Here is a 143,084-nt window from a genome sequence, read left to right as displayed (position 1 = left end):
CCTTCTGGCTGTAGATACAAACAGTTGGTTGCCAAGAAGAGTGCATTTAGGTCCTTGTTACTAACTGCCACAGCACTCTTGAGCAGGACTAACAAATTGCCTAGTTTCTGTGTACATGCGAGTAAAAGTGATTGTCCCTGTGACAATCGTCCCTGTGGTGGGATGATTAATGGTGAGTGGAATTAACGGTCTGGGTGTGTGAGGTGTTTGTTGCGGCAGGTGAAAGCTGTGCACCTACACAGGGCCGCCACATCCCAGGGCAGCCAAGTCAATTAAATATTGAATATAAAACAGAAAGAGAAAATAACGACACAGATGACGGCAATGTGGCCAAAGAAAACATTGTTTTTCTTGTTAATTAGTCCGCTGTATTTACTGCTGTTGCTAGCAGTAAGCTATATGTAGTATTATAACATTCTGCTGTAATAAGAATATCATGGGCCGCCACTTGGTTTTATTGACATTGGCGGGTGAATAGGCCACCGATTCTTTCTCTGCCCAGGGCCGCCCCTGGTTGTGGACAGAAGTAGACAAAAAAGCCATATTGTATAGTCATCATCGCCATACTTTTAGCACTGTATGAACAGTCTGAACAGTTTTCACTAGAACAGATCATGTTAGCTATCTGCCAGCTGGTATTTTATTTTTGCTACCTCGACTCTGCATACCTTTTCACTTAGTGGGCAAATCATTCGCAGCCAATTGGGGGTTCGGATCTCGTTTCTCTCTGTACGTGGGGCTGGCCGTCGGATGTCGAGTACTCTGACCGGTTTCCTTCCCATCTTCCCCCCTACAACACCCAAGTTCGAAATCACCTCTTGTTGGAAACCTTTCCGGTCCAATAAACCAAGTGCCTGTCCCATGCAGCTGTACATCTACTTCATACTCAGTGATGTCATGGCCAGCTACTGCAACAAATCTGGGGGTAGATAAAGCTTTGATGTTGTCATTTAGCCGCTCTTAATCTGTAAGTCTGTCTTGTTCACCCGTCGCATTAATGTCGGCACTGTGAGGTTTTTACTATACTCGCTAACCCGCGGGTTGAAATTTTGTTTACAAGCTCACATGAGCAAGTCGCTTCTCACCCCACATGGTATGATGTATTCACTCAAAACAAGCTGCCTCCCGGTTATTTTCCGCAGCCACGTGCGCACTTCTTGCATCATTGCACGCCTCACAATACATACTCTCACGCATCCCAACCAGTCGCCCACCCCAGGAGTTGATCGCGGATTGCCTTCTGTGACGGAATATGTTATGAACGTGGGATTTCCAGCACTTTAAGTATGTGTGAACATGCAAGACAGAGCGAGAGAGAGAGAGCGGTTAACAGAGAGGTGGTAGTGGTAGCGGTGGTGGTAGCAGGAGGGAAGGGGTTATCACTGCCAGTGCGAGCGTGCTACAGACCCTCGCAAACACGATCGAGCGACCGTTTGTTTTTCTTGCTCGAAAATACATTTCTCCCATCCCGACCAGAGCCCCAAGGAGGGCACGCCGACCCAGAGCGCCATCGCGCCATTGAAGTAATCCACACTCCCAGCGCCCTACATTCCAAATTTACCCAATGGCTCCCCTCGCCGGTATTACGTCACCACGCCGCTCGGTGTGTTTCGCCGCGGTCATTTTTTTCAAAAAAAAAGAGAACAATACTTTTTATCGATTTTCAATTCATTGATCTCCATCCGAATTCTGCAATTATTTGGGAGAAAGTTGATTGGGAAATAACTACGCCGAGAGACGTCTTCGACAGAAAAATACGCTGTGCGCATGCGCAGCGAAATCAAGGTTAGTCGGTTAGTGTGCGCACGACAAACAAGTCCCCGAAGTAGGTCAGTGAGGCCAAGCGGCAGCCTTTTGTCGGGGGGTGGGACTCCGTTCACGAATCGACACACCCGGCTTTTTCTTCATCTACCCGTTTAAAGGCGTCTGCTCGACAGGTCACAGCGCTCGTGTCGTTAGTCTGACGGCGACTGGAGGTTGAGGTGACGACATAGGAGTATTGATCATGGAAAGTGCGCGCATTACCCGTATGCAAATCGTGTACTGTGTACACAGCTGTGCGTGCACCTGTGTGTGTCCGTGCACGTGTGTGCAAAGTTAACTGTACTTTTGTTTGTTTGTTGATTTACCTTTTTTTTTCTTTTGTGTGACGCAGAAAATGACTCAACAGGTCATCTTAGAGTGGTGAGGTCTCGGGTTTTCAGTCGGCAAAAGCTGACATTACATATATCTATCAGCATACTAATAATCTGTTCGCACTGACATTTTTTTTTTCAAAGTGTTCACAGATGAACCATACATACAGTTGTACATCCTGGCTGTCAAGAAGTTCTGCATAGTTCATTCTTCACAAACTTCACTTCTATGTGTCCATCGTCGTCGTTGCTGCTTGCGTGCAAAACAAACTGTAATTAAAGCACACAAGTAAACGTGCACGTGCGCTCACACACATCTGATGTCACGAGGATTTCACTGCAGAAAGTTTTGTATTACGACATTACGCGGACGATTTTCTTTTTTTTTTTTTCTTTCTAGCCGTAATCATTTTTTTTTAACCCATTTCTGAATGTCAGTTGCCCGTAACATTCATTCGTGTCTGCAGTGACTCACCGCCATACCGTGGGGGGGGAAATGCGGGTCATTATAGGTTCTGCTGGTCGTGGCTTTGCCGCTCTCGTCCTGCGCCTGACATTTGTGCACTCAGTCTTCATGAACTCCATCTTTCTGCCGTCATCGTCTTGCAAGTTTACACTTCTGTCAGCCTGCTGTTGTCTGGATTTCTCTCAACCTGTTATTGTTGAATAAGTCTGAACTCCTGTCAGCCTGTTTGTTATCATCTTATCGTCTGTCAATCGACCCCGTGTGTACGTATGTAGGTAGGTCGCCATCAGCCATGTGTAAAAGGTCACACTATTGAATTTGCTTGCTTAAACATGCAATGTCGCTGAGCTCCATGTAAAGGAAGCTACTTTTTGTATGAGCAAACACAGTACAATGTACTTATTATCAGTGGTAAAGGAAGGGAAAGGGGAAGAAATGTGCTTCTCTGGCGCCAGAAGGTAAAGAGGTGTTTCTGGATTAAAAATTTCCTTTCACTTGAAACATTAACATTATCTGTAAACCATTCTCATTGCCAGTACTTGCGCTTCGCGAACATATAATTTCCTGTGATTAAACACTAATTGCTCTTCAATGAAAAAAATGAACTGTCAGTACACGCTTGTTTTGCTTCCGATCATTGCCACTTTGTAGATAACCGTTTCCAGGTATCAAGTTCTTTCTGAACACTTGTCGTCTCTTTAGAACTTGCCGACAAATCAATAAATACAAGTCGATAGGTTTGTAGCAGGCACAGTGTACACACATCTCGATGTCTCCATCCCACAAACAGGAAACTCACACCAGATGATCAGGTTTGCATCTTGAGAACTGTCCTGATGTTTGTAGCGCCTTCAGGATTTACAATCGCTCAGCTACTTTTTGGTGAGCTGCGCCCTCTCCTTTGTATTATTTCACACCTGACCACTCCCATTGCTGTGTCGACTGAGCAAACATCAAACTGCAATAGTAGATTGCTATGGGTGTAAATGCACATATCGCTTTCGCTTTCTTTACACATTATTTATTCATCCCACTCTTCTTATTCTCTCTCAAAACACTCACTCACACACACATATACAGCAAGTCAAAAACCAAAAAAAATCAACGGTCGTCTTTATAACATTTATTACCACACCATTAAGGCATTAAGAAACCTCACCAGGAAGGAATCACAATCAAACAAAATTCCACAACACAATTCACTGTGTACTGAACGTAGACAAAACCTACATTTCCCAAAAAAACAAAAAGACAACTTCATTCATTGCAGGCAGTTCAGTCATTGGGGATGTTGTACACTCACTGTACGAATCCAGCAGGCAGTCTCCTTCCTTCTCCCACAGAGCGGGAAGAGAAGGATGCGAGTTGAGGGGGTTGGTGGTGGTGAAGTGAGACAGTCGTGAGACATTGAGAGATTCAAGATAACAATGAATCCCGACTCTATACCCCTCCCGCCCATTCCTCTAGGATTCGTAAACGCGATGTACTCCAACTCAGATTCACCTGCGTGATATACATCACGTGACAGAACCAACCCTGACAACCCAGTTCGTCACACACGCATGCATGCACAGAATAAATAAGTCAAAAATTATAACATTCGCCAAGTGAATTTTCTGCATGTACAGCTTGAATACCTTTCCAACAGGTACGCAGCAATTAAAAAAAAAAAGACGCAACAATGGCATCTGACCATACTTTCTGTTACATGCGCAATAAATTAAAGGGAAAATGCAAGCTTGCATAATTAAATGTAGACGGGAGGGTGTGAGAGGGCAGAGGTGATGTGTGTCTGAAAGCAATGGAATCAAGTCGACTGAAAACTTAGAGGTTGGTTGTGATTGAAAACAGGTGAAGACAGGTGTTTGCAAACAAAATGGCCATCCATGACGCTGGGAAAAACAGACTGGAAAAAAATTACATGCTCTCTCTCACTCACACACATGGAAAATATAATGATGATCACATACGAGTACACTAGATTTCATCAAAGATCACATGACAACAAATCATGTCACATTATGTGAGCAAAGGTCGACCTTCAGACTAATGCAAACATGGCCAGCACCAGGAGAAGAACGCATAAACCGTCGTCTTAGAGAATGGAAACCATCACAGCAGACCAAAAAGAACAGATCAACCATCAGTGACCGGTGGCAATCTTAATACAGACCAAATGAGGGCTTATTGGAGGATAAACCCTCTCCAGCCCTCACCACAACTTATATCCATACTCTGCTATTGAAAAGCTTAATATGCCATGACGGCTCATCCTATGTAAGCTGGCTATTATCTCTGTTCCCACATTTCAGGATCCTCTCATAGAGAGACACAATAGGCAAGTAGCCCTTCCGATTGACCTGTCTGAAGAAAAATAACCTGTAAGAAAAGACTTTAAAAAGACTACAGATGTATAATTTGTGTACTTGCTATCTAAAACCACAACATATACGTTCTGCTTAGATTTGTTTAGTATGCATTTGGTCAAAGACAATATTTATTAATTTAAAGTCAGCTGCCTTTAAAACATAAATAAATAAAATAAATACACATAAAGGTCTAAATGAGATATCTGCTTTTTCATCTGAACAACACATAAAAAAAACAATGCTCAAAAGTCATTCAAAATCGAGAAAGTACAAACTTTTTGTCTAGCAAAAACTCCATGGGAAACCTTTACCATCTCCCACTTTTAAGATTAAACTGCCAAGTTCTTAAACAGTTTTGTATCTTGACATACAAATGAACATCAGCGATTAAAGATTATACCACTTAACAGATAAATAACACATATATTAAAACCACATGAACACAAACAACTGTTTTAAATGTAACTAATTTTCATTGTCTATCATAAATAACATTTTCATCATATTCAGTCAATATGCTGTCTTTAGACATAAAAATACCACTTCCAAACTTTGATATTGAGTTTCAGCACACTGTTGTCCCCAAAGATCGTTCTGCAGCATATGCCAGAACTTACGCCAATATGATCAAGCCACATGACCAGTGTCAGACAGATCTTACAGATCCATTCAAGTGATCAGCTTTTCAGAACAGCTGTTGCTACACTTCTCTGATGTGTTCAGTGTAGTACACTCGACAGCAAATAATTTTTTTTTAATCATTCCATGTGCTGCACTATTTACTTTTTGTAAACATACAATGTTCTAGGCAGCAGCAACAGTACACGTGTGCTTTCTCTGGCGTTCATGCACACCATGCCTCTCTCTCCTGTCCCTCCTATCTTGCTTGCTCTCTGACAGGTGGAGGCAGAAAAACACTTTAGAACATCTCACAGCCACAGTATGGCACCACACAAAAGAAATAATGAAAACTAAATTAACATTATTTCTTTGAATATATTACTTTTTGTATTACATTTTTTAAATGCAGAAAAATGCACAAAACTCAGAGGAAAGTAGGGAAATGGGTTCAGGATAAGAACACTGAAATTTAAGACAACACAACTTTTCAAATTATCTTAATATCCTTCTAGTTTACTGAATTTTATGTTTTATTCTTTTTTTTTTAGCCTGTTTCAAAACATGGATACATGGATAATCCCTAGTGTGTAGATTTTAACACATTTGTGGGAAATGTGAATGTTAACATTAATAAATCATATTGGCTCTTCTTTGCATTGTTTTCATTTATGCAGAGAAGGAATTCTGTTAACAATGTAAATGAAAAATTTACACACCAGTGAAATTTCTATTTGGGTATTTGCAAAAGTATGCTGTATACTGTTCTCACAGTCACAGTTAGACAAGTGATCAGCATAATGGTAATTTAGCAGTTAATAAAACTTTAGGTGAGTATGCTTCCTGCTTAAAAGCTTCATGCAGAAATGATTTATCTTCTCTACTTTAATCAATTAGCTATGTTAGTGGGAGAAATTTATCATTGCTTTTTATCTCTTTTTAAATATCATGTATCATATTCCTTTATTCCACAAAACTCATCAAATGAAAGTGAAATATGCCAATCATTAAGAAGACAGACTGTAACCTCTTTTATAATTATCAACATTCACACTTCAACCCTAACATCCTGGGTGAGAAATTACAAGAATGTACAGTGATAATAAAAACAAACAAGGGTCAACAAGGACTCTTTGAGAAAAATAAAACTCTTGGCTGTTTCTTGAAACCTTTCAGCACGCCAAGATGAATGAGACCAGCAAACAAAGCTTGCCTGGGAACAACAAAACAACAATGCACATAAATACAGTCTTGCAAACAGTTCTGGAATGCTAGCTGTAGACACTTTAGACAGCCCTGATGTAAGATTTGGTAGTTTTCTTCATGAACAGTAATTGGAGGGGATGGTAGGTCCAGAAATATGCTCTTTTCTGGTCTGAGCATTCCCACTCCCCCTCCACCATTTCAAAATAAGAAAGAAAAAAAAAAAGAAAGAAAACCAAACTGTGTAGTGATGTTCATCATATTCGCAAATCACAGTTTGTGATCTCAACAGGTAAGTGCACTGTCCCTGTCTACAGCAAATTTTCATGCTGTTACACTTCTGACTTTACACTGGTTTCGCTGATAACACTGACTGGAATGGACGAGGGAGATGCTTGCAAAGCATTGTTCTCCATTTTTGATGTCAGGTTTAGTGGGACTGCATTTTCTGACCTGTAACATGCACCAGCAAGACTATATTTAAAAAAATATTGGAGACCTTTGTTATCACAAATATGCATCAATAACTTTTAGACTGACCAAGGAGTGCAAAGTTACCTTCTCTACTAATTAAGTGATGTATTACCTTTAGTATGAAAAAAACCCCATAAAAAAATATTTAGTAAGGAAGTCCAAGGCTTCAATTCAATTCCTGTCATATAATAAGCAACAAACATACACACTTACATGTGCATATGTACATGCATGCAAATAACAAAATATTTACCTCCGCTCTGCAGATGTCATAGCTATGGAGGCTGTGGTGGTGTGACTAGAGAGACAGGTTGGGGGAAAAGAAGAAATGCCTGTGGTGGGGAGCATACCCGATGCTGCAAACATATGCGCGAACTGCTGGAGTCCAGGCAAATGCTGTGAACTTGTGGTTGAGGATGGCATGCACAGGCCTTGCATGTTAGGATAATGAGAACTGAGCAAGGGATGGTACGAGTGCAGGCTTGGTGGCAGCAGCATAGGGACATTCTGTGACAGAGAGCTCGTTGACGGCAACGCCAAGACTGACTTGGTCAAAGTTTGGCATGAAGTGGATGAAGAATCTGCAGGGCTGTCATGGCATGGCATCTCACCATCAGTATCTGGGGGACAAAGTGGGACTGTCATCATAAGTGGCTACGATATCAGAAAGTCATGAATTTCATGAATGAAATTTATAAAATTTCTCAGTTTGAAAACAGACATTTGACTACCTTGCCACCCAAGTCAAAAGTTCATGTATGGAAGTATACAAGAATGGAACTCACCAAGTTTAGAGGACATAGCTGTGGAAGTAGCCAAAGGTGAATTGTTTGCACCTGCCATCTTGTGAAGGTTCTCCATGCTATCAAATTTGCGCATTAGTTTGTCTTTAAGATGGGAGACAGCTACAGCATGGAACTGTTCCTTGTTGCTTGCATCTGCCATACTACTTGTCTTCTTGGGTTCCACTTTACTCTCCCCTGCCAGCAGCTGAGGGTTTGCAGCTAAAGCTGCAGCGATTGCAGATGACTGAAGAGAGCCATGCACATTGCTTGAGTTATCCTTCCCAAAGAAATGGGGTTGCTGGCCTTGTTGCTGCCACGGGAAACCGGTGGCTGCAGACGTCAATCCTGAAGTGGCTGGATGCTGCTTCTGCTTTGCTGACACCTGTGCAGGCGAATTCAGATGGGCCAGGAGATTGGGATGTGCCTCCTTGGCTGAACGCTTGGCTTTGCTTTCAGAGAAGGAACTTTCACTGCTCGAGGAACATGGCGGTGTTACGGAGGGAGTCTTCATTGTGTAAGCCTGTTGGTCCAGGATGTTGCTGTCATTGTCACTGTCCTTGGAGGCACCCTCACTGCCCTTGAGACCATTGTCCACATTCTCTTTGGCAGGAGCCCCTCCTTCATCACCTACAATCTGAGGTTTCTCTTTCCTGAATTTGTCAAACTTTTTGTGGCCAAAAGTTTCATTTGGAGACTCAATGTCCTGCTGCGGTGAGCCACCTCTGGATGTACTGCGGGAGCTGGGATTGCTGGGCACGCGCAAGTCAGTTGAAGATCCCAGACGCAAGTCAGCTGACAATCCCAAGCATCCCTCTTTACTGGCAACACTTGTGACAGTGGAAGAGACAGAGTTGTGCTCCCCAATCTTGCCCAAGGCTGAGGGTGGAGCTTCAAAGGGATGAACAGTCTTATCATTCAAAGGAGACATGAAAGGAGGAGGGCTAATTCCAAGGGAGGAAGGAGGCAGCATGCTTCGTCGAGAAAGCAGAACTGGGCTAGTTGACTGAGGAACCATTGGCAGTCCATATAGTGAGGCATCTGGAATGAGATGCTGTCCAAAAGAGAAAAGAAACTCCAATATTAGTTATGAACATCACATGTCAGTTATATATATATAAGCATAACCTTTTCTTTCCCAGTGGATTTATTTTGCAGAGATCTATGCAAGCTGCAGGGTGGCTGGGAAGCAGGAATACTGCTAATCATTGTTATGTAAAGTACAACTGCAATGCATCTATATTAGATTAAACAGTTTGAATTACTGTTGCATTGTTTCTGCTACTCAAAGCATAAAGTCATGGTGGCTAGTTAGAAATGAGATGGTAACAGATTGAGAAATAATTTCTTTCCAAATGAAGCCATTAGCATGGACAGTTTAAGAAAAAAAAATTTAAACATCAGTATATCAGCACCATCACCTCAATAGATATCCAGCTTAAGCAACCAGATGCTGGTGAAGAAAGATTAAACAGTTTGTTAACATCATTACTCTCACCTTCAGACTAGGGGCTGAGCCTCGAATGCGGCTGTCTGCAGGCTCATGTCTTAGGCTGTCAGCTGAGTGCCCAACATAAGAAGGTGGCCTATCAACCAGCAGTGATCTCTTTCGGGCATGCAGTCCACAGGCAGCACCAACGCTTCCCCTGCGCTGTTCAGCTGACAGATATTGATGGGATTCTGGTGACACCTGATCTCTTTCTGTCATCATCTTTTGGTGCATGGGAACACGGGATGCACGTCCCTCACTGTTCAAATGGAGGCTGTAACAGCGTCTTCGCTGGTACTCATCAGTGCCAAATGATCCAGATCGTGGCCGAGGGGAAGCTGGGGATGATCCATAAGCTTGCGCCATCAGAGCTTCTGGATGAATAATGGGGGATGACCGAGAGCCTGTTACAGTCTGCTCTGCTGTGGAGATGGGAACAAAGTCAGCACCACCTTGGGCCCCATACTCCTCAGGAATGGGACTAGATGCTGCACTGGATGAAATAGAGGGTGGAATGCTGTCCCCTCTGATAGCCGTCCTCTTTTCCAGCCTATCACTCAATCGGTTAACCATTTTGTTGATGTATTCACGGTCCAATGTGTAGCGACGACGATTGCCTTCATCAATGGTGTGAAGTCTTGGGCGGCTAAGCGTGTCGCGATCAAGTGTGTTGCACCGACGTCGGGGCTGCTCAGGAACAAGTCCATAAAATCCACTCGTCTCCTCTCGATAAAATGTGCCGTATGGTGTGCGCAGTACCACCTTAAACAAGACCAATATTAGATTCAATTTAACTGAAATTTCAGCACTGTACACAAGTAAAATAAGTCAATAAATGGTAAAAATGTCTAAATTCTCCTTATTTGCTTTTCCAGTGATGCCAGCCTACCAATTTAATAAAATAACCAGCAACTGTCTTAGTCACACTATGTGAAAAAAGAAAATGATAAAAAAAAAATCATTATTTGACAAACAAGATAAAGTGACAGCAGAGGTGTCTGAAATGTACACATACCTGCTGATGACTAGCAGCTTCAAGGGGGATGCGGTGAGGCATAACTGACAAACCTCCACTTTCTAGGGAGCAAGTATCACTAAAAGAGCCAGATGTGATGGTCATGTTGGATGCTTCAGAAGGAGTTGGAGAAGACCGTCCAGACCTGAATTAAGAGTGTTTGCATGTCCTGAGCATACAGCCTTGTTTGTGTATTTGTAATAAATATTCTACACAATTTGGTCTCTGGATCTACTCTATTTCAATAGTCTTTAGTTTGATAAAGAACATGCATCCACTCACTACTGACAAGGTCATACATATGCTGTTGCCTCAAGTCTGTATGCATTAACAAGCAAACAAAATTATGAAGAAGTGGCATGATAGAAGTATGTTGTTTTTTTTAAATGGACAAAAATAGTGGAGTTTGTCCTTAAATTTTAAAAAATGACTTGTTGAGGGAAAAAAGTAATATGTAAAATCAGGCAAAAGTCTTTTTTTTAAACCCACATAGTGGATTATTCGCAAAACAAACTTACACAGTACTGATGGAATCCTGAAACTCCATGTCTGATTCTTCTGTGTTGTGGCACTCACGTGGCTCAAACTGTGTGCTACTGCTGTTCTGAGCTGCTCAAACAGACAATGAAACAAAATAATGTATGTGCTAGAGTAGAGGTGCCCAACCTACGGCCCATGGGCCACATCTGACCTGCTCATTTTAACCAGACACAACATAATTGCCATGATTTTGGCAAAACTGCCATGTTCTGGCCCACAAGATTTTATATCATGTCCAGTGAGGCCCTCGGGTAAGAAAAGGTTGGGCACCACTGTGCTAGAGTAATTGATCCTGAGCAAGGTGTACTTTGTCTATAAAATTATTCTTGATGTGTTAAATATTTGACTTTGACTTGATCTTTTGAAAGGAAGGCTTCAGAAAGTAGAATGCATAAAAAAGTGTTGCTTTTTCTGCTAGAAGTATAGATTTTCTATCCTAGAAGATGAAAATACAGTTGGCTTCATAATCATAAATTTCAAAAACCCTGCAGCATGCCCACCAATAGATCGTTCAGAGTGAAGTGTGTTCAGGGTGCGCAGGTCTGTAGTCTTCATCAATAGTTTGGCAAAAAGGGTTGAGTCCTCCTTGTGATTGAGATTTATCATATTCTGCAAAGCTTCTGTAAGCTTGTTTTGAATTCTCTCGACTTGCTCCATGCTGCGTAGTCCTGGACGGTCTGGAAAGGACAAACACACCTATGCTGATCCCTGAATGTGTTCAGACAATGAATGATACAAATTATTAATGATTATAAGCGATTCATTAAGCTCTCTCTTGCATGGTGCATTAATTGGCTCACCAAACACCATTCTCATGGGAGCAAACACAAAGATAAAACACCAAGTGGAGAAAGAAAAACCCCTCTGTATTTAGCATCTTAAATATTCAGTTATCAAAGCAATTAGGAACTAATTTAGTTTATGCTTTTTATCTTGTACCAAGCTTATTTTCAACACTTCTCTTTGGACTGTAAAGGAAACACTTTTTTTTCCTGTTTACTGAACGCAACAGTTATCATGAATCTCTGGGTTATCCTGTAGGAAGCACTGTAGTATGATGCACATATAAAGTAAAGCTAGGTTCTTGTAACTAAAGCTAGGCTGCAGGGTTGCAGCTTGTTTTACTTTTAAGAAGCATCCTTACTCTCCTTGCATGTAAACAACACAATTGGTTTTACCCACTCCTGAGCAAAGCCTAACACCATCAACAGTTTTAGCAAATTAAACATACCAGGTGACATAAGCACCACAGCAGAGAACAAGGCCAACTCCTCGTCAGTGAGACAAAGCTTATTGAAGCGCTCAGCAAAATCAAACATGGAGTCAAGCAGGAAACCAGCTCCTGTTGTCATCTGTGAAAGACATATATATTACACTTAGTTTAAGTGACAATGAAAAATCTCCCCATGTCCTTGAAATAGTGAGACAAACATATTACATATTTTTGCAAATCTCTAGCAGTAGTATCTTTTTCTTTCATTTTAGTGTTAAATTAGATAATAAAAAAAAAAAGAGGCAAATGCAGCTCACACTTCAGAAACTTATATGGGATTCACATACAGACATCATAAAATGCAATTTGTAATGTAATGTGCTGTACCACATGTTAACATTTTTTAAGCTGTTAAATACTGCTTAGTTGTAAAGCAAGGACTGACTGTTGATGGGTGTCGTCGGAAAAGACGGCCACCGGTAAACATCATGGTGTTGGACTCCAGGTCAAAAAGACTTGCATGGCGCACCAACAACACTTCAAAAGTTCCAGCCTTCACACATAAAACAAACCATTTTATTTAATAAAAAAAAAAAACCTTCAAAAAGGTATAAGAATATTGACTTTCAGTATTCTTTTTTTTTTTAGTCTGTTCAGTTGGCTAGGATATGTACACATTGTTTGTTATTTCTAATCCATTTGTCTTGGTCTAACAAGTATGAGAAATGATGACAAATATGTTTTCATCAAGAAAGAGAAATTCTTTCTTGCTTGATACTGCATCCTCCCTTTCTTACCTTTAAGAGAGTAACTTGGTCATCTTGGTTGAGCAAAGTGAAGCCTGGGATGCCCTTAGCAAAATCCACAACAGATTTAATAGCAGGTGAAAAACTCTCTGAGAAGTCATCGAGGCTACTCTTGTTGGCGTTCGGGTCATGAGCTAGGCAATTGTTGAGTGGACATGCCTGCACATTAAAAACTTGTCATCAAGTTTAAGAAAACTAAAAAAATTTGATGCTGAAGTGAATGCAACGAAAGTGAAAATAAATTTGGTCACAAGGAAAGAAAAAAATGTACTTTTCTCCTGTAATGAAGAGATAACAGCAGCAAAATAGAGTTGTGTTTTTTCCTATCTTAAACTATTCTTACCATGTTGGCAGGACAGTTGATGTAGTCACTTAGTTGCAGAGCATGCTCTCTCATCTGGCAGACTCGCACCAGAGTGAGGTCACAGGTCTGCCTGTGAGCATTGATAACAGCATGCACCACATCCTGTTCGTTTTGTAACATGGTATACAGAGCTGATGACTGTGACTGAGAGTTCACCTTCTGCATCTGCTCGATGATCCGTGCCTTTTCCTTCTTTGGCACTCTTCCAAATCTCACAGCTGCCAATCAGAAATAAGTCATGACAAGTACTGACAATAAGAAACCTATAGCAGTAACTTTCTACACTGGACTAAGAAAAGTGATGTTAATGATGGGTAAAAATTGTGTGGAACAAAAACAAAAACAAAATTTTTTAACCATGCAATTGAGACTCCTTTGATCAATTTAACTTAAAAAGAAACCCATGGGAAATATTGCTTGGATTGAAAGAAACTTTACAGGAAAAAATTCTGGTTAATCTTGATAGGAAATCTTTCAACAGTTTTATTGCATTTTATGAGTAGACCAACAATACATTTATTAAGATGGCACCAGAAGCAAAAAAGAGCATTTTCATCAAAGCAACATTAAAATCTGCTCACCATCTCGTGACATGCCAACAGCTATGCACTTCTTCAATCTGAAAAATAAGAATGGAGCAGCATTTTTATTACACATGTGGAGGTGATTAGTCAAAATAATACTGACAAATTATGAACAAGCTGTCATTTAGACAGACACAGAATGTGTACTTCAACTGTTGCTACTTGATAATAAGCAGGCTATGATTACAAGTACATTCTGAATCCGATATATGAGTGATGTGTTTACTTTCATGTTTATGCACTTGTGTGTGCAAGCACATTATTACAGCAACTTGCTTTTTCACTTGCAATCAGACTCCTACACACATGCTCCAAACCAATGCTATAACACTCTGTTATACCTTGACTTACAGATAATTTTAGAAACAAGACCAAGATTCTAAAACCCTGAAGCATTCCATAAGCTCCATTTAAAAAGTTCTTAATCCCATGATAGAAGTAAACTCAAGTAAAGGAAATATGAATGCTCTCAAATAATTGGAGCTAAGTTTTACATAATATGAGGTAAGCTTTGCCGGTCTTATCTTGTTGCACACCCTTAAAACTTTAAACCTAATGCAGACTAAACAGGAAGGAAAAGGCTGGGCTGAACTGATGGCTGTAAAGAGTGAGAACCATTAAGTGGTCTGACACTGATCTCCAGGAAAGATATGAACTTCTCTGTGGTGCAGTTTGACCTCTTGACTCTGAATCTCATCTAACATATAAATCATTATCATGACCACATTCAGGCTACAAAGACATTTGTAATGATTATATTTACAGGGATTTTTAAAAAACCCTTTGTATCCTGTTAAGCAACAAACATCATTGTTTTAAGAAATATCCTGCTGCATGGTCACGACATGAACTTTGATGCCATTGTGGGATAGACAATTAGGTCAGGGCTGGTGTTAGATGACAAACTGCAAACAGATATCCTTCTACAAAGACATCACATGACAACAATAACCTAAATACATGCATGTGTACCTGCAGTACTGGCACCGGTTTCTGTTTACTCTCATGATATTGCATTGTTGATTTTTTAGACAAGGTCTATATTGGATCTTCTGCTGAATGCTACGACGGAAGAAGCCCTGAAATAAGAAGATACAAGTTACAATGAAGTAGTAATATTCACAGATATACATCCTCATCTACATACACACTTTCCCCCTCTCAATGCACACACAGTAAACACATACACTGTGCATGCTTACTGCACTTAACTGTACAACATTCTAGTTACAATGATTGCTATAAACTAAACTTCTCATATTTGTGTAACATAAAAGTTAATTGAGATTTGATTTTAAGGCCACAAAACTTGAAAATTTTGAAAAAGACTGACTCGATATACAATTTCTTATGTAGCCAGATCTGCTTAAAAAATTCACTATAAAAATATTATCATAATTTGAGTGACATACACATACCAATAAACAAGAATAGATGCCTCACCTTACAACCTTCACAAGCATGAACACCATAATGAAACCCACTGGCTTTGTCTCCACACACTCGACACAGCACTGTTTCACCATCAAATTCTGAAGAAAACAATAGGGGAATCTCATTAGGAAATAATGTATTACTACTATGTGCATTATGTCACCAGAATAAACATGGAATAAGGCTATGATCAAAAAACTACCCCACACCCACGCCCTCCTGTCTTTTTTTTTTTTTAATTTGAGGTCTTATTCCGGGTGCTGTTCTTGCTTTATTTTGATGTTTTGGGTTGCATCTGCAGCTAAACATCTTTCATCTTGGTGGCATCAGTTTCTTTTGACCAGTAGAGATTGGTGTTGACTAGGATCTAGGTTTTTTTTAAACCTTTGTTGATCTGTCTTTTTGCTCTGCATGTGACTGCTTCAACATACCATGTAAATCATACTGAATATGCAGTATGTGCTACTAGGAGTCTCCTGTATTAAACATTTTTCTTCTAACGCTGAAGGCATACATATATTTTATAATGTAGTCTCTTTACAGTGTTTTTATGGAGTACAGATATGAATCATTAAAGTCTGACATTAAACTATTAAAAAAAAAAAACAGGGTCTGGGCATCTGTTGCTCTTTCACTCCACAAAGCTATCATATCCTAATCCTTCCATTTAATCTATTGTGCTTCTCTCTTCTTCAAGGTGAAGTGAATTTACTACCTGCTGAGGAAATATGCTATATATAAGTGCTCATTATTATTATATTAAATGTCAGTTGCAGTTATCTGTGACCTAAATTATCAAAGTCTCTCCTCACTTCTGCTTGTTGTGGTTTACACTACTGACACAACATTAAGTGCCAACAACCAGCCCTACTTTTGCATCCTCCATGAACACACACAACACTAACAAATCTGTAATGATGTATTCCCTCCTCAGGCGTAGTCTGACAATCACAGCAAGATGTAAATTTGTGGACAAATGAAGGATACATAAGCACAGATGAGCTTAGTCATCATGAGAATATCTGCTGATGATATACAGCGTAGGTGTGTAAAGACAACTGCATAAGCGCAATGAATAAGGTAACAATGGAAATGGCATCTGGTAAGATTACAGAAGCTAGTACAGCAGTAGGTCAACAGAAAAACTCCAAATAAATTTACTCAAGACACTTTGAAAGAAAGCCTTCACAGATGTACCAGCATCTTTTAACATTTTACCGATATCGACTAAGAGCAAAAAACCTTCCTGGCAAAGTCAGGTTCTGCATCGGAAGTGCTCACCTTCTTCATTTAAAGAACCCATATTTCTTTGCAAAACAAGAAGAAAAATTCACTCCACTCCTGCGATACACGCGACCCGCTCTGTGGCGCACTTTTCCACCTTAACGATGTGTCGTAGATCACAAACGACGGCAGATGAGGACAGACGATAATTAACGACTAACGGCACTACCAACGTGCTAGAGCTGCCACCAGGTCTGAGCCTCGCCTGACTCTGCTGCCTGCCTGCCGAAGTGAACTAGACACAAGACAAAAAGGAACCCACATTGTGTGACACTAACCCACTTTTGCCCCACTGCTATGCACCGCGAGGCCCTGCACGGGTTACAGACTGCAGCGGCAAATAATGACGTCGTCGTGCGGCGCGGCTGCAAGCCGGCCGGGTTACGCGCGGTTAACGAGACCGCCGACTGCCCTGCACGTCCAGGACATTACACATCGCTGTTTTGTCATCCAGCCCTGTCGTTGTTAAAGATGACCAGGGAGGAGGATGGAGAGGACGAGAAAAATCTAGTTTTTAAAACGTTGAAAAGCGCTCGTGCCTGCTCGTGCCTAAATTAGGTCAATGGAATTATCTACGTCAGAACCCGGCGCCGTGTCGGCTCAGCGTGCAACTCGCACGACCGAGGTTTCGCGTAAACAGCAAGAAATCAACAATGTGTGAGTGAGCGCAGTGTGTGGGCGGCGGGAAAGAGCATAGGTCTAAATTTGTGGGTTAATCGATGGTGGGATTTTACTGCAACGTGTTTTTGCGAGGTGATGGGATGGGATGAAATGCGCCGGAGACTAATGTATCTGTTCTGGAGACGTAAGTACTCCTGTGTACATAGTTACCACAAACAAAGGAGAGAAAACCGTCTCTTGCTGAAATGACGCAAGATGCTGCAGTAAAATGTACACCTGGGAACAGGAGCCGGAGGTGTAGAAGAAATGAAGGGAAATGATAAGAACAAGAAGAAGAATGAGGAAAACGAAGCAAGAAAATGATAGCTGACTATTTGGCAAATTTCTAACAAATCATATAAATTCTATTCTTCCTTTTGTTCCATATTGTACATGGTGAAATCCAGTGGAAATGCAGTGTTAACTTCTAACTGATCTACGATATCAAAAGGCTTAATCCCTCTAGCATGTTTACCGCCATATATACTCTTGTTATTTTTTTCAAGCCTATCTATCCACCAGCTTACATGCCAATCTTTGCACTTCTGTACTTGACAACAGGCTTTGCAAATCTACCCCACGAGAGATCTTTAAAAGGATAAGGTTTTTTATGTCTGGCAAGGGATTACAAATTTGTGTATAAGCACTTGAGTCACTAAACAGATGACTATCATCACACTTTTCAAAGCATTGATATCAAATAAGGATGGTAATAAGATACAGAAAGATTTACAGAAGCGATTTTTCATGTAAAATTATACTCATTAACAAAATGTAACTGAGTCACCCCTTTTCATTAATTCGAGCTATGAAACACTAACATACATGGGAAGTGTGGTCACCAAGGCTACAGCCACTGGGCCACCTAGTGTATAGTACTTAAGATTTAATTGGGCAGATCCACAGACTTAAATGACTAAGTTTTGGTCTACTTTAGTTCATGCTGATTTTTGAAGGCTTGTATTTCATTAACAGAATATAATGTACTCTGTTTATTGAAGCTTTTCAATGAATGAAATTCAAATATTCAATTATGCTCTCTGGGTAGCCTTTAAAAAAAAAATCAACAAGCTATCAAAAAAGGGAATGACAGAAAATAGTGATATCTACCTTGTCTTTAAAGTTTCTGGCTTTATTCATTACAAATTATAATAAATTATTGTATACTTCTCCAACCCTCAAAGACCATACAAAAACAAAAAAGATAAAGAAGGTTGATACACGGTACAAACTACAAGTGTAACATAGCATCCCTGTTCATAACTAAGAATGAGAGGGTATTAACACTAAAAACTACTTTAAGAAGTGCAACTATACTTTCAGGATGTAGCGCTCCTTTCCTCAGCTGATGATGAGGTTTGACGGGGAAATGTAAGTGTGATGAGTAACTAGGATTGTTTACTAGTATATTGCTAAGTGATGAAAGAGCAATTAGTAGATCACTAACTTGTCACACGGAATTTGACACTTCCACTGGGGGTCATATTAATGGTGACAGTGCCAGCACCAATATTTGATGCCTATGCCTATGTGTTCAAAGCAGTTATTCAAATTAAGGCCTTATAGAGTACTGTGTGTGTGACCTTTTTCTTCACAAACCTTGTGATGTTTCACTTTCAGCAACTACAGCTTCTTCACAAAAATATAAGTATGAAAATGTTGAGTAGATGCCACAACATTGTAAGAGGCATTGGTGATATACTGGAGTTTTCATATTTACTAGAAAAACAAATGCTTATAATAATCAATACTTCAGAGATGTTTTAACATCAAACAGATTAATAATGTGTAAACTTTTCAAAATATCTTTTTGATTTGTGGACAAAACATTAAAAGAACAGTACAGATAATGGATAATGGTGAAAAATACTGAAGAACTAGAAAATGTGAGGTTTGAAGAACTAGAAGGTTTGCTGTCTCAGACAGCCTAGAATTAAATGCTGCCTAACTTAACCTCCTGACATTTTAAGAAATAGATGACTATGTATGGGACAGAAATTTTCTATTTAATCTACACTACCATTAAAACAGAATGTTTTTATATTCCAGGATGTCAATTCTTAATATCTTAGGGAATAGTTAAATCAAATATCTAGTGGTAGTTTTATAACCCACTGTGCCCAAACTACTCTTCTACATCTTAGGAAAAAAGCAGAATGTGAAATGTCTTTAAACAAATTTTAACCAGCTATAATGTTGACAATTAGTAGTTAAATACTGATAAATAATTTAAAGGAGAAACTCTCTCTCACATACACTTAAATAAAACATTCTGAAAAATGCAGTTGAGTCAAAGAAAGATTGCAATACACACTTATTGCATGCATGTTGAAGGTTTAGAAAAGTTGTTTTTTTTTCTCTCTAAGTAGGGATTTTTGCATACAAATAGCAAGTGACACATTTTACTACTAACTTGGATGAAACAACAGAAGTTTGCCATGAAAGTCATATGATCAAAAACTACACACAGTTGTCAAAACTACAATAAGGGTTATTTTAGAGTAAATGAATTTGGTGGTTACACAGAACTATTATAATTTGGACTTTTTCAATATAAAATCTGCACACACAAAATCTTTACATGTTTATACATGGGTTCCAATGAAAATCTCTAATGCAAGGAAAGTCTATGAACAGTTTTACTGAAAACAGTGCATGATGAACTCTCTTACACAGACTGCTTTCACACACATTAAATTGGTCACCACACTGCACTTTAAGGTCTCACTCCCTGACTCATATATGAGATTAAAATTTGGGTTATGCTGGCAAGTCCATTCATCCTTCATATTATTTTGTTCCTCATGATAACAATTACTAACACATGACAGCTGTATCAAAGTGCTGTGTCCCTGATGCCTAATTTCTCGTCATTTTTCTATTTTTATTCTAAGAAGAAATGGGTGGGTTTACTTGCTTATCTAGTAGGCATATGCACTAGGGTCACTTGAAAACTGAAACTGTGCAGTAATAAAATATGTTCGTAACAAAACACTTACCCAAGCCCTCTAGACTAGCTTCCTTCCCCATAGTGCTCATAATATTTGCACAGCAGAAAGGGTTAGAGGGTGGGGGTGGTCTCCTCTCCACTTGTAGGACTCTCCACAGTGAAACAAACCCTCCCAGCTCTCAGTATGGTCGGTGGGTAATCTTGAAGACAGCTGCGCTTGCTGGTGGCTAAAAATGACCTGGCTGTCGTCACTCTGTCGCCACCGGATCTGCACCCTTTCGCTGTTCTTTGTTAGTGGGCCACTCTGCCGCTTGCTGGAAAACGAAAACACTCAACTGAGCACAGTTGCTAAATTACGGTAATTAGTCGAACATTGAAGTAGCGCTGACTTTATCACTTGCACACTATATCCAAGTTCAGCTACTAAAAGTTGACCGCGATGACACGCTGATCCATTGACATGGCAACATGTATATTCTTAAGCATCCCACAAAATGATTTCCATTTCTAAATTATATTCTCCTAAGTTTTCTAAACTCGTATACAGATTTCCTCAACATATATCATATCAGGAGGATGAAATAATTTTTCATATAATTTTTTTCACTACTTTGGAAAGGTGCTGCACCAGATGACCCTTAGTCGCACAACTCACAAGCTATCTCTAGTGGAGGCATTCTTAGCAGCAACGTCTTGTATGAAAGTGGTATCAGTTGTGTTTCAGTTGGGCTCTACAATCTCTGTCCGGTAAACAACAGAGACCATCAGGTCGAATACATATTACAAGACCGCAGAGTAGCTTCCCATCGAAAAACAAGCCAAACGATTAGTCCACGACCTCGACTAGAATGCCGCTTGACAAATATAATAATAAACTACGTTCTTTCGTGTCGAATGTGTTATAGATGTTCATCACTCACCAGTAATGAATGGCGTATCCCCTGTCATACACTCTAATTCCTTGCAGCAGGGGTATTCCTCACCTCTACTCGCCATGCGAGCGACTGGTCGCCGAATGACTGAGTGACACACATTTTGTTCTAAGAAAGTATGACCTAGTTACGACCTCAACAGTGTCGCGTTCTGATTGGCTAGAATCGTGCGTTCTGCGCAGCTTCTGATGCTGGCGATAAACTTTACAAAAGCAAGCGGAGAAATGCTTAGTTTCACAGCATTTCTTAATAGCGGCCGCTGGCACAAAAGTGAACTAAGATGAACTTTTGTAGTTAAAAAAAAAATGCTCGTAAAACACTGTATTTGCCAGACAACTAGCGCCTGGAAATCTGGATGCTTACGCACGCACGCGCGCTGGAGCCACAGCTGTTTACAGCCTGTTGAAGCTTGAGGAGCTCATTGTAATTCTGCGTTATGATTTTTGTGATTTTGTGTATCGCGGAAGATAGGCGTGTGCGAGCCGGCGCACGCATAGTTCATAAATTATAAATGCATCTGACCGGCAAATCGAGGTCACATTATTCACCAATCAAAATCAAGGTTACAGTCGCACTCGTAGAGCAAAGAATGTGCCCCGTCACACGCTGGCGAAGTAAACAACTAAAAATAGCACCGGTCTACGGTAGCCTGATAGCGCATGGGTGTGGCAGATGCTATGGACGCAAGCAAGGATGTTTTTCCACCGTGCTGTCAAATTTTGTAAGTGAAACAGAAGAATGAGTAACGTAAGCGAAAATTAATTATCTCATAGAAAATGTATCTCATGATCTGCATTTATAATGATATTACTAGCTAAGAAAACTAAAGTTTCTTCCAACTAATAGTTGACATCCTGCATCGGGAATACGTCTCACGTGACCGCATCTTTCTCCCTCCCACTCTTCTTCCCCCACCACAGACATGTATCACACCACACACCAGAGGACGGGGGAAACGAGGGTGGCGGGTGTGTTAGTGGGAGTATACTGCAGCTGTTGTCATCACTATAGAGATAAGGAGGAAAGAGAGAGAGATCAATATGCAATCACAAAGGACAACAGTACAGTACAAAGCACGTGTGTGGGTTGTTTACCGTTTCCATGAGACCCACAGCACTTCCACTTTGCCAAATTGAACTGTTTCAAAAAACACATGCCTGGTTGAGACTGCACGCAGGCATGTAATTGTGGGGGTGGGTTAGTTTAAAGTACTCTATGGCTGTTTTCGTCATGATAAGCTCCGTCATGATAAGGAATGAGAACTCGAGGCTGACTAAACAGCAAGAAGAACAAAACCAAGAGGTCATGCAAGATGTAGAAGACGTTTCAAAAAAAAAAAAAAAACCTCAGCGATATATAAATATCCGTGTGTGTGTGTTTGCTGCGCGTGTGTGTCTGCTCAGGTCTGCAGTCGTCCCACAAAACAGAAAGCGCGCATCTTCATCACCAGTCATTTCCTTCAGTGTTTGTCACCACCACCACCACCACCACCACCACCACCACCACCATATTTGGAAACAAGCTCAAATCAGAGCGAATTCTCTGTTCTTGTAAATATAGAATAAATGTAGAAGTAAATATCGTACATTAGAGAATCTTAGTGAATCAAAGCATTTCATGCAAGACATAAATGTGAAGAGACTGTGGCAACATCAATGCTTAACATGATAGTAACTGGAAAATCAAGTGAACCAGGTACGCGTCATTTGAGTAACTCAGCAGAGACAAGGTTCTTTGTTTTCATGCTTTATCAATCACATTGTTTGAACGAGCGTGTTTTAAGTGTAGCTTTGAATTTAACAGTTCGGTCTACGCGGTGGAATGTGAGAGGAAAGATATAGTTCCATTCAGTATGCGGACGCACACGATGTATGGATGCTGCGATGGCTGTGTATACGATGTCTGTCTGAAAAGTAACGGGACTAGTGTCTTCAAACAATTTATTTCAACTCCAAATAACAAACTACATGGTTTACCCTTTAAAGTTATCCCTCGAGTCTAGTGTACTTTCCCATTCTTCTCTACCATGCTTCTTTGTAAATCAGGAAGGCTTCTTCTGGGATGCCCCTCAGCTCCGTCGTTAAGGCCCTCTTGATGGCCTTCACGACTTCAAAACGGGTCCTTTGATGATCCCCTAGAGCTTGGGGAGTGAAAAAAAAATAATAACACGGATCAAAATAAAGTGAATAGGGAGGTTGCTCCAGTACAGAGATGTACTTCTCAACCAGGAACTCCCGGATGCTCAGGGCTGTTTGAGAAGGTGCATTGTCGTGATGAAGCAGCCACGATTTGTCCTGTCACGGCTCTCGTCTCGTCTCGTCTCTTCACCGAGAGAAGCAAACACCTCATAATCTCTTTATGGACTTTCTGATTGACCAAGATATCATGTTAGATTATAAAACAATCCGTTTATCCCTCTTTCGCCCATAACTCACACAGCACATTCAGACAGACCTCGCATGTTGTGTTTGATGATAGGAATGAACTAAGTGCGATCGTCCGAGGATTTTACGTGGCACTCTGAAAGGACGAGAGAAAATGATGATGGATAATTTACAGCCCGAGTCCGAATGGGATCGAGTGAGTGCAGATCGAAGACAAAGAAGTGTAACCTGAGCCCGCTTTCGTGCGCCTGAGGACAAGATGTGCTGCTGAATTTTGCGCCTTCTAAATTTATGAGCAGAGAATCACAAATTAACTCTGGGGTAGAGAAGATCAGGCGATAATGTGCTGACAGTTGATGTTATGGATGGTGGAGATGAGATCATGACAAGAAGGGGTTTTATTTGGGATTCCAACTAACAGCGTGAGCTTTGTCTCTATGTGAAGCAAAATATTTCTTGTTTTATTTTCTTGTTCAGCATATTTGGTTCTTGTTTTATTTTCCATCGTTCCTTCTTTGCTTGTGTTCGTTCGCTAGTCTTTTTATTTTCTTTCTCTTGACATTATCCGAGTTTCTATCTGCGCAAAGTATTCTTTTGACCTGGAAAGCTCCTGTCCAAGCCGACATATGTTGGCTTCGAGCACCTGACCTCAACATGACCCCAGAAGCGACCCCTGGCCGTTGAACCTTTTAATAAAACCGCGGCGTTTTTCAAGTGCTAGGGTGGGGGGATGGGGAGAGAGAAAGAATGGAATGATGAAAGAAAGAGATTGTGTGTGCGTGTTGGGGGGTGGGGTCTACACTGATCCTTTGTTGGATGTGTACAAGGCACTTTTTGGCTGCTAGATCATGACTAGGACATGCAATAAAGGGGTGGAGTGGGTGAGGGTGATCGGGAGGAGAAAGCGCCTGTGAGCATGACCATTTACTGGATGTATATATAGATGGCGACGCCGCAGGCTGGAGCAAAAGGGACAAAGAAACAGAAAGCTGCTGTCCTAAACATAGATTGATACACTCTCTTTCTCTTGTCTCTCGCTCTCCCCCCTCTCTCTCTCTCACACCATGCACGTGCTTACGGATAAGCATCTTTATTACGGAGTCATGACCCATCTGTGTTATAGTGAAAGTTGTCTTTTTTGTGCACGTGTCTGTTATTCTATGTGAGTGGATTTAGTTCCATCTCAAGGTTCTGTGTCTCTGTGAGCAAGAGGGTGTGCACTGCCTCATGGTTATCAATATATTATTTACATACAATCAGTATTCTAATCGCACCGTCGCCAGCCTGTGATCTGTTAAGCTGTCGGTATTTACTTTACTTATCCTTCGGCTTTATACTGCCGATTCCTCTCTTCGTTTCCTGCTGTTCAGTTCGCTGAACTCTTACGAAGACAGATGCTCACACCATCTTATTTATTTATTGATGGCACTACATGTGCCGGCCACGACGTGGCAACCAATTTTCACAGTCGGCTGACCTTGCGGGACATGGCCGAGCGCTCATTTGCATAAAGCGGTCGATCGTCATCTGCTGCTCGTATATCGAGGAGTCCTTGCATCGAAGGGTCGATAAAAACGAAACTTGAGTCGGAGGGGTGGGGGAGGGAAGAAGGACAGTGGGTTTTTCTCTCCCTGCTCTCAGCCTTCTCAACAGATTGATGACAACGGCCTGCACAAACCCCGCCCACCGCGCTCCGCGGGAGTTTCCTATTCGCTCCACACGACAGCTTGTTTCTCAGCAACCGCGTCAACCGATATGCTTTACGAAAAGAGAACCTGTCAATAAAGATGACCGTTGATTAGAACGACGATGATGATAATGACGACGACGATGATGATAATGACGACGACGACGATGAGGATAATGACGACGACGACGATGACGATGAGGAGGAGGGGGATTGACGTAAACTATTGTGATGATGGCGCTGATGACGATTATCCCTGTTTTAACACAGGAAGTACATATTATTGAGTGCCGAAGCCAGATATCGGTCTATTCTTTTATCAGCTTTTACTGACTTTCTGAACAACAATGAACTTCGATTAGTTCGTCTAGACAATGTAAAAAAAAATTTTTAAGTTATAAAAGCGAGTCAGCTGATTGAACTAAAGGCATTAATTATTTTTAGACGACTGTCACGTGGTTGAGATATAAATATAAAATTTCGTTTATCTTGAACTGTCTGTAGAGCTTGGATTGCAACACAGACAAGATGGCATTTTCTTCTTTTCTTACTTGTTTCAGCTTTTGTCCAGCGTTCGATATCCCTTTTGTTTGAATCTAAAAATAACTACTAGGATGTTACAATATTCTGTGGACTTTCCTTTATTGCATTGTGCAGTTTACAGTTAATTTAAAAATGTAAATACAGAAGGAGCTAAAATAGAATTAATCACGGCACCGGACAAAGGACACCAGCACGAGCTGTCTTGAAGTCGGTCATTTCTACGTCTACCTGGTCTCCAGTCCGTTCACAGGCAATTAGACAGGCCTTGACTTATTGGGCTGATGACATGGTGAGCATGGACATCCTGGCCAGCAACGGCGGCTGGTGGTACAGTGACGTCACGGCTCAAGTGCCTGTGTCGCAATGTAAGTGTCAGGCACTATAAGCGATCTATGTTCAGCCTGTGCAGAAATTTTCTACTTCTGGGAAAATGGGCAGCGACAAATAACCATGGAAGCTATTGTAAGATAAATTACTCCTTTTTAGAATGTTTACAGTCAATCGTGTTTCGCGGTATGGCGTTATTTTATATTTATATATACATGTATATAGTTGTGCATGTGTGTCCTGTTAGGCTGGATATGAGGTGTGGGCGCACGTGTATGAATGCACATGATTATGGCAATGGTACTGAACATTACTTCTTCTATTTATAAGGCATTCCCGCTTCACTGCAAAGAGAAACCGATGTCCTACGGAGGTTCCTCTGCGTCCCCCCTCTTCCCATTTTCTTCCGTCTATATTTAATTGTAACTACTACTAACTCTTGTAAATTCCTCCTCCTCTACCACCACTTTCGGTGTTGTTGCTGTCACCTCTGTTTTATTTTTCACAAAGATATCATTTACTCTATTCATCCACCTATCCAAACCCACCCCTACCCAAGCAAGCCTGAGTACTTGTGCACAGGAACCTCAATATTCGATGCATACCTGTGATTACATCCATAAATATTTGTGGAAGTGTATTTTCTTTTAGTTAGTATTTCAATGTGTAACATAAAATGCCTGGCATTGTGGGTGAGTCCGTAAGTGCGCGTGTTGGGGGGGGGGGGATGGGGAATGGAAAAAAAGGCGGAGAGAAGAGGGCTAGGTTGACCACATTTCGAAACTGTTGGGAATTTTTCGCCTGCTTGCATGGCAGACTTGTTCTTCTTCCGTCCTCATGTCAGGCGCCACTTGACATTTTCTCATCAGACGAAGTAAGCCACTTTCAGGGTCGTTGCTTGCCAATTAAAGAACTGTCGCTCCTATTTCCTGATCAGTCGCCCACAAACACGCATCCCCCTCCAGCCCCCAAATACAAACTCAAACGCGCGCTCACACGCACGCACGCACGCAGTTTGAAAGGAGCGGTAAATACTGGGCGACAATGTGCAGCCATGTAAAAGCGGTTGAAAACGGTTTATAATCAAAATTTCAGTTCTCTTCGCAACAAATGCTAATTATCTGATATTTTACTCGTTTCATCAACTCTCATCACCACTATCTCTATTTTCAATGTTCGTTTATACTTAATATTTCCGGAAAATGAGCATTTTCGACATCTGCCACCATTTTGCGAGACTGGCCGCACGTAAACACGAGCTACGGCCTGCCAACGGACCTCTCACGTGACTCACAGGAGGATACTACTATCCCAAGATCAAGCATGTCTACGTTTTGAAGGTGATATTTGTAAATAAAGTGAAATAATGTGAGTTCCAGCCTTTTGAATTAGTGTACATTGGACTCACAGTACTTGAACTGAATGAGATAGCCTGTTCACTGTAGTGAACAATTTAGTGATTCTATTCACTTTTAGTTTCTCTAGTTTAGGCTCTGTGTTTTGATAGTCACAGTAAGGCATACCACGCTCACAAAATGAAAAAAAAAATTAAAAAATGGGGTGAGATAGTTTGGTAATTACAAATTTCAATTTATTTTTTCAACATCAACTTTAAAATTCCAAATTGGGATTTACGTTTTTCACGTTTGAATATTTTCAGGACAGTTTTTGATTAATGTTTTTGTCAGTCCAATAATGAAGTTGTCTTGCAAGAGATTGTTAATTCCCAGTTGTTTTATTTTAAACATGTACTTATTTTGCTTTGATAAAACAAATGCGCTTTCTTCGAGATTTTCTTGTCTATGTGTAGTGGTTACCGATTATTTCAAAGCCAGTTAATTCTTACAGGTTTGTCATTTAAATCTACATATGATGTTTCTCAAGCAGTATGCCTAAAAATGTTGAATTGAAAAGTATAAACATACAAAACGACACATATATAAATTTATTATATTTTGGTTGTTTTCTTTACGGAGGTTTCAAAGGTCAAAGTCAGATAAAGATTCTAACATATTAATAAACAGTGTAGTAAAAAGTGGCTGTGACTAAGCAAGAAATAAGCAGACATCTTCTATCATCTAAGAAAGACAACGATAAAGATTACTGTGCACCATTATTAAAGTTTTTATATCACTCCCTTCACATGATGATACCACCATACACAGAAATGATAAAATATAACTCTTCATCCACACTATCAACACTTTATTTCTTTAGATGTATGTGGGAATGGTGGACATACGCCTCATGGAAATGTCACTGAGAAGAGAATGCCAAACAATACTAAAACCGTACTTTAAGGTGTTTCGAAATCCAACCAGAAAAGTCAAAAATGGAAGTGTAAGTACTAAAGAAATGTAACGGGGTCTGATAGATATAGATAGATAGATATCTTAGTTTTTATTGGATGTTTTCCTGTTGCACGTTATTAGTTTAGATCATGGTAGTTTTTTTTTTTTATTTAAGCTGAAAATTGTTGACACTGCCTTCTTCTTTGAAATGTTAAATGCTTGCTCTGCTTATTATGCATTCTTCCACCATACAACGAAGGTAAAGTTTGAATATTTTTCGTTTGCTCATCTTCTAGGCATACACACAGACACATGCAAACACGCAGGCACGCACGTGCACACACACACATGAATGAATGCAAACATACATTCATATTTCCACATATCCACAACCATGATTTATGAGCTGATGTTTTTAGTGGCATGTCCTACTGATTACGATAAACAAAGCTCTTTCTCAGAAAAAAGGCACGGACGGGAAGATTCGAAACAGGGAAATTGAAGGAAAGCCTCTTCTGCGTATCCTCATATTCAAGGTAGCTAGGAACAATTTCTTTGACTTAACCTATAGATGGTTGTGGTATACGCAGATAGTTTGGATGAACTAACCTCGGTTGCCATTATCGATAACCGCCAATCCACAAATTTCTGTTTGCACTTCGTTACAGAGTAATTAAAATAAAACAATCCAATAAGTTGCCTCTGCGCATATATGAGTGCTGGTGGTGGGGGGGAGGGGATGCAAAATGGTCTCCTCTCCTCTCCTTTTTTTTTTTTTTTTTTTTTTGATCTTCGTTGATTCAGATAGTCTTTAACTCTTTTCTCTTTCATTCTTTCACACACACGTACACATGCGCGCGTATGTTTCTATGCATATATTCACCCACATTCACACAGAGGAAGGGCAGCTAAAGTAACAGAGAATAACATCAGGAAAATACTATAAAGATCGCATGCATTTATCGCTTAATATTTTTCTAATTATCACCAACTGTGTGGTCTTCGAGCCGTTTTATACAACATTGATCAGTTTCTTTCCGAGGAGCATGTTCGATGCAGGAGTAGAATCACACATTAAACAGGAAACAGCTCATTCGTAAGATGAATGACAATAAAATACAGACTGATATCTAGCCTGTCTCCCTTTCCAGGGTTGGAGTGGTCTCAACTGAAGGTCGATCAAGTGCATGACCCCATGACATGACCTTCAGACACCTCATATCACAACACGGGTGGCGGGTGTGGCCTCTACATGCACTGATCACTCGTGCACAGTCTCGAGACTGTTCTACCTGCCAGGTGTAGGAGCTCATCAACCTTGACCGTAGTCCTAAATCAGTGTCATAATAAATTTATATTAAATATCGCATTCATCGAACGTATCCAGAAATATATGTGTTGAGGATGAAATCCAATAAGATGTACGGAAAGTTGAGGTATATTGAATGAAGTTTGTCCAGGAGAAATTAATTTGTGACCTACCCCACTGACCCAGCCAACTTTAGCAACAGACTTGGCAAGTGTTGGCTGAGGAGTCTGCTAACAAGACCAAAGTACACTTTACCCCTTTGCAGCAAGGAGAAGTCACAAATAACAACTACGGGTGTGTTTGTATTCAGTTCATGAAGTATTTCAACCCTGGAGTTTATTATACTTTTAAAAAATATGACAGTTCTGCTTGCAGTAACAGCAGTTTGACATTATGCTTATTCAGAGACATGCATAACTAACATATGAACAGCTCTCCTATTTTCTGTTGTCTTCACAGCATAAATCAGATAAGTGTACACATTGTAACTTGTTGTTTGTTGACTACTTACAGTGCAGAGTGAAGTTTTAATGTGTGTATCTTGAGAATGGAACGTGGGCATTAACACACTTTTTGGAAAATAGTATCTTGCTGAGCTTTACTTTACTTATCAGAAAAAAATTGTAACTCACTTGACCTCTAGATTGCAGCTATTATATATACATAAAGCGTGCCCTCAATCTATGTAATCCAATTTATTAGACTAGAAAAAGAAATGAACGCGAGGAAAATGTCATAGTTTTCTTTCTTCACTTCATGACTGAGTTGTATTTGGGTTTGACTTCTTACTAGGATTATGATGCCCTCGACTGTTGATGTAATGATTAGCAAGTCTAGGAGAGCGCCGTCCTGCCGGCATCAACTCCTCTCTCTCTTATAGAGAGAAATGACATAGTCAAAAATGCCCGCTTAGTTGTTTTTTTTTTTGTTGTTTTTTTTTAACTTGGAACCAAGGGTAACATCTTAAAACTAGTAAAATAAATACTAAAGATGCTCCAGACCAAAATACCGAGACAAAAATTGTCGAAGACTTAACCCCACATGTATTCCTGCGAATTTGGTCAGGATCAGACAACCCGGGAAATATTTACATATTGCTCAATCCGAACTTTCGTTCCCTTACCCTTTTACCCACCCAGCCACCCAGCCACCCACCCATTCCCACACACACTCTATTTATAACATTCTCCAGGTACCCGTCGTATCGCCGTAAACGGCCGATTGACATCGCTCTAGTGTAACATCTATTTATGACTTCCAGTCCTCAACGGATTAATCGACTTCCGCTGGCACACCTACATCGATAATAGGTTTCAGTATCTTGGTAAAGAATCATCGCATGCAAACTAAAGCACCTACTTCCTTGTTACGAAATCGCGGGGAGAAGGGATGGACTAGACAGCCCGAGGGGAAAGGAGACAGCTTTCACAATTTCCACCCCTTCACACCCACACACCCGATTTCGCACGTCCGCACAGGTAATTCTTTTCACTCGGGTGCACAAACAACCGACATTACAGTTTAAATGAACATTATTAAATTAAAAAGGTTAGTATGACAAACAGTGGCACACGTAACTTTAGTGGCAAATATTCAAAGTTAACAGTGTCACTGATATACTGTATATATACCCGGACACAGGGTCAGTTCCTGAGCCAAAAGTTCGCGGCTCTCTGAATTCACACATCCACGCCCACGTGACTTTGCCAGTTCTGCCTGTCACAGAGCAAAATGGCAGTGCCACTCGGCTACCTGCCCCTTGATGCTTCGGAGGTGGACAGTGAGCAGGTGGTGCATCGCTATCACCGCTATCATCGACTACATACACCGCCACCTGTCGGTTGTAAAAATGGACAGAAAGGCTTCCCCTTAGTGACCGCTACGCATCTATAATTAACACAATTAGTCGATCAGTTTGTTCTGGCATTGAACCAGGTGGTTCATGACAACTCTCTGGTGTCATGTGACACGATTTGAAAATAAAACCCACAGCATGTGTGGAGAGGAGAACAGATGGAAAGATGGCGGCGTTGGGGTTGGGTGGAGATGTTCTCACACATCCTTGTCTGTCGACATGCAGGTCGTCAGCGAAAGTGGTGTTTAATTTGTCCCCAGGGGCTATATAAGGGCAAAGTAATATTCCTAGTCAGGCTAATGGAGGTGACGCAGGGACAGGTTCTAAGGCTTCAGTCAGGGCTCAAGGGAGATCATTTAATTAACCCCTGTTTATTGAGACTTTTTACGTTATTGTGTCACAATATATTTACTGTCTTCATAGATGCTGCTATTATTTTTTTTAATTAATATTGTTTTCGGCATAAATCCGGTTTGCGCCTGAACAGTCCCCAAATCACCGAACATATTTGGTCTAGACTTGGAGCAGGCGTTCACCATGCAAACAATCTGTTGGTTTTGGGAGTTTTTTAATTTTTCAGAGCCTTTTTTTTTTTGTATGTTCCTGTTGCTCTGATTATAAATTGTATAGATGTCATGGCCTAGTCAACAATTCACTTACAACAGGATCCTCTGCGGTCATTTTTGTTCCTGGGTTGGAAGCGGAGCGTAGAGTGTGGGTTTTGCAATGAATTGGCACAGAAGGCGCCAACACTTGTTTACTTTCATTATTCATTGGCAGAGTGCTTCAGTTCTGTACCACCAAACAAGGTCTCGCTGTGTGCTCGCTTGTATCTCGAGAAGAAAGGGGTTAGTCACCACTCAGATTTTGGGAAATAGTATCTTGTCCTCGACACTCATTTGAAAAAAGGCTTTCAATTCTTGTTGACCTCTCATGCCCTTACACTTCCTGTCAGCGTGTGCAAAGATACTTACCCTTACTCTTTGGATGGCGATCATCCAAAGTTCTCAGTTTTGACTTTAGTTTTAGATGTTGATGCCCTGCCGCGATGAGCTTAATGAGCGATTTTGATGGCTGAACAAGAAGCCATGCCCACAACACTCTGTGTCTAGATGTTCACCACTTCCGGCTTTCACAAGCTCTTTGTGTGTCCTTGAGACAGTTCAATCGAACTTATCTGTATAGGGTTCAGATCCTGTTTGAAGTCGTTTTTCGTGGTTTAAAACTGGTACATTTTTGTCTATTTTGTGTCTAGTATATATTTGTCTTCTTAGGAGGAAAGTCCATGTTCTTTGTATTATTTTAATAGATATACCATGAAGTTTATACTGTTAGATCACCTTTTCAAACAATTTAATTTAATATTTAAAACAGCATTTTGCATTGTTTTCTTCCATCCACTCTTATCAGTTTATTCATTCGTTCATTTGGTACTGACTGTTCATGGCATCTACGATGGTAAACAGTTGCTGTATGGTATAACCAGTCCATTCTTTTATGTTAGACTGATTTTGTTTTCTCTATCCACTCATGCATACGCATACAATATTTTTTTTATTCCCTAAAGGAAAACAAATCTTGTTGCGCGAAGAGCAAACACTTTTCCCCACGACTCCAACGAAAAGCTTGGTAGATTGCCCTCGAGTGTCCCTTAAGGGCCTTTTAACCGGTGCTTATTGTGGAATAGGGGACTGTGTTTGGCAAATATTTACACGACGATGTGTAAGTTTGTCATAGCATATTCACATGCACAGGCGACAGAATGTGTCCGGTTAAGGACTTTGAAATATAAAAAGAAACTCTCGTCAAAGAGAATGAATCAGGATTCTTACCCATCCCACGTACGTCAGACCGCAGGTCGCATCGTGTTGATGTGTTGACTAAGATGATGGATGATCACCCAACTGTTTTCAAGGCTATACCATCTGGGAAGGTCAAAAAGTTCAGACACTAGGCCACATATTGGGATATCAGACACGTTTATTATCCCTGTACGTGCCAAAGTTGACTCCTATTCAAAGGATAAGTCAGTTTTCGTGTGCTATCATCATGCAAGCAGCTAGGGACAACTGGATCGGGGGTCAATGGCGGATCCTAGAGGTCCATGGTTGCCGATATCAAGAGGAGAATCTAATTCAAGAACAGGTGTCTAAGGAGGCTGTTTGGTATCTTTTACAGTGAACCAATGACTTTGTACGAAACACCAGGATCACCTATTTACAACAGTCAAGCGGCGTCAGCTGGTCTGGTGTGACCACGTGACCCGACACGACACATTGTCAAAGACTGTCCTTCAAGGCACTGAGGAGAGCGGTCAAGGCCGCGGTGGCCAGATGAAGGACTGGCTGACAAACGTGAAGAAGTGGACTGGTTGTCTTGTTCAGGATGTTAACTGTTGTCCGAGACAGACTTGAGTGGCGGCCTTGTGACGGCCGCGTCTATCCATGAGCTCATCTACGACCAGTCAAGGGACGAATGAAAGACTGAACATGTGAGTGCACGTGCAACCATACTACAAGACTAGGACAAAAAAAAAAAATTAAAAGTTTGCTATGTAAAAATATGTTAAAATGCTGTTAGCTTTTGTCGTCAGGGTCAACGTGCAGCTAAATAAAGATCGGTAAAATTTCCGCCCTGACTTGTCCTTCTCTCTCTCTCCCGAGTCAAAAAGAGAAAGTGAAAACGAGAGAGTGCGTGCATGGCAGAGACGATAAAGTACTTGACTATATTTAGCTGTTCTTCACAAGAGGTTGTCTTCCTGGCCGACCACTCACGCCCACACACTTGCCTACACTCACAATCAGAGACCCGGTTGCCTTCCCATGTTTTCTTGTTTGTTTGTTTGTTTGTTGGTTGGTTTGTTTGTTTGTTTGTTGTTTGCTTGCTTGCTTGCTTGTTAAAGATTTTTCATCTCCTTTTCCTCTTTTTGCCATCTGCGACTCCTGAATATTTGAAGTTGCTTTATATATAGATGCACAGATCAATATTGCACGAAAAGCTTGAACTCGGATTAACAAGAAAAGACGAGAAGCGACGGAGAACGAATATTGGCGAACCAGTCAGACGAAGGGACATCACTCAATCTGCACAAATTCCTGGAAATTCCTGGCAAAATGTGTTTATCAAATATGCAATTATCTCGTAATCATTTCTGCTTTTTAATCACATCGGCTACAAAAGGTATTTACTTATTCTCATTACAAAATTAAATAAATACTTTGTCTCCCTGCTTTCAGTCACAATCAAAAATACTGTCTTGCCTTAGACACAGTGCAAATTATACCAACGTATCTACAGCCTTCGTTTGGAATAAACCCTCGTGACACCTAGCCTGCCTGTAACTCCAGGCGGATTCTCACCATCGCCTGACATCGTTGAACAAATAGGCTGATAACCTAGAAAAAAAAAAAACCAAACAATGCTGGGATAAAAAAAAAACAAGACAAAAAAAATACAAATATGTGAAAGCACTCTTGGTAAGCAAACATACTAGGCAGTCGTGTCCTGGGAGATAAAAGTTCGTTAGAAACACAAACCTTTGGAGAACAGGCGACCTGCCAATTAATAATTTATGTCGGCAGCTTTCCCTTCCGGCAGGGCGAGCTACAGAAGCTGCTGCAGGACCGTGATGAGGCTTACCGCAACATCTGGTGCAAGAGGAACATCCTTCTGGATGCGAGATGAACGTGCGAGGAAGCGGCAACTCACCCTTGTGACGTCAGCTGGTCAAGGAACGTTAGAGGAAGCGGCACTCCATCCTGTGACGCCCTGACTTGTGCCGTTGACGTCCATACGACGCGTGCACGGACTAGTAAACACCGTCTGACCCGCGGGGTCACGGGGTCGTGTTCAGGTTACGGCTTCGCCATCAGCTTATCGCCAGATGACGGTATTATTCTGTGGCTCCCCTCCCTCGCTAAGCTGTACTAGTTATTCTGCGTAGATGTTGGTGTGTGTAGTGTGAATGTGCGTGTTCACGTGAGAGAGACAGCGCGTGCGTGTGTGTAGGTCGATGATGACATCGGGTTTGTAAGGAGGCAAAGAGAGTGGAGGTTAAGGGTGAATTAAAGACGACTTATTTTTTCCAAGCAAAAGGATATATGAACACTCCTCTGGAAATGCTTCCTCGTAATTTACTGCCGTGATCATTATGTAGTTTTTTTTTCCTATTCCCTTTTTTATGTTAAACAATTTTTTTGGGCATGGTTGAAAAGGTCAACCAACAGTCGCGCGTGCGTACGCGTGCATACAGCTGCCACATTGTCAGCTGCTACAGTTGGTGTTGTCGAATGCCTCTAAGGACGAGGGCGATGGGAGGGACAAAGCAGTGACCTTTCAGTCTAGTGACCTCATGACGTTTGCGCTGGTCTTGACCTGCGCGGGTTGAGACGCGAAAGGGAGGCAGCAGCACGCGCTCGGGCAAGTGCCATGCAGTTGATAAGAGGCAAGTGGGGAGGTGTGTGTGTGGGGGGAGGGGTAAGTACAGTGGGTAAATAAATATATCTTGTCCTGTTCGAGTTTTCGGGGGTCGAGGGGTCTTTGCAAGACTCTGGTGTGATTTATCAAAGACGATATAAACATGCACGAGCACCTCGGACTCCACCTAACGACAACGTTGGAGGAAGCTGGATGCATGAATGGACATTGATTAGATTCAAAGGATAGGAGAGAGGTCGGGGTAAAAACCCCAGCAACCGAACGTTTCAATAAACCACAGTCTGACCTCAAGTTCAAATATGAATCCAGATCATCAACCCCAAGTTTCCCCCTGCAACTCCCTTGTCAGCCTCCCACTTTTCTCTCTCTCTCCCTTCCCCCCAAAAACTGCGAAGGTCAACTGCACTGGATTGACAGAGTGACCGGGCGCTAAAGTTCACTAGGTCGCCTCGTCGTTTCCCCCTCGTACCAATCGTGAGCAAGCTCGGAAAGCGAGCGTAGTATGGCAACACATGCTTGTCTGAATAATTTTTTTATGAGTTAAGCATACCCAGTTGGAAGGATTTATCGAAGAAAGGTCCTTTCTGTGTGTTCGTGCACAGATAAGAAGCTGAACATTCTCGTCAGACCGTAAACGGTAACTTATTACCCCAAGTACCGGTTGTTGTGGATCCTGAACTCTGACCCTCTCTATCGATCGTAGATTCTTCATATTTGTAAATCTCGATCAACAAGGGCTCGTCCAGCAAAGGACAGGAAGACACACAAATGATTACAGCAATGGATTCTATTTCGATTCGGGAGCCCGGTACTTTAAAACACTCACTTGTCACCCCAGAGTTCAGATCTTGTCTCCGGCCACTCTCTGTGACATCTGTTTGCAGGGCCAGGCGTTGGGGGTTTCTCCGGGTCCGGGTACTCCTTCTCCCCCTTCCTCTTTAACATAGTGAGAAATTACCTCAAGTGGAAGCATTTTACTACTAAATCAACCAAAAAACCAACCATTCAATTTCAAGGAAGCTCTCGGTGGCCGACATTAAGCGCTAATTGTATGTGATGGTAAAAGACAAGCAAAGACAACAAAAAACACAAAAAAACAAAAACAAAACAAATTCCTTAGCTTAATGTCAGTGGGTGGTAGGTAGATAAAAAATAAATCACGTGTTTTTGATATTTTCTTTTGAGCTGAAAAACCTTTACGAAAGAAGTGGACGAAATATTATTGAAGTGGAATTGAATTTAAATGGCGTATCTGGAAAATTGTGTAGAACACCTTACAACCACAGAGATTATACAAGGGTGAAATGTGTTGTTTGTGTGTGTGTGTGTGAGAAGAGAGATTTTGTTTCATATCAATATTCACGGCAAGGGCGCTTGTTTAACAGCAGTTTTGATACCTTCGTGTTGTCATACTCCTGAGGTTGCCTCGCCTTTCCCCCCGTGTGCGCTGACAAAAGACCAACAGCTGCGCTCCGTTTCCTGTACGGGGCGGTGCTTGTGAAGAAAAGCCTCCCCCCCTCTTTCCCACCTTCTACCTAAAAAGGAAACAGAAGACGACACTCTACCCGCCATTAGCGCATGTTTTGCTATGGAAACAAGAAACCCTTTGTTCACTACACTGATTGCTACTATAAATCCAGTAATTAGAGACATTTATTCAAATTCCTGGCTAAAGGAGTGGGATTGGGTAGGGGTAGGGGGATATTGGAACTCAACATGAGGGGGATTGTTTGCCAGATGTAAGTTGTGATGAAGATATACAGACTTGTTTACCTGGCGGTCAGCTGACGATGTTTGCATTACAATGTAATGTCTTTGCATGGAAAATTGCTTTTTTTGTGTGTCTTAACTCCAAACTAAGATCACCAACAGTAAATAAGTTGACTCAGGTCGACGATGAAAAGCACTCACTCTATGAAACTCGAAATGTGTGCACAGCCTGAGTAACTCTTTGATAATTGCATGTGCTTGCTATGTGTGTGTGTGTGTGTGTGTGTGTGTTTCGATTATTTAAACAAGAATAAGTTTAACTTTTCTCATATCCTAACAATACTAATAATATCATGTCTTTACAAACTATTTTTGTTTGTGTTTGTTTGAAGCTGAGACTACAACTAAAAAAGAAAAATATATTTACACACACATGTACACGCGCGCGCCACACTTGCAAGTACATGTAGGTCAGGACTCAGGTGAATGTCCGGACAAGGACAATTTGCATTTCTCGTCCTGCGGGAAGGCGGCGAACACATCCGATGGAGCGTCACTATCAGGAAGTAGGAAAGTAGGTCGAGTCTACAGGCTCCTCTACAGCACGTGGCAATAACCTCGTGGCAACAGGTTACTTTCTGCTGATGTTTAAAGATCCACTGGGTTGCATTTTTTTTTTTTTTAGTAATAATAATAAAAGCACAATTTTTAAAGCGCATACTCACATTCCTAAGGAGCAAGGTCTTAGCGCTTAGGAACAAGAACGAGGGACAGGAAAAGAAACGAATAACATGAGTTATGAAAGAATAAACAGCAGTACTAATGATGAATAAAAACATACACAGAAAATGTAAAGAGGAACAAATAACAAGAACTGAGAGTAAAGTTCAGTTCAAGGAACTGTTTCCCCTAAAATCTTGAATACACTCTCCTTATCTCATCAGTTCTCGAGATGCATGCCTACAAGCATCACCATGCACTGAGGTTAAACTCGTGACGTCACGTTTGTACATAGATGCGCCTATAAATAGCATATGGTCTCGGCTTTCCTATTGGCTATAGCGTATACATGTGCAATACTGAATGAATGTTATTGACCCCTTTAATTTCTGTGCATGGTGATGTTCGTAGGTGTGTATCTCGAGAACGAAAGGATAAAAGGTATTCTCGGATATGGGGGAAATAAGATATGGCACCCCAGTAGACCTTTGAAAAATATCATAAAAGCATATTCGGCCCCGCTTATCTTGTAACATATCAGTAGATAATTGCGCAGTCTTGATTCCGAGCAAGTAGCGAGATAGAGAGCTGCCGAGACACTTTTCCAGCAGGTACAGTTGTAGAAAGCTGAGTAGCCATGTTGCTGAGTGGGTACAGACGGTAGATAACCGAGAAGACATGTACACTGATGGTCGGAAATTCCACCCCAACACACACACACACACTTTTGGAAGGTGCACACACAAATTTGCAGGTATACATATCAAGAAGACAGGTGAGATAAAGGAAACTAACAGACGCCCACGGTTTATTATCATTTAATTAATTTTTGCTTTTGTTGTTCGCGATTTTTTTTTAATTGTCTGCAGACTAATTAAAGTTGTTTTGAAGTGATTGGACTAGAAGTATCCACGGCTCACACACCACTGCACATATCTCTATCATCTTTTAGGAAAGACATCAAACTTGGATGGGGTAATGGGAGCTGGGTTCACTCTCAGAAGGGAAATCAAGGGAGGAAATGAACGAACAACAGAACTTTTTTTGTGAGCCTCGCTGATGGATTCCGGACAGAGGGCTCCCAGGTATCGGGTTCTCGGTCGCTTTTGTGAGCGCAGGAAAGCTGCAAGCAGAGCACGAAAACAAACTGAGACATAATGTTGGTGAGAGGGGCTAGGATGAATTAATCGATCTGTCCTCTCCTGGGAAGGTCAAAGGTCGATGGGTTCCCTGTTCATGGAGAGGCAAACAACTGGGAGCAGGTAGACGTGAACCCTTCAATTAGACTGTGGGTAAATCCACGTGGCCGGAGGGAAGAAACGGGTGCTGTGGGCTGAAAATAAACCGCATTTTTTGCTCGACGATCTCCGGTGACAAGTTTCGTACACAACCTGCAGCTGGGGTAGGTTGGCATTATAAACACACACAACAGATGACAAATGTCTTCCTCGCAAAGCCGCCAGATGTCCGATCCTCTTAGGACCCCTGGAAACCACAAACTGAATACATCTGTTGGGTAGAGGCTACAATTTTCAGCATTTCATGTTCGGCATTTTTTTTTCTCTCCCATTGTTAGTTGTGCAAAGCTCGTTCTCTCTGGTGTTTTGACTTTAGGGGAACTTCGTTAACACCCTTCTTAAACTGGGAAAATGTCTGAATATTTGACTAAGTTTAACTAAGTTGTGTGCAAAAGTCAATGTCAGTGGTTTGGGGGCAAACTTTCAGGACATAGGAACCTTGGTCAGGAAGTCAAAACTTCTTTGTCAATACATTTACAAATGTAATAGGACTTTATGGCAATTCGAAGGTTTGGAGCTTCGGCACTTCGCCCAACTAAGAACAGTTTGTAGAATCTGTTGTGACTTTGATGTGTTCTTTACTTTAGTTATGTTGCTCCCATGCAGCAAGATTTAATTGAACCATCACTTTCTCAGTACAGTATCTGATGATGTGTTTAGGAATGTGACGAAGAAGAAACATTTTCCAGCTGAATTACATGTTTGAAAGTGCTATACTGACAAATGGATTAGCAAAACATGATAAGAATCATAAAAAAACCCTCGATTGAATCGAATACAGCCTAGGAGTGACCGCCGACCGTTTGTAGTGAAATTAGGGGAGGATAATATGGGTTGCTCTCTCTCACACTCACACACACAAATAGACGCACGCACGAGCTCGAAGCATCTTCATCCAGACAGCGCCTTTTCTCTCGGTGGAGGTTGGCTGGCCGTCTCAGACACCTCTTCTTTGGATCCTGAAATGTCTGGCACACAGGTACGCACCCCAGACTAAAAGGTGCGAAGAGGGCGCCAGCTCCAAACAGGGAGATGTTGACGTTGTGACCTTTGACTGTACATTCTATTGATGAGGTCAGAGCGGGGCGCGCCTATAATTAGTTCGGTATTTTTCACTACCTCTCCGAGGGACTTGACCTGCTTCCCAGCCCGTGAACCCTCCTGCATATTCCTAACAGGCACGTGTGGGGGATAAACATGCGGTTTCGCAGGCAGGTTCGCCACTTTCACTGTTAGTAACAGAAATGACTGTGGAGGATGTGCTGAGACTGCAGCTGGTCGAGGGTTCAACGTTTTATGGTGATTTCCCCCAGTGAGCTGCACTTCTCCTTTTCCGAGGATCTGTTGCCAAGGGGGTCACTGGGAGAGAGGCAGGGTCTTGTAGGGCACATGCGCAGACAGCAGTTATGTCTAGTCGTGTGATCTTTGTTTATCGCCCTCTTCTCCTCCATCCCTTCCCCTTGCCCTTCGTGTACTCACACATACACGTTAAATAGAAGGGGATATTACAAGAGTGCGCTCGCATAAATACTTTCTCAAACTGTTGTTGCAGAATATTTAGATAAACATGGCAATCTAAATACATTTTAACTGCTGTAAATATGTAATAAGATCCGTTATATGAGCGGAAATAGGGGAAACGAGCAACTACTTTGAATGGAAGTAAGGGAATCTCGGCGCTGCCTTTGACTGGAAAGTTCCCATCCTTACCCCTCCATCCCTCCTCACCCACCATATGGGTAGCTTATTGAGCAGAGAAGGCAAAAGTGGCATCTGGTGCTTTGCACAACAATGCCTTGTTTTTGACATGGTGGACCACTTCAGTTCATTGACAACACTGCCAACAGGCTTTAATAGAACTCTCTAGGGTCAAGTGACCATCTTACTACTCCCAATTCTGAACGTGAAGAGTTTGACACCTCCTCAGTTCTGAAATCAAAGAACGCAAACAAAACAGACAAACAAAAGCCATGCAACATTTTGCGATGTACGAAAAAATATGAAAATATATTTAGCGCATTCAGAAATAGTGAGATATAGTCTCCTCTTACGAGTACCAATATGGCGATTAGTTGGCTTCAAGCAGAGTCAGTCACATTCTACGCATAAGTTTCACATCAGTGATAGATAAGACTAATGTACTCAGATCGTTGGACCTTTTCAAAGACAGCACACACGCAGAAATCGCTCGTGGCTAAATCCACCCTTTACATTAACCTGACTCAAGGGACTGATTTTTTCAACGAAATTAATGGGAGGATACTAATTTCCATTGTCTAACCGAGCGAATCCTCTTCCGTACAGGCGAGACAAGTATCTGAAGCATCACAAACTCATTTGTACATAGAGGTCGTATCCATGGTAGCACGTACTTGCGTAGGTACGTCAGATTAGCATACACTCTGCGGCTCTCATTGGCTGTGGGCTTACGACCTTAGTATATGTACGTCATCTGACGTCACGTGAGGTCATGGATCTCACGCTGTGGGCCAGCGTTTGTTGACCTTTCAAAAGCCAGTCGGCAACTTGGAACAATTAGAATAAACCCCACGAAGCTGTTCTACTGTACGTAGAACAACGATGGTAGGAATGAAAGACATTCCTATACAGGGTAGAATTCTCAAATACATAGATGTGTTAGATAAAAAAAATAAAAAAAAAAAAAAAAATCAAGGCGAAAAGGATCCAACTAACCATTCTAGTACCTAGGACAAATCGGAAAAAAACAGCCATGCGTGAACCGTAGGACAGCCTCGTGGCGAGAAAATACAAACTGGTTACGCTGAAGATGTAAATAAATCACACACTCCAGACAGACAGACAGACAGACAGACAGACAGACAGACAGACAGACAGACAGACGACGACGGACGGACGAATCTACAATGCTTATATGTGATGAGGACAAACGCTTTGTCATCGGAGTAGCATGCCCAACACACTTGTTGTATAGGTGCAGAATGTCTGTGATGAAGCTAAGCATGTGAACAGAGGGGCTTATGTCGTTACTTCAGTAGCAGACTCTTGATCCTCCCATCTGTATGAGTTGCCTCAGTGTAAATCCCCTCCCAAACATCCCACCACCACCACCACCAATCCCAGAACAAAGAACACTCAGATGTAGTTGACGTTCCATCAGACGCCAGCACGCTGGGTTCGCGACAGATGTGGACAGGCTACAGAGGGCGGCTAACCCTTCTTCTACTCTTCCAGCATCGCTTCTTGAGAACTCTTGACGACCTCTTCGTATGACAGCTTTCTGATAAATCGCAAGGTTTATGAAATTCATCTGCATGCCAGATCGAAGCTATAGCCTTGCAACAGTGGCCGACCCTCTCCTGCAGAGCACGCAGCGGCTAACCCAAACCTGACCTCTGACCCGGCACGCCCTGATTGTTAGGTAGATCTTTATCAGAAAATGTCTTTATTGTTCAAAAATGGTTTTACAGCCAAATTTATGTTAACTTCCATCTCCACCTATACAGTCGCCCTACTCTCCTATCCGTGTTGCCATGATATATATCTGTTTATCACTGGTTATGTTATCACACGTCAGCGCATTTCTCATTTCTCTCACTCATTAACTCACTTGCGACCCAGTGCTCTGTATCGGTCATCAGTGTCAGTGACCATATGGCCTTTGTCCCATTCGGGGTTGTTTACTGCGTCACGGCTGACTGACCAGGTAAACCGAGGGCAAAGGACGAAGCGGAGGAGGGGGACAAAAAAAACGGCCTTCTGTGCCCAGTGGGCACCTCGGTTGTGACGAAGGTTTGGGGGCTGAAGGAAGATAAGTATAATACCTTTTCTTTCTACCTGATGGTGACTGAACTTCTTTTGACCCCTGCCTGACCCACATCTGCGTCGTTCTGGCACGCGCCCGCTCACTGAAAGGAATGAATTGAGGGGTATCTGGGGTGGAAGTGGAGGAGGAACTACCGTGGAACTAACGGATCACGTGATACTCCCTCCGATGGTAAGCGTATGGTGATACGCTATGTAGATATGCCCAAAACTTCGCTGACTTCTAACCTCAAGCTTCTCACCTTGTGACCCCGCACGGATTTGACCCGCCCTAGTTATAGAACCTTGTGTACACATCAACCGACCCTGCCCCAACTTGGGATCACCTTGTGTTCAAACATCAGTTGAACTTTGGGGCGTCATGCATGAAGAGAAGATAGCATGGTCCGTGGGAATACTGAAACTGCACAACATAAACTTATTCAACTCCAGTCCTGAGTTTTCCCTGACCTGTGTCCCTTGACCTCTACATGGTGCAGGTGGTGCTTTGTAGAGAGGGTCAGGGTATTCACTCAGATTTGGAGATTCACACTGTTTTATTCAGTCATGAGAAAAACAAATTCACCACACTAAAACTCCTGTCCCGGTAAAAAAAAGATTTTCTCGACAAGAACATCTCAAGGGAGAAGTTAAACCCAATTTCTTCCATTCTGAAAATCTACATAACTGCAGTTTATGCGTGGACAGTGTTTTTTTCCGAGCAGAAAGTTTTGAATATCACCTTTTATCTTGCGTGGAAAGGTTTAGTTTTCCTAATACGCTCGGAAGGCGCATACCTTCATACCCTGGTAATAAAGAGCCCATAAGTCATTCATAGATAATACTGCAAATATCATCAATTCAATATTTCACAGTCAACCATTTTTTAACGAAAAAATATTGAACTCAAAATCGCTTCATCTATATGTAACATTAAACCTAAACATTGCAAGATGCAGACACAAGATGTCATGACAGGAAGTTAGTACAAACGAAACTGGAAGGTAGACAAGTGAAGATTGTAAAAATACTTTAAAAAAACCAAACGAACACACAAAAATACTTAAATACTTCCCTATAAACTTAACGCATAAAACTTTATGTACAATAAAGAATAAGGGAAAAAAGTTTCTTTTTCTTCTTCCTTCCCACCTTCTTTCTCTCTCACACAGAACCAGAGACAGCCATAAAGCATGTTGGTCGTGGATAGTTTATATGACTGTCATATATACATTTACTAAGGTATGGGTGTGGCTGATAATTTATGACACAACCAGCTGTACGCTTTAAACACTTTGGTAATGGGTCTCTCAGTTTTTCTTTTCAAATAGCCTTTTCAAAAGGACACATACAGTGGGATATATAAAATCTTTTTATCTTTTTTTTTAGGACCGCCATGTACAAATTCTTTAAGTAATAAACACATTTCACGTGTCCTCATTAAAAGTTTGTTTCATGGGTCGGGTATTTTGTCATCACACGAAGTCCTCCCTCAGTTTCTTTGTTCGGAGGAGTGCGCATTGGTGATGAGTCGTGTCGGGCGCGAGATACTGTGCTGACGCACATTCCCCAGCTTCATCCCCATCCCCGTCTCCTTCAGCACTCGCGGCTGATAACACGTTTGTCATTCCGGAAATGCCTGAGCTGATATCTGTCTCCTTTACGAGCGAGTCCTTATTTACTTCAACGATCTGACACAAACACACTCTCACACACAGAGAAACTTATGTAAAGGTCAGCGACCTTTATAAATAGTTGTTTTCATAGTCACGTGGACCTTCATAAAACACAAGAGAATTAGGACAGAAACACAGAACTCGTTCATCAAGACATTGTTGGTACTCGGGAAGGAAAAAACGATTTGTCTTAGAGACAACAGCTGAGAACGTATGGTCTTAATTATGAATGTAATTAACGTCCAACAGGAAAAAAATTGATTAGAGTAAAAGAGATAATTAATAGGGGATCACTTGCAAAGGCGACGACTCCTTGACAACAAATCAGACACGGGCAACCAAAACAGAAAACAGAGCGAGGATGAGACCAACGAACAGCAAGACAGAATAAAAGCCGGATCGTTGACCCTAGTGACCCTAAGTAATTACAGTTGTAGGCTAGTAGGCGGTCAATGGACCGTCGGCCCGAAAGAGAGGTCGGGTATCTGGGCTGCTAGACAGGAACTTTGACCACCGGCTGCTGACGTCATGAGGTCGCGCAATGCCGTGCGCATTCAGGTCTCGTCCTGCGCGCGGTCACGAACATCAGACGAGCGAAGTCTGCAGCCCGTGACCCAGTTTTGTGAGCGTGACTCAAGGACGCAGGTCAGGTAACGGGCACTCGGTCATGAGTTGACTTTTAGGACTAGAGGGCGCTGAGTGTGTTGGCTACGCGGGGACACTTCATTAATATGCTGATTTTTTTATTATCATGTTGTCAAGGGGATCTAAGAATTTTTAATCACAAAATCCACTGCTAGCACTTTTATCTTTCTTTTCTTTTTTGTTTTTCATTCTGTTTATACTGTTCATGTGTTGCACAAAAAGATGTACAACATAATGTCAAGCCATGCACAACAGGTAAAGGTAAATGTCTCGTGACCTTTGTCGGGTCGCTAGGGAGTGAGGTGTTAGGGACCTTACTTTCCTGGGTCATGGTTTACCTGAGGGCGGTGCCCATCTCATTGCCTTACCTTTCCCAAACGTCTTTGGAATCAGGTACTCATACCCGCCTGCTGGGTCCATTAGGAAAGTGAGGTGCGCTGCACGGATATCGAACTGGCGCCGACGTCAGCGCTATGACAACTCGGTTAAAAATTAACGAACTAAAACATCTTAAAAAGTGATCCAGAGACCTTTCAGGCGTATATATCACCGAGGCTTTTTTCACCAACAGTAGGCCCTTAGTATCCGCCACGAGTTCCTCGGATTCAAATAGTCGCAGATCGAAAATATTTTGAAAAGATTCCAGAAAGTTATACAAATCAAAATAAGACTTTTCTGCACCCCGAACTCTACGCTGATGTGCAGACATACCTTTCTGTAACCACCCGCCATTTCACACGTCCTCAGTCTCTCCAGCATGCTTTGCTGATGTCTTCTCTGTAGTGAGGTCTACGAAGGTTAAGTCTGTTTTCATCGTGAATATCTGCAGGTTTGTTTTCTTGCCGTTCGCTAAACAATGCAGTATGACAAATATTTCCATGCCATTTACATTGTATTTGGATAGCGTAAATAATCTAGAGATGATTCAAAGTAATGGGGGAACATGCAAATTCTATGCCACCTAGGCGCGGATACTGAGTGAGGACTGTACTGCGAATCAGATGTATTGTAATTCACAATCTATTGATCTGTGAAAGATATTTGTATGCAGTATGAAACTGTTGAGTTCAAAAACATCCATTTTATATACCGAATCGCAAGGAAAAGGTGAAACTACGACACCGGCGCTCTCACCACTCAGCTATCTGTTTGGGAAGGACACTATCAAGAGTTATGTTGACAGTCCAAGCTTCCAAAATGTTTGACGAACATGATAAAATATATTGATGACTGCTATTTTAAATGTCAAATTCCAAATGTTTAAAATAAGATCTCAAAAAATGAGTACCAGACAAGTTCGCCATAGAATACTTCACTGGCTCAACTCTGCAGCAACTTCTGGTGAGTCATGCAGTCTCGGCTACACTATACATCCTAATCTCGGTAAACTCCCACCATTATGGAAAACTTCTTTTCTAATTGTCGGATATTTTCTGTGACTTTCGCCAGCTTCGTGCCAGACGTCTGTGAATGCGCTCTACCTGCCTTCGTTACTCTGGTGGCTTCGCTCCATCCTCGCTGTTGTCTTTGCTGTTTACCAACCGAATCTTCTGACTGCCCCTGGGAATTCTTGGAACCGAGTTTTCATGGTTTATAATCAACAACGCTTGAGATCAACAGCAGGCGAAGATGTATTAAGAATACAGAAATTCTCTGTGAAGAATGAAATATAAAAAATAAACAATATAAACCGGACACAGTTCTAATAATAATTATGCGATACAACCGAAAACGCACAGGTAGACAAGCGAGCATGGGAAACCGGATCTGGACCTGCATTGGACATTGTCACCATGGATGACTAACAAGTCGCAGACTGCATAGTTCGTGGCAGTAAAAAAAACAAACAAACAACAAAAACAAAACAAAAAACAAAACAAAAAACAAAGTTCCATCCATGTTCGAAATTTTGCTTAGTTAACAACTCCTGCATCACCTCTCAGGCTTCTTGAAAAGAAGTTATTTTAGAAATATAAATCAAGAGTTCAAAAACTAAACATTAAAATAGTGTTTTATCACATACAAATGTTATTTAAAATCATGCTCCTTCAAAGTCACACATCTTTGGCGCATAAAGAAAAACAGAACTAAAATTAAAGTTAAACATGCGCAAATTTATGCAATTTCAAATAACACACACAAAAACAAAAAAATCGAAAGGAAGCCAAACCAAGCACATGGTCTTTACAAAAAAATTAATTCCCAATATACAAAGATTATTTTAATGAAAGTTTGCAGCAAAGACAAGACTGTTTTAGCCTTGCGCTGAGGGAATGAGGGGAGAGAGAAAGAGCGAGGGAGCGAGTGAGCCAGGGTGTGTAGCGGTCGTTCACCCCAGCTGCGGATTGTTTGATCTGTTTTCAAGCGTCAGTTCGCTCCTTCCGTCTCCTCTCAACGTAAGGCTTCCCAAGGCACCGACCTCAGCGTACAGCGCCCCCTGCCGGCTGCATAAATAAAATGGCCGAGCCATCAATACTTGCAGATGTGGACGGACAGCAAAAAAATGTTCGTGTTTTCTAGGGGAAGGGGGTCGATACAGAAGCTTCTTTTGTTGTCATTATTACTTCCGCCACTTCTACTCCCACCCCGCCAACTCACTCCACCCCTCTCTCCTCCCCCACCCCTAAAAAAAAAAAATAATCATGGAGCAAAGCAGATACACAGACTGGTTGGATTAGACCCATCACGATCACTGAGCAATCATGCGTGGATACCGGTTCAACGCGGGGACTTGTATGTTCGCCGACTTGTTTTTTAAAAAAATCATGTTTATGCGATATAAGTAATGACGATTCTAAACAACAGACCCTCCCCCAACTATTCATCACCGTTGGCGATACATAATCTTACAAGCATCGATATTCTCACCTGTAGACAGAAACGTGCTACAGGGTAAAAGTGCATCCAGCTCTCCCATTGGCTGTCGCCATGACGACTTCACGTATCCATGTCCCAGCATGAGGTCACGAACCCGACCTCGTTATCGGGGTCAATGGTTTGCATCTCATCGACAGTAAAGACACGGTCTGTGAGTAAAGGGGTTATATGCTCAGATCTTGGAAGGGTTGATATATCAAAGCAAAGCCAGTTCCTTGAAATTAGGCTTTAGAGTAGGTTGGTCCCAATGTCCTGCTTCATCAAATGCAGCAACCGAATCGTCCAAGTAAGGGAGGGGGAGAAGGCCCTCAGGGTGTGCAGGACAATAGTTCAAAGGTCGACGTTTTTTTTCTTCTTATTTTTATGTAGTTATAGGTAGAACATTACACCCCGATGGCTGTATATTAAGTACAGCTGTTACATCAGGTTTTTTAAAGGTAAATGTTAAATTTTGTTTTAGCCCTTAAGTCCTAAAAGGATCAGTTTTCGCATCGAGGAATTAGTAAAAGCATGACAGGATTTAACACACCTGTACCACATGTTAGTTCCTTTTCTTTGGTAGGGTTGAGGGAGAATAGGGACAATACCTGTTGCAACCAGGCTGACCATCCCAGTTCCCTATTTTAGATGCCAGCTGTGCCCCTAAAACACAAGTCAATGGCCCCACTGCTAATGCACTCTCGGTTCACCTCCTTAGGCAGTCACTGACCTCCCCTCCCCCGCGGAAGCAGCGCGCACGGTAGCTGAGTAGGGCGACGAGAGAGAGAGAATCTCTCCCCACTTCCTCACGACCTCCTTCCTTCCATCACCCGCCCCCGATTCCCTTTGGCCTAGTTGCCGGTGGCACCACGACCTACTGACCTAGCTGTGACACTAGCTCGCAGTTCAAGTCTCGCCCTGGCTCCGCCGCGGAGTGAGTGTCCTCCCCGACCGCCTGGGTACAACCTCGACCATCGCGGACTGTGGAAATAAATAAATGATCTTCATCGTGTTGAACGTTCGTTAGTTCTAAGATAAAATCCGTTTATCTGTCTTCTGTGCCTCGTGGGCATTCGCGAATACACTGCGTGCTACTGTGCGCAGATCAGTCTTCTATGGCATCTCGTCTGCAACCCCCTGCTTGCTTGCATATGGATGAGCGCTGTTTATTATAATCATTTCTAACGATAGTTGTAACGTTTATTACTCTGGGAAAACCACGAACCGTATAGCTACCATGCAAGTCGATCTGCACACGACCATCGAAATACAAATACGGGTGGACTATAGGAGAAACGTTTAAAACACCCGATTAGCTGAGGTGGGCCAGAACATCGACTGAACACTTTCAGTTTATGTAAATGAGTAAATCGATCTCCTGTAGATGCTCACCTGGTGATTCAACGTGTGGCCTCTCGTGGGGTTAATATACAGCAGGTTTTGATGTTGTAGTGATTGCATGTTGATATAGAATTTTACTTTCTTTTCCGTTTTGGTGGCATGATGCTCTAGAAAACAATTAAATGCCAACAAAACAATACAAACAAACTACCAAACAACACCAGAAGATCAAACTCATAATGTCAAGTTTGTTTATTGATACGCCTAATTAAATACAGCCCAAGCTCTGCTATTGGCTGTATCCTTGACAACACAAATGTCTCCAAGTAAATCCTGATGTCTGTGTTGTTGAGTTCTCTCCGCGCATGACGACGTTTCCAGGCGTGAATCTGAAAAAAAAAAACAAAAAAAAACAAAAACCAACAACAACAGAGGGAGCGGGGGATATATAGCCACAATTTGGGAAACGAATATTTTCTATTGAGCTTTACCATCAGAAAAATGTGCACTCCATTAGAACTTTAGTCTCCCAGTCCTCATGTGTTTATTAGCTTGGATATGAGATTTGTACATTTGGACAACCACCTGTTTTTTATTTACATGTTTACGTGTGGATGGACACTGATGTCGCACTAGTGTTTTGTGAAAAATCGTAATATATCCTTCCTCTTCGTCAAAAACTGATGTCCTCACTCCTTGCTCAAACCACTCTCTTTACTGCTACTAGATTATTTCTTTAGTTTGCTGACCAAGACTTTCTGGTATATATCCAAAAGTCTTTGATGGTCAGTCCACAAATTACTGATTGAATGAATGAATTACAAACAGCTACATGTGGACGTTTAAACATAGCATAATAACTGCTATGAGAAACGATATTTTTCTTAATATTCTAATATCAGGATCTCTTTATTCTTTTAAATTGCTTGTTTTGTTTTTTGTTTGTCTTTTCTTGTCTTCCTGCTCAAATTTTGTTTCTTGTCTGCTGCTGGTCGAGTGGTGCAAAATCAAAGAGGCCGCAAGTCTGCAGGACACCGGGACACCGCCCACAATTTGACCTCACCCGCAGATCGATCTAACGTACGAGGACCCCGCGAGCGATACGTCGAGAACCGCAGTCGCTCCAGTCATTGCCCTCCGCTGCGGTATCGGAACGGTTACTACTGGGGTCACGCAGCGGTTACGAGTGATGACGTCAGCAGCGGGTGTGACCTACTAAAAGCTGGCAGTTTGGTCCTCAACAGCGCGGAACAGCACGATGGTCTAGCTTCCGACTCGCTTTTCTGCCTCCAAGACTAAAATGGTATGAAGACGGATGGGTCTTCAAGTAGGACTCTCCCGGCAGAAGCTTTTGCACATGTACCTTCGGCCTCGTTCGCAACCCCAAAATAAGGAGAAAGCCGACGACGAGTGAGAAGAAATCGATGCAGGGCGGTCTGTTGCTGGCGGTTGTACGCATGTGGACTATTTCGTCCATGTATTCTCGTTATAGCACGGCCTACTTGTCCGGTCGTTGAACCACGAGCGAGCTTGATCATTGGTGCAAAAAAAGCTTTCTTCTTAGACCCACCAGCGGCCGTTAGGGATGTAGGCAAAACTGTAGCTCGTACCGTTGGTACGAACGTCGACCCAGGTGTGCTTCGGCTGCTGCTGGTTCACCTGGGTTTGAGAAAACAAAAATTTGATGCGAAAAGAATATGGGTTATAATAATTTGTAGTACAGAACACTTCGAAGACAATGCTTGCTTCAGAACCAAGGTAAGCCTGTCGGATGTGAATAGTGACGTCAACAGCTTTAGATGAAAGGTATCTGATGAAGATTATATTATCACGGATGTGTATAGTTGATAGTTCATTGCTGTCTGTCTGCCGAGGCCAACGCTTAGCCTCTTTCGAAGCTCTCTGTTGTTCATCTCAGCGAGCCTAAACAATAAATGCGACTAAACCGGAAGCTTTGTATACACCAGCCTCGTTCTAGTAGTTAAGCTGAAACGTTGCAAAACCGGAAGCTTAGTATAAACCAGCGTTGTTTAAGTAGTAAACTGAAAAAATCGTCTGCAAGTAGTCCAGTAATACAAGTTCGTGATGCTTATCGGTTCAGACAATACAGTGCAGTTCGAATCCTTGAACACGTTTGAGCTGATGTACCAAGCAACAGCAAGGAAGTTTAAAACATTTCTGCAGCCAGCTAAAGACGCAGACGAAATTCTGCGAAAGCAATCTTAAGAGATAAAGATTAGAATGTTACAATATCTATAGTTCAGAAAGCTTTGAAATTGTTTTAACTCCCTAGTTCCTCGTACAATAAGACGGATTGAAGTGAAAATATGCTGGTGTGTTTGACTCAGTGGTTTATTCGTATTGCATGTCTGGGGGAGAGAGGTCGAAAAACAATAAAAAGTTATGTTTTGAATGTCTCTCTCACACACACACACACACGCACATACAGAGCGAGAAACTACTGCGAGACGAATGGAATAATTTTTCATACCCATTCTAAAAGAGGTGGTGCGAATGTCGAACACTTGTGTGCGCATGTCATCTCAATCACTCAAACTGTCATTTACACGTTCTTTTACACAACACGAAGACAGCTACATATGTGTTCACCCTGAACAGCTGGACATTTCTGAGAAGTCTGTGGGTGACTTGATGCAGCTGTACCTCGCCCAGCTGCGTGTCCCCTTTCTTCAGCTGCGAGTATGCAGTGCGTTTGAAGCGTTGAGAACTCGGAAATTAGGATTTGCGACAAGTGGAAACACCAAGATTTATGGGCGGTGGCCAGAACAAAGCTTAAATCATAATCTGTTGTTTTGTCTGTTTGTCTTATTTGTAGAGCAGTGATCCAGGCTTCCACGAAACAGGCTTGAAGCTGGTGTTATAGTTGCACACAAATATAGCAAAGTTACCAAGAAAAGTGTGGAGAGTTAATTATAAGGCAAACAAGTATGGGACTCTTTTCCATCTCTTACATACAAGCTGGTTTCAGAAAAAAGCATAGCCTACTAAAGTACATATTTATTCTAACGGAACTGGTACAAAAGCGAAAACTTTACAAAACCGAATTTTAGCCGTGTAATGAAGAAAAACAACAGCACAAGGACGACATAGCGGCAAACGTGGAAGCAATAGTTCGGTGGAATATGAAAGGTATTTCCTGGTTTCGAGAGCAGACTTGAAAGGTTGGGTGTCGTAACGGTTCGAAGGGATAGGTGCCGGTGGGAGAAGGAGAGTGTACAGAATATCTCTCGTCCAATAGGTGGGACCAAGAGGTCAGCATTAGCAGATCGAAGAGATCGGTCGTGTGGGAGGGCGTCAGTAGCTCATACAGGTGGACTGGGGAGTATACCGTGAAGATATCGGCAGCACAAAGAAGCGGTCTTCAATCGATACGCGGCTCGAATTAGCAGGTAATTCACAGAAGAGGAGTTTGGCATATGGTCGACTTTTACGGAACACCATACGAGAGACATTATCAACTTGTTCAGTCAGCGGTTAGGAAGGTCGATAAATTGAGAGTTGAAGTCATTAAAAAAATAGAGAGACAACGAAAAGTTTGCACACACATTTAAACGTTTCTTAACGATCTTCTTTATCACAAAGCGTTCGACTGTTTGCCATATTTTTTTGCATGACGGTTAGAAATGCCCTTGGACGAGAAGCGGTGTAAGGGAAGTAACTCTATAATTCTAATGAACAAAGGATCCGCTGTTATCGTCCTTTCACACGTAAACCGCCGACTCGGAGATAGCTGCCATAACAATTAGATGTTTTTGGTTTTTTTAATATATTTTTTAAGAAAGGTTGAAGAAACGGAGTTTTGGTGAAACTAATACAAATGTACAGTAAAATGGAAACTAAGATTAAGAATGACATTTATAACCTGTTGCCATATCAACGTGTAAATAAACTAACCACAGCACGAAGCCATTACCGCGGATATTCTTCTTTCGTGCGGCCTGTGAGAAGAACGACAATATTTACGAAGGTAATAGAATTAACAAAAGACGGAAATTAGATTATATGTACAAAAGTGAGGGGTTCATATATTATTTCAAAGGAGACTTTTTACTTTGAGTAATGAACAATTTACATACGATACATATTATTTTTCTTTATAGAGGGTTAACGATTGATAAGATTTGGTTAGTTTGGGTATCTTAGTTTCAGCGATGAAAGGTTTTGAAATGAATATTTTCATATATACCTTTGAACTGGTATAGATGTATATACACATATTCACTGTGACTCGCGTAGGAATAAGAGGTATGTTCATGATGTTCGGTTTTGACTGTTATCTTTATCCCTTGCCTTTAGCTTTTGCAAAATATGAGTTGCATTTCTTCAAGTGATGCTGGACGCGGTGAAGTGTTACCGGGAAGCTAAAAGCTCTTAGTGTCAGAGTTTGTAGTTCTTTCTCTCTTTGCCGCTTCTGTTCTTTCCTGCATTCCGCTGCGTCAAAGACCATCTTGATGCTCCAGGTCATCGACTAGAACTAGCTGCACTGCTCCGACAACAATGTTGACGCAAAGTGCGAGGACTACATGATCGCCTCTACTAGGCGTTGGCCCTCTCGTTGTAGACCCCAGATTCGGGTGGCTTGGTCGGTTTTTTTTTCCCCCTTGGGATCGTCAAATGACGCGTGGGTTTGCGAATTTTCTGTTTGTTCATGTCTTCAGAGACAGCAGCTGACATGCTGCTTGTGAGACTCTCAACACGAAGCACTCTCTCCTGTTTGTTTGTTGGTTTGTGTGTGTGTGTTTTTGGACTGGGGACGAAATCCGAACAAAAATTATTGCCATTCTATCATTCTATACGAGGCTTGTATAGTTTTAATTTTTTTAAATGTGCAGATCGTTACGTATAGTTCTAATTTTTCAATGAGCAGATAATATTCTCTATATACAAAGATGCAATTTACGTTTGTTTGTACACATACCATGTAATACAAACACAAACAAACACAAAAACAAAAACAAAACTTGCACACAAACAAAATCTGGATGCAATTTCAATCCGTCAGGCGATTTAATATAACTATATACGTAATCTCACACACATATATGTGTATGTGTGTACAAGAATGTTCATGTTCATAAATGTTTGCAAAGATATATGCAGAAAAAGAATATCAAACGCTATTTGCGATTTTTGTAAAGAAAGTTCACATGTTCTAATTGTAAAACGGCTAAGTCACTGTCAGTCAGCTAAAGCAGCACTCTCGTCCTCCTCTCGGATCCATCCCAAGTCTGCCCTCGTCACGATCATCTGACACCGCGCACGATCATCTCACACTGCACCATCCAGTTAGTAAGCTCAAACAGTCACCAGTTCATGCCGTGGACAAGCAGTTGGGCAGTTTTGGTAGCGTGGATACGCTCAGCAATTCTCACATGACTATACCCTCTTCTCTCTACCTGCCACACGCCCCCAAATCCCCCCTTACCCAGCGAGGTGTGTCGTCTGTTGTCGTATTGCTGATGTGTTGTTTTCAGAGTCGTCGTCATCCTCGGGAAGAGGTCCGTCCTGCAACAGTCACGGTCGTCTGAACTAAGGCAGAACGGGCATACGGTACCATGCTAAGGTACAGAAGGCATAAGGTACCACGTGGGTACCATGCTAGGAACTTTGTTTAAGCCCCTAAGTCGCCGTTTGGTTGACCTGATCCAACCTGGATGCTGCATTTTACGTAACCAGGTCAAATCCATGTTCTGTGGGTTGGGTAATGTTGTTAAGCTCGTCTTATGCGGCTTAGGTAATCTGGTTAAGCTCATGTCCTGTGGCTGGAGTAATCTGGTTAATCTCACGTCCTGTGGCTGGGGTAATCTGGTTAATCTCATGCCCTGTGGCTGGGGTAATCTGGTTAATCTCATGTCCTGTGGCTGGGGTAATCTGGTTAAGCTCATGTCCTGTGGCTGGGGTAATCTAGTTAAGCTCATGTCCTGTGGCTGGGGTAATCTAGTTAAGCTCGTCTCAAGCGGATTAGGTAATCTGGTTAAGCTCGTGTGATTTTTCCTGTTACGAACCACTCCCAGCGGGCGGGTTTCCGTTTTTCCTTGCAGCAGCACCCTCCTCTGGCTGACTTTAGCTGGCGACAACTGAAAGACAGGAGCACCAACTTAAGTTTTAGGATACCAGAAAATGTATCGTCACGACCAGGTGGTTACCACCCGTCCACCCGTCCATAGAATAATAATGGGGACCTCGGTTCACACGCACATATCCTCTCTCTCTTTCTTTCTCTCTCTCTCTCACACACACAAACACACACATGTACGCAGACAGACATATCCTGTGGGACAAAGCAACATACACCAACTGTCTGGGGAGTGGCCATCGACACCGGGTGTTCAGGGCCAAGTATATGCCTTGACAAAACGCGAGGGCCCTTTGACACTGACACAGCATCTGGAATTTTTAGGGCATTAGTGAAAGTTGGCAAGCGTTGAAAGGGCTGTCTTGTTGGCACCGAGACACAGCCTTTGTTCAGTCGACCGGAACAGCTTTTCTCCATTGTCCTGCAAAAGGAATTGCAATCTGGTAGGTACGGATGTTGACGGGTGGACCGCAGACTAGCCCTACTCGCTCATTGCCAAAGGCGCTATGAAGAGAAGCTACTAAGCACAGAATTATTTGTAGATAAATGTATATTTTGTTTTTTGAAGAGAACTCTATGGAAAAATGTAGAGACTATATCTTATTCCATGTCTGGCAGATCAGCTGCAGGGATTTGGCTGGATCACGTGCCTGAGTCGACTGTGTATTAAGTTCGCATTGTAGCCTACATCAAAGCGGACCACACACTATTATCAGTAATGGGACTACGTGAGCATAGTGACCACAAATGTGAGACATGTTACAGAAAATGAAATCCCAGACCGAGAAAACATGCTGAGTAGACCTCTACCATTCCACAAAATGCACGTTGTGTTGCCGACTTTATTCTTGAAAATTCTTCAATTTCTCTTCAGTCAAAAATAGGTTTCTCTGGCTTTTTTTACAGAATAGTCGTAGAAAAGTTTCCAGCTGACATATTTATTGTCTAGAATGGCTAGAAGCATATCATCATGCCATACTATGTGCCTGACGGAATGGATGGACCTAATGAATACTTATCGGATGAAGAAGATGACAATGACGTCGACAAAGAAGAAAATGAAAAACAACCTCGAGCACGACAAAGAACACCTTAGCACAAGATAAAGAACAGTCTAGATCGCAATAAAGAATATCCCAGGGCACGATACATAACAACCATGGGCAACAATAAACAGCAGTCTAGTGCACGATGCATAACAATCAGGGGCACCGATAAAGAACCGCGCAATAAAAAGCAATCTAGTACACAATAAAGAGCAGGTTAGGGCACGGAGGTAGAGACAGAGAAGGAAGAGAAGGGCGCAGTTTCACCTACGGGTTAAAAACCAAAAGGCCATGGGGAAGAGGTTGGAGCAGGCTAAAGTTGTCTCCTTTGGCACGCTGTGATGTAACTCTCGGTTTTATTCGTTCCTCACGAGCTCTCTTACTCGCGCCGCCATTTTCCAAGGGCTTGTTAGGAACGTCGCTTGCGGCTGAAAAGTAGACATGCACGCTGATTGGATACTGTAGAGATGAAGAAAGTTTCTGTGTTCGTATCCTCACCGGGTATGTACTACGTCTTTGCGTAGCTTTTACAAAAGTCTGTAAATTTTCGGTCGCTGGGGAGTAATGCTTTAAAGACTGCTCTTATCTCCGATCAGGTATCCATTCAACATACGGCACTGTAAGTGGTAGACGAAAAATGACAGGAACTACGATGGTAATCGAACTGGCTATACCTTATCCAGCCACTAGGCAAGGAGCTGTATAGCCGGCAAGAACACATGTACACTGTACACACACGCCATCTATTTATCTGTCGAGAGGAAGAGAGAAAAGAATGCTAGTACTGACCTGCAACACCTTGACATTGCGGAAGCGAGTCCCAGACATTACTCTCACCTTTGTCAGTCAGGCTGTTGCTTTCTCCAAGATCTGGAACCTCAGTGCTGGGCACCTTAGAAACGGTAACCTTCAAGGGAAACTGGCAGCATGGGCATTGTTCACCATGCTCGTGGTCACAGGTAGACGGGCGGAGTTGTTCTTCTGCAAACAGTGGACAACGGACAAGGGGTGGAGGAGACGACCTGGGAAGTATGGTGCGCTTGGTGGCACAGTGACTAAAGCGCCTGTCACCACGACAGTGAACATTGGGTGTCGAATCTCTGCTCCGACATATCTATCGATGTGATACCTAGCTGTTTACACTGCTGACCATCAGTGGTATTCTCCGGCTTCCTTCATTTCTCTCTCTGTCATACGCAATACGTTATCTTCTGATTTCAACCGTCCATTTCGCACAGATATAGTTGAAAGTGAAACAGAACTTTATTTCATGTTTGTGTCCCCGGTACACTGTTTTTCGAGAGAAATATATACGCTTCAAATTTTATAGAAATCCATCTAATGTAAATGTTGCTACTCAGCAGCAGTAGCAGGACGATAATATGCAACATTATTATTATCTGTGCTCTACATCTTAAAGGCATTAGAAATGTGAAACAATGCTCTGTAAATATCTGTAAGTTTACGAATATAATATGTCTATCTTTTGTGCGTTTTGTAAAAATTACAAGTGATACGGGCCGATGGCCTAAGCAATAAAATATTCAATTGTGTGTGACGGAAATCAAACTGGCCCTATCCAGCCACTAAGCAAGGAGCTGTATAGCCCGCACGAAAGCATGTACACTGCACACACACGCCATCTATCGAGAGAAAGAGAGCAAAGGACGCTAGTACTGACCTGGCGGAAGCGAGTCCCAGACATAAATGACACGTTCATCAGTCAAGTCGTTGCTATTTCCAATATCTGGAACCTCAGTGCTGAACAACTTCAAGGGAAACTGGCAGCGTCGGCGTTGTTTGCCATGGTTGTAGCTACGGGTAGACGGGTAGAGTCGTGTTTCTGCAAACAGCGGACAACGGGGTGGAGGACACGACCTAGGAAGTATGGTGCGCTTGGTGGCACAGTAACTAAAGCGCCCATCATTACGACACAAACGTCCCCGTTACCTCAACAGACTTCACTGCGACATCAGAAGACTTACCTCTCAGACGGGCGGACTTCTTATTATGAAAGAAGACACACGTGCTTCCTGGGAACATCCGCTCGTGATGTGAGAAGACTCGCCCGGTACGACAGGCAACTTTCTTGGGATATTATGAGATTTGATTATGAAGTAAGAAGACTTTCTTGTTATGTGAAGGTACCTTCTTATTTTAAAAGACGAGCCAAAGACCGCAAAAGAAGGAAAGCTGGGAATGTTCACATTCTTCGTGACAACTAGTGGGTTCACTGCAACACGTCGTCCGTCAAGGTTTCCTCCGTCTGACAACACTCGGTCTTGTGTGCCATGAGTAAAACTTGTCTGCGAATGGTGCGAAGGCGGAGCAGAAGAAGCATCTTGATGCCGATGGCACAAGGTGTCCTAGCAGCTGAAGTATCTTTTGGACCAGGAGGCTTGTGGCTAGTCTTTGAATATCCTGTGATAAACAAAGGGGTTTCGTACTGCAGACCTGAAACGAAACCAAACGAGAACTCGATCATGCAAGGAAATGCCTAAAGCAAATTTTTTTTTATGTTTCTGCCGGATATAAAGACGAATGCTGCTTACCACTGAGCTCCTCGTCTGAAGATTTTCTGTCTGTCTCTTCTGTCCGACCATGAGGAAATTCCACAGTCGCTTCATTGCTGACCTTAAAAAAAAGTGACTTTCAGAAGACTACTTCTTCGACAAAAAGAACGAGAAAAAAAACGATGATGAAGAATATAAACAGCAGAAGCAAGCAGAGAGACATAGTTACAAGAGACCTGAGAGTGTTGACTGTCTCCAGTGTCCACTTGACCTTGTTCAGCCATAGTACTTGTGACTCGGACGCTCAAACCCCTAAGTGGGTCCACAGCTTGTCTCCAGTGAAATGTCTTGCTGTAAATTATAATAGAAATAAACATGAATGAACGCTCTTACTGGTGGCCATTGCCAAGATTTGACTGAGTTTGATGTTCCTCATAAGGTCACTTGAGTGCATGGCACCTAAGTTGACCAGTTCTGTTTACCTGCTTCGGCTACATAGATTTTTGTTTTCTTCTGCAACACACATGTTTTAGCTGAAAGATATATGACTAAGGACGTTCGCGTTAACCAGAGGGAAACATTTGCATAATTGTAAGAAGAAAATAGTTCAAATATGGGAATAACAGGGATACACTCTGTCTTTGTCTTAATCTGTCCACCCAGAATCTCTAAAGGATTCCAGAAATATTAAAAACCAACGCCTTTACCCATCAGTTTGTTATATTACGTTTAACTCTGTTCTGTTAGATAAGAAAACCGAGGACTTACATCATACTTAACGAGGGCTGGAACGACCACCAGCAGCATGTTACGTGTCGGGTGGGTCAGCTGCGGAAAGCTGTACAAACAAACTCGCTGCAGCTGCACGTCGTCACTGGACTTGAGGACACCCAGCAACAGCGCGGCGCTCTTCATCCGAAACGACTTTGGAATGAAGAAATGTCTGGAAACACAATCGCAAGGGCATGGGTGACATAGTCACCAGGGAATAGTGACAATCGCGAGCGAATAATGGCAGTCTCAGGACATGTGTGACAAATTCGCATGATGACAGTTTAAAAGGCATATAGGCGACTGGACCGTAGTTATGAAGCGACAGAAGGACAATTTTCCTAGGTAAACCGAGAAACTCAAGGCTAAGTGAAGTTACAAAGCAATGGCAAGACCCCGAGGACACTACTTCATGTTTCTTTACCACAGTCATAGCACTGGCGTTTGCTGGTACTTGAAACTTTATAAAAGATAAAGTGTGGCATTTAAAATTAAGGTTAAGCTCTTTGAGAATTTTGTTGGAAACGAGGCTGTGCCTAACAGACGAGATGCTTTGTTCCCCACTGATTATTTTCCTATATCGGACACAGAAATGCATGTATGTTTTGTTTGTTGGGCTGCATATTGTGTTTTCTCTTTCTTTTAAGGACTGACTGCTTGCCTTGTTTTTCCGACACATCCGTTGACTTTCTCAGCCATGACATATATTCTAGATATATTTTAATCTTATTCTTTTATACACCGTGAATTCTATATTTAGTTTATTATCTAATCTCCTAGTCGTTTCAGTGTTATTCTATCAGCTTTATTTATCTGTTCGTATCCTCCTAGTAAAAGTAGATTCCTACCCAGAGCACGAACAGGCAGCTGGCGACTACCTAGCGTACTTGCACAAGCTGTGGATGTCACCCACTACCTACAGTAACGTACACGCCAGCGCACATACATACCGATAAATACGTGCACACACACACACACGTCATCCATCGCTATGAGAGAGTAAAAGAAAATGAATGAGAAAGCTGGATGAAAAATCATAATCACCTACGAATTCATGCTACAACACGAGCCTTAAAAAAAAGCAGATATGAAGAAGGGTTACTCAGGCAACCTACCTCTTCAGGTTCAAAAGGTAGCCACACACCTGGGCAATGACGTCAGGATTCGTACCGTGGACCAGCAGCCCAAGGAGGGCGCTGAACGTGGTCACTGGATTACTGCTGTTCACCTGCCGTGGATACCATTTCTCCCTCCGCAGCTGTTCCAGAAGACGGGTCTGCTGCGCAAATGTTTCGATAATTGTGCTGGACATCTTGGCTAGAAACGTCAGTTGATCTACTTCCTCTTCGGTCTTGTCGGTTTGAGAACAGGCGTTGTTGGGTCTCGACTGATGGTCCTTAGTTAACCCTTCTGACAGAGGGTAGGCAGTGTACGTTACTGGTGTTGTCGTTTCTGCCGGTTTCATTGACAGATGAATACAGCAGATTTCCCGTTCATCGTCTGAAGAGCTGGCATTGTTTGATTGGTCGAATGGCAAACTGCTCATCATGATACCCGACTCCACATCCTCATGATTCAAAGCAAAAGGATGCACTGAGGTCCTTGTAAACGAAGTCGGAGCAGTTTCCTTAGGTAAGAGTGATGCTAACCCATCAGCTGGCCGCTCCATTGTTAACATTTGCTTTATTTGTTTCTTACAGGATGCTACTTTCACCACGGGCAAGACTATACTCTGAGAAAAATCACAAACACTTGAACGTTTGGCGTGCTTCGGCACAGGGACACATTCCTTTGTTGCGTTGTTGGTTTCATTCAAAGGAGGTACAGTATTTACTAGCGGAAATACTAGTTTTGTGGAGAATACCGGCAGCTTTTGTCTCTGATAAAAAAAAATGTGTACAAGTTACAGAAAAATCCTCAACATATATCATCGTGCATGTCATGGTAACTTACATAATCTCACCCGAACTTGTGCAAATAAATAGTGTCATGCACCTTGAGAAAGTCAGTCATCTTTCAAGTTCAAATTCAGATGCTGATTCTAAAATATTTGAAAAACGAACATTAAGCGTCCTATATAATGTCCTGAAAACTGAAGTCATTTCTTCTAACCGAATTCGATGAACTAAATAAAGTAAAACGCATTTTTCAAACCACAATTTAATTTGAAATGCACTAAACTGAGTTAAAGATTTTTTTCCTTAGGTCTCGCAATTTACTTTAATACATATAACGATAGTGAAAGTGTGAGAGGCCACGGAATCTTCCAATTCCCAAGAGTGTCTCTCACACTTTTGTATTTTAAGTTATATATATATTTTTAAAAAAACTGTCTGTCAGTCTGTCAGTGAGGTCTTGCAGTTCTCTGTTAGTGCCTGCTAACAAATCTATGTCGTCTGCGAAGTGCATGTCTTCCACCAATGGAAATGGAAGTGTGATGGTCGTGGAGAGCTTCAAGCATGATGTTCTTCCGGAAGAAACTATTCGCCTTGCTAAAGCATGGCATGTTAGTCATAAAAGGAGTGCTGAATACTCACACGCCACTCTGTCATTTCGAGCTCCTTTTTTTCTTTCTTTCCTGAAAAACAAAGATTGTGGAGCGAGTGAAAACAAAATGTAGCACAAGAGCCTAAAGAGCTGACCTAAATATAGCTGACTACACCGGCAAACAATAAATAAAGGTCTTTTTGCGGAGTGGGGTGGAGAGTAGTGGTTAGGGGTGGGGATTTGGGGGTCGAAGTGTGAGATATCTCTGCCAACTATGACATTGGCTAAATGAAGTGAAATGTCGAAGGCTTGACGGGTCCTGACGCAATACATATGGAGTTCTCAGCGGACAGGTGAAGAAAGAACAAATCAGGCAATACAATGCTAATTTACATCCGATGAATACCATTCATATACAATAATTAACACAGAGAGCTCCCTTTTGAGTTAACAAGCCTATACCTGTCTCCTACATCCATCAAAGTAGCCATTCATCAATTTACACAAAATACAGTATGTGTACCTCCGTAGATAATACACAAAGAAATTAATACAAAATAAATAAAAGACTAAAAATTACTCTGACCTTTTTTTCTTTTTCCTTTTTTTCCGTGTCTCTTTTTGGCACCCTTCTTTTTCGTCGGAAGTGGTACCTTCGTGTCCTCTCCTTCCTCTCCTTCGTCTGCTTCCTCTTCTTCCTCTTCTTCTTCGCACTCATAAACAAAAGTTTTTGATAAGAAAGTATTTCTCTTGTCGTTCAGCGCTCTGAATTCACTGTCTAGAGTTAACACACTTCGAGAGATATTCTTAAGGATTTCCTCAATCTCACACCCACGCCCCCACATAATGCAGTGACAATTTCTGGTCGTATCTAAGGGACGATGTTTGACAGAAATTTTTGTGTTTATCGTGATGGGGTTATTTCATTAAAAATTCTAGCATAGTAAGGATGTTTCAGTGATTTTGTGTGAATACCTATCCGAGTTAAGGATTCAATAAAGTTTCAATAACATTTTTCTGTCTACCGTGCTAAAGATGTTTCAATAAAATGTCTATCCGTGCCTACTGAGGTAATGATGCATCAAAGAAATCACTGCATACAGCTTCAGCACGCGATCATACAACTTCGCTCTCTCTCCACCCCAGTAGATTTTCACCGACACATTTCTGGACCGTGCACATTACCTTAAAAGATATCAAGACAGCGCAGGTCACACTACTATGACGGTTCTTACCGTCTGTTCTGCTTGTGGTCTCGGTGTCTCGGCTTCCTCCAGTGCATCGACTATAGCAGCCTAAACCAGAACCAAATCATTGCTATGACGACTTAGACAAACGCTTATTCCCTTCTCTCTCATGCACGTCTCCACTCATGCAAGCAGGCACACGAGAGAATTGGATGACCGTCTTGCGTATCAGGCCTACACAACTTACCGCTTTTTCATTCAAGCAGTCCTCGACGGTTGGAGGCGGACTTGGAGGTAGATGAACCTCTTTCTTGAACACAGAGTTGGGCAGTTCCACAGCTTTCATCTTGCGTTGTATCTATTCAAACCCATCTTCATCGACATAACGGGGATTCGTCTATCTCACTGTCGCCACCTTAAATACAAAATACACTAGTTTTAGGAGGAAATTTTTAGACAGCCAGAGAAATCTGGTTTTGTCTTCCGATAGTCAAATCATGGTCTCAGTTGGGATTAAGGGGAACGGAGTTTTTGTTAGGATTTATTTCTTTACTTCAAATCAATGAAAACAATGGAAAATGGAAAAACAATAAGACGAAGAATAAGAGGGAGGAAAGAGGAAAGGAAGCAAAAGGAAAAAAAGGTGTGTGTGTGTGGGGGGAGGGGGGACAACAAAAGGCTAATTGACCGACAGGCAAAGAAAGGTTTCCATATATTACTTAGAGGTTGTTTCTCCGAGGTAGTCTTTTTGAAGGATCCGCTTCTAAAAACAGAGCTGTAAGACACAGATAACAAATAATAAATGCAGACTGAAAGAAGAATATTGCATGTGAACTCAAAAAGAGAAAAACTCAGACAGTGCCAAAGCTGCAAACATTTCTTAAATCAAAGAAAATCGCTAATAAAAGCTCGACAAACTAAAAATAAACTGAATGAAACGATTTTTGCCGAAACGTGGAAATTGTTCCGACAGAAAAGGAAAAACAGTGCAACAGTATATACATTGAAATTCAATGTTATTGTTTGTAACCTATCCTTTGTCATATCAGAAAAAACTGACAACTCGTCATGCTGACCGTTTACACCCCTGTTTAGCTTTGGTTCTAAAATTTTACACCATCTCTAAGTCTAGGATACCAAAGAAACCCACTTATTCGACGATCCCTAAAGGTAAAGACATTGAAGTTAATTTGGGCTGATGGTTTCAAAACTACACAAAGTTGTATTTTAGACACGTAAACAGTTGTTTGTCAACCCCAAATTTTTAGCGCAAACGATTTACGATGTTAGTATTAAGCCCACCTTGTAATTTCCATTGCCTTTTCATCTCAGTTGTCTCTTAACTAACAGATCCTTACAAGTGTGAACCTGGTTCAGAAGGATCGGCAATTAGCGTCGATCCCATTCTAAGTACAATGATGTACACTCCTAAACCCGGTTCAACTACAGAGGTTCACCAACTAGGTTCACATGGAAATGGTTCCGCCACGTGATGTGAAAACCTATCGTCCGCTAGTTAATTGTCTGAGCTTTCGTGTCAATATAGATAAACAAATATGTGAAACAGAACCAGAAACGTGATTAGATTACAGTGTAAGGTATCTGATTACCTACAGACTTGCTGTTCCCGCCGTTAAGCCATGTCTTGATTAAGAATGGCGATCTGTCCATTTCTCAACTCAGTTCTTTGGAGATCAAGGTTTGGGTTTTCATTTTTACAAAGCCAGCGTTTTGTTGGGCGGTTCTACTTGCACAGTCAACATGCAAGCGGTCCCAAATGTACGCGAACGAGTAGTTGAGCAAGTCTTGAGATATTTAAACAATTAACTGAAAGTCGTGGAAAGGTTGTCGCTACTGTTAGCTCCTACCCTATTTTAACTTCCTTCACCTCTTTGAACACAATGCTGTAATGATCGACGACCATAAACTACATACATTGTCGTAGCCTATATACCATTTTTGTTTATTAACCTGAACATAGCTTAAGATCATAATCGAACCAGAGTTTCAGGCGCCTATTCCTTTCTAGTCAATCAAGAAACTATAGGATCGACATTGATCGCTGATCCTATTGAAACAGGATTCAGTATGATATCCAGCTTAAAGGTCAACACGAGCACTCAGTGAAAAAATCTCTGGAAATACCGCATAATGTATCATAAAACATATTCCTGTGGTATTCTATGACGAAAAGGCACGAGAAATATTATATTAATGTATTTCTCTTACTCACACCTGGAATTGTCACTAAAACAAAAAGTGAAAAAAGGAAAGTATTTCTAAAAATAGCGTCATCTGCATGAACTGAATTCGAAGAGGAAAGATGCCATCCTCGGTAAAAGAAAATAGAATGGGACACGATGTGCTGTTGCTGAATGTTTTCTTCGACGCCCAGATGAAGTTAGTTTGTATTCATTGTCATTTCCTAAAGATACTAGCTATAAAAGCAAGTGGAGTAACATTGCATGTATATACAGATCTCTCCTGTGTTCAAACGTGCCCTGCGAACTTCGTCCCCACACCATATTCAAAATTTGCTTAAAACATATCAAAAGCTATTTTTTCCAGTCACTTAAACAGGCAAATCTCTGAATTTCTGTAAAACGAGAGATCTTATTATTTTAAAAATTAACGTAATCTGATCATAAATGTTGCACTCGTGTTGCCCTTTAAGACCTGGCTTGAGGGATTTTTGCGACATTTTGCCGGAACCCAGGTAGGTGGCGACGCCACAGTGATACGCAGATGCTCGAAACGAACTTTATCTGCTCTGACCTGTCTATTGGCCGTCTACTGAAAAGAAGCTCGCGGAAGATGTTGGCTATTTTCAAGGAGACAACGACGCCATGCTGTTTCAGGAATTCTCTTAACGTCTGGAGACCTCGGAAAGTAAATCCACTGCGTGCGGCCCTCTTTCCTACACACCGAAGGAAAAAGCAGAAAGATGTGACAATAGTGAAATAGCTTTTAAACAGCCCTTAAAAATAATAAAATACAAAGCGCTTAAGATCAGTAAAACCAAAGACTGTGCATAACTTGTACTGCTGGCAGTCTGCTAATCACGCGGAGTGATAAACTGTCAAATTTCTGACAAACATCCGCAACCACAGTAAAGTTATTGCGGGATTGCATCGCACCAAACATTCTTGACCTCTGCAATATATTTACCATTCGCTATTGCTTAATTGCTTATCTATTTTTCAGCAAAACGTTGACGACTTCCAACAGACTATCAAGCTTGGGATTTTCTCGAATTGTCTTCGTGTTGACTCCTTCGCTCAAGTATTGTTCCAGAAGTTAACGTGGAAGATTCGTCTGCCAGTAGTCCATTTATGTACGGTTTGTATGAACTTTTCAGAATTACATTTTGTTGTCTCTAAAACTACTTAATGTGGACAGAAGGTTACTACTAACAGAAAGCGTTCATAAAATTTTAAATGTCCAAATGATTAAGGGCAATACACACATGCACAGCTGGTGTTACTATTATTTTACTCTAATTTGTTTCTCACTGGTCGGTAACGAAGACGTAGAAACGAATAATCCACTTTCATCCTCTGGCTCCCTCACTATTTCGGCCTCGTCGGAGGAACTGGAGGAGTCGCTGGATTCCTCCAAATGACTTTGCTTTCCCCTTTCCATAAAGACTTTCAGCAGCTGCAATGGGTTCTTGTCATCGCGGAGAATGTTGTAGTGGGTTGGTACGAGGTTTTTAGAGTCCAGCATAACAGCCTGTGGGTTGGCCTGCACGACACCGCAATGAAAGGTGAAGAAACATGCGTACAGGCGGTGTATCTGCTTTGTAACGGAAGTTACGAAGCAGCAGCGCATCAAAGGTTTATTTTACTTTTGCTCAGTACCTTAAAGCCCTAGCAACCCCTTTGTAGTCAGAGCTGTAGATCATTAGTGGGACTAGATGTGAGTGGGGAACCTCTCGATAAAAAAGATCTTGTAGGTCTACGTCTGTTTCTGATCCATAACTAACCCTGGGATAATCTTACCTCTATTACAATTTCTGGTCAAAAGGGTCTGCTCATGGCATTGCAGAAAAGCTGTGTAGCTCGAAGTCCAAGATTTGAATGAATTAAGGCCATTAGAGATGTTGACCCATTACTGAATAGAACGAATAAACTTCATACTTCCCCACACCTTTCCAAACGTCTATCCATGCACACCTCCATCACTCCCTTTTACACACGCTCTCTCCCTCTCTCTCTCTCTCACACACACAGAGTAGGAAACACATACCTCTTGTACTGTGTCAATATTAGTATCATCACCTTCGTGAAGTTTCCAAGGTTGTTGTTCGAGTGCTTTCGAGTCCTTGTGCTTGTGTTTGTCCAATGACATTTCTGTACTACGACGTGTTTTCCTGTCCCAAAGGTTTTTCGCGGCCACCCTTGCTGTTTCGATCTTTGCCTCTATAGATTTTCTCACTTTTCTGTCCTTCTTCTCTTCTTTTATGAAACGCTTGATGTCCTTCATAATATTGGTAAGACCCTTAGCATGGCTCCTTTTTTCGTTAGGGTTCGTCTCCAAACTCAACCAGAGTTGGCTCTCTTCCCTCTGCGACGCCAATGATCGCCCTGATTGCTTCCGGCTGTTTATCAGTCCTTCTAGGCTGTCGGCAGGATGGGCTTTGACCACGACTTTAGGCATAGTAAACTTTCGCGCGTGAAAGATAGTGTACGACATGGATTCGTGCACTGCCTTCGCCATCTTTGTCTCGTGAAAGGCGTCCTCAGATGGCCTAGTGGGCAGCACCACGCTGATGTTGCGCCGCTGTTTGTGCGCGGTGCTGGACACGGGGCGCTGGCTGCGGAACACGGTTACCGGCATGTTCAGGAACTCCCGCTTGCCTCGCGGCGTGTCCCAGCTCATGCACCATCTCTCCGATGTCACTGGCACTTTTGGCAGCCCGACTCTGGTTTCGCAAGCAGTGCGGAATGGCGCTTTTTGGCATGACGGCTGGATTGATCCTGTGAAAGGAGAGAAAGAGAGAACGAGCCCATGTGAGTGGTTGCGGGACGATTCCTACAGCGCCAGCAATTGGCTGGGACAAGGATAGTCGGACGACCGATAATCTCACGTTTACAAAGCGTTTCGACCCGGCCGGGGGTCTTGTTAATTGGACCATTTACCAATTCAAGCAAGTTGTGCACGGAACGACCAATGAGAGAGCTGTGTGCTTATTAGCCAATAATGACAAGAACATTACATTTAAAAAAAATTAATAAATAACTAAAGCTTCACACAGATATCACTTGTTAATTTCTAAAGAGTAAAACACGATAAAGAGGACTATGTCAAAGTTTATTTATTTTCGTAGTTGAATAAATGACGGATGTACTACAGCTGACGTCTAGTAATGGTCGAATAACTCGCCGAATCAGCAAACGGTTCAATCGACCGATAACCACATAGTCTATGGGTCGAACTGTAGCCACATGAGGATAGGATAAATGAAATTTTCATGCTGTTTAGAATGAAAAAAATGATAAAGGAACAAAAACCAGCAAAGATAGAGCGTGATTAAAAAAAAAAAGGTTTTTGAACTGAGGACTGTAAAAAAGTTAGTGAAATGTCAGCTTACACGGAGTGCAGGGATACATACCACGATGAAACTCCTTCTTTAAACTTTAGTGGCGGCTCCTTGTGTTCATCCTAAGAGAACACAGAACAGCAGAACAAGATTATCCAAGCCGGCAAGCTAATCCTCCTGAGAAGCCGATAACCGAGAGGTTAAAGCACTGGCGCCCTAACCCGAAGGCACGACAGTTCGATACTCTATGAGCACAAGGAACTTTCCCTAGTTGACACAGCTGTAGGGGATGAGTACCTGACTCCATAGAGCATCGGAGAACAAAACGCAGCGAGAGAGAAGATAGGCACAACAGTCAACAAAAAAACTAGCCCCGAGAAATATGCTGCCCCTTACACCTCACTTAGCCCACCCAAAGACCTAACAAAAGGTTTAAAAAAACAAACAACCACAAACATGTCCATGTAGAGGCGCGACAGACAGCTGAAAACATGGTTCGACATGCATCGCCAACAAGAGGAGAAAGTTCAGTAGTGTCGTTTTTGTTGGAACAGTTTTCGTGCAAACGGCCCGGATTCAAGAATCACAGTCTCTGTTCGATGTGTCCTAACGGTGTCCTCGTAGTGGTGCTGTGTTGTAACGACATTCCGATACCTACATCAGCCTCTGCCATGTGCAGGGACACATACCGCGCACAGTCTACGTTACTATATAGCGCATAGAGATGAGCTTTACTATGACACACAGTCAATACCTCTACAAAACCTAAAGTGTTCTTTTGTATAATTTAACACATGCACACACGCTTCTGTGAATAAGGAAAAAATGTATTACTTCGAAATTTCTTGTAATCAAATCCTCCAATCTATGCCTTGGAAGATATTTTTCGACCTGACAGAGTCTGAAAAAAAAATATTCTGAGCTTAAGCCATACATGATCCGCAGATAACACTGCGTATTAAATATATAGTAGAATGATTTAGTGACTTTACGAATGCAGTTAAGCTTGCACAATTATTGCGCATACCGGTGTCTTGAAAGTTAAAAACAAACAAACAAAAACAAAAAACAAAATTTTGTGATTTAGGATTTATTGTCCACTGTGAACACTTAGAAACTGCATATGAAAAGACGCCATCGCTACCATTATCTTTAATACTTTTTTTGAAAACTCAAAGAAATCCATTAAATATTACGCAAATAAATGAATCCAACATTTTACTTACATGATGACGTTCTCTTTCCCAACCAGCAGGTCTCCCCTATTACTGACAAAACATAGGCTTAGGAGAGGTACAAAGTAAACCAGCTCCCTTACCAGCTGGAAGTCGTTGCCCCAAATCTGAAACATTATACTTGTCCAATAACGACAGCATCTTTGTAATATAACACTTCATGCTTAGAATTCATATTTTATATTCATGGGAAGGGGTTGAAGGCTCCAAGTACAATGTGCATTTTGACAAAATTTGTGGTCCAAGTTAAAATTTTTTAGTATCTTAATACACTTCATCCAACAGACTTAAAAAGCCTAATTTTAATTACTTCTTACTAATACATGATACTTTAAGGTACATTCTAACACAAGAAATGGAACACAAATACATTTATAACTCATATCGTTTTCTTTCTGTTTGTTTAGTAACTTCATTATTCAATGCGCTGTCAAATTGTACGTCCACTCGGTTAGTCTCTTGGAGCCATTCCCATCATCAGAGTTTGGGATTTTGTTCTCTTTGTCAATTAGGAGCTTGGGAACAGAACCAACATCCAGAAACGGCATCTTCAATTTTTTCACGAACAGTCAAAGAAAGATGTCGCATGTAACACGCGGCAAGGCTGATTTGAGAATTTAAAATGGCGGACAATTCCCAACATCTTTCAAACATTTAAATGATCGGATACGAAACAGAAGTAATAGTATAAATTTTAAGTCGCCCTCACAAAAACGGGGCCATATATATACATTCGAAAACCGCATTTCCAAAGGCCTGCTTCCACCAACGCACATTACTGTTCAACCGTCAGAAAACAGTCGTTAAGATTTGTGTCAGAACTACTTCACAATTTATATAATTATATTAAAAGAAATATTCAAATTGCATTATTATTTAAATAATGTCACTGGAGACAACATAAAGACAGCTGATTTTATTTCAGGTACTAAACATATACGAGCTACAGTGCTTAATAAAATAAAAAGAATCCATTCTTCAACTTACTCATCTGATTTTTTTTAGCCACAAATGATATGGAAGACAATGTGTTTTTGCAAAGTCAACCCACCTTCACAGTTCCGTCTAGACTGGAGGTTGCGAAAATTCCAACCAGCGGACACTTGTCTAGAGCTGTTATCTATGAACAAAGCACATCCACATTGTAAAATATTTCTTAATTTGTCATTCGGTGCGTAGGTGCGTGCGTGCGTGCATGCTTGGGGTGAAGGGAACAGAGTAAGCATACAATGTTTTCTTCACTAAACGTCGTCGTCGTCATCATCATCATTATCCATCCATCATCCATATCCCCATCCTCCTCATCATCAATAATCCTTATAATAATTGTTGTCGCCAAAAGAATCAGACACTGGCACTGATCTACATTTTCGTCACCGAGAAGAACAAGACCTTTCTTGTGTAACTGCTCTACTCTCCAGCGGCCATAGTTACGACGCGAGACTAAGTCGTTTCCCCAAGGCGAAAATGTGGAACTCAAGGAAAAGCTCTTATTTTCGTAATAACAATGTTTTTCCCAGCCCGGACCCTGTTTCACTTGACCGAGTCTCACCTGATCGGTGTGGTCATAATCAGAGGTGTGCTTCAGATGGGAAACTTTCTTAGTGGTGAGGGCTGTCATTAAACAGGTGACAGATATCGAACATGGCCATTGTCCTGCATACAAGAAACCTTTATTTCTGAGAAAGATGTTCACTTTGGATTCTTGACAGTGTATTTTTCATATCTATTTATTATCTTTAAATACAATTTTAAGGGCGTGAACACTATTACACTTCTGCGCTTGCAATTTAGCCAGTGTGTGCGTGTACGTGCGGTTGCTGTGTTGAGTAAAAGTGATAAGCTAGTAGATCAAGAGACATGACAAAGACAGAAAAAGAATAAAAGGCTGCACAGCGACACAAAACAGTGCCAACCTTTGATCATCGTACACAGCAAAGATGCGTTCAGAAGTCCCCGACAGTCGTTTTGGAGTCATTTCGCATCGAATCTGCGCACAAGTGGGGAAACACTAAGCTAAGGGATTTCAGACAGGCCACGAACTAAAATGCGAGAACCATTTAAACCTCACAGCATGCCACCTTCAATGCAGAAAGCATGGACTGAGCCCTATTCATTACTGCACCGGCTCTCTCGGAAATAACTTTTAGAACGTAATTTAAAAACAAATCATGGCAGATGGCAACACAAACATATTTTTATTGCTGTCTGTTACAACATGCAATGGGAGAAAGGGAGAAGCCGCTCGCAGAGAAAAGGTTAGTCACATTTCGCAGTAAAAACAAAACAGAGATCGTCTGGCCTACAGATCGTGGTTTTAAGGATCGTCATTATAAGAACATTCTTTGATTAACCACCCTGAATATAGACAAGTTTTGGATTCATGTTGGCGATGACAACAGGCTGCATGGTTACCCTTGGTGAGACTGACCAATACAAAATCTAGACACCTGTTTGGGACTGTAGAAACTATGCTAACATCCTTGACCTGTACACTGAGTGTGCCGCAGTGAACGTGGCTAAATAGTTTTTAAAAAGTACGCGATAAAGTGTGTCATGGTGGGCAAGCCTTCCCACCTGTACTATGACGTGCAGAATTTCTCACCTTTGCCAGGATGTGGAATGCTAATTCCGGTCCGTGTTCGGTGAAATAACACCTGAGGTACCAGAGTTTGACGGTGTTATCAGAGCCCGCTGATAGAATATATCGGCAAGTAGTATACTGCACCTGTTCTTCCAAAGATACCTCAGCCACTGACTCCAGACAGTAGACACAGCCCAGGTGAGCTTGTACAGGAGCGGGCAAAGTGAAGGACTCAGACTCCAAAACCGATATCTGCAGCCAAACAACAACAACAACAACAACAACAACAACAACAACAACAACAACAACAACAACAACAACAACAACAACAACAACATCATCATCATCTGTGGGCCATCACCTTAAATTCTGTCAACGCGAAGGACAGCCGCAACAGGTATATTTTCCAAACAAGTTTTGGTTTAAGAAACGTTTTCTACATTTGTTTTGTCAAAGTCGATGTTTTTGAGTGAACTCTGGTTCAAGCTTTGCATTAGGAATAGGAGGAACGGGAGGAGATAATAACAATAAAAACAAAAAACGTGTGATTGATATAGCGCATCATCACGCCCACGAACAAGCATGCTGCAAGTAGGCGACTTGGGCAGAACATGAAAGACAGAAGGATAAACAACTATGCAGGCAAACAATAAAAGACAAGGGGAATCAGGGTGCAAACAGTAAGGATAAATAGTATTATAAATTTGCAGAGGAAAGACAAATAGGCGGACCAGTCAATTGACTATAATCACATGATGCATAGATGGGTAGATGGCAGATATGGAAGGAAAAAGAGTTTCGCTGTTTTGCCGCATATTACACTCTACCTGGCCGTTGCACAGTCCAAGAAGGATCAATTCATCCTTGATTTCGGCACCTCCCGTCTGGATCACCTGGTTAAAGCCAAACAGATTGCCCATTTGATAGGACAATAAAAGACATTTTAAAGCTAGCGACTGTCCAAGCGAAACAGATGTGGGAATGGTCTACCCATAGAAAGAATGCAACACTCTTCTAAAGCGAAAAAGGGCTTGCAAGCAAAAAGGTTTGTTGACAACCACAAACTTGTATTTTTGGACTGCCTGCAGACGAGTTTTTGCAGTTAAATACTAAAACGAGGTTGGTGTATACAAAACTTCTGGTTTAGTCACATTCATTGTTTAGGCTCGCCGTGACTAACAGCGGATAACTTTTCAAAGAGGCTGGGCTTTGGTCTCGGCAGACAGACAGCAGTCCATCTATACAAGTCGGTCTTGAAAACGAAATGTCTTTGTATGCGTGTGTGTCCTGGTGAACAGAACACTGACTAGATGTGAAAGCTGCAAAGACTCATGCACGCACCAAAAAGATGCTGATAAGGCAGTAGACTGTTTCGTCGACGTTGACAGATTCGTGTACTTCAACTGCTTGGAAAGGCGAAGTCGTGCAGCCGACCTCCAGGACTGAAAGCCAAAGCGAAATGCACCACTGATGACTTAATGGTCACATGCACTACTCTTACTGATAACATCTGAGACTCGCGATTTGAGATTTAAAGAAAAACAAGAACAAGTTGGTTTTTGAAGACATCAGTCCTGAGTGGTGTTACTGTCCCGTCGCTTAAATCTTCATCGCTTTCTCACAACGAGTATGCCTAGAGGGGCGCCTTTGCCGTTGCAGTACACAACTTTTGCTATCTGTCGCGAATCTCAAACTCTCTGATAGGTCGTCATTAACTGTAGAATGAGTAAACGAGTAACTGAACCTTCTATACTGTTGCACGAAGATTCTGTCTTCTGCTAAGGATAGTAACGAATGGAAGGGAGCGCATCCAACATGCACGTGTAATCAGCAACAACTTCACTTTTTTTGCAGTTTACTTACTGGACCCACTTTTAAGAAGCATGTATATGTTCCTTCGAAACGCGCTGTAAACAAACACGTCGATTTTCTGAAAGATCAACAAAATTATCTGCTCTCTTTCTGCACACAGTTGTTTAAAACGGTAACAAAATGCGTGCACTGATACGATTAGGTCTACCAAGAAAATAAGCTAGGGTATCTAGGATTTAACTTTTGTTTCGGAACAAAATGTTGTTTCTTGAATTTAAAAAAAGTAAAGTAATAAGGTTAGAAAAAAAGTAAACAAATTAAGGAGCAATAAGGCTTCATATTACATAACGAAGCATTCGAGGAAAATAAAACCCCCCACCCCCGCAACTGAAGAGTTACCTCTAAGGATATGACGGGATACATAAATCCTAAAGGCGAGCCGGTTACTGGACTTAAGAACTTCATCCCTCCATCCTGCACACAAAAATTATTACATATATGCCTCTAAGAAACATGATCATGAGAGAAAGATGAGCAATAAATCCTGCAGCATCCTAAGCGACAGAAGTCGCATTTCACTGTCCTGCTGTAGCCTACCGCATTAGAAATACTCCCAGAACTGTATGACTTAGAAAAAGGTGAACACATTAACTACCTGATTATAAAATGCATCACACTTTTTTTTCAGAAATCCTTCAAGTGAGCATCACATTTATAAGATCACCTTGAAATTCTTTTTACAGAAAGGCAAGCCGGTGATTACAATACGTTCTAGGCCTGCATACACACGGTTACTATATTAGCTGGATCTTTTGAAGCTACCACAAATCCCCGTATTGCCTTCAAGAAATCCCCTTCCACCCACAAACACAAACGCATGCATGTACTCTACTACGAAGACAAAGCAGCTAGTGATACTAATACTTCATAGAGTAAAATATGCTCCTCAATTTCCAGTAGGAAACAAGAAAACGATAAACTACGTTACAAAGTCAAAATCATCCACCCGTAATTATAATCTGTACATACAGGTATCAGATTACTCATTTTTATTTGTAGTCGCGTTAATGGGTCCCTATCCCCTCTGTTGCTGTCCTTCAGATTTTCTATTCATAATAAGTCGAAATTTATTAAGCGCAATATCTCAGCCAAAGGCGGACTACCAGAGCCAAGAGCCGAAAATATGAGAGAGTAACCAGCGGCATGCAACATTCGTGGCTGTGTAGTAGCTGCAAACATCACAGAAAGCTCGACAGGCGGAGCTTTGTTGGGCGCTAGATGTAGGAAAGTAAATAAATAAATCAGAATGTCAATGTTACCAACTGGCTTGTTCACACATACCATAGTGGTGACCATGATCCGGTTAGGATGCTCTCCATGTCCCATCAAGCGCTGCAAGTGGAGAACCTCAGACTCCAAGGAACTGAATTGTATGTAAAACTGTGAAACAGGACACCAGCCGGGTCATGGGTTCTTTTAGAAGAAAGAGTGTAACATGTATATTTTCTGATACAAAGTAATTTTTTCATGTCAGGTGAAATAGCATCTTTCCCTTCTGAAAAATGTTTTGGGACAGCATCGTTTTATGACCCCATTTTAATAATATAACGTAGAGGATGAACAAGCAAGGCTCATGTGCATTTTAATCCAATTTTACACAAATATGAATGTTCTTTTCGAGAGAGGACAGCTGCAGGAGCAGGATGCTGCTGCAAGGCACAGGATAAAGTGATATTTATAAATGGGAATGAGAGAGAGAGAGAAAAAGGAAGCGGAGTGGTAAATGAGAGAAGGAAACAAAGGAGAGTATGAAGAGAGAAAAATTGGAGTTGTGGTTTAGAGAAGAAATCAAATAAAAAGTAATGAAGCTACTAACACTAACACAAACATAATAAATGTGTTGGTGTACAATTGCGTACAATAAAATTAAAAATCGTCATTATCCCTAGCAATAGTAGGCTCAATGGGATTATATTTCATCTACAAGCTAAACCATTCTACTCCTACACCCACCTCACATAATGCATTTCACCCACATAGCAGAATTCATTTCGTTCACACTACATGATAGTTCCTTTCGCTCACACCATATAATTCACTTCACCCACATCACAGAATTCATAAATGAAGATCCGGTCAGTGACAAGGCACCACATGGCGACAATTCCAGTATCCCACATCATGCCCAGGCGGCGTACTGTGTCTCCTGTATGCACCTGTCTGAACTGGAAACAGAAAGAGGCCAAGTGCCAGTATTTGCAGCTTGACCTTTGGGACCAGCAAAGTAGGTATGCATTGACCAAGTATTCCACATGGCCTTCCTTATAAGTAACACTGTCCCAGGAATTTTCTTTCTTTTCTCTGGGGCAGAGAAAAACTCTTGAAGACAAACAGACCTCGAAATAAGCTAAAGATTTGACAATGACGCTTTGTCATTTTGAAGGCGAGCCACAGTCAAATGAAATACTTCGGTCCATATTCATTCTCAACAGGACAAAATTTTCTTACCTTTACCAGAATAGTTTATAACCTTTTATCTGATGGTAACATCGAAAAAATTTGAACCAAATTTATAGACAACCATGACTAAATCAGTAAATTTGCAACAAGTGAACTTGAAATGGCGACCTTATTAACAACGAAATAACTAAAGAAGTTCCAGTTTTTGGTTTCAGGTTAAGGTCATAAAACATGGCTTAATTGTTAACTTCATGGAACTAACGATTACAGAAGTACTAACATTAAATCACTGAATATAAAAAGAACTCGCTAAATTAAGAAAAATAAATCTGAAAGCTCATAACTGGAGAAGTTACTGAATTTGAAAAAAAGCTTTCTTTCATGACAACCCTCTAAAAAAAATTGACATTAAAACATTATAAACATTCCGAAAAAGGTCTGCATTGTTCACGACAGCTGGATACCAGCCGTGGAATTATTACGGCAAATAGCGATGTTCTGCTTACCTTGCTGAAGTTATCCATCCGCCAGATGAAAATAATGCCATCTGTGGAGCTTGAGAACAGAAGTGGTTGTCTTGGATGACAACAGACAGCTAAACGAGAAGGTCTGTTAGTTACTGCCTGCAGGCAGCTTCCAAAGACAGAACTTTATGACAGCTTTAACATTTGTTTTGCGGTCAGTCGTTCACAAACTGCGCACAGAATTGTGTACGCATGTGTTCGTGTGTGTGTGTGTGTGGTGCGCGCGGCAAGATTGTGTTATGGCAAGAGTGAGTGTGCGCCCGTATATCTGCGCAAGAGTAAGAATGTCACTTCCTGAGCCTGTTTGGATCTTCGTTATTTGATAGCCAACGAACAGAAATCGGCTTGTATGTGAGGCTGACATCCAGGAAAGAAAATGTATCAAAGTATGTGTGAAAAAGGCGTAGATCCAGAAGTGGGACAAAGGAGGGTCACTACGCTTTCCCGGACATCTAAAAGCGCTTCTCTTTCCCTTTTCTCGGCTACTCTTGACCTGCTCGAAAGGTCAACCGTATCCTACATTCTGCAAGTCCTGTGGTCGAAGAGGTTTGGCATCAACAACCAGCTCAGGGGAATGGCAAATGACCTTCCTGGGACTGCCAACTTTGTGACCTCACCCATACAGAGATTGATAATGCACTGAAGTGGAACCTAGACGAAAGTAGTGTGACAACTGTCTTTCTTTCATACCTGTGATACTTCTTCTGTGGCCTTCCAGCTCTTTTACTTTCGAAAATGAAAACGAAGCCCATATCTATTAAAAAACAGAAAGAGAGAAATAACAAATACATCTCTGCAACATGAAAGGTTTAACATTCACTTTAAGTAGATCTCACACTCATAAAAGCAATTATAATATAGTCAAGCCTTGACAAATTAACTATTATTTATTAAGAGTTTGAAAAAGAAGTACTACATCTAAGGCCAAAAGGAAATACCGTAGGAAATAGAAAAGAAAACAGGCTTTTTTTGTTTGGGGTGGGGAGGAGGAATAAATCTTTTCTACTCTTAGTTTCTCGTAAACTAAACAAAGGTAGCGGAGATGGCTTACCCTGATGATCCCCACTTCGCTGCCAGTTACAATGTACTTGTCCTGGTAAACAGAGCAGCTGAAAACGATTTCAGTACATTCTGCTAGAGCAAAGTAAAAACCACTTTAGCGATATTAATTGTTTCAACATGCGCCTAAGCTAATGAAGCGTTTTTTTGTTTTTTTTTTTGTTTTTTTGTTTTTTTACATTGTCCGCAAAATCATAACAGAAAAGGCTAAAGCAGCAATAAAAACATGCAAACAAATGAACGAGACCAAAAGGTCATTGAAGACAAGGCACTGCATTAGAGAAACAATTTTCAATCTGTAACCTACCAAGAGATATGTGCGAAAGCGTCTTGTGATCCAGTCAGGACAAATTCCTGCTTCATCGTCTGCTTGTAATCACCATCCATCCACCCACCCCAACCACACACTCAAATTAATTCTCTAAATTAGAGATGTCATTTTAAATATAAATTCAGAAAATAAATGTTGACTCTTCAAGATTTCCTTATTAAACCTATAAAAAGACTACGATTAAAAGACTACTCTGGGAAAAGCTCGTGAATAGTAAAATTGGTTTTCTTTGACGCCGCCGCCCCACTGCCACCACCACCACCACCACCACCACCACCACCAACAACAACAACAACAACCCACGAAATGAATGAAGCACCTTTTCAGGCATCAGGGTTAAGGTACGCTATTAGTCAATGTCTAGAGCCAAGCTACCAAAGTACATTACACACCAAGTTCTTAAGGGTAAAAAATACAGAGCAAAGAACAATAAAAGTACCATGTAGTTGATGACGTAGACGCCCGATTCTCCCAAGACGAGCAGCCTGCGCCAGCTGGGGTCAACAAGCACCTGCATAATATACTGACGTCACACACACACACACACACGCACACACACATAAGAACGGAAATATTAATTGTAGAAATATTGGAGACCTGGTCCTAAACGTCATTTAATTTCAGGGTAGTACTTACCTAGTGAGATGGCTTTAGCAGCATCACTACTCGCGCTCTTGATCTCATTATCCAGAGCAAAAGAGGTGCTAGTAAACTCTACAGCAATCCGTCACTATCCAGACTAAAACTACGCTTTATATGAGGGGACCAAGTAACTACATACCCATGCTTTACTTCATTGTCAATAACAAAACAGTTTCTGTTATAGTGATCATCGCACTGTCCAGAACAGATTAGTACCTGGTGCGCCTGATCAGCCTCGAGCTCGCTGTCCCAAACAGTCCCAAGACGAGAGACCCTAAGATTCTTCTTTGAAACGCTGACAGGTCAGTTACGTTTTCCAGCTAAGCTATCGAGCCACCCCAGTGAAATAGCTCATCACTCCTCTAGCAAGATCCCCGATAAGACAATTAATACGAAATTCTATGCATACACACATAAAATTACCCTGTTACCTAGCAAAAACCAGCCGGCGTGCAAGTCATGTTATCTTTAAGCTTGGCCACTTGATTGACCCCGCGTAGATGTCATACTGCGTGATAGTATACCGACTTTATCCTGACTTTCATCAAAACAGCTATCGTTTTTTCCAGAGTAGACATAACAATCATTCTTCCCCTCCCACGGCTATCTCCCAAACTGGTTGCGGTAGTGTCCCAGACCCGAACAACTACCTGTTATCTATATACAAGAGAAGGGGAGGGGGAATGGTGTTTTACGCCGGGCCAGCAAGTAAGGCTATGTTATAGCAAGGCAGCCAGCCCTGTAAACAGATGCCAGAAAGAAAAAAACCACACACACACAAAACAACCAAAACAGCGCGCTCGAGACGAGAGCTGAACCCAGGACAACAAACCTTCACCGTATTAGTGACAGGCGCTAACCGTTGCGCCACCGGGCCGTCCAGATACAAGAGAGAGAGGCAGGAAGAGACAGCGAGACACAGACACGAACGGACGGACAGGGAGAAAAAGGGGGTGCTGGAGTGGGAGAAAGAAGAACCACCAGTAATGAAAGATACGATTCTTTCTTTCATGAGTAGAAATATGTTACCTCGTTCTTTGCCATAGTTGTTTTTATATTTCCGGTTTTTTCTATCGTCACACAAACCTGAAAGAAAAGCATTTTGTAAAAACCTCTTGAAAATAATTATTACAGGAATTAATGAATAAATGAAAATTCTCTTTTCAGAAGGCGTGGATACATTTTTATTTTTATGATGTTTCAGCGATGAATATTTTTTTTCACGAGTGTTTCTCCGAGCTTCACTTTACAGGTAGTCCTGACCTGTGTAATCACGTATCATTAATCGTCAAGCTGTTCTATATCTACTTAGATACTTATAAGATATTTGTCCACAGCGTACCCTTTCCCTGCTGTCAATGCCATGCACACTTCGCATTGACAAGTGAGATGTTTTTTAAGTACCCCAAAAGCACTGCGGGGTTTTTCCCCCATTGGGAGTACGAAGTGTTGACACCTGGTAGAAACCACTTGCACCATTAATGCCAATTAGGTCTCTTTAAAAAAAACAACAACCAACAATTCAATCAGAAAGAATGAGATGAGGATAGAAGAAGTTAAAACAGGATTATATACATACCTCTATTCCAGATAAGCTGTAGTATTTCAGCAGCCCGATGCCTGCAGCTATGATTTGTTTGGTTTCTTTGATGTAGGTTAGGCTGGATGAAAATAGTTCTTAAATGGACTTCATTAAATTTCATTGCATGGGTTTTACAAAATTTGTTTTAAAAAAACTGTAATGCATTAATAAAAAGTAAAAAAAGTTTTTGACATGCATCAGGCTTCCACTAAACTCAAACTGTACTAAAACAATGATTAAATACTTTATATCAAATTATATTCATACATATACAATTCAGTTTTAGCACGAGCGGACAGTGTCACTCTCTTATGTAGATGTAGTTGTTCTGGTAGTACAATCGAAACTTCTGACAATTTTAAACTGTACACCTCTGGAAAGATAGAGGCAGAAGAAAGGACAGAAATAAAACGATAAAAGATAATGTGCGCCCATGTGTCGGGGAGGATATGTGATGCAAATCTGAGAAAAGAAATTACTGCCTTAAAGGGACACCCAATCGCGACAGTGACCTCATTGTAAAGAAGGTAAAGAAAGATAAACTGACCACTGAGCGTTGTAAAGATGCTCTACTCTCCTAGCTTCCTTGATGCAGCCCTGAGACAACACCAGAATGACCAGCAAGTTCTCCAGCGTCAGGCACACAAAAACCTATTTGTGCGTCAGGGAAAGACATCGACAAAATCAGGATGTGACACTAGATACGTATGTGTGTGTGTGTGCGCGTATGTGAGTTCATCCACTTAATACAGTTTCACACACCAGTCAAGCAGGCATGCAGGTATGTGCGCCCACGATTACATACGCATTCTCACGAATCAACATATAAGCCCACGATTACATATATATTTTTGAAAAAAAGAGCTCTCACCCTGATTTCTACAATATAGAAGAAGATGGATATGATATAAGGAAACTTGAGTCTGAAATGAGATCGAGGCTCAAAGCTGTTACTCGAAAAAAAAAAAAGTTCTCAACATTTATGCAGTATAACTGTTATTCCCAACTCTCTCCCAACCTCCACTTCATGCGTGCTATAAATTGCAGGTTATAAATAATTCATAATGCATCTCTCATGTGCATCATCTTATTATCATGTACAGGTAAACATTGGAATATATACAACTTATTAACACGTTTCACAAAAATAGCTGTCTGCTGACACAGGCGCCAGAAGAAGTGAAAAAGGAAGAGAGAAAATAGGTGAATACTGACATACGGCTATTTACTTGAAAGATGACGTATACAGTGAATTAATTAAACGACTGATACATATTACAGAGTAGCTGACGCAATGATTCAAGGTAGGTAACACGAATGTTCGCTGATCCACATAATCGACACCACAGAGGTTCTCACTTTCAGCAGGAAGGAGTTTGAATTTCTGACGTCATTTCCTCTTGCCAGAATATAATTATGATAAAAATACCTATCGAATTTTGTTGTGGTTCTACGTATGCCAAAATTCTTTGTTTTTTTAAATCATTAGAAACCAAGGCAGATAATATTACGATGGCGGAAAGTTTGCTACTCAAGTGTGCCTTAATGCCAAAATGGCGCATCTAGTGTTGTCTCGGCTACATTAACATACTCCTTGGTCTCGGCAAGCCAACAATACACGAACTGAAACCCCTCTGTAAAATCGGGGCGAAAGAGTGCGGACTCACAAATCAGTCTCGCATTTTCGGCCGTTCGCCTTCAAAGTCCAACGTGTGACTGTCGTAGAGAAGCCGGTACAGAGGATGACATCAACGCCTGAAAACTGCACTTGCGCTACATCTTTCACGTGACATTGCGACTTCAGGATTCGTGTCACCTGCAGCAGGCACGACAAGACGTCAGCAAGGTCACAGTTGTGTTTTCTCTCTCTCTCACGCACAAACACTGGAACAACTTTCGTTTGGGAGGGCTAGGGACGACAAATTAAGGTTGTTTTGCAGGCCATAACATCCAACTCAAACCCATATAAAGGATTTATGGGGCTGGTGATGGTATAAGAAATTAGGATTCAGGTCAGAGTTAGCATTAGACATATCTAAGAGCCATAAACTTAGACTGTCTTAGAGCTTTCTATGTTTTGTGGAAAAGCGCCAAGGAGTCCCGAGCCTTCTCAAACAATTTAAAAGTTGTCCCCCAGACACGGACGCATCCAATCTTCCCCTCCCACCACGACAATCCCAAAGTTGACTGTTTGAATTTCAGGTCATGCCAACAGCTAAAGCTATATCGCCGACAACCCCATATACCTGATCGAACATAGCCCCGTTGCAGTTCTCGTACAACACAAGGTTGTACTCGTCATCTCAACGATTTCCAGGCACCCACCTGCAGGGTATCCTCCAAATATATAGAGAACTCTTTCTCTGGGAGAAAAGGGTTCACTTGTTTGAGCTTCTCTCGGACTTTTTCCCAGCTGCGAATGAGGTCCCAGCGGTCACTGGCCAGCACTAACTTGTATGCATACTTACTCTTAGCGCGTTTTTTGCGAGCAACGCCCCCCTTCTCGACCGTCCTTAACTCAACTGCCATGTCTGTCGTGATCGTAGTGAGAGGGGTGGGCAGTTAATCTCGAACAAATAAGTACGATTTGGGCAAGTCGCACAAATTCTGAATCGGAGAAAAAAAAAAAATTAAAAACACAATCAGTGAAGCAGACTAACGAAGAGTGTAAACTTCACAACTTCTTCTTTTAGATCGAACTACATGCATATGGTTAAACGTAAACTTGATGATGTTGTACATGAGAGGTGATTTTAATTCATCCTTTTGTGTGTGTTTGCGCGCACACATTTCTTTTTGAGAATACCAAAAAAAAACAAAAAAAAAAAAAAAAAACAACAACAACAAACAAAAAACAGACAAAAACAAATGTATTGTGCACTGTGTACTCTTTTTCATTTAAACACTGTTTTTTTTTTAAATTCTCAAGACGTGCTCATGTTACCTTGTTCATTCAATTTAAAAGAAAAGCATACACATGTGCATACTAATAAATAAGATCTGCTTCCAAAAAAATTTAAAAGATTATATATATATACACACCAATAATTCGCACTCATTCGTTATATCTGCGCCAGACCTCAAGTAGGAAATATGTTGCTGATTTCTGAAAATGGACAGCGAAGTTCAAAAACATATACTCACAGTAAACGTCAAACGAGGAAAGCAAATAAGTCGTACGTGATGACGTCATTTGTATGCGTCATCGTCCATGCTCGGTCATGTGCTTGTGTGCGTGTGTTCACGTGTATTCCAAGTATTAATATTACACGGCTGGGTTTAGAAAGTAAAATTAACACAAAAAAAGTTGGAAATAATTCTGTCAAGAAATTAACAGGCAGCTAAATAACTTACACAAAATCATGTTAGTTGTTATGCGAACTTATATACATGTCCGTCCGTGGTGAGTGTAAGTGAACAGGGTTTTGACTTCGTTATAAGCTTCTCTTTCTGTTGTGCGCTAATTGTGTGTCAGTGTTGGTATTACTATTGTCAGTTTGCACTCAGGATGCTTAATGGGTTCTTTTTTGTGACAATGTCGTTTCTTGATTTTGTAAAGAGCGATACACCTATAGCTTGGCTCGAAAGCCTATGTATTATTATCGTCAAGAGCTGTGTTCCTATTTCGAGAGACGATCTATCTGCTGCGACGAGTTTGCTTCCCTTCGAGAGCGAGTGGCTCATGTCGAAAGATAGCGAAGTGTACCACCACTATCGCAGCGTCCTTACACTACATATTTCTTCTTCTGTGTAATTTTTCGGTTTGGAAAATTTTATTACAATGCTATAAACAGTCCAGATAATAATAATAAATTGAAATGTGTGATACGAAGCTAGAAAAGACTAGCTCTACGTCGGCGCAACTTCCGCTGGTACTATCTGCATGGCTCAGGTGTTGGTGCAACTTTTTAAATAAACACTGAATGAGATTTACTGTTTAAAATAATTAGAAAAAATGCCTCCCAAGGGAAAGAAAGCTGAGCCAGGCAAGAAAACTGTCGAAAAACAAAAAGAAAAGATTATCGAGGTAATACGTGTCACAGGTATACATATTGGTAATATCGTTCAACTGATGTAATATGTTTACTGTTCTACAGTGCAGCTTGTATTCAACGTTGTAAACCTAGAATATACTTTGTTAAATAAACATTTTAAGTTGGTAAAACCGTTAACTGTATGCCAGTGCAACGATTTTGTAAACATTCAATTAAAAATGTCTTGAAATGGTTCTGTACCAATCACAGAATCCCTTGTTAGTGATCATATGGGAGTTAACTTTGGGATCAATGGAATATTAATGATAATAATAATTAATAAATGAGTGATAACTATACATATAAAGGCACACAGGCAGATCCACATTCTTGGATTGTTTTTGCATAAATCTTCCATACCTTCAGGCCAGGTACTGTCAAAATCTAACCCTGTCTACTGTTTAGTATTGATTTTGTTTTCTGTATCAATACTTAGTTTGGAGTTAATTTCACATTTTCTGTAACCACATTTCCTTCTAGGGATATATCATTTAACTTTTGGTTGAGTGTTTCATAAAAGAAAATTGTCAGGAGCACAAATTGCTTTGAACATTATTATTATTAGCACAACTTTACTTCAAGAGGTTTGGAATGCCATTATCACTTTTTGCAAACCAGAAAAAGATGCTAGAATTAGACCAAGGATTAAGAAATGGGCTAGGGTTCAGGTTGGGTTTATCTTTTTTTCCAGTTTCAAAATATTTGTCATGGTGCATAACAAATATCAGTACATGATGAGCCTTTCCAAGGTTGTTTCATATTATTTTTCCTTTCTTTACAAGTCTGTGACATTTCTGTTTATCATAGGACAAAACATTTGGACTCAAAAATAAAAAAGGCAGTAAACAACAGAAGTTCATTAAAAATGTCACACAGCAAGTGAAACAGGGTAACCAGAAGGCTTCACGGGTATGTATTTTGTGTTTGTTAGATCTCTTTTTGTGCACATCCTTTTTTTCCCCCATATCAGTATTAACATTTCACCTTATAACAGATATCTTGTAAGTTATCTATACTGTTTAAAAATATCAAATTGAACATATATTAAAAATAATTGTTACAATTATCATGATCCTATAAAAAGAGAGAGTTTATACAAATCTATGAATTGTCTTTAGCATTGTTGTCATGGGTTGATTGAAAGTCTGACCTTATATTGACAGTTTGTAATTAGAATGTGTTTTTATTAATTTCTAGTTGGAGCAGTTGGAGAGATCAGATAAGGATAAGAAAAAAGAGGAAAAAAAGAAACAGCAGGAAGAGCTGAATGTTCTGTTCAAACCGGTCCAGACTGTATCCAAAGGTGGGCCTCAGAACTAATTACATCTAGTCTGTTATTTGCACAAATGATTAGCTGCTTCAAATATCCTTTGATCCATAAGACCAAGTGTTATGGCACAGGTGGCTTAACAACTCACTCAGACAAATGCGCGTTCTTTCAAGACACAACAAGAGGATTGCCTGAGGCTGCCCAAATCATGTTCATTTTGTTGTTGAGGGGCTCAGGACTTTACAGACTACAAGACAAATACGTATTAATAACAACTCGCCTCAACACCTCGTTCTAAAGGCGACAAAAATCTAACTATAGGTGCAATGTTTACATCCCTGATCAATCACAACTTAATCAAATATCTCACAAAGGATAAAGATTACACTCCTCGCACTCTCTTCTAGCAACGAAGTTCCTGTTCTGTTATCTGTCTTATGACGCATTAGCAATCGTTGAGTGCATTACAGTTCACCATCCCTCTTAGAGTTGTTGCTCTCCACATGTTCAGCCAACTAGAATCCATTAACATAGATACACACGCGTGAAGGCCATACACACTTGCCGTGTCAGTCAGGCGGTTTCCGAAGTCGCAGCAGGTAATCCACAGTGACGTCATGGGACTCCTAGCCCAAGTGCTGCTGGGTGCTGAACCAAAATCATGTCGATCACGGAATGGTCCAGGGAGGCGATTCTTCCTTATCCAAAATGGCTCCAGTTAAATCCACCCATGTGATTACAAACTGAAACTCGAGGTTACACTATACTACAATTCTAAACTCTTCTCCAATTAACATATCTTTCTCTCATGTTCTTGTTTACAACTTTGAAACATAAATAAGTTCTAATGCAATTTTATAATAACAAAAAGATATCATACCTTGTCTAGGCAAGGTTAATCCAAAAATGGGTCAGTACTGCCCTGCATCCAACGTCAATCTACACTACCCTACTACTGTACACAAATCGCAACTAGGGAGATTTACAGCTCATGACTCAGGCACGTCTTCTTCCCTCAGTATCCCGGACCTGAGTAAATTTCCTCCCTCGTTCACGCCAAAACCTACTAGTGAACTGTGTTCACCAAACACTTTCTGTCACAGTTAACCCTTTCCTGTCTGATGTTTTCATCCATTCAGCCATACATTCAACATACACTTGCAGTCTATAAGTCGCAAAAGGGTTAAATATTCTGAAAAACACTGGAGGCACGGACTGGTCCGTGACACCAAGTACCCTGTGTATTGAAGGTGTGCTTTAAGTTGTACAACTTCTTTTTCAACAGGTACAGATCCCAAGTCTGTGCTTTGTGCCTTTTTCAAACAAGGACAATGCAGCAAAGGTGACAAGTGCAAGTTTTCTCATGACCTTGCAATAGAGAGGAAATCAGAAAAGAGAAGTGTTTATGATGATGCCAGAGAAGAAGGTAACTCACTTCAATGATGGAAAAGGACAGCAAAGCAGGACCTTTTCCATGTTCTTTGTTCACACACTGCCTGTATTTTTTTCCTTGTAATTTACAAAAATTAGTGTTGCTTGCCTCTTTATTCAATTTCTGTATGTACCAGACTCATAGACTTTGAAAACAAAACTAACGTAAGAATTTAATAATTTTCAGATTTGATGGAAAACTGGGATGAAGAAAAATTAAATGAAGTCATCAACAAAAAACATGGAGAGTCTGAGAAGACAAAACCAAAAACAGCTATTGTAAGTTAAGAAGTAATCTGGCCAAAAATATTTGTTTTTATTTACAATTTTCATGCTTTAAATAATATTAATTTGCAAATCGATTTGAAATTGCTTTCATGCCTTTGAAATAGTTCCCATTTTAAGCACTTGATTTTAAACATCATATTAAACTATACATAATCTGTTTTTAGCAGACGTAGTTTGAATTATTTGAATGTGCTGCCTTCTTGCTATTGTATTTCTGAATGTTTGGGATAAAGTGCAGGATGTATCATGAAAGTGGTAGAGGAGTTGAGTGCTGTGTTTTTTTTGCTGTTGTCTCTTTTCACTCCAAAAATGTCATAACTAAACTTCTGTGTAAATCTATTTTAGAAAACAATTATCATTTTACTTTTAAAAAAATTGTATCACAAACTTTAAAGTATATTTGTAGGATGTTAAATGAAGTACTTAAAAGATTGAACTTCTCTCTTCTACACACAATTGCTTGAGAGAACTACTGCTTTTGTTGCTGTCCCATGAAGTGTGCAATAATCCTTTAAGGTGATAGTAGTTACAGTCTCTGCATGTTTCAATAAAAAGCTGGTTTTTTTTAATTCCTAGGCTGCTTTTGGTTCTGTTTACTATTTTCAGGACATAGCATTGTACGCCGTTCGGCGCAACTTCTGACTTACGCCGTTTCGAAGTAGCGTAAAGTAGCACATTTTGTAAAACGGTCTCCGTTCCCAAACGGTCTCCGATTCTTTGCATTTTGTGTTACACACGTGTTGGCTTTAGTCAGTTCTGTAAAAAGAATACAGTGTTAAAAGGAGGAGGAAAAACAGACCAAGATTATGATCTTGTGCTACGATCATTGCATTAAAAACTCGCAGCAGTTATTGTGATGTATGCAGAAAAGAAGTAGCCTTAAAGGGTTCACTGCCATCAAAGTCCATGTGACACATCTTCTTCACAAGGAGAAAATAATCTGCCGATCAGAGAACAATCATCTGCCTGGTAAGATTGTAAGTTGAATAGACTTTAACTCTTAGTTGCAACTTTGACAGGTAGCATTGCTCAGATGGCCAATTGTGGAATCCACCTTCAGCGAGATGGAAAGATCCTGTTGGATGTTGACACATACATGGCCATGCAGACTGTGAAGTCAAGACTGGCTACAGCAAGAAAACAGCAGTGGAGTACTTTGCTAAGGCAGACCCATCAAAGAACTGTGAGCATAGTTGAGAACATGAGGAATGCTTGGATTGACAATGTTTGCCATGAAATGGGCTTGGAACCTGACAGAAACTGCCGTGCAAAAGAAAAAAGGAAAATACTGGATGTGCTCGAAAGAAAATCTAGCAAGAAGCAGAAAACAAACAGCCAGAATGACAATCCTGACCAAGAAAGGGTTGTCAACGCCAGAGAAGCAGATGCTGTCAAGGATAATGTTGTCAACAGCCAGGAGGATGCTGGGGAGGATATATCTGACCAATTAGTTGATGTGGCAGTTGTCGCAGACAATGTCTTCATTCTTTAGATTTGACTGTGCATAGAAAAGAAAACAATGCAAACTGATATTGTGACAGCCTAGTAAAGTGTCAAGGATAATGAAGATGCTAACCAAGGAGTGAATGTTGTCAGCATGCTGGGAGGATATTCAAAACGCTGACCAAGTAGTTGAACATTGTGACAGTTGTCGCAGACATGTCTTCATCTCTTTAGTTTTGACAGTGCATAGAAAAAAAAACCAACGCAAGCTGATATTGTGACAATTCCTGCTAGTTTTATTGACTTGGTCCCAACTAAAAGGTTTTTGCCCCTACACCCACCAGGGGTAACGTTGTAAGCGGAACTCAAGTTTTCCAATGCTATGCCCTGTATTTTACTAAAGTCCAAATTAAAAAAAACTTGTTAGAGGCAATTTATGAAAAAGTATATGTAAAAATGCTTTTTATGCCTTTTGCAAATTTAGATCTGCAAGCATTTTCTGGAAGCAGTGGAAAACAGCAAGTATGGATGGTTCTGGAGCTGTCCGAATGGAGAAAAATGCATATATCGTCATGCTTTGCCTCCAGGTATACAGTGTCATTTGTAAACACTTGTTAAAGAGTCACTTGAAGTGTAAATTTTGGAAAACAGTGCCTAAAATAAAATTGCAGGAATCTGTAAAGGAAATGAAATTGCAGATTATCAACTTCAAATTTGTTTTAGGGTTTTTGTCATATTCATTTGTGATCATTATGATAAACCTATACACCCATTGGAAGTAAGCGATAAGTGTTGTAAACATGACCAGTCAGCAGTAAAATTTACCCGTTATAATTGTCTGTGATAACTTTGGCTTATAAAGGGTTTGTTTTGCCATTTTCTAACTGAATTACAAACTTCTTTTGCTTAGTGTAGTCTGCAAGCATGTCAGTTCACAAGATTTGAAAAAGTTTGTTGCTGAAATTGTGAGATGGATTTGGGTTTTTCTTTACAGGTTTTGCTTTGAAGAAAGACTTAAAGAAAGAAGAAAAGGAAGATCTAATTTCCTTGGAGGAACTGATTGAGAAGGAGGTACATTCCTGATACCAAATGTTGTAGACCATAGGTACTGCATGTAGAAAGCTCTAGTTTGCGATCACAATGTACCATCTACCATTAATCTCCCATCCAGTGTAAAACAAGAGGGCAATATACACTTGCTGTATGATAAAACAAACAGTGCAAACCATTCAAAATACTTTGCTGTGCATTGCAGTTAAGATAAATTAAAAGCTAGATATATTTTTATGGCTGTTATTTGCGAAATAAGAGACTGTTGTTGGAAGATACATGAATAACCCTTCTAATATAGTAATCTGGAAAAAAAATGTACATTGTAGGATAAGTTTTTAGAGAGGTATAAATGCTAAGCTACCATAGCTCAATGATCAGAAATATTAATTTGGAATGTTACTCCTTTTTAGCGGGCTGCTCTTGGCTTTAATGTCACAAAAGTAACTTTGGAGACCTTTTTAGCATGGAAAGAAAAGAAGGTGAGTTATAAAGAGGTTTTCTTTCTACAATTATTGCTTAAAAGGGCACATCATCATGGTGCTTTTGTGGGATATTGGATTGCTTTAGTTTGGTTATTGTTCATGGCTCTGTTTTATACTTTAACAGTGTCCAGATTTATTAAAAAATAAACTTTTCTTGCCATGATGTAGCCTTAGTTGCTGGCACAATTTTAAAAGCTTTTCAAGCAATGATTTTTTTTTCAGAAAAAAGAGAAGATAGCAGCCATACAGGCAGAACAAGAGAAGAAAAAGGCAGACTATAAAGCTGGCAGGCTAATAGGAGTAAGTATGCATTATTTCAGGGGTACACACTTCCAACATCCAGACATGGCAATAGGCCATTCTGCTGGGGAAATGGTTAATTATGTGCATGCACCTGCATCTATATATTATACCTATGAAAGTGAAAAAAAATAAATCACTAACTTTAAGAGTATTTCTTAATTGCTGATAAAGTTCTCTGTTGGGGATTTTTTTTCTTTTGCAGATTAGTGGTCGCCAAATGTTTGAGTTTAATCCAGATCTTATCGCTGATGATGATCAAGATGATGCAGACGTGGGTGTTGTGATGCAAGACAGAGAAGAGGTAACAAATGATTTCAGCTTTCTTATTAACTCTAAACTGCATGAGATTGTGTGTGTGCATGTGTACATGTGGATGTGCATGTATGGATGCAGTAGATCAGAGATCATTTATGCTCACTTGTGCTTGAAATTAGGAGGAGGAGGAGGACTCAGGACCTGTAATAGAAATCTCACTGGAGACCCTGCTGGAGCAGATATCACAGGTGGACAGCACAGGAACGCAGGCACCATTAAACCGATGGGTAACTGCTGCTGAAGGCTCTGGTAACACAGGTCTGTTTCTTCTTATTGTCAAGTTTATGTTCTTAAGATGCTGATGACAATAACAAAATAATTTTTATAGCTTATTCTGCTCCTGGCATGAGCTCCGTGCACTTTAACAGAAGATGAGCATGAGTAACAAATACAATATTACAACTTGCCAATTACAAAATCAAGGATTTGGGTAGGAGAAATAGGCTGGACATGGTGAGAAACAAGAAAAAAAAAGAGACCTGCATGTACCCACATGACAAAATAACATTCTTTTGAGAATGAATAATTGTGTAAAATTAGAATGGATTAATGTCTAATGGCATATATTATGATATTGTGCAGAAGTGGATAAACTTGATGAGGCAGCAGCTATCTTATCACCATCTATCAACCTAGCAGTACAAGCACAAATAGAAACAGATGCAGAAATCGCCATGGCTGTGTCGGCAACAGTAAATGGAGATCTAGAAACTGATATACCAATTGATGAAGACTTGTTTGATGGCGATGACATTGACCAAGTAGAAGAGGATTTAGAGACCTTGGAAATGGATGATTGATTTCAGTTATGGTTTGGACATCTTGACTCCTGCAGGCTGTCAGTGCAAAGCTAACTTGATGTTCCTTGGCTGACTTAAGACCTAACCTTCTGGTGTGATCTTATGAATGATTTGAAATATCAAGCCATGGGGGGTGTGCTTCTAATTGGAAAACCAATATTTCTTCTCCATCATTTAAAAGCCACTGTAACTTAAAGAAAAGAAAAGCTGTCACAACTTCTGCAATTAAAGTTGCTTGTGAAAAGGAGGAATATTTTAAGGATTTTAAAATTCTGCTGCCTTGAAAATTGCATATTCCCTACAATAGAAGTACATGTACAGGCTAAAGAGTTGCATTAATTGAATAGTGTTTTCATTTCATTTTTTTTAAAGCACAATTTTTTTTACAGCTGTAGCTGTCTCAAATTGGTGGAAAACAATGAAGGCATTCATTCTTCCATTTTATGAAATGCGTAAAAGTAAATTAATCTTGGAAGATCATTCAGTAAACTATCTTATATTTGTTAAATGAAACCTTGGCTACGACATTTATAAAATCACATCGGTGCTTGGCTTTCATCTTCCAGAACTGTCACTTGGGATATGGGGTCATCTGATCACTTTTTCAGACTAAGCTTTCACTGAGGGAGAGCCATTGTGATTGCAAACGTAAGAAAATGGAAGAGGAATTTTCCATGTTGCATTTCTAGGCTGGTTCATATCCTTTTGATATTCTCTTGAACAAACTATTTTAGCATGGATGTGATGATAAATGACGTGTGACATGGGTGAACAGTCTGTATAGTAATATTTGATGTTTTACGCTGAGCCAGCAACTATATAAGGCTATATCATAGCAAGGCAGCCAGCCCTGAAACAGATTCCACATGCAGAGAGAACAGCGTGCCCGAGACGAGAGCTAAACCCAGGACAACCAACCCTCACATTATTGGTGACAGATACTAACCATTGCACCACTGGACCACCCAGAGTAATATTGGGGAAGCAGATAACCAAGTGGTTAGAGTGCTGGTGTCCAAACCCATAAATGTGCCGGTTTGATACCTGTGGCACAATGAGCATTCCCTTTTCAAGCTGTCAGGAATGGGTCCCGTACTTCAGAGACTTGGGGAAGGTAAAACAGTGAGGGAGAGGAAATGGCACTGCCCTTACAAAAAGCTGGCCTCGAGAAAAGTGTGGTCTTTAACACCTCACTCTAAACAACTGAGGAATTAGGTGGCAACGTTTACCTTCTACAGTGATATAACTTTTCTTTTGTCGTTGTCTTTTACTGACAAGTGAAACTACTACTAGAAAGAAAAATTTAAAATAAAATGGTTTTCGTGTGGTTTTCTTTCCATTTGTGTGAGTTATAGTGGCTTGGTGTTCCATTGAAAAGCATAGCTTGAACTGCATTATTTTGCACAATTATAGATTACTATGAAGGTAATGTTAGGTGGAGGATTTCAGGCTGTTATATTTTTGGGTCAGTCCTTAGGATTTTACATTGAAAGTTGGTTCCTTTGTGGATAGCACATAACTTTTGCCCAGCAATCAATCTGCTTTACAAATGAAAAACATCCCGAAGATGAGGGAAGAGCTTTTCTCTTCTTTCCTCTTGGCAATGAAAATCATTTGCCTTAAAAACTCAGCAAGGTTGATGTGCTGATAGTTTTTTGTTTTTTTTTAGGAAGTCAAGATTTCAGCCAAATGAACTTTGAACAGGTTCTTGCTGGTTTGATTTATTAGTAGTTTTGCACTTGGATGACAGTTTCCTTTATTTCATAGGACTGTTTCATTCTCCCCCACCAAAGATAAAAAGTATGGAGCTGGTATGGACACACCACACAGAAAGAAGAATTTGAAGCTAATAACCCTTTGGGCATGATAGGTCATGATCATGGCTTGCCAGGGAAGGTGATTTTCATTTCTTTTAGTGCACAATTCAAGTTTTCTCCTTTCCAAAAATTTATAGGTTTCTTGGTCTAATGTTTACCTGAGCTACAATAATAAAAAACAAACTTCATCCACTGGTGTCTCCACAATCTTCAGTTATAAGCCAGTCATTGTAATGTTACATTTTTATGTCGTGCTAAGGAGGTTAATGATAGGTTTATCTCTTCCATGCAACCCCACATAAATTGCCTGTGGATTTTAGTCTGTTGGTGTATTAACATTTTTTTATGTAATGTCTTTGCTGACATCACAATGTTAATGAAATGCATAGCAAGGTAGCACAGTTGTTACTAAAATAGAATCCTTAATGTACATGTAATAAACATCTGTAGACACAAAATCAGAAAGTTAACATTATTATTCACCAAGCATCTAACAACAAGCATTTCTCCTCCAAACACAAACCGAAAGAGGTCCAAAAGAAGTCTGCTCTGATATGTTTTTATTAAATAAACATTAAAGTTTGTGGACAGTAGATGTTATTTTGTGCATATAAAAAGTCACATGCATGCATCCATACAAAATGCTTTACATGCATGAGCACCCTCATACATAACTTGTGAGCCAAAACATAATTTCCACAGAACTTGGCACATTCCTTTAATCTATGTTGCATTAACATTTTCCTTTTAGTATTCTGGCTTGAAGTATAATTCTAGTCTTCAAGTGTGGTTGGTTTATTTAGGATGCTTTTCAGGCCCAGATGTTGTCATGATATTACAGAAACAATTAGAAAGTTGTGTATTTTTTCCTTAAAATGAGCACAAATGGACAGGTAAATGATATACCTCTTCCAGAAAATGTATTAAAAGTTAGCCTGTTTATATATGTCAGTTAATATCTAGACAGAGCTGCTCATGTATATTCAGTCATCACATCATTTTATTTTACTTCAGCGAAAGATTTTTTTCCCTCCATAGTTATATATCTCTAGAGAGGAGTGGGGGTAGAATCATAGCTTCCATGTAGTAAAACTAAATGATAGTTTTTAAAAAATTATTTATCTGGAAGACAGCACTAAAATTGCAATACGAATATAAATGGTCAAATATATTTTTAGAATACAACAAAAAGCATCTATGGATCCATTAGTGTAGAATTTTGGAAAGGAAGTCTTGTCAGTCAACTGGATGTACAACTTAGGTACAAGAAAGATCAAGTACAAGTTAATGAAGCTTGATCAACAATGTCTCAATGCTGCCATTAGGTATTGGACCACATTGTTGGTCCCCAATGTGTGTGGTTAAGTGCTAAGCCAAAATATGCAACAGTTCAAGGATGCTTCATTTAGGTCAGGTACATGGATGCTACGACTAGTTCTTTGACAGTTTGCTGGCAAGCATTTGTTTCACATCATGTGTAAAACCTCTATGAACGTTTCCCTCCGTGAAAGGCCAATTTGCAAACTATGCTTTGCAGATGACCTCAGTCTGATAATAGGTATCAACAAAGAACTGCAAGACGCTACCAACAAAATGACAGTTCAAACGCATATGGAATACAGACAAGCAAACCCATGGTCATTAGCCATAATAAACGCAGATAACACAAGAATGGAGTTCAGCTCAGGGAGGTAAAACAGCTTTAAGTACTTGGGAATACCTTTCTGAAGATGGCAGAAGGTATCCACATTAGGGTTATGACTGCAATGGTTAAATATGGGTCTTGTACAGACTTAACATTAGGTTTACAATTTGTACAAGTCCCTTATTGTACCAATCCTGCTTCCTGATATAAAGGAAAATTCAGGAGCAAGTGCCTGATGAGGGTGCAGTAGATCTCATACAAAGAAAACACAAAACCAATGATTGTATGAAACATGATTGCCACACTCGTAGGACACCACCTGCAACAATCAGAGTAAGCTGGCCTAGTTTGGAGGTGACCTGGCACAACACTGTTGAAGATGGTCTTCTAAGGTACTTTGGTGTGTTGGCAATGCCATAGTGACCAAAGGAAGAACTGATTTACGTACATGAACGAGTGGACTGTTTGTCCTGTGGTGGGCTTTGTCACTTGCCCAATCAATTCATGTGTTCCCCCCCCCCACCACTTCCCAATAACCACCATTAGTCAAAGAGTGAATGAATGAATTCAATGGTTCATTTGTTTGTCCTGCCTATATTCTCCCTTTTTATTTTAGGTTTTCTTCAAGTTTACTTATCAGCAAAACCATTGTCTTAGTCTATGTTTCTGGTGAAGGAGACTTCAGCAGTTTGGATGACATGATGCAGCAGCTTATGATAGAGTGTTGCATGAGATTTTCACATCTCAGAAAATGAAACAGGCATGCAAGCACGTGCATATTTTCTCCCACCCACCATTTGTATTGAACCACTGATTATTTGCCAATGTGAGAGCAAAAAATATGAAGCCATCACATGATCATATTTCTTCTTCAGATAGATGAATATTTACTATCTCTGGTCCCTTTAGTTTGTCAATAGGAATCATCTGGGATCTGCTTCTGAAATAGAACTGGAAGTCATGTAACATTTAACAATTAAAGAGTCATTCTGGCAACCCAAATTGCTAGCTAATCCACAAGTGTTACCTGGCTGGGATCTTGTACATGCAGCCTGTCAGATTGATGGATCAGTAGCTACATCATTCTACAAGCAGTGATACCTGGTTTTTTTGTTTTTTTAATCCAGCCAAGACTGGCAATGCTTTCTGGCATTTTGCGATGCAAGAGCATGTTGGTAAGGTGTGTGGTAATTTGCCTTGAAAGTGTATGTTGGTACTGTGTGTGGCATTTTAACACCAGTATTCTCACAACAACATTCTAAAACCCCAAGGAAAAATGCCTCATGCACAAACAGATCAAATTATGCAGTGACCTGATCTGGAGTAAGCAACTTAAGTTCTATGACAGATACTGTCCTGATTTGTTTGCAAACCTTGCACTGATAAATACAGATATTAATTCACAAATGCCTATTATGTCTTTTATTATGAGTCAATCATTTATCCCGATAAAAGACAATATTTGAAAAAATAATTTTCTCTACTATCATGTCATGACTGTGCTGCAGTTCAAAGCAGTGTATACATCTGCAGAGTTGTAAACTCAGTAGCATGCCTTCTAGTGCTTAAAAGCCCTGATACTGTTCAGGTTGCAAAAGAAGTCTGAAATAATACAATGTATAGTCAAAGGTCTTATCAACATGTGCTTTGGAACTTACATTAAAAACAATTCCTCATTTTGACAAATGATGTACACGAGAAGCATTTTATTTGCAACTGCCTAATATTGCGAGTGTAGGTTTGTAAATTAGTAATGAAGAAAATTAAAGCAAAATGTACACACGTAAAGGCCCAATGACACACACGAACACACACAAGCCTACAAGCTTATGGATGCAAACACACACCTATGCACACATACAACTCTTTTCCTGTGAAAGACATAACTTTGGCAACAGCACAGCATGTTGATTTTCAGATGAAAAGATACCTTGTAATTTGTTGTACCTGCACTTTCCTGAAAAACAAGGAATACTTAATTACTGCAGTCTTCAAGTTTCTCTGCTTTCTCCCTAAACCTTTTGCAAAACTGTCACAAAGATGTGACAGTCCTTTAGCATTAACTGGTGAGCAGTAAAAAATCCTGAAGTTGTGGAGGCATTGGCAGCTTTCGCATGACATTTGGCATGTAGCAGTGGCCGAGACAACGTCTTATTTGTGTTCGGCAGAGAGCCTGCAGTCGAAGTGGATTACAGCACAGCGGAAGCAGAGTTTCACGCACTTTATTGTCTCGTGCCAGTTCTGGTGGCAGCTGTCCTGAAGGACTACGCACGTCAAACTGCCCAGATGCTCTCACCAGCAGTTCCAAACAATCATCATCAGCAGCAGTCTCAAGACCGCTGGCAACTGTGGCTGCAGCTCTCATTAATGGCGTATGACCTTTTGCATTATGTAGCGTAGGATCTGCATTGTAATCTAGAAGAATCTTGATAACTTCCAGATTCCCTCGACGGGCAGCCCAACTTAAAGGAGTGTCCAGATTGTAGTCATAAGCATCAACTAATGCACCACGTTGTAGAAGCAGCTTGACACATTCTACATGATTCTTGTAGGCTGCCCAGTGCAGCGGGGTGTCATGGTTCCCATCTCCAGCATTAACATCAGCTCCATGCTGTAGCAGGACTTCAGTACAACAGATGTCCCGTTCTGCAGCATAGTGCAAGGCTGTTCGACCATAGCCGTCTATATCATTTACCTAGAAAAGTAAAAAAACAATAAAGTACATTTGTTTCCCTACTAATACTCACCATTTAACAATGCATAATAAATAATATATATAGCATACCCATGATTCTTTTGTAGAGTTGATAATTAAATCTTATTTACCTATCACTTAAACGCTACAGGAAACAAACTAGTTGACAACAAACTGAGCTCTTCATGAGTCATAACAATTATGCCATGAGCACTAACAATTTACTGATTCTACTATATTGCTGGATGATTCTGGAACATTGGTGGTGACATCTCAAAAAATAGCAAGTGAAAATTACCATGAAGAAAAAGAATTTCAAATGTAAAACTCTTATTTTTGTTTTTAATTAACATTTTCAAAATTAATACATTTTAGTACTTCTTGCCATAATGTGTTTTCAGATTCCCAGTTAGAAATGTGATGGGTTTTCAGAAAGGTTTACTGGAGGTTTTGTTGAACAACAACAAAAATTTACACATAATTGTTCACACATTAACCTTTGTTATATTTCACCTCCATAAAATCATACAAAATTGTTGCCGCTAGATAGCAGCAAAACACTTCCCTTGGCAGTAATACTACTATGTTAGATTACCCCAGATATTGCTCAGGAATACCCATTTTTACACAAAATGTTGAGCCAAAGTAATGCTTGGGATTAGCACAATTGAGGTTAATAAGAACTGATGTTAATAAAGTGCTTTAAATTATTAAAGTAATAGTGAAATAGTACTTCTGACATTGATTTATAACCAAATGTCTTATATGATGAGATCTTCAACCTAAACTCATTTTCAGACCCCAAGATGCCAAATAGTTTCTAAGTTTTTACAACTTGCTGCTCTCTTATAAGATTTATGTACGTTTCTACACAACTGTGAATTGCATCACTAATTATGTTCTATGCTATATTAATATTAATGACACTACATGATATGAAAACTGCTCCCATTAACATCATTCCTTATTTAGTCTAATCACTGATGCAACATAATGTTTGAATTCACAAACATAAATGAATGACATAAAACGATAACATGCAAAAAGGCTTGAGATCACTTAAGCATCATACCCGAGCACCTTTTTGCAGTAAAAGCTGAAGGCAGTAGCTGTCACTGACCATGCACGCACAGTGCAATGGTAGCAAGGTGCCATGGAGACGATTCACATCTGCACCTGATTCTATGAGCTGTTCAATATCATCATTTACACCAGAAAATGTGCGAAGATTGCTGATGGCACGGATGAGACGATCTGACAGCTCATAGTTTGCTTGAGCGCTTTCCATCACAAACCACATGCCTTCTCTGGAGAAATAAATAATTCTACTTCAGCATGAAATTATCTCTCTAAAATACAAATTATCAAAATCAAAAAAATCAAAATCAAAACAGACTTTATTGTCTGCCCAGGAGGACAGAAATTTGTCTTTGCTCACATACCCATACAGACATTTAACACACAGTTAGGAGTAAAAGTGAGGAGTAAAATAGTGTTGATTGCACCAGTCCATCAAGGCAGTGTATGTTTATCCTAACAACAAACCTTGGGTGACCAAGGGCCTAAAAGCACTGCTTAACAAAAAGAAACATTTGTTCATCACGGGCAGAAGCCCACGACAGAAGATTAGTACATAGAGAGGACCATGATGCTATCCGTTGGGTGGGCAGAGAAAGCCACGAAGAGTGAGAGAATATTAAATGCAGAATTAGAAATAATGAACAAACAGATCGAACGTGTGCATTTTTTTTCATTCATGTGTATTAGTTGAATAAGTACAAAAGTCTTTATCAAATCGAATAGATAGCTTCCAGAAAAAAATGGTAATCTTTCGTCTACAAATGCGTTTTGATTGAAGGAGGTTCAAACAGGCAGAAAAGTTAGGTGAAATCCGGTGTTTGTAACCATTTCCTACTCGAAATACCGCTGATACTTAACATCATGCACTTTTCTTTTTAAGGCTATACAAAATAAATAAACCACTAATAAGAGATTTTCTACCATACCTTGTCATAATGTGATGGATTATCACATTCAGCAGTGAATGTGCGACTGTTGAAGTTATTTTCTGCGCTCACAACATTTTCCCAGGTTTGTTTTCTTTAACAGCTGTAAACATAACCGGAAATAGTTGCGTTTACTTGTCGCGAAAATTTTGCGACGCCACAGAAACTTCATCAAAATAATATCTAGTCTACTTAAAAACTAATCTACATAAAATTTTCAAAACACTGTAGGTATAAAAGAAGTATAAAAAGTATTTTAAAAACAGGGACCTTTAACAGTTACGCGACTTTTTAATGTTAACATGGCAGCGCCCTTGTACAAACGTGGATAACACAGAGAAAGAATTTTAAGCAGTTGCTCAGATTGCTGGGATTACCGCGAACAGAACCTGTCAGAATAATTAAATGGAGATTAGTGTATTTCTGATTACATATCTGTAGATATTTCACATTCTAATTCGTCCTTCTTTATACCCTCAAAGTCAAATGATGAAATAGATTTAACTTTCGTTTTCTGGATTAGACACTAACCCATTCAGTTTAACCTCAGCAGGTAAGAACGTGAGACTAGATATAATTAATATAGTCTAAGTACCAAAGCCCCCTTGATTCATTCCCAGTAAAAGAAATAATAGAAAATCGGTGTCTGATTATGTGTATTTCGTCCTTGCTGATCTCCGCTCAGCGAAACTCAAGGTCCCCGATCGAGATCTTCTCTTGCTTACAATTAAGTCGAATGCATGCTTTTAAGCAAACAGCACTTGCTTCTTAATGTTATCTTTACGCGTGTTCTTTTTTTTTTAGTATTCATTTCTTGCTGTTTTCCACTCACTCTTTCTCAATTCCTGTTTTTTTCCCCTTTCCAGGATTTTTCTACATTTCCAAACGTGTTTGTCACTCGAGTACTGTTTTTTTAGTTTGTTATATAAACACGCGTCATGTAAGTTTTGTGTCAAATATTCTTTCAGCCTGAATCTGGTGTGGAGTCATTACAAACTGTTCTACAAGATGATGTGTAGAAGAGGGTGGTATCTCCTTGGCAAGAATTATCGACTATGTCACAGGTACCTTGTACAAAGTATTAAACTAGCATGGAATATAAGAAACGCAGTTGAGGGAAAACTAAACACATTTTAAAACTAGCTATATTGTCACCACTATTGCAGCTTTTATCACCATTAGCACTAGCACTGACCGATAAGCATATACATCACCCTGTTTTATATATAGTGAAGAAACAAGTGACTCAGCTTGAATATCCACAGAACATTTATTTCTCTAGTTTTTCACGTGTACTTCGATCCACCAATGTCCAACCCCGTGATGCAGCTAGAGCTTATAAACCTGGAGACAAAGTCAGTGGCTATACTGTTAACAGGGTAAGTTTTTCATATAACTTGTGGTACTTGTATTACAATTTGTTATCCTCTGTAAAGTTGTTTTGATTTTACATTAACCTATTGTATTTCCCTAAACAAGATAAGACAGCTAGCTAATTGGTAAGTTATGGTTATTCTTTCTCATAACTCACAAGTATAAAAGTTACAAATCTAAATGTTTAAAGTTAAAGAGATCACAGATAAAAACCTATTCAAATTCAAAAATATAGATTTGTTGTACTACAGGTGGTGGAGGTACCAGATTTTTACATCACTGCTGTTATGCTTCAGCATGATAAGACAGGTGCCGCAACACTTGCATGCAGCAAAAGATGATGACAACAATGCTTTCAGGTATGAAGTATTCTGTTAGTGCATTGATGGTTCTGTCTCCTTATTCCAGAAAAACATTGCCAGTGCCAAAGAAAATTCCTGCACTAGAATTAAATGATTTATGTTTTGTTGCCTTAACCTATGCTGTGGTGAAAGTTTACAATAGCATAACATATGATATAAGTGTGAAAAGCAGGAGAAATATATTATTGAATACAGTAATTATTTTTTTTATAATTTGTTGTCTGCTTCAAGACCCTTTTGCAAGAGAGAATCCTGATGTTTTAAGATATCTTTTTTCTTTTTTATTTTGTTGGCTAGTGTCATGTTCCGCACCACACCTATGGACAGTACAGGTGTGGCACATATACTGGAGCATACTGCACTTTGTGGATCCCATCGGTTTCCTGTTCGAGATCCTTTCTTCAAAATGCTTAGCCGATCATTGGCTACATTCATGAATGCTCTTACAGGTATTTTATTTAAGAAAAAAGTCTCTTCAGTAGTAGTGAAGTATTGAAAATAACTAATAACATTGTGCACCCAAAAGATTAATGCAGATATTTGGTTTTTTTAATTAAATGTCTTACTCATGGCCATGGTTTTGTGAGGGAATGGCAAGATTTTTTCCTCCCTGTGCCCTCGTGATTATAGTTATAATGTGATCTTTGCGCGTTAGCACAACTGCCATCATGTAAGAAATTGTCAGTGTCCAGGGAATTGTATATATTATTGTTATTTTCATTGTTGCCATTATAGTTCATAGGGTTCATACAGTTCAGCTATTTTTTTTCTATTTTTCTGCCACATATCTTTTTCTGTGGGGTACATGATCAGCATCACTGATTATTTATCATTGCATTTTATACATTTCTTTAGCAGTGTAGATATGCTTATTAAACATCTTACCAATCCTTCCACTTTCAGCAAATGACTGGACAATGTATCCATTCTCCACACAAAACCCAAAAGATTTTCAAAATCTTTTGTCGGTCTATCTTGATGCAGTTTTCAGACCTCTGCTTAGGGAACTTGACTTCTGGTGAGAATAACACTTTCTTTGGCTTAAAAAATATATGTGTATCTGACTTTAAGAATAGCACTGTTTTTTGAGTGATGCACATGTATCCATATTTTTGTGTTTGTGTGAGAGAGAGAAATGGTGGAGGAGGCAAAAGAGAGAGAGGAGTGTGTGAATGTTTGAAAAGAATTGTTTGGTGGTTGTAGTTTCACTAGAGTATGCTAGCTTTATTGGTTCTGTACTTTCATGTATAACATAAAAACAGGCTTTCTCATTCTTTCTTTCTTTGAAGGAGAACCAGTACAAGCAAGAAGGAATGTTTGTTGTTGGTGATAAATAGGTGTTATCCTTTCTTCTTATTTTCTTTTTACAGTCAAGAGGGTTGGAGGTTAGAACATGAGGATTCCAATGATCCTGGGTCTCCCCTCACCTTCAAAGGTGTTGTATATAATGAAATGAAAGGAGTGTTTGTGAGTAGTTGTCTGTTTTATTTCTGTTTATTCTTTAGTGCCAACAGAGACTATTGTATGTCCATCATGTTTCATATCAAGAAATATTATTTTATATCTGCATAAACATTCAGCAGTTATAGTAATTAAAATACTAATAATGGATTATACATTTCTTGAAAGCATGTTTAGTGTGAAATGTAGTAAATATGCATTTAGTAAAGTACTGTAAATGTGTTTAAAGAGCTTAGAAAAAAAAAAAATCTTAACTGCATCGTATACTCTGAGCATACAGTAAAAGAGAAATACTTTTGTAGCAATGTTACAATAGTTCTACATGTAATTGAAGTTGAAAACTAATGCTGTGTATTATGCACATGTAGTCCAGTTCCCAGAACCTGTTTGGTATGGCAGCCCAGAGCCAGCTGTTGCCAAGTCACACTTATGGAATTGTGTCAGGAGGTGATCCCCATTATATTACTGACCTCACCTGGCAACAGCTGAAAGACTTCCATGCAACCCATTACCACCCTTCCAATGCCAAGTAAGCACTGGGTTAATTCAGTAATTACATGTTCATTCTTGTTTTACTATCTTAGTGTAAGAGTATAATGAGAGGCTTATTTTTAAAAATACGAATGAAAAGAAGTGGGCTTCATTTGAGATCTGCAAACATCTGAAGTAAGAAATTATTGAAGTAGTCCAAGTTAAATTTTAGTAATGGTGGTACACATTTTGTCTCTTTATTATTTTAAGATTCTTTACCTATGGCAACTTCCCTCTGCTGGGTCACCTGGAATATCTTAACACCTACCTTCAGCACTTTAACAGAATTCCAGTCAGTACGTCTGTTCCTAATGAGCCACGCTGGTCAGCACCTGTGAGTTTGTCATGTTATTCTCTTCATCCCTCATGTTATATTGTCTTTTCATTTCAATTCGTATACCAGTGATATTGACTCATATTTTTGCACATTAAGAAGTGGGTAATCAAATTGTTTGGTAAAGGGGTTAGCCTCTAAAAGCATGTTCAATGATGTTTTAAGAGTGATGAGTGATATCTAACCTCTTGTTTTCATCTTTGATACTCCTTTTGATTGGGAACCAAAAGCCTGCAGCAATAAAGAGAATTATGTAGTAGTTGTGACAGGATGCAGGGCATGACATGATCAGGAGTAATATAGATAACAAAGAGCCTTGTTTTTACAGAATAAATGGATATTTATTCTTTTTGTGAAACATTATTTTCTGTGTATATAACCTGATGGTATTACACAAACATACATCTTCAAATCATTCATTAGACAAGATCGAATGAGGACAATGGGAAAAAAATGTCAATGGCAAGTGATACAACTAAATATTAGAAGAACTGAACAAATCAAACAACAACTTGCAGAAAAACAAAAATTAAAAAAGAGACCAGTTCACAAATTAAAAAACTAAACAAAAAACCATAATATAGACAGTCCATTGCAGCATTGTACCTGGGTTTTAAAACCCTGGAGTAACTGCATTATTGAAAAAGAGTAATCTTAGAGTGGTTGCTCTTAAGATATTTTAGTTTGTGTGTAGGAAATCAAAGCAATAAAATGGAATGAGAACAACATTCTGTAACCTCAACATTTGAAATTTTTATCAGTAAAGTTGCACAATAGCAATTTGTTTTACTTGTGTAGTTTTTGCAAGCTGTCTTGCAGTTGATTTCTAATTCTAGCAGTAGTAGGTGATGGCAGGTAATTGTTCAGCTAGAAGTGTCATAAAGCCTAGAGGTAAGATTAACAGACTTAAGAAATAATGCTTGCTTCTTTGCTTGTTTATCAGAGACAGCACAGACTGACATGTCCGCCAGACCCCATGGCTGCAGACCCCAGCAAACAAACTACAGTAGCTGTCAATTATCTTCTTGCAGAGTAGGTCTTACCTAAATGTAATCTTAATTACAAATTTTGTCTGAAACATTTCTCTTGCAGTTTGCATGCTAAGCTATTTATAATACAAATTGTATTGTTTCTATCGTCTTCCTAAAAATTGACATCAGCAGAATTAATTTTAGCCCTATTTATAGTCTTTTATAATGCATAGGACTGATATGTGAACAGTGTTTTTATAATAATTAAGCTTTCAGCATTAACATTTACAAATGTATTTCAGTTATTTTTTATAAAAAAGATTTTTTTCTTTCTTCTAATTGCTCTTATTTTTCGACAGCATCACAGACACATTTGAGGCCTTCAAGCTTCAAGTTGTGTGCAGCTTGCTTACAGAGGGAGAAGCTGCTCCCTTCTACAAAGCCTTGCTTGCCTCTAATATTGGTAGTGACTATGCTCCAATCACTGGGTATACAATCAAATATATTTATTAACTAATTTGTTGCTAGAAAAACAAATATTTGGATATAAAGTTGTAAACATAAACAGGTATACATTTAGTTGTATACAGGAAAACATGATAGAATCAGGGCTTCTGCTAAGGCTAAATTCTTTGGGGTCCCAGGGACCCCTTCTTCAGATTTCTAAGGGGTCCCAGGCTAACTTTAAGGGGTCCCTTTATGTCATGATAAGAGTTGTCCCGGGGGGGGGACATCCAGGGCTTTATGTTAGATTTTAGTAATGTCAAGGTTGGCGAGCAGCCATATTGTTTTGTACTAGATTAAAGAGTTGTCATCAAATCGACAGTGTCTGGTGTTGGTCGGCTGAGAGCTCGCAGCACGATACATGGTGTCAGAACTGGGATTATCATTATCACAGTGAATCACGCAAGCTGCTGAATATGGCTCCGTTTAGAGCGCCAGAACAATTCAATTTTTCCCAGCCAAACTTGTGGCCTGAGTGGAAACAACGATTTCAGCGTTTCAGATGTGCATCAAAACTAGACAAAGACGATGAAGCAGTTCAGGTCAGTGCGTTGATCTACACTATGGGCAACGACGCAGAACGCATTCTCACGTCGTTTGGTCTGGATGCACGACAGCGGCAAGAATACGACACACTGTTCTGGAAAAATTTGATGACTACTTTGTGCCAAAACGCAATATCATCCATGAGCGTGCACGATTTCACGCCAGAAATCAGAAACCGGACGAAAGTATCGAAGAATACATTAGAGATTTATACGAGCTCGCTGCAAAGGCAGACGTAAGAGACAAAGATGAAGCTATCAGAGATCGCCTCGTGTTAGGGATCCTCGACAGAGACTTGTCCGAAAGATTACAATTAAAGGCAGATCTAACACTGCAAGACGCCATCTTGCAGGCAAGGCAATATGAGCAAGTGAAAGCACAGCTTTCTGACCAGCGTCGCACAAATGTGGACGCAGTGCAATTCAAGAAAAGTGCCTATGGTGGTGCTCAGCAAGTCCATAGTCAGTGCAAAGGTGCAACTGGCAGTTCGCGCGGCTTCAGTGGTCGTCGTCGCGGTAGAGCAGAAAAGAGTGACTTTGCATCGTCAGCAGTTAACGTGTCAAGCTGTACTCGTTGTGGCAGACGGCATGCTAGAACATGTGTGTGCCCAGCTCAGGGAAGGAAGTGTAACAAGTGTGGTAGGCTTGGACACTTTGCTACAGTGTGCAGAACAAAGTTAGTGCAGGCACTTGAAGAAAAACAAGTAAAGGAACATTTTGTAGGGACTTTGTGCAGTGACAGTAGAGAACCACCGTGGACAACTGTATTACAGTTTGGCGGTTGTGATGTCAAGTTCAAAATTGACACAGGGGCAGATGTTTCTGTCATTTCATCTACACAGTACAAAAAGTTGTCACCATGTCCCAAGCTATTGAAGACCAATGTAGTGTTAAAGAGTGTAGGAGGAGTCCTGAAGTGTGATGGACAGTTCATTACTACAACAAGAATTCATGACCAGCTTCATGTGCTGAAAGTGTTTGTTGTGCAAGCAATCACTGAAAATCTGCTTAGTAGAGAAGCAGCATCCAGATTAGGTTTAGTGAAGAGGATAGAGGCTGTCAATGCCTTATTTGGAAAACTTGACAAGACACCTGTGCAGTGTCCACCAGTCAAAATCATCTTGAAAGAAAACATTGAGCCATACAGTGTTCATGCAACAAGGAGAATACCAATACCATTGCTGGACAAGGTCAAGGAAGAATTAAAAAGAATGCAGGAAACAGGGATTATAGAGGAAATAACAGAGCCAACAGATTGGTGCTCTCCCATTGTGCCAGTAATGAAGAAATCAGGTAGCATACGTATTTGTGTTGATTACAAGAAGCTCAATACTGCAGTGAAGCGGGAGCGGTATACCTTGCCAACACTGGAAGATATTTTACATAAGCTTTCTGGATCAGCAGTTTACAGCAAGCTTGATGCAACATCAGGTTTCTATCAGATTCCCCTTGATCCAGATTCTGCAAAACTTACTACATTCATCGCTCCATGTGGGAGATATTTCTTCAAGAGATTACCATTTGGTATTTCATCAGCTCCAGAGATTTTTCAGAGGACCATGGAGACTATCCTAAAGGATGTACCCAACATAATCTGCTATTTTGATGATATCCTTGTTTATAGTGAGAATGAACAAGCTCACGAGAAACATCTTGAGAGAGTCATGAAAACACTTGCCAGTGCTAACCTGAAACTCAACTATGAGAAATGTGAGCTCAGGAAGCATGAGATTGAATTTTTGGGTCATAGAATCAGCAAGAATGGAATTTCACCAGACCCAGGAAAGGTTGAAGCAATAATCGCCATGCCAGATCCAACTAATGTACCCGAGTTGAGGAGGATGCTGGGCATGTGCAACTTCTTAGGGCGGTATTTGCCAAGTCTGTCTACAGTACTTCAGCCATTGACGCAACTGCTGGGGAAGGATCGAGAGTGGAGTTGGGGCTCGATGCAAGTCAAAGCAATGGCAGATATGAAGAAACTGCTTACTTCAGCACCAACACTAGCATTCTACGATCCGGCAAAGCTTACAATTGTCAGCTCAGATGCCAGTAGTTATGGCATTGGTGGTGTGTTGCTACAGCAGCATCCTGAAGGTCTCAAAGCTGTGGCATATTGTTCAAGAACATTGACTGCTAGTGAATGCAGATATGCACAGATAGAGAAAGAAACACTGGCAGCAGTCTGGGCTTGTGAAAAGTTCAGCAGATACCTGATTGGTCTTGACAATGTTCGACTACAGACTGATCACAAACCTATTGTGCCACTAATCAACAATCGTGACTTGCAAGATACTCCTATCAGATGCCAACGCATGTTGATGCGCCTCATGAGATTCAGCATCACAGCAGAGTATGTGCCAGGGAAGAAGCTTGTCATCGCAGATGCTCTATCCCGAAGTCCTCAGTTAACCACTGGTGAATCTGAAGTTATAACACTTTCAGAAGATGTTGAGGCATATTTGAGTAGTGTAGACATTTCGTGGTCATGTGCAGCTTCAGACAAGCGTCTGAAAGAGATTGCAGAAGAAACAAGAAAAGACAGACTGATTCAAGAAGCAATTCGCTACACTAATGAAGGCTGGCCAAAATACATTACAGATGTAGAAGATAACCTTCGTGACTATTATGCAGTGCGCATGGAACTTAGTGTGCACAATGGTCTCCTTACCAGAGGAACACGCATTGTTGTGCCAGCACCACTTCATGATGATATCCTGAAGAGGATACATGAAGGTCATTTAGGAATCACTAAGTGCAGAGATAGAGCAAAAGCAGCAGTTTGGTGGCCAGGTATTAATGGCAGCATTAAAAGAATTGTTGAAGAATGCAGACATTGCCAGGAGAAGAAACCGACACAGAGCAAGGAACCTTTGATACCGACAGAATTACCACAGCGTGTATTCCAGAAGTGTGCAGCAGATTTGCTGGAATTCAAAGGACAATCATACCTTGTGTTTGTAGATTATTATTCGCGCTTTATTGATCTTGCGCACATCAAGATTAGTACATCAGCAGAAGTTATCAAACTTCTGAAGAGCATGTTTGCACGCCAAGGAATCCCAGAGATTCTTGTTACAGACAATGGAAGGCAATTCACATCTAGGGAGTTCCAGGAATTTGCAGTAAAGTGGGGATTTCAACATGTTACAACAAGTCCACACTATCCACAAGGTAATGGAGAGGCTGAAAGAGCAGTTCAAATTGCCAAAAAGATTCTGCAGCAAGATGAACCTGAATTAGCTCTATTGATATACAGAGACACTACTATTTCTGCTACAGGATATAGTCCAGCAGAATTAGCCTGTGGAAGAAAACTGAGAACTACATTACCTACATTGCCTGAGAACCTTGAGTCAAAGACATTTGATAAAACAGCTGTAACAGCGAGCGATGCAAAAGCAAAGCAGTCTTACAAGAACTGTTTTGACAAGCGTCATGGAGCGCGACCGCTTGACGAACTGCTTCCAGGCGACACTGTATTGCAGAAGCTAGATGGTGAGAAGCACTGGGGAAGTCCAGCAGTCATTCTGCAGCAGTGTGCTCCAAGGTCATACATTGTACAAACTCCAAGAGGCAGTTTTCGACGCAACAGAGGTCATCTCAGAAGGTCAAGAAACTTCGAGCCGGAGCAGTCCAGTTCCAGACCCAGTCCTGTCCAAAATGACTTTTCCCTGTATACTTCCCAAGTCCCAGTGACAGGTGAACCAGAGACAGCGCTTCATGTCAGCGATCCGATTCAGTGTCCAGAATCGACGTCTAGTAAAGGTGGTCCTGCTACAGAAGCCAGACATAGTGCTACTCCAGATCCAGGAGATTCCCATCCCAGTAGCAGCTCTACACCTAGAATGACTCGTAGCGGCAGAATAATCACCCTGCCCGCACGTTATAAAGACTGATTATGTATTGAACATTGATTAGAGAGTAAACATTCTCCCCATCAAGTGAAGTATCTCAAGGGAGGGGAGATGTCATGATAAGAGTTGTCCCGGGGGGGGGACATCCAGGGCTTTATGTTAGATTTTAGTAATGTCAAGGTTGGCGAGCAGCCATATTGTTTTGTACTAGATTAAAGAGTTGTCATCAAATCGACAGTGTCTGGTGTTGGTCGGCTGAGAGCTCGCAGCACGATACACTTTACTAAGTTGAAAAAAACCCCCAACAAATCAACTACTATGTTCAACTGCCTTTCAGGCACACAAAGCACTATAATGTCTAGTCAGAAACGGCGAGATTTCTGTGCCGTGATGTCTGTGCAAGCATCTGTGATGAGCTTATGCTCATTGTACTTGGGGTGCTCACTTTCTTTCCTGTTCTGAGACGATGATTTCAACCATGCTGTCAACGACATCTTGGAAATAGGTTAGAACTCTTCCCGGTAAGGGGAAAAAAAAAAAAAACTCAGTGCAAGGGAAGTAACTCTCACCTTGTCGCAGACGAAATAGATTGGGCTACAACGTAAGACACTACACTTACCCAATTTTGTATCTGTTCTTTGCTCAAATTTGAAGGGATCCCCTGGGACCCATTGAAGGGGTCCTCTGAACTTTTAATGCGTACTGTACGCAGTTTTTTGCGTAAGCAGAAGCCCTGATAGAATGTGTTGCAGTTTAATCCATTGGATGAGATGCATTACAATTTATCTTGATTTTGGCCTGTTATCTAGTTATCAGGGGCAGACAAAAGAAGGAAGCTTTGCGGTTGGACTCCAAGGTATAAAAGAATCTGATGTGGACACAGTCTTACAGATTATTGACCAAACCATGGACAAAGTTGTCAAGTAAGCTTTCTGTTGTTAAAATTTTAGTTATGAACTTTTTTTTTTTTTTGAACAATCCTTTTGGATATTGTCATCTCTGTCACTAACCAGAATTATAAAAGCACTTGTTTAATGTCCGGAAATGTTATATGAATAACAGTGATCAAACAGTATTAAACTTTGGCTCATTACTTATTAAAATTGGTTCAAATAGAAAAGTATTTTATCCCCAATGCTTAGTCAGCATATAGACCTTTTCACAGTACTGAAACTACTAATTAAAGTGACCACCGACACCGACTGCCCTTGACAGCAGTAATGTTTCTGCCTTAACTCTACCGGACCTGTCTACTGCATTCAACACTATTGACTTCTCTCTGCTCCTTCATAGACTACACACCCTCACGGGATTTCTGGACCAGCACTTGCGTGGTTCAACTCTTATCTCACTGATAGGATGCATACTGTGTTCATTGATGGTCAAACATCTCGCCCTGCTCCACTTTTTTGTGGCATCCCTCAAGGGTCAGTAACCGGCCCAGTTCTGTTTATTCTGTATATGAAACCACTTTCATCTTGTATCCAGTCTTATGTTTCTCATCAATTATATGCTGATGATATGCACCTGTACTGCTCCACTCCACTGGCTGAGTCTCACTCTGCTGCCAGCACTGTAGAGGTCTGTATTAATGAAGTCAAAGACTGGATGATAAGAAGAAATCCATCTTCACCCGTTTGTTCACCAAGTCACCCCAAGGTGGGCGAAACCAACACCCTCCATCAGGAATCTGGGATTCATTGTCAGTGCAGACATGACTCTTGCTAAACAAGTGACAGCTGTCTGTCAGTTTGCCTACTATGAGCTACGCAAGATCAGATTCATCTGTCCCATTCTGTCTACTCACGCTACCAACACTCTTGTCTGTGCATTTGTTCTATCCAGACTTGATTACTGCAATTCTTTACTTACTGGCTGTCTGCATACCTTCTTCAAAAACTTCAGAAAGTACAGAACTCTGCTGCACGACTGGTGCTTAGAGCTAAGAAATGGGACCATGCCGCCTCTCGTTTGTTTTCTGCACTGGCTACCCGTTCTGGCATCCAGTACAAACTATATGTGCTGTGTTTTATTTTCTTTGCTGGCACCTGCCCTGATTATTTCTCTGAACTGCTCTTCCCTTACATGATTGTCTCCTTACTCTTCCTGTCACCAAAGCAACAGCTTAGTGCCACTGGATTTTCAGTTATTGTGCAGCAAAACAATGGAACTCTCTCTCCCTTTCCATATTTGGCACCTACCCACTATTGAATCCTTTAAATGTGCACTGAAAATACTCCTCTTCCATAAACATTACTCCTAATAACCTTTCCCATAATGCTAGTCCTTTTTCCCACCATTCTTTTTGCAATATCGTGTTACTCTCAGCTCTTGTTCTTGTTATTTGGTTCCTCTTTGTTTTCTGTATTTGATTTTATTCTTCATTTAGTACGGTTGTTTATTTTTTTATAGTTCATATGTTGTTTTCTGTCCCTTGCATGCTGTCCATGTTTTGTTCTTGTTCTTAAGCGCTATCAGCATGCTCCTTAGGAGTGTGAGTATGTGGTTTACAAATTTTGCATTTATTATTATTCACAGAAATGTTCAGTGCATTAATCACACAGGTTTGATCATCAGCTGTCAGTCTAAAATAGGCATAAATTAGAAGGAAGAACTTTTTATGTTGGTAGGCTGCGTTATAGGGGAGGAGCAAATGCTTGTTAACAGCATGAATAACAGACTTTTATCTTATGAATAGCTTTACAGCATTTGGCAGAGCTTATAGTGATTTCTGTTTCATGTGGTGGCTTTGTAAGCATGGTAGCAGAATTAAAAGGATTATAATAATCAGCTATGTTACTGTTTGCATTTTTAAATTTTGCCGGCTTTCACATTTTTCCTGTTGTAGAGAAGGGTTTGAGCAGGAAAGACTAGAGGCTCTGCTGCACAAGATTGAACTGGGACAGAAGCATCAAACTAATAATTTTGGTTTTCACCTTGCCATTGTAAGTGAGGGAGTGACTGAGTGGGAGGGGGAGTGGGTTGGTTTGTTGGAGGGATAATCCTTTGGGATTGTTGGCTTTGTGAGAAAAAAGAGCAATTTAAACTTATTTGTTTTTCTTTACTTTTGTGTTCATAAATGTAGTTTGTGTTTAATGTGTTCTTTAATTTCAGGCACGCCTTTTGAAGATACACATGTTTGTAGAAGATTACTGTTTGTGAACATAAATTGAAATCATATTACAGTTTTTTTAAAGATCCACATTGGCTAAACCTGTAGAGTTTCATGGATTTTAGAAGAAAGAGCTAAAAAGAAACAAGCACTTAAATTGATCCTGGAAATAAATGGAAAGAATGACATACCACCAAATAATAAACAATGATGCATGAAACAGTTTTCAGTGTGTTATCCTTGCTAGGGTGTGGCCTTCAGCTGGAACCATGATGGGGACCCAGTGAGACTGATTCAAGTGAGTGAACATGTTGAGCAACTGAGGCGAGAACTGAAAGCCAATCCTCAACTTCTGCAAGAGACTGTGAGGCACTACTTGAAAGTAAGTGAACATCATTATCAAGTAATAGTCATGTAATATTTTTGATCATTTGTTTGTAGTGCAGTCTTAGCAGTCAAGGAGACAGAAAGGCAGGAAAACAAATGAAACAAAACCAACTAAAAACAACCCCAAATCAAACAAGTAAACAAATGATCAAGGAAAAATACAAGTTTCAAAAAAAAATAAAGAGCAATGAAACAAACAAGAAGACAAGAAAACAAAAAGAAAAAAAGCAATAATCACTGCCATTTGTTTGCTTTGTGTTTGTACTTATAGAGTAAAGGAATTCCAGTATCATGACATCACTTAGAATATTTTGGATGCTCTGTAATTTTAGCTGTGCTTTTTTGCTTGATTATAAATTTACTTGTGTACTGTGGTTAAAGATAATTATTCATACATCTAAAGTTTGCTTTAAGGAGATTCTGGGAATCATCATGAGTTCATTATCATATTAAATTAAAGTAACAGCCATTTACTTGCAGGTAAACTCTCATCGACTTACCCTAACAATGAACCCGGATCCTGAGTACACTGCTAAGCAACAGGCTGAAGAAAAGGACAGGCTTGCCAAGAAAGTGGCTGTCCTGACAGAGATGGATAGAGAACACATTAGAAACAAAAGTAAATTTAAATCACATAATTCTAAATAAGATTTCCATGAGGTTTGTGTTTTTTTTTTTTTTTTTTTTTTGGATAAGACTTTAGCAGAAAATGCCATCAAGTAAGAACACTTGGATGTAGCTTTATTTGACACTTCAAGGAGCATTTAAGCTTATGGACTATTTGTCTGGATGCTTGTTCAATGATGATAACAATATCAAGATTTATTAATCCCAGTGTGAAATTATACTCAGGAAGTATGCTCAGTTACTAAAGTTAGGAAAAAAAGATTGCACAACTGCTAGTTACAAGGATAAGGCAGGTAGTGCTGGGTGCCTTTCTGACAATTTGCTGACTACAAAAAGAAGCTAAATCCCACTGCTTGACATCAATTACCTTAGAACATATATTGACAATGCTGCTCAAACTGTTCTTATCATGGACAGACAGACTGCAGAACCACCATACAAAGGAAAAAGATAAAACACTTTCAAACTTTCAGTGAAAGATAAAAGTGGCCCAAGAAACTGCTTTATTCACTGAAAAACTGTTCAGGTTACAAAGAAGGTACACTTTTGTTGGTCACATTTAATGATGTGCTCAGTATTTACACCCCATTAAAACTTGCAGTTAAAAAAGTGCCCAGGTACCTGAAGGTGTCAACAATCTGAACAGGTTTATTGTGTATGATCTTGGAAACAACCACATCATCTTTTGTTTTTGTGGTCTATGCTCATCTCTTTTGTCTTATCTACATTTATTTCCAGAAAGTTCTCTTCACACCAATGTACCAAATTTGATAATGCATTTCCATGATCTTGATTATTCCCCTGCAGAAAAAAAGTTACTTTGGTATCATCTGAGAATTTAAGAATAGCTGTTCTCCTCAGTACTTCTGTGACTGTCCGTATACATCAGTGGTGGAGAACATCCAACCTGAAATCTTTTGATCTGGCCCAGTCAGGGGAACAGCAGGCCAAACTAGAAATTCAATAATTCTAGGAGATTTTTAGATAAATTTATATTAAGTGAATCATAATAATAATGAAAATTTTGAGGAAAATGCAAGAAATATCCATTGCAGGATAGAAAGGACACATGAGAATATGACTGGAAAGGCACATGTGCTTCTCGTCTAATTTTTAAGTTGATAATTTTGTATGGCCACAAATGATGTTATAAATATCCAAATGGCCCTTGGCAGTAAAAAGATGGTATAGATAATATACAACAGGGGAACAGGGGTGATAGACAACAGCCCTGGGGAAATCCAGTTCTTGTAATAACAATGTCAGAATAATGACCATTTACAAGAACACTTTGCTGTCTAAAGTAAAAAGTAAAATAAGTAAAAAAAAAAAAATTCAATATCCACAAAACCATTTGATGTGGAAGATTAAAATCAGAAATCAATCTCAAGGCTAGAAAATGTGGTACTGTATTGAACGCACAACTAAAATCAGCAAAAAGCAGTATTGCTTGTGCCTTTGGCTTTTCCAGAAGTTTACACAACGTATTCAAAAGGAACAGCTTAACATCTTCAGCGCTATTCCCCTTCCTGAAAGCAAATTGCAGTGGATCCTATTTGTTCTCTACAGTGTTTATGATAAGGTTTTAGGCAATTATCTCCAGAGTTTTCATTACAGGGAAGGTTAGTGCTGTGGGCCAAAAATCATTAAATTTATTGGGATTGACATTCTTGGGAAGTAGAACAATGTTAGCAAGTTTCCCGAGTTATGGAATATGACTTGAGTCAGCAGAGAGTTAAAAGAGGTGTTAAAACGCTCCACCTATCTGAATGGCACAGCAGTGCAAGTCGTGCCCACAGATCCCTTCTAAGCCTGCACCTTATTAAAATTAACCTGATCCAAATCATTCCATCACACAGACATAAGAAATTACTGTCACTGTCAGAAACTATCAGGTTCCCTGACCTTGCCAGAAAAATCATGCTTCTCAAACCATGCACAAGAACTATTTAAAAATATTAGGCAAGTCCTGATTTTCTCATATGGTCCACTTTCAGATTAAGGGAAGCTATTGACTTAATCCCCTGCCAGTCATAATAAAGGCCACTGGCACGATAATTTTCTCTTGTCTTTATCCTGTCTTTTTAACCTTTTTATTGTTTTCCTCGCATCCCTATTTGCTGGTCTTTTTGCCAAGGCATCTCTGGTGAAGAAAATATATAAAAAAAATTTTATTTAGCTTATTCTTAAAAGTTTTAGTTACCTAAGGTTTGTTATTAGGAAATATTACAATAGTATTACTTGGTATCACTGAGTCATAAAGAAAGGAATGAAAGAAGAAACAACATTTAATAACTCATCTAGGCTAACACATGAATGAATCATAAAAAATTATGTCGGATAAGCCAGTTGTATATTTTGGTGGATGTGTATCATTCATATTGAGACAAAATTCATGTCCACTGATCAGGGATGGAAGAATGATTGGTATCAACTTTAAAAACTAACAATGTTTGCTGCAGGTATTGAGCTGCTGCAGAAACAAATGGAACAAGAGGACCTGTCATGCCTCCCGTCCCTCAAAGTGGACGACATTGATCCCCTGGTCAAACCTGAAATTACAGAGACGACTACTCTGTGTAAGTCTTTAACTGGAACTTGGCAGTCATTTTTATTCATTTGAATACTCTTTTTGTAAATATCAGAATTCTTTAGTGCTGTCAGTCATCATATGACAGTGACTATATGCAACATTATCCATTTGGAAGTTGTGCGATTTTCTCCTTCTGGAAGCATCAGATGCAGTAGGAAAGTAGATCTATTTTTATATACTGCATTTTGCTATGGTGGAGGTAGCTGTCTTGCTGGCTGACAGCCACAGTATGCTGTGATATTCATAACTAAACAGAACAGCACATGATTATGTGTGTTGCTTTGCTTGTCAGCTGGTGTCCCAGTGCAGTACAGCAAGCAGCCAACAAATGGTGTGACTTACCTGCGTATGGTGTCCAGCATCACAGAGTTTCCTTCTCACCTAACAGCCCTGCTACCTTTGTTCTGTAACATCATCACCAGGTCAGACTTCCTTTTGTCTCTATCCCTTTTTACTATCGAATCTGCTTTATTGAAAGAAATTAACCTATAAGTAAAGAGTTATTTAGAAGAGGTAGTTGAGATTTCTTAATGAATGCTTTTACTACAGTGTTTCTTGAAATAGGAGTGTTGAAACATTTTTTCAAATATAGAATATTATTTAAAATTCAGTTAGGATAATGTAGCTGTTTGCAAGCTGATATCTAATTTTTGTCATGAATGCTCAGTGAACTTTTCATCATGAAATGAAAACATCAGGACAAGCAGCCACAAAATAATCTTGATAATCAAAGAACAGAAAGAACAAAAATAAAGATACAAACACAAGAAACAGTTTAAATAAAAAATAAGAAGTTTATTATGTCAGAGTTATAAGAATGTTGCTTGTTTTATGTTGCTGGTGCTTTTCATAAGCAAAACCACGCATTATATTTTTTAGAATAGGAGCTGGTGGTCATGACTATCTGTGGATGTCTCAACAGCAGGAATTGTATACTGGAGGGCTTTCAGCATCCACACATGTGGGTTGTCATCACACCGACCCCACATCTTTTCAGCAGGTACTGCCATGTGGGACGTTTCAGAAAAAATAGTTGCAGGGTTTTTTTTTTTTACAAAATAAAGTCTAATAGTAGGTTAGCTGTTGGGATTCTTTATTATCCAGGCAAGTTTTGTGTTAATGTGTATGACTAGAGCACAACTGGTAAACTAGTGTAACATAATGAGAGTCAGCAAATACACTGTGCAAGCTTAGTATTTGTGACCTCAGCTTAATATAGAACTATATTCTTTAACCCAAGATTATCATTTTAAATATAGCTTGCTTATTCCAAGGTTTATTTAGGACTTTTATCTGGAAAGTGAACAGCCGTAGCACAGTGATATTTGACTGGCTTTCAGTACTTTGATCATGACGAGCACCTACTTTGAATACCCTGTTGATGTCACACTACAACATGTATTAATGGGGGAAAAAGATGACAAATAAATAGAAGAATCTTGGTGTCATGGGACTTCATTAATTTGTTAATGTGTTCCCTCTGACACTTTTAGGCATTTGTCCATGTGTTTTCTGTTTGACGGTTGTAGACAATAAGGCTTCTGAGCACCATCGCACCATCAGTTGCCTATTTTCCTCTCTCATTAAATTTTTTTAAGACATAATTGTTAGATAAAATAAGGTATAAAATGAGATGTTATTGACAGACTCCTGAAAACTTTCTTTCAGGCCCTGGTGTTTTCATCTTATTGTTTGGAACGTAACCTGGGCAAGATGTTGGAACTGTGGCATCTCATCTTCACAAGGTTTATATTATAGTTTTTATCATGAGTGAACGAAGATAAAGGCGCAAGGTTATTTGATGTTTAGCATGTCCCCATTTCTTCTGATATTGGAGTCATTAAATCATCCTCAAAACATTTTGTGATAGGCTGTAATCAGTAGAATCACAGTAGAAATAACAAAGAGTATATAATTTGGTCTCTAACTCCTCTTTGCTTGTGTGTGTGTGTATATGAGACTAGGGTTCATGTTTGTTTTTTGTATTTCCAAACATGACTGCTTATATTTCAGTGCTCGAATTTAAATATTGTATAGGTAGGAAAGTATTCAGGTACAACCATGGGTGCATATTATTTCAGCCCCGATTTTAACGACTTGCAACGGTTGACAACTCTGATCCGCATGACAGCAAGCGAACTTGCAGCCAGCGTCTCTGAAGCAGGACATAAATATGCCCTGGCCCATTCTGCCTCCTCTCTCAATTCTGCTGCTGCTCTTGAAGAGCTCTTCAGTGGCATGAGTCAGGTAATGTTAGTGGCATGAGTAAGGTTGGGTTTTTTTTTTTCTCAGTAGAAGAGATTTGGAATATTTTTGTATCATAAGTCAGCTTTTCTCCAACTATGCACTGCAGTCTTGTTCCTTGTCTTGTGAAAAATCATTCTAAGTTAAGGAATAGATCAGTAAAATGAAGATTTAGGAAAAGGTGAAAGCCTCAGTTTCTATTTTCCATTCCGGAAACTTATTAACAGCATAAAATGGAAATGACTTTAGGGTAACAGTTTTTCCATTTGGCATGTGAAATGCCAAGAGTAGCAGATCCAACAGCTGCTGAAAGGGTAAAAGGGACAAAGATTTAATTGCCTTTTATAAATTGTCTCTTGGTTTTCTTTTTTTGATATATAGGTGAGACTGATGAAGAGTATTGCTGAAACCTCAGATCTCACATCTATAGTACAGCAGCTTCAAGAGATAGCAGCTCTTGTTCTCAACAAAGAAAATCTCAGGTAAGACAGAACTTTAGTATTTTCTGATGCAGAATTTTGTAGTCGGGTGTAAATGTTTAAAAAGATGTGTTGAACATCATGTGTTGACTGTTAAGTATCTATAAAACAATGCCTACCATCAAGACTGCATCAGACTTGATAGCTGATGCACATGGGGAAAGGCTCTGTGAATAATTTGCAAGGCCATTGAGAGCATCCTGTCACAAAGGGTGTCAGAAAATTGATATTCATTTTACGATTGCATACAGAGTTTCAGTTAATGCAACACCTGAACAAATGGAAAATTCTTGTGGGCAAGTGGAGTCTTTCCTGAATGGGCTCCCAGGAAATTGCCAGGATCCTCAAGTGTATAGAAAGGTAAACTGGTAAAATAACGCAATCTGGTAAAATAAAATTTGAAAGATTTTTTAGCAAATATTTTGAGACTAGAATACTTTTTCTAGCACATCTCTCAAAAGTCTAGTTATAATCAGCCAAACTGTGGAGATAATTATGATAGCTATAGAGTGTGAGCATCCTCTTTGTCAAATACAGAAAAGGTGAGGGAAGGTAGAAAGAAAAAGAATAAGCTGAAAGTAAAAAATCTCAGCTGTCTAGAAAAGACATATCTGTTTCATGAAGAAGCACAGTTGGTCTGGTCCTCTCTTTCTATGGTAATTAATCAGCCCTTAAAAGTAACTGAAAACTAAGAAAAAAAGCAAGCTGTAAATAATGCAAAACTGTACATTAATAAATGATAAAAATAAATTTATTTTAATAAATATGGACAGACATTATGTGTTATTTACATTAGGGAGCAGTTTGATGCAAATTTAAGATTTGCAAAGCATACTCTTATACTGATCAGTCTAGGGTTTACATTGAAATGGTTGCCAGTGTCATATTAACTTGTTGAAATGTTTTCAGGTGACAGATATTCCATCAGCCCCTTGGTCTACTCATTTTGAGCTTCCATTTTCTGTGAACTATGTTGCATGCAGCTTTGCTGCTGTTCCGTTCACACATCCTGATCGCCCAGCGTGAGTTACCTGCAAGTTCATTACGTGAGAATAAATTAGATGAATGTAGAAGTTTACTTGAGATCATCATGTATTCCATTGTTTCAATAAAAATTGTGTTCATTGCCCTTCTATTGATTTTTGTTTTATCCTGCCTGCAGTAAAAACACAAGGGTCAGTAGGCTTGATTTTATTTGTGTTTTAGAAGTTCATGGGCTTAGTGTCCACAACTAAAATAGTTTTGACTTGCTCTTCCTACAGACTGAGTGTATTGGCTGCTCTCCTGTCTAGAAAATATCTTCACAGAGAAATAAGGTAAACAGGCTTGTGTATATAAATTCATTAATTTCAAGCAAACAAACTTTAACAAAATGTTTTTGAACACGTGTGTTTGTGTGTGTAGATGCAACATGTGTACATCATATGCATAAAACCTGTTTTTCATTTGATTTTAGCATTCATGCTTAAGGATATATATGTATATGTTCTATTTCTGAGATGTTCTTTGCACAGTACCTGTGTATAGGTCATAAAACTGTTTCAGAGAAAAAGGCGGTGCATATGGAAGTGGAGCAATATCTGGTGATGGCATCTTCAGTTTTTTCTCCTACAGGTGGGGGCATTTGGTCAGAGTTTGTAGCGCAGTTAATGTAAAAGATCACAATTTTAAATCCTATTATGAATATGGAAAAACAAAGGATTGTGTTGAAGGCTAATTAAAGGGTGATCATAAAGGACTAAGACAGTGATAGTTGTTAATTTTAATTTTTCACGTTTATGTTAAAACACAAAAATTTTCAAATATTGAAGAATACAAATCTGATTTAATAAGCATCTTAAAAAAAAAGCAAAAGATTTTTGGGGATGCTCCTGCCTTACAGCACCTGATGGACATCCACCCCCTTCGTCATTTTGCAAACCACTGCTTATGCTAGGAGCTACTTCCGAGATCATACCCAAGTTTGTAGCTTAGGTATGTCTCTGTTGGTGTATACATATATTTGCCCTGAGAACATTAGGAAGTATTTACTTTTTAAAATGAGCAATTGAAAAACACGCTTGTTTTAGAGACCCACACAACACACAGACACTTAGTGTGTTTGAGCAAAGTGTGGAGTGGGCAGCGACTGGCCAGTTTGCACAACAGGACCTTGAAGAGGCTAAGATCAGTGTCTTTCAAGGGGTGAGTGCCTTTTAATTGCCAAATACACTGTGCAAAGTTGGTCTTCAAATGCAGCTGTCATGAAAGATTTCTTACATTAAGTTGCTAAAGTTTTTAGGCTGGTGTAGGCATAATCAGAAATGTGCAGAGTCATAGCTTTCGTCTGTGCTAATTTCTTTAAAATGCTGTCAGTGTTAAATGGTTGAATTCAAAAGATAACATTTTAAGATTTGACTTTGTGCACTTTAAAATAGAGCACTTTGTCAAAAAAAAAAAAGGCTGCAGAAATGGATGTCAAACATTTATTTATCTTTATGGAAATGACTGAAAAAAACAATGCAAGTTCATTAAAATTGAGAAGACTGTGCCACATAGTATTCTACGAAAAGCTAAACCAAACAGCCTTTTTCTGTCCATCATTCTGGACACTGTTAACTTTCGCCTCAACTGAAAATTTTATTTATGTGAGACTTTGGCAGGCTATTCCAAGTTTTTGTTAGCATGTGCATTTATGTAAGTCCTTGCACACATCTATATATATATACACACACATTCTCTCAAATGCACACATAGAGTTCCATTATATTTAAACATTTTTATGAAAATGAATGAAGCAAGTATAGATTAAAAACATTCCTGTGCTTTTTGTGTATCTTAATGAATGAAAGAAAGCAATGTTGTGAAAATAAATTAGCATATTTTCTTTGCTGTGGTTTCAATGGATAACAGCTGGACAAGCCAGTAACACCAGGTAACCAAGGCAAGAGACAGTTTTTGGATGGGATTCTGATGAAATGAGACAAATGTACCGTGACCACCTCTTTGCCATCACCAAGAATGACATTGTTCGTGTTGCAAAGCAGTAAGTAAAATGTTCTGTCTACTATTGTTAGAAGAAAACATGGCATCGTGACTAATAAATGTAAGAAAAAGAAAATGAAGGTTTGCAGCATATAATTAGCACTGATCAGCAGTTTGATTTTTATGTTTTAATTGGATGGAAAAGATCCATGTTGCATTCTGAGATTGTTAGAAAAAAATCCACTCCAGGATAGTTGCCTTTCTTAGTAATGGGGATCAAGGAGATAGAATTGTGCAGGAGCTAGAGATGCTTGAAATATGTATTATGTTTATAAAACTCACTTCTGTTACAGGTACTTGCAAGATTCTAGCAAATCAAAAGGCACTTGCTGCTTAGGCCCTTCTGTACCTGCCTTCCAGGAGGACAGCAGGTGGACAGTTATCAGAGAGCAGTGAAAGGATGTGGAGATGTGTTCAAGTCACTCAGCTGGTGAACTCTGTGTTTGTGTGAGAAAGAGAGAGCCTGCAGATATTATGAAGTGGACTGTGATGTTATCATTTATGAGTATACATTTTCCTTGCATAACACATAACTCTCTAATTATGTATTCACACCTTGCATTTGAAAGAGACAGTACCGCAGTGATAACCAATACAGATTTGTCAAAATTGTAAAATGTTTACAAAGGGAGGTAACAGGGGCATGTCTGGCTATTTCTAGGAGTGCAGGGTAATTCTAAAGCTTTATCTTCTTTACTATAACAAATTGCTATTTAAATTATAGCTTTTAGAGGAATAGTCACACAAAAGTCTTTAATCATTTTAATATTTAAACAAAACCACATTGCAGCTGTCTCAGAAAAAAAAATCCGTCATATTTCATAGAGACGACTGTGATATGAGCATGTGTGGTGAGATCTTCCTGATATGTTGACTTGAGTCAAGTGAACACCTTTTACATTTCTTGACGATCTAAACAAGGCATTTCTGAATGTTGAAGTTAACAGCGTCCTCTGACAGCATCATCATCATTGATCAAAGTCAGAAGTTTTTGCACAAACATCACGCAGGTCCAAATTGTCCTGTTTTGTGGCAGGGTGTGCCTGTTGTTTTGCAATAGTTGAATAGAAGCTGGCACGAATCCCCCTTCCCTCTTGCTGACCAGTCATTGTGCTTTATATTGGTTTGTCTATGTTGCCCATCATGCATGATCAAAGCATAAATATTAGGAAAAACGGGAAATATTTTACAAATATGATAATCTCATGGGAAGTGCACATTGCACTGATCTGACTGCTTACAAGAGAATGTTGAAAGGCAATTGTAAATAATGTTTTTTTTGTGTGTGAAATATGGATTTGTCACTTTTATCATGAAAATAACTGTATGCAGTAAATATTTAACAAAATTCTCTGTGGTGTTGGTATGTGATTAGTAACTTCCGAGGAGTCAGGAGGACTAATTTGGAGATTTTTTGTTTGTTTTGTGTTTTTTTTTTTGATGGGTTGAGGGCAGTCTTTCAAGGAGATTTATCATCCGTTATCATCTAACTCAAGGGTGGGTAAATTTGGGTTTTTTTCGTGGGCTGGTCTTACAATTCTAAACCATGCAGCAGGCCGGTGATGTACCAAAACCCACACCAAGCGACTACAAAACAAACCTAGTGAAAATGGGGAAAAGAAGGCATACATGAGGGTGTTCACTTACCAAATTTAAATCAGACACCACCTATGCTCTGTCATGGCTCCATCAGACATGACAGCCCCATTATTTATTTTTGCACTTTGTAATAATGCCGATTTCTAACGTTGTCATATTTAATAAATTTCAAATTAGGTTAACTTTAAAAATTTTGAAAACACTTCACATTTGGGAGAAGGGCCGTTGCCCACCTGCTGATTAAACTGCATTCACCACCCCTGAACTGTAGTATGCACTCAAACGATCACTCTTCATAGTTTTAAACTGAAGGGGTGGATTGAATTTAATCGGAGCTCCTCTTCGATTGTCACTTTGGTCCAATGATGCTTTTCAAAATACTTTCTAGTCCATAGTACTTTTGAAACTGCCCAGTAACCAGCACCCAGACCTAAGAAGTTAGCGCTTCACTAATGAAGGTGGTTGTCAAGCTTCAAAGCAAGTCTTTTTGTCAGGCGATGCGATCAGTAAATGTTGGAAATCTCGGAGTCAATGGCAGTAGTGAAGAACTGTCATCTGTTTCTGGTAAATGCACGCGGAAATATCTATACACCATACACCACCTTCACCTATACAGACCTCTAGGCTCAGGCCTGGTTTTTTCATCACACTTAAACGAGTCTTGAGCAAAATGAGTATAAGATGATAGCGACTCGACCTAGGAAGGTCACACAGTCGAGAAAAATCCCCGTGGTTAGGTGTCATCCTTATCACTCACAGGAATAGTTTGGTCTCTCTCTCTCTCACACACAGCACATTAGATAAATGTACAGTATTCTTGTGAGTTGCCTTTTTTTTTTCTTATCGTCAGTCGGTTATTTGTCATTGATTGGTATCTGTCCTAGGGGTGGTGAGGGGAGAGGGGCACATGGATAGGCGCAGTAGCAGCGAAGGCCGTCACTTAAACTATTTTCGGAGATAGTGATCAGGTCCTGCGCAGAACGACGCCCAGGTTTTGAGGTTCGTAAGACAGTTCTTCTGGCCACCTCAGCGTCCACCACCCTTCAAGGTACCCTGTCGTGCCGGGTCACATGACCAAACCAGACCAGCTTATCTTGACTTTATCAAGTAGGGTTTTCTTCTCCACGCCTCGCCGAAGCTCTCGCTCGTTAAGCACGTTGATGGATGAACTTAGACTTCGCAGGGAAACGCCCGATCATCAACGTACGAGACGTCAAGACCGGACTCGGGTAGATAGCGAGAGCACTGCATCCACCCCATCATTAAGGAAGAATATTGTTTGCGAAGCGCAGGCTATCATACCAATTTTATTTACTTTATCTCAGAACTGTACATTACGATCCAAATGCCTTGTTTGCGACTATTTTACCGGAAGGCTGTCTGCACAAGTCAAAGATGTTTTGTCCTCCCTTTGATGCGCAGTTTCTCAGGGTCATAGTTCATATGAAAGGGCGGGGTCACTCATCGAATTCTATAACAGCGTCGCCTGATTGCGCTTTCTGATATCTGGCTTGCCAACAATAATAATCAGTCTTTGACATTTGTTCTGATTCAGCTTTTAAATCGAAAAAATATTTGTTAAAAATAAACTCTGTAATGCACATCTGTGTAATTAATTGTTCCTGCTTGATGAGGAGGAAAGAAACCTTATTTGACTGGTAACATGATTTAGCGGATGAACTGCTTACCTGCACACTCACCAGGGTCAGCATCATCTGAATTCCACAGATTTAAGTTGAGGCTGTGGAAACAAAAAGGCAGGACAAGACGTAGACTGCATAGAAAATACAACACATTATTATTTGTAAATCCCAAGGGGTCTCCCCCGTTTCTCACAATACCACCCACCGAACCCCCCCACACTACAAATAATTACTTGGCATTGCTCCTCATTCTTCATGACAATCTCTTCCAAACATTTTATTCAACTACTCTGAGGAGAAAAAAACACATTTTAACAAAAGAAGCATCATTATTTATATTTTCAAAAAAATCACAACGATCGCGTTCTTCATTCTTCATTTATTTTCTTGATCATCTGTCGCTTGCTTAATAAGCTTTACAAGATTTACAACATCGATATACACTTCTTGTGAGCTGTTTGATTTACAGACAATGGTAATTAAATCCAAATCATTGTTGAGCAACATTATATTACAGAACAAAGAGAGATTCTGGGAAGCCACAGGACAACTGAGTGCCGAGTACACAAGCCACAACGACGATCAGACACCAGATGCACACAAAGTCACTAGTCGCGAGCTGGATGGCCAACTGGCAGGCTGTATGTCACATGACTTCTTCGTATACGTCACTGGCATAGCAGCCAACGGTCCAGTGTTGGTGTGGACAATGTCTGTTTGAAAAACGGGGGCACCTTTGTACATCAAGACATCTCCCAACAGATTAGTTTCCAGTTTATTTATAATTTTCCAGCAATTTATAGAAAGAACGCCTGTTGGGCGTCAGGAGGTTTGGGGACAATGTACAGGTACAACATCCCCTCCCCCTATCATCTTATCATCTGCCATCGATAATGGAAGCCACTGAAATCGATTTGTTGAAAGTGCTGAGCTTTATAAAACTTCAACACGACCAAAGAAGTTTTTAAAGTGGGAAATAAAATTAGTAGATGCGTCTTCTTGTTTCTGAACATTAGTGGCAAACAGAAACGGGTAAAAATTAAATTAAATGGATTTCTGACAACCATGAGCACTCCGACAACATGTAGCCCGATAAAATTTGCTTAGAGAGAACATTGCCAAATCTTGCTTGACATAAGTCAGGAATATTTATTTAACATTATTATCACTTGAACTTTCATTTCGAAATGTTTGTTTTTAAAATCTGTTTATTTCTTGGTGATATTTCTAAATTTCACACTCAATTTGAGTTATAATACTTCATAATTGATAGCTTAGTATTATAGAAGATTTGTAGGAAACAGCATAGTGACTCTTGAAGTTAATAAAATACCTAAAATGCTCAGAAATACCTGAAATGGAAGACAGAATAAGACAGGCACATTGGCAGACTGGTAAGCTTTTTAATTCCTTGGTTAGTTATTTAAGCGATTAAACAATCTCTTAAACACCTCTTTTTAGTCATATCTTTTAATCAGTCTGTGTTAATTCTTTATCACAATTGGCGACTAGTGTACTTTGATGATGGTTTAAACACAAAAAGAAAGAAAAAAAGAAAAACAAATAAAGATATTTTGACAGATTTTTGTGACAATCGGTGGGATACAGGGATATACCCGAAATCTGATCATGAAACTCCAACAATTTAATTTTGCATGTCACACGAAGCTTGTAGGCCAATGTTGGCACAGCAAAACCTGCCACAACGACTGGCGGAGGATGAGCATGGTAATAACTACGATCCGATGTCGGCCTGCATCAACAACCATCAAGCTGGGACCTGGCTAAAGGAAAACATCACTAGACGTGGATCAACTGGTGCAATGGCTGGCATTACTTGCACAATCGATTTACATTTATTTAATTGTGTTGCGATTTGGCACAGTTTGAAGGAAAACAGATCGTAATATGCTTTTCTTAAGAGGGTGAACACGAACCATGCTCGCTGCCATTACAGCAGAGGAGTATCACCATGTTTTTTTTTAACGGTCGTCTATTTAAACCATCCTGAAATGTCGGTCACAGCAGGACCCCGGATGTTTTTCACGTATAGAAGGCTTTCGTCGGGTCAGTGGAAAGTTCCAACCCCCAGGGTTATGGAGCTCTAGCTGACTTCACCTGAGTGAGCCGACTTCAGGGGCTTGTCATGCATCGTTGAGCACCCGCACGCCACGTCAGGGCTCGCTGGCTGATTTGATCAGCACCTTCTGCAACACAGCATCAGGCGCATCAAGGCCGTGACAGACGGACGACTGCGTCTACTGTCAACTACCCTTTAATTGCAAGACAAATAAATAAATACAATCCTGTCAGCGAGGAGGAAGCCAAGCCCGCATGATGGATAACAAGTGAACTATGCAAAGCAAGCTGCGAAAACTCAATGCAAGCCAAAGGGAACGTCACAGCTGGGGAAGACGAGGACGTCACAATATGGGGAGACGGGGACGTCACAGTTTGGGGAGACGGGGACGTCACAGTTTGGGGAGACGGGGACGTCACAGTTTGGGGAGACGGGGACGTCACAGTTTGGGGAGACGGGGACGTCACAATATGGGGAGACGGGGACGTCACAATATGGTAAACATATGCGGAAAAAAAAGGGTTAACCGCGAAGGCGGTGCGCCATCTTGCTTCCTCTAAATGCAATGTATGGTAAACGGTTTCTTCAATTGTACATGTCTCTCTCTCTTTCCCCTCTCCCTCCCAGCTATCCTCCCGCCTTCCACTCACGCAAGTTCTCGGAACAGTCACCGGCTGTGCCAGCAGAAAATGAAAGCCGTGCATTGTTGCGATACAAAGAAGAGCAGTGACGCAGGAAGATCCTCGGCTGGGGGTTGGGGGGCAAGTCCATGATGACAGTGAACGACGCTCACATTCTTCCCTCCCTCGGGATCTGTTTTGAGGAGGTGGATCCCCACCCCTACCCCCTTCCTGGTTCCCACGCCACTGACGAGTGAGCGGCCTCGGGGATCATACAGACCTGCTGCATTGTGGGAGCGGCGCATCAAAAGAACGGGGGGACGAGAAGGGAAGAGAGAGAGAAAAAAACCACCTGCTATTTTGTTGAGCCACAGCCGTGATTAGATTACCACGCTTGCCGACAGACGTCGCTAAATTGTTATTGAGATATGCTATTTAGATAGTTATTTAGAAAGAGATACAGACACAATTCGTAGAGAAACAGCGTAGCGGTAGAGACCGAGAGATTGGGGGAATGGAGAGATAAGGACAGAATGGGCAACAACACCAATTAAGCAAAACGTGTTAAAAAAATATTTCTAGTCTTTGCCTCCAGTAAGGAAAGAACACCTGATTGCTAGACTATTACAATCACAAAAGGTCTGAACGGGGAGGGTTAAAATACACACGAAGGTAGACGTTATTTACATATTTACAGAAGGTTCCTGAAGTTAGGAAGTATCTACCAAAAACCTTAAAAGATTTATGGCATTAATAGTTGTGGAGAAGGAAGGTGGGGAAAAGAACAAATATGAACAAGCATCGTCAACGTGGTGCGAGAAAATCTCCAGAACATTCTCCACAGTGGTCTGACTATGAGGCTAGGGCAGGGGTGGGTGAACTATGACCTGCCAACGTCTTTGGACGCCCGTCTACCAAAACGTGAAGGGCACTTGTTTTCTTTTTTGAAAAATTCAGACCAGAAGAGTGAAGGAATGCTAGACAAGTGAAGCACAGCGAGTCGACATTTGTTAACAAAGCGTGAAAGAGTACACAAGCAGTTACAGGCGAAGCTATTTTCTGACAATGTTTACTAAATAAATAGAAAGTAGGTCCAAATTACCTCGTCATCAAGGTAGCTTCCATTGGAATAGGACCACGGTTTGTAGGCGACAGAGTCCACGAGCCTCCACCGGCTTAACTGGAACCGCCTGCAAGACCAAAGACACAAACAACATGTTGAGCATCGGGGAAAAAAATCCTCTAAAACATGAAATTCTTTAATGTCAGGGTGAGACCTTCACATCCGAGACAAGTCATGGTATGATGTGGAACAGTGGAGTAAGACAAGCTAAAGTCTTCTTGTCAAACTTGTTGACAGAGGCCGCTGATTAGACAACATTCATCCGCCTCCGCTCATGTTAGCGATGATGATGATGATGATGATGATGATGATGATGATGATGATGATGAAGAAAACGAAGACATGACTATGATGATTGTGGATACAAGACGCCAATGACCATGGAAAATGAGGATGCCTCACCGACGATAGATGACGACGGCTGCTATGACCCCCGCCAACAGGATGGCGGTGATGCACACCCCCAGAGCCACTTTACCGCCGGGGGACAGCCCGCTACTGGGACCGTGAGTGTCCGAGCTGGCCGCTGCCTTGGAGGTGGTGGAGGTGGTCGTCGTCGGCTGCACGCCACTTTTCGTGGGTGAGGTCTGGGGGACAGTCAGGCTGGCGCTGTGCCCTGAGGATGACACAGGGCTTGCTTCCACTCGTGAAGTGGATATTTCTGAGACCGTCATCGAGATGCCCGGGAGTGGTGTAGGGGAGATGCCAGAGGGAGGTGCCGTGGAGACTGTCGAGACTGGAACCGTGGAGAGTTCTTGTTCTAAGGTCATGGTCAATGTTTAGAAATGGTGTAGAAGCAATTAAGACTGATGTTACAGACGTAGACACTTCTGAGAATAGTGGTGCGGACGTTTCTAAGACTGTAGTCACGGAGGTTTCTAATACTACTGTGGAAATAGCAGAAACTGGTGTTGGGTACATTGCTGAGACTGATGTCGGGTACATTGCTGAGACTGATGTTGGGTACATTGCTGAGACTGATGTCGGGTACATTGCTGAGACTGATGTTGGGTACATTGCTGAGACTGATGTTGGGTACATTGCTGAGATTGATGTCCAGAAGACCACTAGACCTGGCGAGGAAGTACCCGACGTCGCTGTCGTTTCAGAAACATTAGACATGCTGACCGAGGGCAAGCTCGCTCCCCCGGCGACAGTCGCCATGGAGGACCCCCAAAGAGACGTGTTGGGAGACAACTCACTAGTCCCGACGTGAACTGATGCTGTTGTAGCATCAGTCGATGTGTCTATGCTACTGGGTTGGGAGGGTGCAGTAGTTGTTGATTGCTCGCTGGTGGTATTAGAACTTAGTGTAGTCGTTCCATCATGTGAAGGATAATCGCTGGATGCAGTTCCCCCAGAAAACCCAGTTGTTGGAAGCGTGTGGATGCCACTAAGCTCATCGGTTGTGAGTAATGATGGCACCGAGGACGCAGAGGTCGTCTCATTGCCTGAAATCCGAGAATTATCAGTGTATTGGTTCTGTTAATTACTGTTGTACTTGATGAGAGGTTACCATAAATAACAAATAGCGTGAGGGCATATACCCACCCACGCACACGAATTAAAAAGCTCAGTTTCTGACTCACACATGACCTCAAGAAGATTGAATTAACAAGTGTCCGCAACAGCATCATAATAAAATTAAAATGACATTTTAAAGTTCTAAATAACTCGCTCATACACACCACCTACACCACCACCACCACCACCACCACCACCAACAACAACAACCGCTGTCCAGAAATTTTTTTACGATGATAAGCTGCTTGCATAAAAGATTTTGCGATCTCCCCTAAAAGCAACAACGGAGGTGCCCGCTGGAAACTTTGACAAGACCCATCCAACATAAATCGTGAAGTAATCCACACCGCCGCCACTCCACACGAGAAACGACCGCACTGCAAGGCACGGGATGCATGCGACTGGGGGATAATCACAGACAAGGAGGTGACCAAGGGGACATTTGGGGTTCTTGGCATTTACACCAGTCATTAAAATAATGGACACTGGCTTGAGCACATGTAGTGTCACTCTCTAGGGGTCAGGTGACCGATGTATTGCATCGTGCAAACTAGATGGTCAACAAGAAGCACGAAGCAGTCAGCTAATCTGAGGGAGTAATGCAGCCACTGGGTGTGGTATCACCGTTAACCATCCAGCCTGTCAATCCTCTATTTACAACCAAAAAAAAAAGAATATAAAAAAAAAAATCCCGGATTTTCCTCTCCTCCAGCTCTGCAACATTTAGCTGGAAGGTACATGGTGGTGAAGTATGTGACAGTAGAAAAGGAGTGAAGATTAAGGCACACTGGGTGTGATGTCACCACCCCTAGCTATAACTGCCTCCAGCCTCTGTCGTATCGCGGTCCCCCTTTTCTCATCCCACCCCTTTAAACGAAAAATTCTGACCCATCGTCTACTCCCAACTCTCCAGCGTGGTCCTCAATTACTGGGGGTGATTTGTCCTTTTGTCAATTGTGCTTTTGCAGCTACCTGGATGTCCCCCTCCTCCCCTGTACACGATCTCAATAACCCTGACTTTGAAAGTGTCATCACCACCATCCTCAAGGTGGCAGTAGGGAGGGAGAGATCAAAGGGAAGTGTTGGGGGAGAGAATCATTAACCACGATACAGGTACGTGTGAATGTACTTGTTCTTTTTTGGTTATATGGAGTTTTAAAAACTTTATTACTTTCAATACACTGGTATATATTCACTCGTGCCTGTCTTATATAGGTACGACCCCTGTAGATGTGTTTCGCTAGTCGGTGTCAGTAAGTACAGGATGTGAATAAGTGGCCTAAAGGAAAGCTGGCAGTCGTTAAGATGATGGAGTACAGCTGGACCCAACAACTAGTGAATTTACTAGTGACAGGTCACAGGTCGACCTCATGATTCCTGGGTTGCTGGGCATCCTGGGGTCAGGGTCACAGTCGCGACATTTAGTGGACCGTTAGATGTTAGAACCCAGCTAGTGTAACGTACTCAAACTTCCCAGCAGGACTAAATGTCTCAGTTCAAACTTCCGATGGATTAATAAACATTTTCTTGGTTTTATTTATCAAAACAAGCTCAAAGCATATTGTGAGTTGCATAATTTTGCTTTTGCAATGTTATAATGTTTCGTCCTTTACTTTTATTTCAAGCAAAGTTCCAATCGAAGATTCACATGACCGATAAGCTTCATTTTTCTTCGCTTCATGACGAGACGTTTGATTTCGCTGCTGTGCCTTCGAATAGTTTGCTGATATTTTAAAAATATCATCGGTCGTGGTATAGAATAGCGTACTATTCGAAGGCACAGCAGCGAAACCAAACGACTCGTCATGAAGCGAAGAAAAATAAAGCTTATCGGTCATGTGAATCTTCGATTGGAACTTTGCTTGAAATAAAAGTAAAGGACGAAACATTATAACATTGCAAAAGCAAAATTATGCAACTCACAATATGCTTTGAGCTTGTTTTGATAAATAAACCCAAGAAAATGTTTATTAATCCATCGGAAGTTTGAACGGAGACGTTTAGTCCTGCTGGGAAGTTTGAGTACGTTACACTAGCACCGGACTGTGACCCCTACCTGCGTGTGAGGAATGTCAGCCAATCTTTTTAAAAAAATTAAATGAGCAGGTAAAATTGAAGGAATACAGAAAGAGAGAAACATGACATATCTTTCATTGCTTTAAGCGCAATGACTACAGCAAAGGTGCAAAAATCCTAAAGGGTACTGAAATAAATAAAAGTGGAACTTCTTAAAATGTCTGTGTAAATCAGATTGTAAACATGTCAAAAATCTATACATAAGCACAGTCACTTCTAATCACACACACATACAATTATACAAAGACATAATAAATGTTATAATGTTATACACCAGAGAGAGAGAGAGACATGAAATTTGACAGAATAAAATGCAGCCTGGTACACGCTGGTCAATGTATACAGCCCTCCATACACAAGCCCTGTGCACTACTGACCTTCCTACCAAAGTAGTATTTGTTCCTCGTCCTGCTTAATAAATAGATAAATACATATCTCGCACTCGCGCAAGAGAGAGAGGTATGCAGAAACTACAGCACAGGCTTCCAGAATGCCCACGATTTCTTGCTGCTGATAAAGACGAGAAAGAAAGAAAGAAAAAAAAAAGCCCTACAGCTGAAGGGGATGGGTGGCGAATGACCCTGGCTGACCTGACACAACGCAGTCTGGCAACAGGCATTCGTCACCGCTCGTTCACTGTCACCTTTCTTTGCCCAACGTGTGAACACAGCTCAGACTACACCTGAACACTGTGGTCGTCCACTTGCAAGCCCAGCGCTCAGTGCAGGTGCAACACAAGGACCTCCACGTCCTCCTCCACGTGACCACCTGGTGTGAGGAATAACTTTGCATGACGTGGCGCTTGTAGGAATATTTTTTTTTTAAAGTTCTGACGAATGTCTGCTCCTGCTCAATGACAATACCCGAGAGTCAGTGTGACTCTTCTGTACGCCGTCTGACCTTTATGTTTTCTTATTCTGTTCTGCAGACACTTCTTTCTCATGTTGCCTTCCGGTTCTTCCATAATTTTTTTTCTCCTTCTTAACTACTGGCGCATCTGTGTATAGCACCTGAATTTTTTTTTCTGCCGGATGACCAGTGTAGCTCATCTCTGAAAAAAAGTCATTCGATTTCTTGTCCTGCACCCACCGTTCTCTACTCTTCATTCTTTTTCGTGTTTGTGTGTTTGTTTATTTTTATTCCTCTATCTTTTCCTCGCATGGTGTTCTCGATTCTCAACACTTAGTTGTAATTCGTAGTCCTTCACCGCTGTTCTCTTATCTCGTTATGTCTGTTCTTGACATCTCTTGTCTTTATCTTCTTTGTACCAAAACAAACTCGGAGGAGACAGGTGGTGGTGTTTCTCTGAGTCACACATACATCTCGTGCCACGAGGTCCAACCTGCGACTCCACAGGTCTGGTGGACCCTGGTGCATTGTGGAATCGTCTGTAGCCAGTACTCACCTATCTTGTTCTCAAACATCAACTGATGTTCAGCAAGAATCGTGGCAGTTTTCTACAGTGTGGAATCGGATGCCGGGTCCCAAGCCGCGCCATTTTCGATCTCCTCCATGTTTCCTTTGCAGACTGCGCGCTCTCACACGGTCTGATGTACTTCCACAATCGCTCCTCCCAGTGATGTTCGTTGTACGAAATCGATTACAGAGCACGAGAACACGGCATCCATCCTGCAGTTTCCTCGCCATTTGTTCTCCACAAAACTTGCACTTTCAAATGTCTGCTGGGATATCGCACTACAAACTCGTGACAACTGTTCATTTTTTTTCCGTCAAAGATTAGGGAGTGTAGCGGAGAGAGAGAGAATGTGTGCGTGCTCGAGGCAGGTACCCCACGTGCATGCAGCCAAAGGCTAAAGGTCAATGTGCATAAATGTGATAGACCTTGAAACTCAGGTTTACAATATAAACCCTTAGTTAATAAATACACATAATTTTGTTGAAGAAAAATAGACAAAAGGAGCAAAATATCAGCCGTTCAAGCAGACAAGAAAACTACTCCAACCCCCACCCGTAACACACATGCACACAAATAAAACACTTAAGAAATTCGAGACAAAAAAAAAACAAAACAAACAACACCTCTGTACACAACTATTTGGACCGTCTGTCCTATCAGTTGTACGATAAGAATATAGACTGGAGGTGACTGTTATCAACATCCTGTTGCAACACGTGACGTGGAGCGTCCAGACGGAATGTCACCCCTACCCCCGACTATTTCCCAACCCTAAAATAATTTCAGTAGCGACTCTACTGATAGTTTAAGAGCTTTAGAGGAGAAAAAGCAACTTTTTACGAGCAGTCCGAGGGTCCTACTCAAGTTTACAGAGTGAGATAACAACATCCACAATACTGACGTCATTGTTCACCTGCCAGCAGATTTGCAGGTAGACAACGGCAGCTCCGGGTGGTGAAGGGGTGGGGTGGAGAAGGGTGTGTGAGTGTGGGAGTAAGGGGGGGGGAGTAAAAGGCCAGGCCTGACCTGTGAAAGTTAAACATGCCGACAGATATGTCTTCGCAGATTTACAGGAGTTGACAGATGTTCGCCGACTGGCCGTCTGCACCTTCACTCACGTGCTCACTGCATGTGGACATGTTTGACAACTTGGGAGCATCAGTACAGTTCGCTACTACCTCCCCATCCTGCATTCAGATACCCCTAACATACATTTTTCGAGACACTATCTGAAACCATGGAAGAACAACATGAAGTCTGCCCTCTCTCCCGACACCTCCACACATCTAGTTTTCATTACAAGGTGTTAGAAGAAACGAGAACATCAACAGTTAGTGTGAGGGTTCGGGTGGACTGACGGAGAAGTTTAACTACGCAGACATTTGTTTACAAGCTTATCTAAACACAAGTTCAATTTTAAGGTTAGCTACATAGCCCAGCAGAACTGTAGAACATTGGTCTGATAAGAGTTGAACAAGTGCTGAACCCCGACACTCATACAGACAGACCCTGGATACAGTAACGAACACCTGCTGGGTAGCAGTACACACACACACACAAACACACGATGCATTAATAACTTATATCCTCATTCACGCATACTTCACAATGTGTGTGTGTGCTTCCATGTTCTCCTTACTTGCACTTTGAGGATGTACCGTGCGACCGACCAGAGCGACGCACAGAAAAACCGAAAGAACAAACATCCTGGAATCGCCCGGTGTCCGTTGTCTGCTGCAAATCATCCTCAACGTCATCCAGGTAACTTGCACAGGTAAGTATACTTCAATGTTATCAAAGTACACTTCAATGTTCTCCTACCATCACTTCTTCACTTCATCATGTACTAGTTTAGTCATCCAGTCTACTACACAGCAAGGTACACATCACCAACCCCTCCTTGTTCGTCAAACCTTCCTGTCTCGGGTGTCACAGGAGGCTATGCACCCTGTTTGCACAACCGCACGCAGCTGCTCTGTGAGCCAGCGACCTCTTAATGTATCCAGTCCAACTTGTGTGCTCCACCTCTCGTCTTGGCGGACATCCGTCGTCGATGTTTCCCATTCAAGCGCGACACATAAAACCTTCAATAAAATAAATAAAATGTCCTTCCTCAAGACGAATTGCGTGTTTGCGGCAACGTGCGCGAGCCACCTGTCAGGTCTACACAGCGGGGACGCGCGTGCTGGAAACGGCGCAGTTGCTACGTCACAAGTCGTCGGACGGTTTCTGCTGTAGTCATCTGCAGCTCCTTTCGTTTTGTCGCAGAAGTGTTCTGTCCTCCTGTCTGCCTGTGTGACGTCCGTTAAAAAACGGACAAGTGGGTCAACACGAGGTTACGTCACCACAATGGCGGCAGTCTTCGCGCGGAAATTTCCGTCAACAGAATACAGAATTTTTTTCCTTGTCTCTCTCTCTGACTAAGCTACTGGGCTTTCTCAATATTCCGCCTCACCCTGACGACGGTGCCGCCACGACTCGCCGACGCATCTGCGTGCTGTCACGTGGCCGCTGCGCAATCAGGCGCACGCGCAGCTTTCGACGCGTGGCCGTTAGTCGGCTGCGAATGTCGCAACACGCACACACACCCAGGCTGACACGGGAACGGGTGGCGAAGCGGCCACCCGCACCTACCCCACGCGGGACGAGCGCCGCACCCACCTACCCGGGGGCTGTAGAGCTGCCGCAAAGTACCCGCGCAAACAGATGACCTGCTGTCATCCAGAGTGTCATCCAGATGACGGCAACAAGGTCCGTCAGCATCTGCACTGCTGTTGTTTCTCAGAGCACGGACGTGTTTAGGTGGACTGCTGTCTGTCTGCCAAGACCAACGCTCAGCCTCTTGCGAAGTTCTCCGCTGTTAGTCTCGGCGAGCCTGAACAATGACTGTGACTAAACCGGAAGCTGTGTCGTCTAATGCCTCGTTTTAGTAGTTAATCTGAAATGTGAATAAACCGGAAGCTTTGTCGTCTAATACCACGTTTTAGCAGTTAACTGAAAAAAAAATTCGTCTGCCAGCAGTCCAGGGATATTAGTTCGTAGTTAGCTCAAGTCTGTAGATATTTACCCACTCGCTGATGTCTCTAGAGAAAGGCCAACTTCAGTGCAAACCCACTTGTCAGGACTGAGTGACACGGGATCATCCGAAGCTTGCAAAACAAACAAGGACATTTTTTTTTAAAAATGCGACAGGCTTGGCGTGAAATGTTATTCCGCAAGAGCTGCAGCGACCCGGACATCGAAAGAGAAAGGAACAAGTTTTTCGGGAACGGTTTAAGGTCAACTGATTTTCTGGGTGTGACGAGACGAGGATGTGTATTAAGCACGTGACCACACTGCGGGAAGTAGGGATCCTGGCCCATGAGCACGAGACATCAAAATGTTTACATGGTGGCCGCCATTGATCTCGTGGTTACCAAAAACAGAGGCCGCCTGCAAAGAATGGAACCGGCGTTTCCAATTTGCGCATGTCTCCGCCATCACGAAGGTCTGCTGTCCCAGGAGCGACCCTCGGCCCCGGGTGGAGCGTCTTTGTAGAAGTGAGGACTCGTCCCACCCGCCGTCATTGTGGCAGCAGCAGCAGCATGAATAATTCATGGCCCTGGCGCCGGATTCCGCCTCGCTGCTGCTGCTGCACCAGAAGTGCTGCTGCTGTGTGTATCAGTCCAGTCTGCAGGATCACAGTGATTGTAATGCATGCACTTGATAACATTCGTGTGACACAAGGAAGGACAATCACACTCACGGCGCGTCTGTAAATTCTGTGATGAGACTATGCTTGTGCAGGAACGTGATAGACGGGTCAGAGTTCGTCAAAAGACAGCAGGTTGTCCACGGTTCCTATCGCATCACGGGCATGCTGCTCGTAAATTCTCTGAATGCGGCATCTGTTTGCCGGGCTGGTTGCTGGGCCATGATGTAGGTTTGGTTGCTGGTTCAACCTAACATCAGCCCGCACAGACCCATCTAGTGGGTTGTGTAATACCCCAAGCATTAAACACAGAATGGCCTGAATGCCCTCTGACCTTTGTTGGTACATTTTCAATGAGGAGTCACAACTTTTTCCGACAAAATATCTTTAACGAACAGTACCAACAAAAGAAAAATATTAACAAATCTTAGATTTATTTTTATTCAAACACTTTATTCAGTTGCAGCTACTTTGTCCACTTTGTTTTTCTAGGGTTTATGTTTTCAACTTTTTACTCATGACATCCCAACCATCTCTCCTCCCCCAAAAATCCAACCATCAACCTTCTGCCTCTTCATGGAGGAGCACACTAATCAAATGGGTTGGTAGTTATGGAGCAGAGATAATGTTACCCCAAGTGTAGCTATCGACCTGCAGAACTAGCAGAACACAAACAAGAGACCCCCCTCCTGCCTGCAGGTACACAACGATTCCTACAAGGGCTTGCTAAGACAGAAGGTATTGAACGCAGCCAAGACGAGCTGGGATGTGTGGACGCACATCTGGAATCATGGACTCGTGCATGGCAAGCCGAGAGCATGGCGGATACCGTACTTCCTCCGCCACTGTGAGGATGAGATCATCAATGTTATCTCTTATTCGTGACTAGATGCTCCACCTTTTGATGTTAGAAATGGCTCATCTTCAGCAGGTTCCTTTTATGTGAGGATGCGAAAGAGCAGGAATGACGAATGAAGTAAAATGATAGACTGGGAGTAAGATTCAGTGTGGAGGATACATCATTAGTCCCTGCTCTATCTCAACTCTATCATAAGAATCAGCTCCACACCTCAACGAGTCCTATTCACGCCACCGTTTGTCACAGACAAATATCAGCTATACTGTTTTTGTCAGATTTAAGCATAAACGGACCAAAAACAAAAACAACAACAAACAAACAAACAAACAAACAAAACAAAAAAAACCCCAAACAATCGTCAAAGCTCTGTCTGGGTGTCACGTGGTTTATCTCCTTTGCACGCGGTCTGCTATAAAAATCTGAGTTGATGATCGAAGGATTCCTTTCATTCATACCCAAAACTATTCCAAGACATATTCTGCAGACCAGGCTTGTGACCTGCTCCAGTTTGCGTGTCACGTGCAAATGACATTTCCTGACAGTACATATTGAATTTAGCTTCATACAAGTTAATTATTTCCCGGACACGTCTTTCGACCGTCGGCTGCTTCGCCTCCCAGTCTCCCCACCCCACATCACCACCACCCCGCAACCTCCGTTTAAGTGAGCATCAGACTACAGCAACTACTTTTAGACTGCAGATGACGTCACCCTGGCTTCAATCAATGAAGAGGCGGAACGTTGGAGCGCACGAGAGAAGAGTCAACATTTTACCCACGTTCATTAAAACCCTCGCATGTGAGCGTCAGCATCAATTTAGGAGCAGCATCAGACGCACGTGTGGGTATCACAGATGCTGCGGCGTGCAGGGGCTTCTGGGAGCGAGCATCATCAGCCCTCGTCTGTGCGCCACGTCTGTTATCACGTGACAAGTGATCACACACCTCGCCGGCCTCCTTGATTTACTTTCATTTTGTTCTTTCCTTGACACAACCGGACTCGGTTCGTGCCCTGCCTTTACTTCCAGGAAGGACTTTGCTGGTGGTAACTGGTGAGATAATGTTGAAGTGTGTTTTGAGAGTGGTCGAGATTTCCTGCCATGGACGTCTTGGCTAGGGTCGTGTTGGGTCATCTGAACTCGACAACGAGATTATACAGATGTTGTGTTGTAAGTAATTAGAATGTGTGTGTGTGTTTGCTTGCTATGTGTGGGTTGGTGTGAGTGCATGTGGATGTTCTAGTTCTTGCAGAACACTCCTGTTTGTGTAGACACATTACATTCTTTATGGCCCTCATCCGTGCGACTGTGACTAAACCTCTCAAATTTCACGGAGTGCATGATGGAGTAGTGGCTCCCGGGACTGAACACATCCATCATGCCGGTCCAATCGAGCTTCTCCGTATTCACGGGGTTTTAAAAGAGTCAATATTAACTCTCTCGTGTCTCGACTGCTCGCCATGTCCCGCTATTGTGCAGCTCCTCGCTAGCCTGTTGCCATCCAGTTGCCCTCAACTCCAGTGCAAAACATTAAGGGACTGCGGACGGAAATAATTGGGTGACTGAATGGATGAATAGTTAGTCGCACATACACACGGGATAGTCGGAGGTGATACACTCACGACGCCATCTTTGACATCGATTGGATCGCAGGGCCCCAGTGCTGAGTGTGAGTGGCTCAGCGGGACGGTGGTACTGGCTGCGGAACGGAGCGCGTCACGAAGATGAGGCCAATTACGTCATTAAACGAGCGGTTGTCTGGAGGAATGGGTGAACGGGGGAAAAAAAAACCCACCCCGAAATATAAACATTGTCTAACGGCGATGCAGACTTGATGGTGGCGAGGGTTTGGGTGAGCCGGTTCCTCGTGATTATAGTGGGGCAGTCAACATAGACTTCTTCTCTCCCTCTCTCTATGTGAATCATATATATTATATAGAGAACACAGAACATTTCACACAGAGAAAAGATCTTTGTCACAGAGAACATTTCACACACATACATACAACATTCACTTACTCTTATGCACACACACACACACAAACGCACTCGTACATCAAGCATATAAAATCCTACAAGAATACATACTGGAGAGAGAAGTGACACATCTTTATTTAAGAGGATAAACCAATAAGCAAAGGTGATGTTTTCTTTACATCTAGACCTCGATATAAGGGAAAGAAATCGAAGCAGTACATTTGTAGCAAACAAAGGCCTGAGTGGTTGAGTCCAGGCCAAGACTAGTTGCTCAGCACTCTGCTGTAGGAGAGACACAAGAGGCTCAGTTTGCTTGTGACACACATGCATCCGCATGTTGTCGGCAAACATTTCGCATGGTTGGAAATATGATGGGAAAGATCATTGATGTAGACAGAGAATAGAAGAGGACCTATATTGTGGAATGGCAAATTTCGC

General features: G+C 40.9%; 8 protein-coding genes and 1 long non-coding RNA gene across 14 annotated transcripts; 3 read left to right on the top strand and 6 right to left on the bottom strand.

Annotated features, from left to right (window-relative positions):
• Positions 1–3,707: 3,707 nt before the first annotated feature.
• LOC112563887 lies at positions 3,708–21,758 on the bottom strand. Of its 2 annotated transcripts, XM_025238329.1 has the most exons (16): positions 21,307–21,758; positions 20,436–20,700; positions 15,502–15,590; positions 15,031–15,137; positions 14,056–14,093; positions 13,454–13,692; positions 13,102–13,269; positions 12,750–12,857; positions 12,323–12,443; positions 11,592–11,768; positions 11,070–11,160; positions 10,552–10,696; positions 9,546–10,298; positions 8,051–9,101; positions 7,519–7,885; positions 3,708–7,244 (listed from the first exon to the last, which is right to left on the bottom strand). In XM_025238329.1, exons 2-16 carry the CDS (start codon positions 20,473–20,475, stop codon positions 7,124–7,126), a joined length of 3,615 nt encoding a protein of 1,204 aa, XP_025094114.1. In that variant the 5' UTR covers positions 20,476–20,700; positions 21,307–21,758; the 3' UTR covers positions 3,708–7,123. The 2 variants fall into 2 exon arrangements, with proteins under 2 accessions (XP_025094114.1, XP_025094124.1); XM_025238339.1 differs by lacking the exons at positions 20,436–20,700; positions 21,307–21,758 and adding an exon at positions 16,774–17,413.
• A 5,246-nt stretch (positions 21,759–27,004) lies between these two features.
• LOC112576795 lies at positions 27,005–30,999 on the top strand. 2 transcript variants are annotated; one of them, XR_003101915.1, is made up of 4 exons: positions 27,005–27,599; positions 28,477–28,599; positions 29,012–29,086; positions 29,702–30,999. It is a non-coding gene; the product is annotated as an uncharacterized LOC112576795 (long non-coding RNA). The 2 variants fall into 2 exon arrangements; XR_003101914.1 differs by having other exon boundaries at positions 27,005–28,599.
• Positions 31,000–55,191: 24,192 nt separating this feature from the next.
• Positions 55,192–64,267, bottom strand: LOC112572847. Of its 3 annotated transcripts, none has more exons than XR_003101084.1 (12): positions 63,681–64,264; positions 63,145–63,185; positions 61,723–62,486; positions 60,605–60,779; positions 60,073–60,187; positions 59,876–59,957; positions 59,309–59,777; positions 59,005–59,166; positions 58,161–58,304; positions 57,595–57,751; positions 56,494–56,698; positions 55,192–56,278 (listed from the first exon to the last, which is right to left on the bottom strand). XR_003101084.1 is itself a non-coding variant. In XM_025252758.1 (5 exons), exons 1-5 carry the CDS (start codon positions 63,937–63,939, stop codon positions 60,296–60,298), a joined length of 1,293 nt encoding a protein of 430 aa, XP_025108543.1. In that variant the 5' UTR covers positions 63,940–64,267; the 3' UTR covers positions 60,202–60,295. The 3 variants fall into 3 exon arrangements, 1 of the variants encoding a protein (XP_025108543.1); XR_003101085.1 differs by having other exon boundaries at positions 58,161–58,301; XM_025252758.1 differs by lacking the exons at positions 55,192–56,278; positions 56,494–56,698; positions 57,595–57,751; ... (3 more) ...; positions 59,876–59,957; positions 60,073–60,187 and adding an exon at positions 60,202–60,349 and having other exon boundaries at positions 63,681–64,267.
• Positions 64,268–64,329: 62 nt separating this feature from the next.
• Positions 64,330–69,023, bottom strand: LOC112572837. The gene is made up of 6 exons (XM_025252746.1): positions 68,530–69,023; positions 67,794–68,025; positions 67,057–67,198; positions 65,001–65,056; positions 64,529–64,696; positions 64,330–64,389 (listed from the first exon to the last, which is right to left on the bottom strand). The coding sequence occupies exons 1-5, from the start codon at positions 68,998–69,000 to the stop codon at positions 64,656–64,658; spliced, it is 942 nt and encodes a 313-aa protein (XP_025108531.1). The 5' UTR covers positions 69,001–69,023; the 3' UTR covers positions 64,330–64,389; positions 64,529–64,655.
• Positions 69,024–71,092: 2,069 nt separating this feature from the next.
• Positions 71,093–85,205, bottom strand: LOC112572829 (WD repeat-containing protein 87-like). Its single transcript, XM_025252734.1, has 23 exons — positions 85,095–85,205; positions 84,378–84,659; positions 83,720–83,868; positions 82,924–82,975; positions 82,600–82,703; positions 82,050–82,131; positions 81,500–81,556; positions 80,268–80,351; positions 79,805–79,863; positions 79,490–79,547; positions 79,129–79,192; positions 78,421–78,509; positions 77,563–77,679; positions 76,796–76,894; positions 75,854–75,928; positions 75,506–75,572; positions 74,984–75,084; positions 74,470–74,535; positions 73,664–73,894; positions 72,975–73,048; positions 72,611–72,714; positions 72,110–72,178; positions 71,093–71,165 (listed from the first exon to the last, which is right to left on the bottom strand). Exons 2-21 carry the CDS (start codon positions 84,579–84,581, stop codon positions 72,660–72,662), a joined length of 1,887 nt encoding a protein of 628 aa, XP_025108519.1. The 5' UTR covers positions 84,582–84,659; positions 85,095–85,205; the 3' UTR covers positions 71,093–71,165; positions 72,110–72,178; positions 72,611–72,659.
• Positions 85,206–85,789: 584 nt separating this feature from the next.
• On the top strand, positions 85,790–94,785 carry LOC112559294 (zinc finger CCCH domain-containing protein 15-like). The gene is made up of 12 exons (XM_025230413.1): positions 85,790–86,079; positions 86,894–86,995; positions 87,284–87,389; positions 88,642–88,782; positions 88,975–89,066; positions 91,003–91,105; positions 91,513–91,589; positions 91,982–92,050; positions 92,276–92,353; positions 92,559–92,657; positions 92,791–92,929; positions 93,254–94,785. The coding sequence occupies exons 1-12, from the start codon at positions 86,008–86,010 to the stop codon at positions 93,469–93,471; spliced, it is 1,296 nt and encodes a 431-aa protein (XP_025086198.1). The 5' UTR covers positions 85,790–86,007; the 3' UTR covers positions 93,472–94,785.
• A 1,048-nt stretch (positions 94,786–95,833) lies between these two features.
• On the bottom strand, positions 95,834–101,783 carry LOC112559303 (ankyrin repeat and SOCS box protein 8-like). Of its 2 annotated transcripts, XM_025230426.1 has the most exons (3): positions 101,635–101,783; positions 100,701–100,935; positions 95,834–99,628 (listed from the first exon to the last, which is right to left on the bottom strand). In XM_025230426.1, exons 1-3 carry the CDS (start codon positions 101,640–101,642, stop codon positions 98,993–98,995), a joined length of 879 nt encoding a protein of 292 aa, XP_025086211.1. In that variant the 5' UTR covers positions 101,643–101,783; the 3' UTR covers positions 95,834–98,992. The 2 variants fall into 2 exon arrangements, with proteins under 2 accessions (XP_025086211.1, XP_025086220.1); XM_025230435.1 differs by lacking the exon at positions 101,635–101,783 and having other exon boundaries at positions 100,709–100,921.
• Positions 101,784–101,937: 154 nt separating this feature from the next.
• On the top strand, positions 101,938–124,435 carry LOC112561126 (presequence protease, mitochondrial-like). Its single transcript, XM_025233385.1, is given in 30 exon segments — positions 101,938–102,187; positions 102,603–102,698; positions 102,917–103,013; positions 103,260–103,322; positions 103,324–103,367; positions 103,668–103,819; positions 104,274–104,388; positions 104,741–104,837; positions 105,200–105,360; positions 105,573–105,696; positions 106,640–106,728; positions 107,027–107,155; positions 112,383–112,496; positions 114,422–114,518; positions 114,933–115,067; positions 115,553–115,691; positions 118,162–118,278; positions 118,585–118,714; positions 119,172–119,292; positions 119,961–120,037; positions 120,374–120,539; positions 120,918–121,018; positions 121,267–121,375; positions 121,925–122,037; positions 122,278–122,331; positions 122,561–122,629; positions 123,085–123,199; positions 123,908–123,959; positions 123,962–124,040; positions 124,333–124,435. Coding segments are annotated over 29 exon segments (3,018 nt in total). The 5' UTR covers positions 101,938–102,187; positions 102,603–102,642.
• Positions 124,436–128,812: 4,377 nt separating this feature from the next.
• LOC112569573 (putative protein TPRXL) lies at positions 128,813–131,901 on the bottom strand. The gene is made up of 3 exons (XM_025247392.1): positions 131,507–131,901; positions 131,084–131,171; positions 128,813–129,488 (listed from the first exon to the last, which is right to left on the bottom strand). The coding sequence occupies exons 1-3, from the start codon at positions 131,872–131,874 to the stop codon at positions 129,456–129,458; spliced, it is 489 nt and encodes a 162-aa protein (XP_025103177.1). The 5' UTR covers positions 131,875–131,901; the 3' UTR covers positions 128,813–129,455.
• Between the last annotated feature and the right edge of the window lie 11,183 nt (positions 131,902–143,084).

Source organism: Pomacea canaliculata, linkage group LG1 (genome assembly GCF_003073045.1).
Source record: "Pomacea canaliculata isolate SZHN2017 linkage group LG1, ASM307304v1, whole genome shotgun sequence".
Classification (NCBI taxonomy): domain Eukaryota; kingdom Metazoa; phylum Mollusca; class Gastropoda; order Architaenioglossa; family Ampullariidae; genus Pomacea; species Pomacea canaliculata.
This window is presented reverse-complemented; position numbering and strand designations above follow the sequence as displayed.

What these genes read in the sequence shown, in the direction of transcription:
- LOC112563887 (XM_025238329.1), bottom strand. Translation starts at nt 20,475, where the DNA reads ATGAGCACTATGGGGAAGGAAGCTAGTCTAGAGGGCTTGG. An exon ending in ACCAAGTTACTCTCTTAAAG is followed by an intron (nt 12,858 to 13,101) that starts GTAAGAAAGGGA and finishes TTATGTGTGAAG; the next exon opens with GCTGGAACTTTTGAAGTGTT. An exon ending in GCTCAGCCCCTAGTCTGAAG is followed by an intron (nt 9,102 to 9,545) that starts GTGAGAGTAATG and finishes TCTTTTGGACAG; the next exon opens with CATCTCATTCCAGATGCCTC.
- LOC112572847 (XM_025252758.1), bottom strand. Translation starts at nt 63,939, where the DNA reads ATGTGGGGGCGTGGGTGTGAGATTGAGGAAATCCTTAAGAATATCTCT. An exon ending in AAAAGGAAAAAGAAAAAAAG is followed by an intron (nt 63,186 to 63,680) that starts GTCAGAGTAATT and finishes TTTGTTTTTCAG; the next exon opens with GAAAGAAAGAAAAAAAGGAG. An exon ending in TCGAAATGACAGAGTGGCGT is followed by an intron (nt 62,487 to 63,144) that starts GTGAGTATTCAG and finishes TTTTTTTATCAG; the next exon opens with AGACAAAAGCTGCCGGTATT.
- LOC112572837 (XM_025252746.1), bottom strand. Translation starts at nt 69,000, where the DNA reads ATGGCGAAGGCAGTGCACGAATCCATGTCGTACACTATCTTTCACGCG. An exon ending in TACGTCTTCGTTACCGACCA is followed by an intron (nt 67,199 to 67,793) that starts GTGAGAAACAAA and finishes TTCGGTGTGTAG; the next exon opens with GAAAGAGGGCCGCACGCAGT. An exon ending in CTCGGAGAAACAACCTCTAA is followed by an intron (nt 64,697 to 65,000) that starts GTAATATATGGA and finishes TTTGTATTTAAG; the next exon opens with GTGGCGACAGTGAGATAGAC.
- LOC112572829 (XM_025252734.1), bottom strand. Translation starts at nt 84,581, where the DNA reads ATGGCAGTTGAGTTAAGGACGGTCGAGAAGGGGGGCGTTGCTCGCAAA. An exon ending in GCGAAGTGGGGATCATCAGG is followed by an intron (nt 79,193 to 79,489) that starts GTAAGCCATCTC and finishes GTTTTTTAATAG; the next exon opens with ATATGGGCTTCGTTTTCATT. An exon ending in ATCCCGTCATATCCTTAGAG is followed by an intron (nt 75,573 to 75,853) that starts GTAACTCTTCAG and finishes TTGATCTTTCAG; the next exon opens with AAAATCGACGTGTTTGTTTA.
- LOC112559294 (XM_025230413.1), top strand. Translation starts at nt 86,008, where the DNA reads ATGCCTCCCAAGGGAAAGAAAGCTGAGCCAGGCAAGAAAACTGTCGAA. An exon ending in GTAACCAGAAGGCTTCACGG is followed by an intron (nt 86,996 to 87,283) that starts GTATGTATTTTG and finishes ATTAATTTCTAG; the next exon opens with TTGGAGCAGTTGGAGAGATC. An exon ending in TAGCATGGAAAGAAAAGAAG is followed by an intron (nt 92,051 to 92,275) that starts GTGAGTTATAAA and finishes TTTTTTTTTCAG; the next exon opens with AAAAAAGAGAAGATAGCAGC.
- LOC112559303 (XM_025230426.1), bottom strand. An exon ending in TACTGCAAAAAGGTGCTCGG is followed by an intron (nt 99,629 to 100,700) that starts GTATGATGCTTA and finishes TTACTTTTCTAG; the next exon opens with GTAAATGATATAGACGGCTA.
- LOC112569573 (XM_025247392.1), bottom strand. Translation starts at nt 131,874, where the DNA reads ATGACCTTAGAACAAGAACTCTCCACGGTTCCAGTCTCGACAGTCTCC. An exon ending in GCCGTCGTCATCTATCGTCG is followed by an intron (nt 131,172 to 131,506) that starts GTGAGGCATCCT and finishes TTGGTCTTGCAG; the next exon opens with GCGGTTCCAGTTAAGCCGGT. An exon ending in GAAGCTACCTTGATGACGAG is followed by an intron (nt 129,489 to 131,083) that starts GTAATTTGGACC and finishes GCTGTGTTGCAG; the next exon opens with AAGGTGCTGATCAAATCAGC.